The 144,179-nt window shown below is 38.5% G+C and overlaps 1 protein-coding gene across 4 annotated transcripts; it reads right to left on the minus strand.

The window, feature by feature from the left end:
- Nucleotides 1-33,668: 33,668 nt before the first annotated feature.
- LOC132108020 (protein MTSS 2-like) lies at nt 33,669-111,703 on the minus strand. 4 transcript variants are annotated; one of them, XM_059514464.1, is made up of 15 exons: nt 111,164-111,703; nt 86,704-86,765; nt 86,521-86,594; nt 52,841-52,925; nt 52,123-52,214; nt 51,759-51,833; nt 48,733-48,890; nt 45,407-45,514; nt 45,203-45,300; nt 43,260-43,479; nt 41,276-41,350; nt 40,823-40,972; nt 40,234-40,410; nt 37,168-37,333; nt 33,669-36,677 (listed from the first exon to the last, which is right to left on the minus strand). In XM_059514464.1, exons 1-15 carry the CDS (start codon nt 111,245-111,247, stop codon nt 35,929-35,931), a joined length of 2,373 nt encoding a protein of 790 aa, XP_059370447.1. In that variant the 5' UTR covers nt 111,248-111,703; the 3' UTR covers nt 33,669-35,928. The 4 variants fall into 4 exon arrangements, with proteins under 4 accessions (XP_059370447.1, XP_059370456.1, XP_059370465.1 ...); XM_059514473.1 differs by having other exon boundaries at nt 43,260-43,392; nt 111,164-111,699; XM_059514482.1 differs by lacking the exon at nt 40,823-40,972 and having other exon boundaries at nt 111,164-111,699.
- Nucleotides 111,704-144,179: the final 32,476 nt, after the last annotated feature.

Consider the following 144,179-nt stretch of genomic DNA (forward strand, 5'->3'; position numbering starts at 1 on the left):
TAAATATGAAGAACATCCATCACAAAGAGTAAAACCAAAGAACATAGTTCTGATGGTTGAGCTTCACAAATTAGAAAGTGACTGTGAGAAAAGAGCTAAGACATTGGAAATCCCCATTTCCACCATCAGGGCAAATATTAAGGGGTTCCAATCAACTAAAGATGTTACATATCTGTCTGGAATAGGACGTGTCTATATCAACCTAATGCATGGTCAGGTGGAGAGTTTGAGTGGCTAAAGACTTCCTAGGATCACAGCTGGAGAACTGCTGAGATTAGTTGAGACATGACTGTAACTTCAAATGACACTGACTTTTATGGTCAGACAAAATAAAAAAAAGAGCTTTTGAGCAGCAAACCCACCAGAAGTACCCCATGTCCAGGGTTAAATATACTGCTGGATCGTTAATGTTGTGGGCCTGTTTTACTGCAGGAGGTCCTGGATGTCATGTTAAAATACAGTACATGGCATAATGTATTCAATCAGATACCAAAGGATAAAAAAAAATCTAAACCTGACCGTCTCTGTTATGTCTTATAATGGGCACAAATATTAAAATCAGCAAAAAAATAGATCACTGAGCACAAAATGAAGCTTCTGTCATGGCTGTCCCAGTCCTCTTACCTGAACCCTATAGAAACTAGAATAAATAGAGTGGGGTGAACTGAAGAGAAGCAAGACCAGCATGGAGCTGTGAATCTGAAGGATATGGAGAGATTATGTATAAAGAAATGGTCTCTGATCTCTTATTAGGTGTTCTCCAAACTCTTCAAGCATTATAGGAAAAAAACTCAGAGCTGTTATCTTGGGAAAAGCATGTTGAAATAATTGGGTGCCAGTAATTGTGGCCAACCTGAACTTGAGAAAATATTTATTTCACAATTAGATTACCCCCACTTTCAATTGTTTTACCGCAATGAAAGATTAGAATTTTGTAAATTTTTTGAATGAATGATCAAAAGGATAAACAATGCAGATTTATTTTCACACCTGCATTTGCTCATATTTACCAAGTGGGCCAATAATAGTGGAGGGCACTGTAACTGTAAGCAAAATTAGCACATATTAGTGTGCCAAATGCTTAGTCATCTCCTTATGTAAAGCAACAAACACAGACATACAATTAAAATGTTTCTAAATCTCAACAAAATTTAACATTAAACACTATCAGGACAAGACTATCAGGAAAACACTTTTTTCAGCTGCTCAGAAACACAAAAACATAATACTTAATTTCAGCATTTTAACTCAATTTTTTCCACATTAAGTCCCATGCAAAGTATGCTGGACTACACTTTCAGTTATGTCCACATCAAAAATAATTTTTCGAACCGGAAAGACAATACAATTTTGGTTGGACCTTATTGATATGTTATCAGATCTATTGAAATCCTGAGATGTACTTGTTATCCTGCTAATACTGTCTTGTAACATTGTATTGTAACCCCCAGATTTTATAATTTATTTATTTAAAAAAAAAAATAATAAAAAAAAAATATATATATATAAGATAATATAATAATAAGATGAGAAAATAACAGCAAGAACACAAGAGCAGTGTGTAGAAAACAAAGAGGGAGGGGGAAGGGCGCACATAGGTTAAGACATATTAGAGAGGAAGCCCTTGGGGCGTGGCTGCCAGTCTGCAGTCATAGAATTTGTTGCTTTGACAACTTCCATCATCATCATCAACAACATCACCTGCAACTTTTGCTCTGAGATCAGTCTCATTCCTCTCATCCACTATACAGAACAGCTTGGGATCCCCACTCTAGGGATAAATGACACTGGATGAAGAAATCAGATTGCTAAATAGTTTTGTGAGTACTGTATTAAAGTTGAGCAGAATCACTGCTGGGGCTTGTTGAATTTCAGCAGCATACTCTACCATTCATACCATTTTTTTATTATTTAAAGGGGTCCTATTGTGCTCTTTTACAAAGTCTTGATTTTGTTTTGGGGGTATACTCAGGGGCGCTGGACTGGGGGTAAAACCAGTACTGATTACCAGGGCCCCAAAGGAAGAGAGGGCCCTTGAAAAGTCTGGAATATATATTTTCAAGGGGAGGGGGGCCCATTAGGACTGCTTATGCATAGGGCCCGGGATCTTGTGCAGCGCCCCTGGGTATACTAGAACATGCTCTCATGCTTGGTGGTTTGAAAAATGAATTATTTGTCACTTGATTTACATTATTACAATACCCTTTTCCCCAGCTTGGCACAAACAGCTCGATTAGTTCCGGGTTTGATGAAGGCCCACCTTCCACATCAAGCCTAGTGAGGGCTCCTTCTCCCATTTCCCAGAGAAGGCCTCAGATCCCAAGTTTATCCCAGAGAGGGCTTCAGTTCCCGAATAAAGCCTGGAGTGGACTTCTGAGCCCAGCCCAGAGCCAGAGAGTGTCACACCCCTGGACTTCTGTGATCCATCACCTAGAGTCTGTACCTGTCACTGCCTATCATGCTCCCTATATCCTTGCACTCTCCTCGTTGTCACATTGTCTGGTCTCACAGTTGGCTATGCTACCCTTACCTGCGATTTTCTATCTGCCAGTTTGCTCCAGCGTTCTGCTCCCTGTTTTCCTCAGCTTCAGAGCTCCATCATCTTCACGCTCTGTCGTTCTCCTACTACCCCCTGGACAGGAAATTGGACCTAGGTACTCAGATAAGCCTTGCTACTCCCCTGGAATCTTTGTCTTGTTTTCTCCTACCTGCCTGTGTTCAAATAAACCTGCTTTTGTTTGCACTTACCACTGTGTCCCCTTGTATATCTGCTGATATCTGTCAATTTTAATAATTATTTATGATTTACTCTTTGGCCATTGTAAGAGTCGTCAGGCCACCTCTTATTACAGCGAATTCTTTATTGAGGCCTCCATTCCCCAGAGCTCCACCAGGATATCATTGCGAGTTGTACGCTCTCTGTGAGCATCCTTGTATGGTATCCTAAGCATAGGGTGTCATTAAGTCTCCTCTCCATTTAGAGAGTTGTTATGCTGACGTTTTTGCTTCTAGAGCTGAGATGTTAGGCAATTTGTGAGCCTTCTTAATAATAATAATAATAATAATAATAATAATAAAATTGTCTTACATTTTTTTTGGTCATCCAACAGATAAACTGACAATAACTGTCTTTCCAAGTACATCAACTTATTCTACCATACTAGATTCTACCATTCTTGAGCATACTAATACTCTAATGGGAGTTAGTTGGCATGTAGTTGAAAAGTTTCTTACAGCCGATTGATTAAAAGGATCATCCTTCAAAATGAATTTTAACCATATAATACATTGCATTTTTTCCAGTTGGATTATTAAACTCACAACAATTAATTAACATTAGCTCCACAGAAAAGACTAAAATAACACTCGACATCTAACCACTCTCAAGCTGTAGTAAGACACTGTAGATCTTAAACAATGTCGAGATATGATACAGTCCATTATTGTCACGAGCATGGAGGAGGATGAACCCAAAAGCAGACAGTAGTCACGGCAACACAGTTTATTAAACAAAAAAACAGGAAAAACAAAACCCACGAGGGGGCAAAACAAGGGTTAGACAGATGAAAGATGACGAAACTAGACTAAGACTTTACAAACTAGACTATGACTGAAACAGGATCAAACAACTACTTTGACAAGACTCTCAACAGACTAACTTACGGACAGCTCTCACATTGATTAACATTGACATTGACATTGACATTGACATTGACATTGACATTGACATTGACAACATTTGACAATGAACCGACAAAGGACAGAGAAACACAAGGGGTTTATAAAGGGAGGCTAATAATGAACACAACAGGTGGAACAGGTAAATCAATGATGACAAAACTAGGGTAACAAGGGGGCGGGGCAAGGAAACGAGACAACACAAGCACATGGCCCAAAGACAAGGCCATGTGCTTGTACACAAAACACGGGCCTGTCATGATCCTGCCTCAAGACTAGAGAAAAATCAGGACATGAAGGCAGAATCATGACAATTATATAGTAAATGAAGTAGATTTAAGACTTTACCTTTTCACTTTAAACTTTAGTATACGTGACCTTTTAAGAATCAGATCTTTGCTGTTAAATTTATACATCTTTGTATAGTTGTGTTTTGCTTATTTTAACTCTTTCCCCACCAACATTTTTGAAAAAAGTTGCCAGGCATTGATTTTGATGATTTTCACTCAAATTTGATGGACTCCGGTATATTTTGCTGTATGAATATTTGAATATGCAATACACCAAAATAAAGATCAGTGCCAGGTGGTTGATTGTTTTTATTCTAGGCTTGATTGTGTTTATGGAGTGCAGTCTAACATGTTCATGCTTCATTTTTTTTTTTTTTACTTCTTTTTCCACATAATTTACCTATATTCCACACTGATCTGTCCCTTCTCTGACAAATGCCTTGATTTATTTCCTGTTATTATGAAGCCCCTTCCTCAGAAATACGTGATGGGCTGAGATTGGTCAACTGTTTCACTGTGTTGTGATTTGCTAAACCACCTCAAGTGCATCAGAACATCCCGCCCCTCTCGAGCTCAGAATGTTCTCGGGTTGTATTGTAAACAATGACGTCCTCTATATTGCTTATCAATTTGAGCCCGATTTGAGCCTGAGAATATTAATGGAGAAGATCGCGCAGAACCCATGCAAGCATGGCTCTTAATGGTTTGTTTGTTTGTTTGTTGTTGTCTCATACTTTTAGATGCCCTGTTGTTTGTAAATGCTACTGCTTCTGCTAGCTTTTAACATACGGTTTTATTCTGATTAAAGCATTAATATAGCACAGCAACCGTATGTGCGTCCATGTATAATGCTTCTCATTGCTTTGTGAAAAGTATATAAATGGAAGTTTCTTGGAGCTAATCTGATGGTCTGAATGACAGAGGGAGGGAGAGAGCGAGAGAGAGAGAGATGCACAACAGGTGGACACGAGGAACAGGATTGAGAACCACTGTTTTAGAACATTGGTTTTGAAACTTGTGAATCCATTAGATTTGTTAGAAGACATAATCACAATTAATGTGAACAGATATTTTCGTGCAACCCTCTTCCTCTTCTCTAAAGCAGCACAACATAGTCTTGCCCCCTCTGTGGCATGTTCCTCGGGGCAGGGTTTATTTGGGTTCATGATGCAACGGACCTGGGAAGAAGCTCGTTGTAGTTCCTTACCAGCAGTTTTTGTAGTCATTAAACTGCCAGAATTTTCAAAGAACTTTCAGCGCAGCAACTTTGCAGATATTGTTTATGCTAAAACAGCAACATTACAAACTAACGTTAAAAAAATGAAATCTCAATCTACCACCCCTTTAAACAAAAAAACAAACAAACAAACAAAAAATACAAAAAAAAAATATATATATATATATATATATATATATGTAGGTTTCATAAAAGTGCTTCATTTTGAGCAAAAAGCTGAGAAAATCTAGCCTGACTACGTCAGACTTCGTATTTCCGCTCAATTTCAGTTCGCTTCTGTACTCAGTCTGAGATAGCGACCTATCTCCCAGGTTTCCTCCGGCTCCAAAACAGCCGGCCAATCAACGAACAGAGGGCGAGCTGAGAGCCGTGAAGTAGACGCTAAGCACTGAATTTAAGATGGTAGTTTAGGTTAGGGAAACTGAAAATGACAGTGGACATGGAGTCACAGGATGCTATTCACTCTGTTGTGGAGAATATTCTGGGCATTTGCCAACTGAAGCACGAACAAGAAGAGTGTTTGTTTCACATTTTGAATGGAGGTGATGTTGTGGCCCTACTCCCGACAGGTTTTAGGAAAAGTTTAATATATCAGCTGTTACCTATCGTCAGCGAGAAACTGGGGAGGCCAAATCCTGGCAAGGCGATAATTGTGAATAGCCGCTTTTCCACTGTCAGGCCAGTGTGAGCCAGGGCTTAAAATGGGCCAGGCGGGGCTAATAGCCCCGTGCCAGTAGCACACAGGCCAGAATAGAACTAAAACTAAAACCCGCCCTTTACACACCTCTTAGGAACAACGTCATACAACCCCTTCATTTCATCATCAAAGAGAAGTTATCAGAAAACTAAGAAATAAGACACTGGAACTAGCGCGACCACAAAACGAATATGATAAAATCATCCATTTGTTTACATGCTTTGTTAAATATTAATGAATGATAATATCTCTATTTTTATAAAAGCTCCCAAACAAAAAAACATTATATTTTTATGACATTGGCTATGTGGAGCTAAACTCTTGAGATGAGACTTATGACAGATAATATAAGTTACTAAATAAATACACGATTGTGATAGAGAATAAGAAGCTATCGCCTGATTTCTTCAAGCGGTCACAGTTTACCATGTTTACTATAGTAATGTTAAGGCCTAGCGTGCACAGACTTTTGCATCACTTATAAATATTTCTGCCTTGTATCATGGTGATTATAATCCACATCTGATCAAATTATCTCAAACACTCGCTGCTGACTGAAAGTGAGTTTTGAACTCAACTTATTTTAAAAAGTTTTTAATGCTGGTGTTATAGCTGTTAGCTTTCTGAAATGATCCGCGGTGCTGCCGCTTTCCAGTCATGGAGAAACTCCGCCTTTGTTCATAACCACTCCTCTAGCCCCAGCTGGCCTGCTTTGGCCCAAGGTTTTCGTCGGGACAAAAAACCCGAGGAACCCCTGACGAGGTACTATCAAGCCCCGGAAGTGACACTGGAAATGCGACTGGCCCTGGCACGCACTAGCACGCCCGCTTTTGGCCTAACAGTGGAAACGCGGCTATTTTGTCCCCCTTGGTTGCTCTCATGCAGGATCAGGTTAAAGAGGCAGCGAAACTCGCTCTATGTTTTTTTTTTTTTTTGCTCGAAGCATACCTGTGATTACAGTGGAAGCTTGAGGCGGCTGAGCCGGAGCATAACACACATCATAACCAAATGTTATGTAGGGTGGCCAATCTTGCCGTTTTTGGAGGACACGTCCTGGCCAGGATTTCTATATTGCCTAAAATATCCAGGTTTTGGCTTTGGTTTCCTGTTTTCATACTTAATGACGGTAATGATATTTGACCAATAACATGCAGACATTGTACGTAATCGACCAATTGTGGTGCGTGAGAAAGTGGGATCTACAACGGTCAAAGCAATGCAAGTAAGTGTACATTTTATTGTTGGACTGGAAGCAGCACTGAGCAGACTGATCGGTGTATGACATTAAAGTAACGTGAAAGCTATTCAAAAGCACAAGAAGCCATCTGCTCTCTATAACTCTCATGGTACTTTATACAACAGTTGGTATGTGCAGTGCAAATAGAGCCAAAATGTGGATATTTTTGGCAATATAAAAATCCTGGCCAGGACGTGTCCTCGGAAAATGTCACGATTGGCCACCCTAACGTTATGTTATTGGCTTACGGGTAACCAATGATTTTACACTTCAGGCAAGCACCCCACCCCCACTCCCCCCCCACGATAAAAAGTAAACGCTTGTCAATTATGCCCTTCCAGACTCTGTCTACGAAGCAAAGTGAAGTAGCAGAGTTTGGTATAACCAGTCTACAGAAAATTGCACTTTTGTCAAAAACTACATCTGGCTAATATTCAGTACAATTTTCAAAGCATAAATCCAGTAAATCGATTCAATCTACTGTATACCTCCAAAGCTTGCACAGACATACAATACAGTTGCTTCTTAATAAATTAGAATGTCGTGGAAAAGTTCATTTATTTCAGTAATCCAACTCAAATTTTGAAACTTGTGTATTAAGTAAATTCAATGCACACAGACTGAAGTAGTTTAAAGGGTACATAACATACACACTTTCACCTAATCTCAAGTTAATCTTGAGTACCTATAGAGTAGTACTGCATCCTTCATATATCCAAAAAGTCTTTAGTTTTATCATATTTATAAAAGAAAATTATAGCTTTCAAATTCTTTCTGGTAAAAGCGAGCTCCTGGAGGCATGCCGTGAGCGGAGCTATAATACTGATGTTTTGTGTTGTTATGTGCTGATTTCCAACAAAATACAGAAATCTGATGCAATTGTACTTACATGAATGGGGTCTTTTATCACAGGGACGGCTCCATGTTTTTATAGCAAACGATGTGCAAATCCAGCGTCGACTTGGGCATTGTTTATAAAACATACGTCACTAAAATGATCAGAACACACAAACCAACTTGATACACTCCGTTGCTGCCCCGGAAAAACAAACTGCATCCACTGTTCAGGTAACGCTGGGTTCTTGGGGAAGCTGAACAAGGTAAACTTTCCCTCACATCTAAAAATGCACTTATTTGGAGGCATTCTCGAACAAATCCTATGCAGCGCTGCCGACGCTTCTCTGGTCAATGTGTGCACGGGCGCGCTTTTCCCGGGAGAAATGCTCATATAAGGACTTCCGTTCTCATCTACGTCATTAGATCCACGATTAAAAAAAAAAAAAACAGCCGAAACTTGTACCAACCCGGAAGTAAGATTTTCGGCACAGAAATTCTCAGTCATTCTTCTAAACTATTTTTTAAACTTTGGCCATGTTTAGCATGAGAATCGATCTCTTTAACACTGTGAACAACTCTGAATACACGAAACACCATCGTATCCCCCTTTAAGTCTTTGGTTCTTTTAATTGTGATGATTTTGGCTCACATTTAACAAAATGGCATGGTGACATGCCAATCAGCTAATCAACTCAACACACCTGCAAAGGTTAACTGAGCCTTAAAAATGGACTCTCAGTTTTGTTCACTAGGCTACACAACCATGGGGAAGACTGCTGATCTGACAGTTCTCAAGAAGACAATCATTGACACCCTTCACAAGGAGGGTAAGCCATAAACATTCATTGCCAAAGAAGTTGGCTGAGTGCTGTATCCAAGCATGTTAATAGAAGATTGAGTGGAAGGAAAAAGTGTGGAAGAAAAAGATGCAAAACCAACTCCTGAGGCGTCTCACCTGGGCTAAGGAGAAGAAGAAGTGGACTGTTGCCCAGTGGTCTTTTCAGATGAGAGCAAGTTCTGTTTATTTGGAAACCAAGGTCTGAAGGACCTGAAAGAGTCTGGAGGAAGGGAACCGAATCAGAATGCAGATTGTTGTGCCACTTAATGCTTGAGCGATCGATTTAAATATTTGTCCTGGTTCTCCAAAATGGCCGTTAGAAGCACGGGCGTCGCTAGGCCATTTTTAGCCAGGCTATAGTGATTAGCTCCATAAACTGAACACAAATTCATGATCGCCTCAGAGTCAGTGACCTGATTTCATAAGAAAATGGTGTCATACTTCAACTCCTCACCATCTTTCAGCGCACTCTCTTCAATCCACAGACCGTGTCCAAAGCATCCAAAGAGCATGTAAATGTTATGTTTATTTATTTTTAATATTTTTAATGTTCTTTAATGTTATCCAAGGTTTTTTTTTTTTAAGTATCGGTTCTTTCTTTCTTTTTTTTTTTATTTGATAGGGACAAAGCATGTTGATGAACATTTGTACAGAATACAAAATGTAAACAAGCCGGATTATAGCAGTAATGCTAATTTACGTCCGTAGTCCCTAGGCAGGTACACACAATAACAAATACTCACTATACACAAGACTCTGCTAAAAACACAATACATAAACCACATCACAAAAATTACTAAGAACAATGTTCACACACTTGATTTTTCATAAGCCACTTCTTAAGATGTTCTTTAAAAGTGTGATAATTAGAACACTGTCGTATTGACTGTGGCAAACTATTAAAATATTTGCTCCCTATCACTGATAAAACTTTCTGGCCAAAAGATGTTTGCCTATTTTGTATTTCCCAATCCCCTCTACTGACAGACCTGGTACCAATACCACAATCTGCCCTCTGTTTGATGAACTCCTTCAACGGGGGTGGAGCAAGCCCATGCCAGACCTTATAAACAAAGCATGCATAATTAAGATTTTTTAAATTTTCAAAACTCAATAGATTATGTTTTTTAATTATTTTACAGTGGTGAAATGAGAGGGGTTTTTTATCAAACACTTTTATCGCCTCCTTTACAGTGTTTCTATTGACTTAAGAATTGAGTTACTAGTGAATGACCAACTACTGAAACAATACTGCATATGTGAAAAAATCATTGAATATAAATACAGCCTTGCAGCACCAACTGTCAAGAAAGATCTAATATACCTAAAATTCCTTAAATTAAATTTCACAATATTAGACAACTATTTTACATGGCTTTTAAAAGTGAAAGTAGAATCCAGAGTAACTCCAAGATACGTAAACTCTTTCACAAGTTCTATTTTCTCTCCTCCTAGAAATACATTTGAATGCGTCATCTCTACTAACCGTTTTGAAAACATCATACACACAGATTTTTTTGTGTTTAATATTAAACCTGTCCTGATAAGCCAATCCTGTACATTAGTCATAGCAGAGGTCAAAGTAATCGAGGCTTTTTCAAAATTCTTTGCATGGGTATAAATAACTACATCATCTGCATATAACTGAATATTTACATCTTTACATACTTCAGTTAAGTCATTAATGTAAAGTGAAAATAACAATGGTCCTAAAATAGAACCTTGTGGAACCCCCTTGGGGCAGACAATATAAGAAGATTTCACGCCATCAATACATACACATTGTTTCCTATTAGAAAGATAAGATTTTACCCAAAGTATTGCTTCCTCTGAGAAATTAAAATTTGTTAGTTTAGATAAAAGCACTTGATGGTCAATAGTGTCGAATGCATTCTTTAAATCTAAAAAACAGCACCAACACACGCATTCTTATCTGATAAACATTTCACTCTCTCAACAAACAAACAGTTTGCTGAATCTGTTGAGTAATTTTTTCGGAAACCAAACTGCATTGGATGTAAAGAATTAAAACCCTTATTTAGATAATTAGTCAAAAGATTTGATACCCATTTTTCTGCTACCTTAGATATAATAGGAAGAATACTAATTGGCCTATAATTTTTCAAATTTAATTTATCTCCAGATTTGTAGATTGGAACAACTGTAGCCATCTTCAAAGCAGATGGAACAACTGCTTGTTTGAATGACAGGTTTACCATGTGTGTTATTGGGCATACTAAAGAATCTTTATTTGTTTTTAAAAATGTTGTGTCAAGCCCATACGCATCCTTTGCTTTGGAGCTTTTTAATGCATCAATGATATTTGCTACTTCTGACTCAGTTATTTCATCTTTTTGAAATAACGGTTTATCAATTTGTGTAGGTCTATATGTAATGTATTTTACAGTAAAATGCTGTGTTAATTCATCCACTGAATTTCTAAAATGTGAATTAAAATTAGTGGCTATAGATAAAGAATCTTTTACAGGCACCGTTTAGGCACTGGTACCATTTAAAAGTATCGATTTGGCACCGGTATCTTAAAAAACCCAATCGATACCCAACCCTACTCAAAGCAAATTGTAAAATGCTCATGAAGTGACTCTCAGAGCTGTTTTGGAGATGTTGTCCATGTGTTTCCGACCTCATTTAGTGAGACAGAAGACGGTGAAATCACCACAAGCGTCACCACGCACCTTTATCACATGATGAAAACGAGACAAGGAGGGCTGCATCCTAAAACTGAAAAATTCTGCCTTCAGTAGACACATTCCAAGGTAGGAAGGCATCAGGGCACGTCCGAATTCAATGTTAGCTTCAGTTCCTGTCTCCTGAGATGCCTTCATCTGGCTGATTTTTGAAGGCAGCATAGATGTATCCTTCACTCCTGTGATATCCCACAATCCTGTGCGTTCCATTCTGTGACAGTTAAACCAAAAAATAAAGATGGCGTCTGAAAGTTGCAGTCGGTGGTCAGTTTGGGTGTATATGTATGTTTTTGATCAACGTTTTCCACTTTCTATGTCATTTCTAGCGAGAAATTAATATTGCAGTAATGAAATATCCACTTAGTTATCACCAAAGCTCTCTATATTTTGCTATAGATCAGTAAACTAGAAGCCTGTCCAAAATCAGTTTCATGAGGTGTCTTTGTGCAAAAACGCTTCTTGCAAATCACTGCCTGATAGTGCAGCGAGGCAGCGCATCACCTGCCTAATTTTTCGGATGATGCCAAGACGCAACGTAAATGCTGGTCATGCGAGGATGACTATAATTAAATGTATAATGCAATATTGTTGGCAAATAAAAACGAGACTACTGTAAATGTGGTTTACAAAATAAAAACTATGCTAAAATGTCTCTTCATCTTCATTGACTAAAATGAGACATGACTAAATGTTATAACGTTATTTTGTCTAGTTTAGTCGCGTTATTATTATTTTGCAGTATTTCTGTTTCCTGTGTCTCATTCTTTGAAATGACAGGTGGGCGACGAGGAGTAATGGTCCTCTAAAACTGCCGGGAATCACCAATAAGAAGAAGTCATTTGCCAGTACAAGTCACGTGATGAATCTAAATGAATTCTTATTCTATTTTATACAATAAAAATAAAACGTACTTCAAATAATAAACCTTGGACAAATTATGCAAACAAGAAAAAAAAATGTATTCCATCAAAAAGCTCCTGATGGAGCTTGAACTTCACATTAAATTGCTTCTGTTTCACACAAACGCCGGGACAAACGTGCATGTTCGGCTAGAATTGCCCTAAACTTGTGCATGTTCGAACACGTAGCTATGCGGAAAGTTACGCCACGCAAAATGAGTTTGCGTAAACTCAAAGTGAACTTCCGGCAACACCGTCTTTGGGTGAAAAATTTGCAGATTATTTTTTTTTATTCATTTTATTTATTGTTTTTATTTAAATTTATGTGTGTGTACTTCTAACATGATTGGTTGGTTTAAATAAATGTTGCAAATTCAAATCCGAGAGTGTTATGGATGTATTCATGAGTCTATAAGTTAACAATAATATAATAAGATAACCTTGTTTGAAATGGGATTGGCTAAAATCTCATGCAGTTGTACCTGCACTCACTCACATCATTAACACATCCCTTCACACTAGTGTTTTTCCCTCGTCATTTAGACAGGCTCGTATAACTCCACTACTTAAGAAACCCACCCTCAACCCATCTCTTTTAGAGAACTACAGACCAGTTTCCCTTCTTCCTTTCATTGCAAAAACACTTGAACGAGCTGTGTTCAACCAAGTCTCTTCATTTCTCACAGAACAACCTCCTTGACAGCAACCAATCTGGCTTCAGAAGTAGGCATTCAACTGAGACTGCCTTGCTCCCAGTTGTTGAAGCCCTGACTGGCAAGAGCGGAATCAAAAATCTTCAATACTTATCCTGCTTGATCTGTCTGCTGCATTTGACATGGTTAACCACTAGATCCTCCTATCAACCCTACTGGCAAAAGGCATCTCAGGAACCGCACTCCAGTGGTTTGAGTCTTACCTATCAGATAGGTCCTTCAAAGCATCTTCAAGAGGTGAGGTGTCCAAGTCACAACATCTAACTACTGGGGTGCCTCAGGGCTCAGTTCTTGGACCACTTATCTTCTCTGTCTACATGGCATCATTATGTTCTGTCTTTCAGAAACATGGCTTTTCATACCACTGCTATGCTGATGACACTCAACTCTACCTCTAATTCCATCCTGATGATCCGACGGTAGCTACTCGCATCTCAGCTTGTCTAACAGACATTACTTGCTGGATGAAGGACCATCACCTTCAACTCAACCTTGCCGTGACATAACTGCTTCTGGTTCCAGCAAACCCATCATTTCATCACAATTTCACCATTCAGTTAGGCACCTCAACCATAACTCCTTCAAAAACAGCAAGAAACCTTGGAGTTAAGATTGATGATCAGCTGACCTTCTCAGACCACATTGCTAAAATGGTCCGGTCCTGCAGATTTGCTTTATTCAACATCAAGAAGATCAGGCCCTTTCTTTCGGAACATGCCGCACAACTCCTTGTTCAAGCTCTTGTTCTTTCCAGCCTGGACTATTGCAATGCTCTCTTGGCAGGTCTTCCAGCCACTTCTATCAAACCCTTATAATTAATCCAGAATGCGGCAGCAAGATTAATTTTTAATGAGCCGAAAAGAATACACGTCACACCTCTGTTTATTAATTTGCACTGGCTACCAATAGCCGCTCGCATAAAATTTAAGGCTTTGATATTTGCCTACAAAACCACCACTGGCTCTGCACCCATTACCTAAATTTATTACTTCAGACTTATGTCCCATCTAGAAGCTTGCATTCTGCAAGTGAACGTCGCTTGATTGTGCCATCCCAAAGAAGCACAAAGTCACTTTTCTGGACTTAAAAGCCCTTGCTACGTGCACTGCATTTAAGCTAAAAGAGACTTGTTATAGCACTTATATATCATTGCTCTTTTGTTTTTTTAATTGCTTCCATTGTCCTCATTTGTAAGTCGCTTTGGATAAAAGCATCTACTAAATGATTATATGTAATGTAAAATAAAATGTTGGTTTAGTTACTAGGTACTTGTATTATATTGACTGGGTTAAATAGAATGACATTACTAAAAAGAGACTCAAATATAATTTTCGTTGACTAAAACTAGACTGAAACTAGACTAAAATGTCATCAGTTGTCATCGACTAAAACTAGACTAGACAAAAAAAAAAAAAAAAAAAAAAAGAGTATGACCGTGACTGAAACTAATAAAAACAAAAATGACAGCTTCACAAAGACTAGACTAAAACTAAAATTAAAACAGGCCACCAAAAACAACAGTTATTAAAAGAGACACACACAACATGCAGGATTCATATTTAAATCGACTTTGGCAGCTTTATATTTAGAGATACATATCGTAATTTAAGTGTAATGACCTACATTTGATTAATTCAAAGTTTGAAAAATTCCGTGACATTTCCAGGTTAAACTTTGAATTCTGTTGTTATGACTGGATAAAGACTACACTGTAATTTTATCTTGCATACCACCACTGGTGAAAGGGCAAGTGTAATGCAAATATATTTGAAAGGTCTGGAGGATATCGTAATGTTCTCATGAGACCAGTCAGATCTCGCAAGACACATTGGATCTTGTAAAATCTCGTACCACAAGATCTCGTCTCACCCCTAATAGTTATTTTACATACTGAGTCTATATTACATATTGTCTGCTGTGCTACTGAGTGTTTTACAATTGTAGCTCTGTGTAGCTTTGTTTTTATGTTGGAATCTTTATCTTACTATCACGTTCTGTTGTTTAAACTGCTCAAATATAACATAATAATCAGCATACTTCATTATCAGACATTATCTAGCATACTGATTTGATTTTGTTACCTTTTAAATATAAACCACAAGTGCAGCACGTTAGCATTTCATTAACCTGATACCTTGTCATTCACACCTACTGTTCCTTTTACTCTCTCTCTCTGGCCCCATTGTTCAATAGGTCATCAAACAACTGTGGTAAGTCAGAATCATTTGACAATCACAGTGAGTAATGGCTTCTGTTATTGTCACTTGCACTGCTTGCCACAATAGTGTAGCTTTCTCTGTCAGTGGCAAAGGAATTCACATGTAATAAATGCAGGGAAATAGATAGGCTGACAGAGAAGATTTCCGAACTAGAGACATGCCTCCAAACTTCAAAGGGTTAGTTCACCCAATAATCAAAATTATGTAATTAATAACTCACCCTCATGTCGTTCCAAACCACTGAGACCTCCGTTTATCTTTGGAACACAGTTTAAGATATTTTAGATTTAGTCCGAGAGCTCTCAGTCCCTCCATTGAAATTGCGTGTACGGTCTACTGTCCATGTCCAGAAAGATAAGAAAAACATCATCAAAGTAGTCCATGTGACATCAAAGGGTCAGTTAGAATTTTTTGAAGCATCGAAAATACATTTTGGTCCAAAAATAGCAAAAACTACTACTTTATTCAGCATTGTCTTCTCTTCCATGTCTGTTGTGAGAGAGTTCAAAACAAAGCAGTTTGTGATATCCGGTTTGCGAATGAATCATTCGATGTAACCGGATCTTTTTGAACCAGTTCACCAAATCAAACTGAATCGTTTTAAACAGTTTGCATCTCCAATACGAATTAATCCACAAATGACTTAAGCTCATAAGGCTACTGACTTGTCGCGGGAATTCACCATGCAATTGCCAGTAGCCACTGAGTTTACCACTGATAGGTCTGAGGTGCATCAGTATATACACTCAACTCACGCAGCGAATTAACGACTCACTTTCCTCAGTGAACGAATCACTTTCCTCACGCAGCGAATGACTCACTTTCCTCACGCAGCGAACGACTCACTTTCTTGTTTCTTGTTGATACTGTGTGTGTGTGAGAAAGAGCGCTTTCTGCATTGAGGATATTCTGTAGTCTCAGCCCTTTGTTTGGGTAAATCTTTACTGGATTGTCTGTACTCAATCCTAAACCATCTTCAAGAATCAGCTGTAAACGCATCTCTTCCATCTTTATTTGACCCTCTAACTTTAACACTCACTATTCTAATTCTATTCTTTACAAAAAAACTAGCTTTCTTATCTTTTTGTATTCTATCAATTTACTTTTAATTTATTATACACTTAACAAAGGCAAAAAGACCTCTAACACTAGCTTGCTATATTCTTTTTCTGTTCAATGATTTTTTTCCTTTATTATATTATTATATATATAATATTATTATATATATAATAATATATATAAAAGCCTTTGTTATGTGTACTGCGTTTAAGCTAACTGAGACTTCTTATAGCACTTGTATATCATTGCTCTTTTGTTGTTTTTGATTGCTTCCATTGTCCCTCATACGCTGTTTGTGATGGATTGAGAGACGATAGAGCTGACATTTGGTGACTCCAAACTTTTCCGACTTTGAAAAAAAAAAACCCGTCCTGAGAATCCAAAAGCATTCACTGCGCAATGAAGTCTGTTAGAATTAATAAATAAAGTTAGAATGTCCTTATAATTTAAGAAATGAAAAGAAAAATGTTTTACGTTTTTATATTCATTGCACATTAAGCAATGCTTGAGTATCAGCAGATGTGCGCGAGCTCAAATGTTCTATTAATTTTATAGCTACAACAGTGCATAGTAAAACGGTGTTTCGTTCCTTGAATTCATCAGATTTTCAACGAATCAAGTGAGCTAGTGATTCAACAGTCCATTCAGATGGACTCACTTGTTTCCTTTCTAATGGAATCAGCCGTTTTGAACAAAAAGTTTGATTTGAACGATTCAATAAATACTTAAACCATGGATTAGCTGTCACCTACTGGCGGTTTTATTGTCATCATTATTTATCCATGAAAGGCCTAAACCAGACAAGGTGCCAGCAATAGCCTTCTATCAGCACAAAAACACATTAAGCAAAATATTTACCAAAATTAATCAGTTTCACTTAATAAGGCAAACATTTTTCAATAAAACATTTTTAAAAATTATGATTTTGTAATTTGTAATCATTATGTAAAATTAGCCCCCCCCCCCGAAAAAGACTCTATCCCCCCAAAAAAATATTTTAAAATTTCAAATAAATACATTTGAATATATAATATTAATATACATATAAATATAAATTAAATTTGAGTAAAGATTAAAAGCTTAATACCGTAATTCCTCAAATAAAAGCCTGGGCCTTTATTTACCTGAACTGCAGAAGGTAACAGGCTTTTATTTGAAGCAGGCTTTCATTAGAGGCAGGCCTTTATTTCTAATTCCATCTGTTTGATAAGTAATTGTTTTAAATAACCCGTTTTAAATTAAAAGCGATAGCGTTCCAGTGGACAGAGATCATAACATTAGCAGAGAATCAGTTCAGAATCAATCATCAAAAGAATCAGTTCGGTTCAGACACGCTCTGTGTCAGTCTGCTTCACGCTGAATCACGCATGCGCAGTATCATCAGCTCGGACGCGTCCGACAGAAACGGTTCTCGGTTCAGTGTACTGGTGGTCCGAAAAACGATGCAACCAGTTCTTGACTCGAGAACGAGAAATGCTCCGGCAGTGTGCGTGTAAGTTCGCTATCTGGCTCTGCTGCACAAATTTTCCCCCGGCCTTTATTTAAGACCGGCCTTTATTTGTCCGTGTTGACCACGCCCCCGGCCACTATAAGAGGCCCGGCGTTTATTTGAATACCGGTTTTTATTTCAGGAATTACGGTAATTTATTTTTAAGTACACTTCCTGTTTGTTGTTGGCGGCTGTACTGCGTTTGAGCTCCGCCACTATATTCTTTTCATTGACTATTTTTAACTCAAAAATCAATTTTATACATCATCGTTTCCGTTTATATAACGTGTGAATATATCCTCTATTGTATTCTACAACAAAAACAATCAGAACGCCTCGCTATCACTAGTTTTATTTTGATCTCCCGGGTCCGCTATTAGCTTTTAGCCCGTTAGCATCAGCGGCGTGGTTGCAGCTTACTGCGCTTACATTGCTAATACTCTATTCACACGCATTACCACTGCTGTACTCACTGTTATTTGCTTTAGTGGCGGATGAATGTCTCCACTCTGTGCAGCTTGAGCTCGAGGCCGTGGGAAAGCAGATTCGCGACCTGGAGGTGAGGCAGGCCCAGCTGAGAGAGCGGAGAGCCGCGCTGGAATCATCCCGGGCTGACGCTCACAAGTCCGGGGTAAGTATACAGCGATCTGCTAACAGTCCCACCACGTCTACTCCGTGTGTTTCTCTGCACAGGCCCGGTGCACCCAGGACGCGATCTTCCCAGATGTCCTTCGCTGCGACGCCGGGACACCACGGACCCTGGGTGCATCCACAGCGGAGGACGCGAGCCGGGTCCCGGGCAACGACTTCTCCCCCTCTTGCCTTTGACATCTCCACCCGGAACCGCTTCGCTCCCCTCGGCGAGACAGGACGCGATGCTGTGATCATCGGAGACTCCATCGTCCGACACGTAAGTGCTACGTTAGCCGAAGGTAAAGTGCACACTCATTTTTTTGCCTGGTGCTCGTGTTCTCGATGTTTCTGCGCAGATACCCGCGATCCTGAAGGTCGACGAGAGCCCCAGAGCGGTCGTGCTTCACGCCGGGGTTAACGACACCACGCTGCGGCAGACGGAAACGCTGAAGAGGGACTTCAGCAGCCTGATCGAGACTGTTCGCAGCACGACGCCCGCGGCGACGATCGTCGTGTCAGGACCACTGCCCACGTATCGACGAGGACACGAAAGGTTCAGTAGACTTTTTGCTTTAAATGAATGGTTGTTGTCATGGTGTAAAGAACAGAAACTGCTGTTTGTTAATAACTGGAATCTTTTCTGGGAGCGTCCTAGGCTGTTTCGCGCTGATGGATTACACCCCAGCAGAATCGGAGCGGAGCTGCTCTCTGACAACATCTCCAGGACACTTTGCTCCATGTGACTAGTAAGACAATTCTCTAATAACTATTATGATGAGTTTTGTTCCACCCGCTTAAATGATAAAAGTACTTGCGCTGTAAAAACTATTAAGACTGTGTCTGTTCCCCGAATAGTGAGGTCAAAATATAATGTAGGATCTAGAAAAAATCTTATCGTAATTAAACCAGAAAAATGTAAAGTAAATGAACAAAAACAATTTTTAAAGTTTGGGCTCATAAATATTAGATCACTCACACCCAAAGCAGTTATTGTAAATGAAATGATCACAGATAATAGTTTTGATGTACTCTGCTTGACTGAAACCTGGCTAAAACCAAATGATTATTTTGGTCTAAATGAGTCTACTCCACCAAACTACTGTTATAAGCATGAGCCCCGTCAGACTGGTCGTGGCGGAGGTGTTGTAACAATATATAGTGATATTCTCAATGTTACCCAGAAAACAGGATACAGGTTTAACTCTTTTGAAATACTTCTGCTAAATGTTACACTGTCAGACATGCAAAAGAAGTCTAATGTATCTCTTGCTCTGGCTACTGTGTATAGACCACCAGGGCCGTATACAGAATTCCTAAAAGAATTTGCAGATTTCCTCTCAGACCTTCTAGTTACAGTTGATAAGGCGCTAATCATGGGAGATTTTAATATTCACGTTGATAATGCAAATGATACATTAGGACTTGCGTTTACTGACCTAATAAACTCCTTTGGAGTCAAGCAAAATGTCACCGGGCCCACTCATCGTTTTAATCATACACTAGATCTAATTATATCGCATGGAATCGATCTTACTGCTATAGATGTTGTACCCCAAAGTGATGATATTACAGACCATTTCCTTGTATCGTGCATGCTGCGTATAACTGATATTAACTATATGTCTCAGCGTTACTGCCTGGGCAGAACTATTGTTCCAGCCACCAAAGACAGATTCACAAATAACCTGCCTGATCTATCTCAACTGCTATTTGTACCCAAAAATACACATGAATTAGACAAAATTACTGACAACATGGGCACTATTTTCTCTAATACATTAGAAGCTGTCGCCCCCATCAAATTGAAAAAGGTTAGAGAAAAACGTACTGTGCCATGGTATAACAGTAATACTCACTCTCTCAAGAAAGTAACTCGTAGTCTTGAACGCAAATGGAGAAAAACTAACTTGGAAGTTTTTAGAATTGCATGGAAAAACAGTATGTCCAGCTATAGACAGGCTCTAAAAACTGCTAGGGCAGAGCATATCCACAAACTCATTGAAAATAACCAAAACAATCCAAGGTTTTTATTTAGCACAGTGGCTAAATTAACAAATTACCAGACGCCACCTGATTCAAATATTCCACCAACGTTAAATAGTAATGACTTTATGAATTTCTTCACTGATAAAATAGATAACATTAGAAATACAATAGCGAATGTAGATTCTACAGCGTCTAACCCTTAAGTTTCATCCATCGCACCCAAAGATAAACTGCAGTGCTTTACAAATATAGGACAGGAAGAGCTAAATAAACGTATCACTGTATCTAAACCAACAACATGTTTATTAGATCCTGTACCCACTAAATTACCAAAAGAGCTGTTACCTGTAGCCGAAGAACCGCTTCTCAATATCATTAACTCGTCGTTATCTTTAGGTCACGTCCCAAAACCATTCAAGCTGGCGGTTATCAAGCCTCTTATTAAGAAACCAAAACTAGATCCTAGTGTACTGGCAAATGATAGGCCTATTTCAAATCTTCCATTTATGTCTAAAATTTTAGAAAAAGTTGTGTCTGCTCAATTGAGGACCTTCCTGCATAAAAATGATCTGTATGAAGAATTTCAGTCAGGTTTTAGGCCCCACCATAGCACAGAAACTGCACTTGTTAAAATTACAAATGACCTGCTTCTTGCGGCAGATCAAGGCTGCATCTCATTTCTAGTCTTACTTGATCTTAGTGCTGCGTTCGACACCATAGATCATGACATCCTCATAGATCGATTACAAAACTATACAGGTATTCAAGGGCAGGCTCTAAGATGGTTTAGATCCTACCTGTCCGATCGCTACCATTTTGTTTACTTAAATGGGGTGTCATCTCATTTATCATCAGTAAAATATGGAGTGCCACAAGGATCCGTCCTAGGTCCCCTTCTATTTTCAATATACATGTTGCCCCTTGGTAATATTATTAGAAAATACGGAATTAGCTTCCACTGTTATGCTGATGATACTCAGCTATATATCTCAACGAGACCAGATGAAACTTCAAAATTATCTAAGCTAACAGAGTGTGTTAAAAATGTAAAAGATTGGATGACAAATAATTTTCTCCAATTAAATTCGGATAAGACAGAGATATTAATTATTGGACCAAAAAACACCACACAGAATCTTGTAGATTACAATCTGCAACTAGACGGATGTACTGTTACTTCCTCTACAGTCAGAAATCTAGGTGTTATATTGGACAGCAATTTGTCTTTTAAAAATCATATTTCCAATGTTACAAAAACTGCATTCTTCCATCTTAGAAACACTGCCAAGCTACGAAACATGTTATCTGTTTCTGATGCAGAAAAGCTAGTTCATGCATTCATGACCTCTAGACTGGACTATTGTAATGCACTTCTAGGTGGTTGTCCTGCTTCGTCAATAAACAAGCTACAGGTAGTCCAAAATGCAGCAGCTAGTGTCCTTACCAGGTCAAGAAAATATGATCATATTACCCCAATTTTACAGTCTCTGCACTGGCTACCTATTAAGTTCCGTATCAGTTACAAATTATCATTACTTACCTATAAGGCCCTAAATGGTTTAGCTCCTGCGTACCTAACTAGCCTTCTACCACGCTACAACCCATCACGCACCCTAAGGTCACAAAACGCTGGACTTTTGGTAGTTCCTAGCAGAGGTGGAAAGTAACGAATTACATTTACTCGCGTTACTGTAATTGAGTAGCTTTTTTGTGTACTAATACTTTTTAAAGTAATTTTTTAAATCTGTAATTTTACTTTTACTTAAGTATATTTTGTTTGAAGTATTGTACTTCGCTACATTTTAAAACACATTAATTACTGAGTAAAAAAAAAAAAAAAAAAATCGCTCCCTGGAAACTACGGCAGTAAATAATGGGCAGGAGGGCAAACTGGCGCTAAAATCACAAGAAAGATGCAGACGGACAAAACAGGCGTTAGTGGTGCAGACACCGCTGAAAACGAAACCCCGTCATATTCTGAAGTTGAACTCGAAGGAAATGAAGTGAACCCCTGGCCATATGTATGCTCTATTATGCAGTGTAAGCTGTACTTGCTTAGGAAGACCAAACTAGCAGCTTATAAAATCTCGACAAGACATCAACCCTTCGCAAGAATGTAGAGGTAAGCTAAATAATTGCATCGTTGCATTGGTGGTTAAAATGAAGCTTTGACATTTTAGCAAGAGGTTTTGCACAAATTAGCCAAAAAGACAGTGGTGAGGAGTGTGCTATTTTTGTTTTAATGATGTGCGCGCGCATTTATAGTGCGTTCTTTCACTGTGTGATTCAGTCTCCTAAAATGCATTTAGAATGATCACAAAATTGAAGATATAGGGGCAGGAAATTCACATATTTATATAATTTCATATATTAAATCGAAATCACACAAAGAATGCCATCTTTTCCTCCAAAAATCATCATGAATATATACATGCATACATATATATAACAGTTCAGTAAACAAGTTAATTAAGAGACTTGCGTTTTAGACATTATATTGCCTTTTTTAGCTCTATTTCTACAACAGAAAATAATTCCAAACACAGCCACCAAAGCACAGTTTTGCGTCTCTGAGCAACGTGACAGTGTTTCGTTCCTGAATGAATCAACCGTTTAAATGATTCGGTTCAATCGCAATGACTCACTTATTAACAGTGACTTGCTGACACATACTGGCCATTTTAATTTCACATTTAAAGTATCTTTTGATTTTTTAAATAATTAATTTCTTATCATTTCAAATGAGTATTCAACATTTTATGTCTTGTATATCAAAACATTATTCATGCATTTGTAACTGCAGGTTAAATGCATTCTTGTCCTGTACTAAACAGTGTAATACATCTAAATGCCACTTCCAATGAATCTTCTGCATTTCGTCTGCATTAAAAGATGAGTTTGTTGATACTGATTTGCCTGGTAACAGCCCAAATGTTTTATTATTCTAAATAACTGATTCCTTTAATTAAAAACAACTAGTTTGAGATTAATAGACCTATCCCAGGGGTGTCAAACTCAGTTCCTGGAGGGCCATAGCCCTAACCCTGCTCCAGCACACATATCATGTAGTTTTCAAATAAACCTAAATGATTAGATTAGCTGGATCAGGTGTGTTTAATTAGGGTTATATCTAAACTGTGCAGGACTGTGGCCCTCCAGGAACTGAGTTTGACACCCTTGGCCTGTCCCATTTTGACTCCCTCCCACTGTTAAAATGTAACTAAGTAATTTTTACTCTGAGTAAATTTTAAATGAGCTACTTTTTACTTTTACTTGAGTAGATTTTTAGACTGGTACTTTTACTTGTACTTAAGTAAAATTTCATTAATGTAATGGTACTTTTACTTGAGTAGAATATTTTTGTACTCTTTCCACCTCTGGTTCCTAGGATAGCAAAGTCCACTAAAGGAGGTAGAGCTTTTTCACATTTGGCTCCCAAACTCTGGAATAGCCTTCCTGATAATGTTCGGGGTTCAGACACACTCTCTCTGTTTAAATCTAGATTAAAAACGCATCTCTTTCGCCAAGCATTCGAATAATGTATCTCTTAAATTGTGAGTGTAGTTGCATCTGCATTTTTATTCTTTAGCTTGGGTTAAACTAATTTTACTTTGTTGGATCAGCAGCTATGCTAATGATGTCTCTATTTTGTTTCTATGTTTTGCCACGGGATTTACATCCCGTGGTAACTAGGATTTACACAAGCTCCAGTCTGCATCCAGAACACCTGAGAAGAGATGATGCTGACCCTCAGAGGACCCCAGATGATCCTAACCTTGAATCAACAAACAGAACTAACAATTATTGCTACATGTGTGACTGCATCATATAATTACTATTAATTAATAATATTGATAGTTCATCATCTAGCTGACTACGTCTTGTATTATTATTATTATTTTTCTTTTTCTAAAATCCTGTCAAACGTTCACAAACTACTAGCTACTACTAAATATTGTAGAAACATAATTTTCTGTAAAGTTGCTTTGTAACGATTTGTATTGTAAAAAGCGCTATACAAATAAACTTGAATTGAATGAATTGAAAGTAAGGTGTCCTGCCGCCGATTAGGTACCCTGGGGTCCACAGTTTATAAAACGTAGTACTGGGGTTTTAGCTGCTGTACACCTCGACCTAACCTGTGCCTTTTTATTGTTTTATTGCTTAGCTTAGCTCTCACTATATATTAGAATAGTTTATATCATATTTTTTAAACATTATATATTAGCCTACTTATTTATAAAATTGCATGAAAATACAGTTATTTAGATTATAATTCATTTTTATTTTTATTATTTTTTAAGAAAATATAGATTTTAAAATGTCTCAATATAGCATAGTTACTGCAGAAAAAAAAGTTAACCATGCATTCATAAATTTGCAAAAGGCAATTATATCATTTTAATGAAATATACACATTTTTGAATATTTAAATATTATATCTAAATATTCTTTTGGATGTAATATAGAAGTCAGTTTAATTATTATATTCGGTCCCTACATGAAGAGAGAGTCAGTGGTCTGCTGCGTGAGGAAAGTGAGTCTCCGGCTGCGGAAAGTGAGTCGCCGGCTGCGCGAAGTGAGTCGCCGGCTGCGGAAAGTGAGTAGCCGGCTGCATGAGGAAAGTGAGTATTTCGCTGCGTGAGTCATTCGCTGAGGAAAGTGAGTCGTTAGCTGCGTGAGGAAAGTGAGTCGTCCGCTGCGTGAGTCATTCACTGAGGAAAGTGAGTTTGCTGAGGAAAGTGAGTCGTTTGCTGCGTGAGTCGTTCGCTGCGTGAGGAAAGTGAGTCGTTCGTTGAGGAAAGTGATTCGTTCGCTGAGGAAAATGATTCGTTCGCTGAGAGTCGTTGGCTGCGTGAGGAAAGTGAGTTGTTCGCTGAGGAAAGTGAGGCGTTCGCTGCGTGAGGAAAGTAATTTGTTTGCTGAGAGTCGTTCGCTGCGTGAGGAAAGTGAGTCGTTCGCTGAGGAAAGTGAGTCGTTCGCTGCGTGAGGTGAGTGTGTATACTGATGCACCGCAGGCCTATCAGTGGTAAACTCAGTGGCAACTGGCAATTGTACGGTGAATTCCCGCGACAAGTCGGTAGCCTTATTTTTGGACTGGGCCGCACGCCATAGCTGACACTGCTTCTGAGTTCAAACAAACCAATATCCCGGAGTAATTCATTTACTCAAAACAGTACACTGACTGAACTGCTGTGAAGAGAGAACTGAAGATGAACACCAAGCAGAGCCAGACAATGAACGAAAGATTGACTTTTTCACGAGTCAAGAACCTCCAAACAAAAGAACATCCAAAACAATGTAAGTGTAACAATCTAATTGATGTTCAAAAAAAAAAATATATATATATATATATATATATATATATATATATATAATACAGAAATAACCAAATGATAAAGCTTGGCTTAATGAATATTAGATCCCTTTCTACAAAAGCACTTTTTGTAAATGATATAATCACAGATCATAACTTAGATGTGTTATTTTTGACAGAAACCTGGCTAAAACCTGATGATTATTACATTATTTTAAATTAGTCTACCCCCCAAGATTACTGTTATAAACATGAGCCGCATCCAAAAGGTAAAAGGGGGAGGTGTTGCTACAATTTATAGTAATATTTTCAGTATTTCTCAGAGCTCTGGTTTCAATTATAATTCATTTGAAGTAATGGTGATTCAAATAACATTATCCAAAGAAACAAGTGTTAATAAATCCCTTGTGATAAATCCCATGTGACGTTTGTACTGGCTACTGTATATGGGACACCAGGGCACCATACAGAATTTATTAAATAATTTTCAGATTTTCTGTCTGAGTTAGTGCTGGCTACAGATAAAGTCTGTTAAAGTCTTAATTGTTGGTGATTTTAATATTCATGTTGAAAATGATGCATTGGGATCAGCATTTATCAACATTAGCCGCATTTCCACTGTTGGGCCAGTGCGAGCCAGTGCTTAAAGCGGGCCGGGCGGGGCTAATAGCCTCAGGCCAGTAGCACCGAGGCCAGAATAGCGCAGGGTTGCCACAGTCAAGCCTGAAGATCCGCAACCTCATCATTTCACCAACAAAGAGAAGTTATCAGAAAACTAATAAGAAATAAATCACTGGAACATGCGCGATCACACAGTAACATTATAAAAGCGGCCGTTTGTTTGCATGCTTTGTTAAATATTAAAATTCAAAAGGATCTATGTTTTAACTATAGAATAAGTTATACATTGATCATAATGATTTAATTTATCAGGACTCAAAATTAATCACACATAAATACACTTATTTCTATTTTATTTATTTATTTTTAACACTTATGAAAATAGCCTGCTTATTCAGTCGAGTCTTTAGGCGTTTCTCAATGTCAAGGATACTTCCTTGGCAGGACTGGTCCTTCCAAGTCACTTCCTTCAGAGGCTAGGCGAGACTCCTCTTAAGCATTCGGAGAACACGTAAATGGAACAGGCTAGCAAGTGCACGTAATTGCGTCATTATGTCAGTGAAAAGGTCCGTTTGAATAACGCTGTGAATGGTATCGTTAAATTACTTTGTACAACTTAACTAGTTTTTTATAAAAGAAATGCCGGTGACGCAACCAAGCTAACAACTATTAAATGACAGGTCCGGTTCAGTTAGCCATTTGTATTTGTATAATTTACAATATCAAGATGGTAGTAATTTGTACTGGCATTTAAACGTTAAACTTTACTTATATTAACTACAGTTATAACAAATGTTTGGTAACGTAAATAAAAACCATTAACACTCCGGCTCCGCTTACGTTCGACATTTTTTAATTTTTGAACAAGATAGCAAAGCTGCGCGCATAGGATCGTGGGTGATTTGAGAGCACGAAGGCTACACATATGCATCCTTTCCTGTGTATGGGATATTTTTCGAACGAAGGACTCGAGACTTGTGACATATAATATAAGTTACTAAATAAATACACGATTGTGATAGAGAATAAAAAGCTGACGTCTAATTTCTTCAAGCGGTCATATTTACCATGTTTACTATGGTAACATGTTTAGCGTGCATCGCTTAAAAATATTTCTGCCTTGAATGGTGATTATAATCCACATTGGATCGCGTTATTTCAAACACTCGCTGCTGACTGAAATTTTGAGCTCAACTTATTTTATAAAGAGTTTAATGCTGGTGTTATAGCCGTTATCTTTCTGAAATGATCCGCAGTGCAGACGCTCTCTATTTTTATAAAAAACTCCCGAACAAAAATCATTATTATATTTTGATGATATGCTACATTGAGCTAAACTCTCGAAACGAGACTTATGACCGATAAAATATGTTAAATAAATAAACAATTGTAATAGAGAATAAGAAGCTGACGTCTTCTCTGTCCTGGTTGCATTTACCATGTTTACTATGGTATCGTTAATGTTTAGCGTGCATAATCTTTTACATCGCTTATAAAGATTTCTGCCTTGTTTAGTGATTATAATCTACATCGGATCAAGTTATTTCAATCACTCACTGCTGACTAGGGATGGGACGATAACCGGTTTTATTGATAACCGTGATAAAATGTGCTGAAGGTTAGTAATATCGTTTAAAAATGAATTATCATTAAAACCGTGTTTGATTATCGCGGTTTTAATAACTCACTATTAAATCATGTCCAGCCAGCAACAGTCTGACGCAAGCGCAGCGCACAATGTTTTTTTTGTTTTTTTTCGAGAAGGAATGGCGAAAGTCAGTGACTTTTCTATGCTTTTCTATGCTTCTACACTTTTCATTGTAAGGAAGGAAATGCCACAGAATTTAATCTTTCTTTAAATTAAGTGCATAGAGTTGCTTGTTTTATTAGTTGTTTGTTGATTATTAAATATAAAACTTGCTGAAATGTTTTCAGTGTGAGCATCAACTATTTTTGAACACTTTCATCTCGTTTCAACAAAACCGTGATATTGATAATCGTGATAATTTTAGTCACTATAATCGTGATATTAAATTTTCATACCGTCCCATCCCTACTGCTGACTAAGAGTGAGTTTTGAGCTCAACTTATTTTAAAAAGTCTTTAATGCTGGAGTTATGGCTGTTTCTGAAATGATCCGCTGTGCTGACGCTCTCCAGACTCGGAGAAACTCCACCTTTGTTCATAACCCCTCCTCTAGCCCCAGCTGGCCTGCTTTGGCCCAAGGTTTTCATCGGGCCAAAAAACCCTGGCCATTGGCCCGAGGAAGCCCCGACGAGGCACGATCATTCCCCCGGAAGTGACAGTGGAAACGCGGCTATTTTGAACTCCATTGGGGTTAAACAACACATGTCAGGGCCTACTCATTGTTGGAATCACACTTTTGATTTATGTAGTTATCTACAATCAATCAATGGTCCATTTGAGAGGTAGGTGGTGGTTATGCACTTACAAGTATATGATCTGCCATGAAGCAAGAAGAAGAGGAATTTTACTTTATTAGTGTATGTTTTAGCCGTGATTCCTATCCACATACATTATTAGACTGATAAGATTGCAACGGTTTGAGCTAAAATTCTTGGTTTGTGTTCTACTGAAGAAACAAAGTCACATACATTTAGGATGCCCTGGGGGTAAACAGATAAACATACAATTTTTGGGTGAACTATCCCTTTAATACCTCACAAAAATCTATCCTAAATCATACATTGTTAATGGAAAGTTTGTCCTGAAATGAAGTTGGACGTTCACAACTACTTTTTTCATAATATTCTCTAATCATTTAAACGTAACATTCCTATAATGTTTGCAAAATGATGAATATTCCATAAAGTTTATATAGCCTACCCAAAGGAAAACATTTTTAAAACATTTAAAAAAATAAAAGGGATGTTTGTTCAGAGAACATTCAGAAATATTAAATTTTTTATAATTATATTGTGTAAGTTAAAATCCTACATAGGACAAGTGCGTTGGAGGATGGATGGATCGTAGTTGATACTTAAAATAATGATTTGCGTATTGCTACACATTAAAGTAGTTCCTCTAACACAGAGAACAGTTTACTCAAATGAGAACCCAAGATCATGTTCACTCACCTTCAGGGTTTCGACAGGCAACGTGGGTATGATTTCGTGAATATGCCGTTCGTGGGATGCATCCGAAAGATCACACATTAAACACTCTTTTCTCCTTTCACACTCTCTAATCCCTTCATTGTCCCCTTGAATATCATTGTTAAGGTTTCTTAAATTAATCGTGGCCTACTTTTTCTAATTAAAGTTGCATTCGTGTGGTTTAAGAACTCACCAGATAGATGACGAGCACATGAGACGTTTTAATTGTAGTTGCATAAGTGCTCTATATAGATGCACGACTCGACTATCACTGAAAATACACACCTGAGTTCTGAGCAGTCCAGTGTGCAGCTGGGACTGTCTTCTACACCTTCAGGGGCTTTCTCAGCAAATAACACAAAGCTGGAGGCTGAGTTGCTAATCTCTGTATGATTAGAGACTGACTTGTGATATTAATTACATAATTACAAAGTTACTTATTTTCACGGTGAAAGACGAGATTTATTTGTGCTTCACTTTTAGATTCTAAACAGTTTGAAGAAATAATCACTTTATCTGGATGTTGAATTGCAGTCACAAACACTTTGGCGCCCCCTAGCATCTAAGATAAAATGTGCCCACTCTAAATGGTATAGTTAAGATTTGATCTTTCCTTGCTGTGTACCTTCCGTCAAACCTCTTGCACTTTCAACTGAACGTCACCTTTTTCTGTTTTATATTTTTGTGTGCATGAAGTAGGCTATAAGGTTTAAACCTTGAAATGTATGCATAATAGCTCATGCTTGGTTTTTATGCCGTTCTGGACAACATGACTGCAGGTATAATATTCTAATACGTCTAATCAATACGTGGCACAGAATCGTTGTTATTAGTAGTTCATTTCCGCCACATAGGCCTATAAGAAAAAAAAAAAGTCAGGCTTCGATACATCTCTCTTTTTTTTCACATTTGTGATTTTTATGTCATTCCTTTAGATCTTATAATTTTCGCCTTTTTGCCACATTTTCAACTTTTTTATCTTTATGACTTCCCCTCACAAAACCTAGCATAATGAATAATAGGTTATAATGAATATTCTTCGCCTCACACACAGTTTAAGTACAACTTTTATTAATACTGGAATCATCACAGTGTGTTTTGTTACATTAGCTGTGACTAAACTTAACAAAAATTAGAAGGATAAATATTACCAAAAAGGAAATGATGTTGTCAGCAACAGCGGCAGATTAGCCTTAGGAAAACAGCACAATAAATGAAAGCAGAAGAGTAAAGAGAGAAAAGCAGAAAGAAGAGAGACACAATGCACCTGTAGCGTTATTCAACTTCAGTCAGAGGAGGAAAGAGGGGATGGGGTGAGACAAAAAATATATATTTTACATGTGAATGAACTTAAAGGGTTAGTTCACCCAAAAATGAAAATTATGTAATAAATGACTCACCCTCATGTCGTTCCAAACCAGTTAGACCTCCATTTATCTTCGGAACACAGTTTAAGATATTTGAGATTTAGTCCGAGAGCTCTCAGTCCCTCCATTGAAGCTGTGTGTACGGTATACTGTCCATGTCCAGAAAGGTAAGAAAAACATCATCAAAGTAGTCCATGTGACATCAGAGGGTCAGTTAGAATTTGTTGAAGCATCGGAAATACATTTTAGTCCAAAAATAAAAAAAAATTACAACTTTATTCAGCATTGTCTTCTCTTCCGGGTCTGTTGTGAGAGAGTTCACAACACTGCAGTGGCGCTGCTGACGTGTTATTTTTGTTATTGGGCGCACATGAAAACACGTCATACGTCAGCAGCGTCAATGCAGTGTTGTGTCTGATGTCACATGGACTACTTTGATGATGTTTTTCTTACCTTTCTGGACATGGACAGTAGACCGTACACACAGTTTCAATGGAGGGACAGAAAGCTCTCGTACTAAATCTCAAATATCTTAAACTGTGTTCCGAAGATGAATGGAGGTCTTACGGGTTTGGAACAACATGAGGGTGAGTTATTAATGACATAATTTTATTATTTGGGTGAACTAAGCCTTTAAGAAACATAATCAAGTTCACCAGTTAAGTTTTGAGCTGTGGAACCTGATGTTTTGGGGTGTGTTGTGAGGCATGTGCGTGATTCTCAAAGAAAGAAAAGAGAAGGCTCGCAACTACTAATGGCGTAAGACACATGGCCCAGTTTCCATGACACCCGGTTGCCAAGCCCTCCCTCCACGAGCACTCACTCGGTGGAGATGACAGTGAGGGAACATCGTGGTGTCGTGGCTGAACCGAGCGTGGGAGACGGGTGTCTTTCAGGGCATTCTCAGGAACAGCACGTGAGTAGATGAAGAAGAGGGAGGCTGCACGTGTTCCAAGCCAAATGAGCAGTTCATCTCTCTGTCACCCACAGCACATGATCAGTTATTGTCTGTAGCCATTGTAGAGATGTGAAACACGATGAAAAAGGAAATGGGATGAGACTAGCGTGCTGCTTTCGTGAGTGAATATCAAAAATGGCATAAAGTTGCGTTAAGGCTAACATTATACTCATTGATTGTGCACTAACTCTAAAGCATTTGGTCAATTATTACTTAATATAAATATAAAGTACAGCCAGTTCACTTCTTTTTTGGCATTCGTTTGGCTCACCAACAAAACATACAGTTTGTAGTCTAAAGGCGGAACTGAAGACAAATGTTTGTTTTGTTTTTTTGAGTCCAGTGTGCTACTAAGGCTACTACTAATGTTTTCCAGGCAAATCCCCTCAAATGACAGAGATGATCCATATGGAACACATACATTTTTTTATTATTTATTAATTTTTAGGGGAGAGTGGGAGATGGTCAAGATAATTTAATATAGAATATTAATAGAATCAAAATATTGCCCTCAAAAATCACATTTAAACATAATTAATGCACATATATTTCTAAACCTTCCCTGATAATTCTTAAAATAATAGGGGTTCGCCAGGGGTAAACCAACCCAATCTCACGAGAAGGCATTACTATTTTATTAGGTGGTGATTTTGTATGTGTACAGTGCAATTTTAAGAAAGAAAGAAAAAAAAACAACAACATGAGGTTCAACCCTTAACCTCAACCCTAAACCTGTGGTGCATGATCAGATAATAACCTACTAAACCATGCAAATGTAGAGTGTGCACTGTATGAATTCGCGGACACATAAAATAGTTACGAATTGGCATGAGAGTTTGCTGGACAAAAGTATAAGGGACAGGTCAATCATATTTTTACAGCTGAGTCGTGATGGCTGCCTTATAGTGAGCATATCATGACATTCAGCGGGAGACAAATAAGCATGACATGAGTAATTTTAAACACTGCAAAACAAAGAGAAAATGTGCGTATAATCACCTGAGAACCAAAAAAGAGCCTCTCTGCTGTGTGCGTGTATTGAGATGCTGAAGGCTGAGATCATAAGTGACTGGTAGTTTCCTTCCGAGGGGCTTTTAACTGTCTTTATCTTAATGCATGACCTCAGGAGCAGAAACCTGCAGATACTGACATTACAATAAAGAGACAACAGTAAGCCAACTACCTGCAATCAGGCTTTTGTGTCTTTTGTTCCCTCTCACTCCTTCTTCACTTCGCTTCCTATCGGTTTCATTCACCAATTATTCTCCACTGACCTTGACTTTCTCTCTCTTCCAGTCTCCTTTTTCTTTCACTTCTCATCAACTCTCCGTCTTCCTTATTGTCGTATCTTCCTGCATTTATGTGTCTGTGATGGAACTTCTGAGAACTTTATCTTTGTGATTTATCACATAAAGCAGATCATGAAGCTTCACATGAAACGTATGGATATGTAACAGTAATAGATATGTTTTTTTGTTTGTTTTTTCTTTCTCTCTTTGTCTAGCAAAGTGTACTATTTTTCTGTCAAACTTGATGCTCTTGTAAATAGTTTCCTCACTCACCCCTTGAATCCCATTGCAAGAGAACATTTGTGTGGGACGTTTATTTTTAGTGAAGCTACTTGCCACAGTTCACTTTCCTATGAAGTTTATGCATATGTTTGTTCTTTCTTTCTAGCCTGTTCTCACTATGGCCTTGGTGTTCCGGAATGGCACTGTTTTCAGTAAAAGATCAACACAGTCGTACATACTGTCACAAAGCAGACATACTTTTTCCTTTTGAACACGCTACAGGCATTCCTAAAACAGAGTGCTCTATGCAAAATAAAATTCAAACAAAAAACTAAACAAAAGGCAGAGTAAGGAGCAAGTGTCTGGCGCAACAGCACTATTTATGACCGCAGGGGTTATAGGGAGTCTTGGGAGAACAGAAAGTCACTCACAAACAGACACTACATGACTAAAACTATGTTTTGACCTCCTACATATCACTTCCACATCCAGTATCATCACAGAGCATTGTTTTTTCTTCAACCAGGGCAACCAGCGACCTTTTGTGTCATAGGAATTTACTCATGAATCATCTAAAACAGGCAGTGGAATGCTTTTATCATAAACAACTGGATGAGTTTTCTTCCCAGAGTTCATTCTCTCCACCTCCTTTATTCATCCCTTCTTCCCTCTGCAGATCCAAAGTTCATTCTTAAGTCCCCCAAAAAATGTCAGCCAGGTGTGTGCCTTCATCTTAGCTCATTGTCTCCACCCCTCCTAGAGATATATCACAGGACTGTGGTTTGAGGCTTGACAAGTAAAAGAACATTTCCTGAAAAATATTTTAGAAGCTCAGATTGGAAATTAAATATAATGCATCAACCAGTTCCCTTTCAAGATCATTGGTCACACTCTGCAATAAGATTCAACTGGTTAACAGTTAATGCAATAGGTGTTGTGAGGTGTCATGAACAATGATTTTTTTTTTTGTTAAAAATATTAATTTATCTAGTTAATGCTAATATATAAATATATGCCACTGTTCAAAAGTTTTTTTTTTTTTTTTTTTTGGGGGGGGGGGGGGTGTATATTATTATTCTATTTTAATATACTTTAAAATTGTATTTTATTATTGCCGTGGCAAGGCAGTTTATTTCGTATTTTTATATAATCAGGGCTGAAATGATTATTTGTTTTGCTGCTTTTGTGAAAAACCATAATCCATTTTTGCAGGATTATTTGACAAAGAGAAAGAAAACAATTATAAATGCCCTTACTGTTACTTTTCATCAATTTAATACATACTTGCTGAATAAATGTATTAATATTTTATTGACTCCAACTTTATAATACATTAGCTGATGCTAATTTATTCAACTCGAAATATAGAAAATGAACTAGAATAAATAGAAATGAACATAGATGAATAAATTCTGTTCGTTGTTGGTTCATGACACCTAATACATTCAATTAACTAATACTGTTAACAAATTGATCCTACTGTAAAATGTTGCCAAATAATTTTTCTTACCTCCATCTCTGCTTCACATCCTATCTCTCTCTTATATCATCACATTGCTACACACATTCGTCTCCCTGTGTACCAGGGCACGTGACCGCGCTGTCTCACAGCATTCACCACACACAGTGTGGCCACAGTGACAACTATCGGTCAAAACTACGCCTTAAAAGTGCTCTGCATCCTTTCTATTTCTCGTTTTCTTTTTAAATAAGCCATAACTAGCAACTGCTTTCCCAAAGACACCTGAACATCAAAAAGGAACAACTTTATTAAAAGCTGATCTTTGAATCCTTCCCCCATCAAAGGAAAAAAAAAATGTTATTGCTCCACATTATCATGGTGTTTTTTTTTCACCCTAATTCTATAAAATCCACATACCTGACATAAACCTTTCCTACTCTTGGGAGAAGTGTACGAACAAAAGATAAATCCTGTCTATCTATGAAACCACAAGCTGACCTGCAGCAGCGCCCTGCTCACCTCCAGACTGCAGACCAACACACAACAGCGATACCACATGATTTTCAAGATGATATGTCAATTTTACTGGAGGTGAGGGCTGGGTTGGAGAGAGAGTTGTGGAGGACAAGGAACTGCACGAGTCCCTGCATATCCCATGAGCTTCTCAAGCACTGATTCCTGGGGTCCATCATTTGGGGAGGGCTGTTATTCTACTGGGACCATGCGGAGAACTGGAGGAGACCACAAAAACCCCCAGACATCCCGGTCCCTTGTTCCGTCAGTAGTTAATTGTCTCACTACAGTTAGACTATCCCGCGGTGATGTGTCTGTTAATAAGACAAACATGTGTTCGAACACGCTAAGAGTTATAGTGGCCTGGGCCTGCTGTTACATAATATCATTTACTTTGTTCATTACTGTTTTACATTATTTTCTACAATGACTTTAAACATTTAATTTTGTAATCCTCTTTATCATAGCTCATTTTCTAAAGAGTCATTGTGATTTTATTTTCTGTGTTACTTCACATGTATTCTCCCATCTCCCCGGGAGGCATCACAAAATCCGGGGTGCAGAGCGATCATTGGAGGTGGTTTTGCGCAGTCGCACCCCTCGGCGAATAGCTCTCAGCATGTCCTCACCCTCCTGGGGCACTTCAGGATCAGGTTGGGACTCGGGGCCTGGTGGGGGCTGGTTTGGAAGTGAGGAGAAAGGATACTGGCCCTCACCTAAGGCATGAGCGCTGGCGACCAGCTCCCCGATCTGCTCCACCAGACTGTGGCGATTGGCAGCCAGCAGGTGATCTTCTTCACCTGGCTGGCCGTAGACGCTCATCTCTAAGCCGCCTACACCCCCTGAGCCCCAGGCTGTGTTAGGCAGGCTCAGCCGCTTTGGAGAGGCCTTCACATACTCCAGCGCTCCCGGAGAGGCATCATCCGGCACATAAAATACACATTCTTCACTGCCCACACGGGCGGGAGGGCCTGTGTACCCACTAGGTGAGTCAGGCACAGTGGGGGTCTTGACTGGCACGATGGGTGGGCGTATAGGAATAGGGCCAGCACTGGAGAGGGTGCGCCTCACCCCAGGCTTTGTAGACGGTGTTCGGCGAATGGTGGCTGTCCCGGACAGAGCGCCCACTCCACTGGGCAGGCCTGCCGTGCTGGCAGGACGCTTAGTCTGTATCATGCGCCGGTAGTTCTGGGCGATATTACTGTGACGGGGAATTGTGGAGGATTTATCGAAATCAGCCTGACCGTTAGCCTCAGTGTCTCCGTTCACGGAGTAACCATCGTAATCGGAGCCTAACAAAAAAAAAGAACGAAAAGAAGAAAAATCCCACTTATAACTCGTCAGTTCTTATAACTTGTTTTGAATTCAAATAATAATCAGCAATATCTGTTTAGGCCCAAGCATATCAAAGCTGATAACTATAATAATAATGACAACTATAACGTTTTAAAAATCATTCTAATTCTAAGAGAATAGAGACGCCACAGTTACTTGTATAGTGACACAGTGAAATGACGCAGTCGAACAATATTGATAAAATAATTTTCAGAATGATTTCATAGCTGATGAATGATAAGAACATTGATAGCCAATTAGAATCCACCTGATTTTAAAGCGCTTAAGCATTTAAAGGGGCAGACAACACAACTGTAGCATGTGTTTGTAATAAAGAAAGCATTATTGTGCATTGTTATGGACGCTTATATGGTTAGCCTTATAGTTATCACTTTTGGTGTGAACAGGCCTTTACTGAAAATGTGAGTATTTTTGACTGTGTATTACCCTGTGAGGGGATGGTATCTTCTGAGCAGGATGGGGTGGTTGTCTGAGTGCTGTATCCACTCGAGTACTGAAGGGAGTCTCGGCTGCTCTTCTGCTGCTCCATGCTGAGGCCTCGTGTCAGGACCATAGCTAGATCACTAGCGGCTGGGGAAACCTCCTCACCATGCTGCACCATTACACAATACATACAGAAAGTTACATCAAGCACACGGATGTTGCTCAATGTGTGTGCATACAGTGGGTACGGAAACTATTCAAACCCCCTTAAATTTTTCACTCTTTGTTATATTGCAGCCATATGCTAAAATCATTTAAGTATTTTTTTCCTCATTAATGTACACAAAGCACCCAATATTGACAGAAAAACGCAGATTCATTGACATTTTTTGCAGATTTATTAAAAGAGAAAAACTGAAATATCACATGGTCCTAAGTATTCAGACCCTTTGCTGTGACACTCATATATTTAACTCAGGTGCTGTCCGTTTCTTCTGATCATCCTTGAGATGGTTCTACACCTTCATTTGAGTCCAGCTGTGTTTGAGTAAACTGATTGGACTTGATTAGGAAAGTCACACACCTGTCTATATAAGACCTTACAGCTCACAGTGCATGGCAGAGCAAATGAGAACCATGAGGTCAAAGGAACTGCCTGAAGAGCTCAGAGACAGATTTGTGGCAAGACACAGATCTGGCCAAGGTTACAAAAAAAAATCTGCTGCACTTAAGGTTCCTAACAGCACAGTGGCCTCCATAATCCTTAAATGGAAGACGTTTGGGATGACCAGAACCCTTCCTAGAGCTGGCCGTCCGGCCAAACTGAGCTATCTGGGAAGAAGAGCCTTGGTGAGAGAGGTAAAGAAGAATCCAAAGATCACTGTGGCTGAGCTCCAGAGATGCAATCGGGAGATGGGAGAAAGTTGTAGAAAGTCAACCATCACTGCAGCCCTCCACCAGTCGGGGCTTTATGGCAGAGTGCCCCGATGGAAGCCTCTCCTCAGTGCAAGACACATGAAAGCCCCGATGGAGTTTATTAAAAAACACCTGAAGGATTCTCTGGTCTGATGGGACCAAGATAGAACTTTTTGGCCTTAATTCTAAGCGGTATGTGTGGAGAAAACCAGGCACTGCTCATCACCTGTCCAATACAGTCCCAAAAGTGAAGCATGGTGGTGGTAGCATCATGCTGCGGGGGTGTTTTTCAGCTGCAGGGACAGGACGACTGGTTGCAATTGAGAGAAAGATGAATGTGGCCAAGTACAGGGATATCCTGGACGAAAACCTTCTCCAGAGTGCTCAGGACCTCAGACTGGGCCGAAGGTTCACCTTCCAACAAGACAACGACCCTAAGCATACAGCTAAAATAACGAAGGAGTGGCTTCACAACAAATCCGTGACTGTTCTTGAATGACCCAGCCAGAGCCCTGATTTAAACCCAATTGCAACTCTGGAGAGACCTGAAAATGGCTGTCCACCAACGTTTACCATCCAACCTGACAGAACTGGAGAGAATCTGCAAGGAGGAATGGCAGAGGATCCCCAAATCCAGGTGTGAAAAACTTGTTGCATCTTTCCCAAAAAGACTCATAGCTGTATTCGATCAAAAGGGTACCTCTACTAAATACTGAGCTAAGGGTCTGAATACTTAGGACCATGTGATATTTCAGTTTTTCTTTTTTAATAATTGTGCAAACATGTCAACAATTCTGTGTTTTTCTGTCAATATTGGGTGCTGTGTGTACATTAATGAGGGAAAAAAATGAACTTAAATGAAAAGCAAATGGCTGCAATATAACAAAGAGTGAAAAATTTAAGGGGGTCTGAATACTTTCCGTACCCACTGTATGTAGACCTAGACTTTGAATCCTATGAAATTGAATAGGGATGTAACGATTAACTGCTACCTGGTTGAAAATTTATTCAAATATGTGAAGATTCAAATCGCTTGACATGCTAAACAAATTGTGATTCAATTAGGGGTAGGAGTTTATATGAATGTATGTCTGAGGGAAACTTACTGTCTGTAGAAAAGTTTAGGTGGGTTTTTTTTTTAATCTTGCCTCTGTAAAATGCTTATTAAAATTCATAAGTGCAGCGCTGTTTTGTTTACAGCGGAAACCAAGCAAATGTTTTAACCGCCACCTGCTGGCAGAGAGTTAATCCGTCTTATTCAGCTCATCTGTTTCTGTTTTTATGCAGATTTTTTTTTTATGTATAATTTCACATAACTGAATTTAAACCATTCTGTTTTTGCTTAAAATTTAATCTAAAAACATTAAAAGATAAAAAACTGCTCATGTTGCATGCACAAAGCATGTTTTGTTTGGATCATGATTAAAATGCAGTGGTTACCTCTCATTTTAGATGGAAAGAGCACAGACAAAGCCTTATTTTGTTTATATGAAGAGACTTCTTTTATTTGGGGCTTGTTTTAAAATTTCAATTTAGTTTTGTTTTTAGATTTACATTATAATTAAATTGTCATTTAGCAGACGCTTTTATCTAAAGCGACTTACAAATGAGGACAACAGAAGCAATCAAAACCAACTAAAGATCAATAATACGCAAGTGCTATTTTAGTATATTATTATAGTGTTATATTTCAATTTCACAAAGAAATGTGCAGCATTTTGCTCAAGTAATAAAAAAGAACACATTTAAAAAAAAATGTAAAAAAGAAATCATGAATTGAATCAAATCGTGAGTTGAGTGAATCGTTACATCCTTGAAACTGAATGAATGAAAAAATTAACTAAAAGAAAATTATAAACAAATACCATTGTAATCAATTCTGCAAAAATATTATTATGTTTTTATTTATGATACAAAATTGAAGTGCATTTTAAGAGACTTTAGCTTGCAGAGTTAGAAATAGAAAATATTAATTTCTACCTGATAACATATTTTAGAGCTCACCATAATTAACATTATAAAAAATATTATAAGAATTTATTCGTTTTCAAGGCTCATCCAAGTATAGAAATCACACTTTTAAAAAAAAGCAAACGGGTACATTTTGTCTTCGCCACACCAAATGATGAATGTTTAATATACAGTGAAAGTCACCTTGGCAGCGATAGTGGCCGGGGTCATCCTTGGCTTCTGGGGGTCTTCCGAATGCATCCCAGAATACGCCTGTGACTGAGGAGAGGTTTCTGCCTCCCTCAGCCTATCCAGTGGCTCCTTCCTCCTCTGAAGTGTGCTGGCCAGCGGCTGCTCACTGTAACCTATCTTGGACCAGTCCTGAGGAAGCAGATGCGGTTAATTCAGGTCAGTGTATAGCAACAGATGCAACGTCTCAGGGGCGAGAGAGAGAAGACTGGCCCACGATCCAGCAGTTTGAGTGTCCTTTCAATAGATACATTCTTATGTGTTTTAGAGAAAACCCAATCTCATTGTTTGAATAAACTGATAGGTACCTTCCGTGGTCTGCTCGGTTTAGCAAATCTCACAGCCAGAGATTTGAAACCAGCATCATGCACCCAACAGAAAAAGAATGTTAAAAAGCAAAATGAGGTAATGAATGAGGTTAAGCAGAATTAAATCAAATCAAAAACACTGTCAGTAAGCGTTATTCAGGAGACACATATTTAACACACAAAAAAAGATGAAGAAATAAACAAAACTGCAATGAGAATTGCCAATGGAGACAAACCTTCCAGCAAGGAACCTTGGATGTGGGAGAGGGTGTGTTGGATCCGGGGGAGCGGTTATAGGGTGGGGACTCAGGAAGTATGACAGAGAAAGGCCTGATGGAGCCAGTGTGAGAGAGAACAGGGCGGAAGGTAGCGAAGGACGGGCCAAACTGCGGAATGGAGAGATAATGGAGAGATCAAGACCGTCAGAGTAGCAAGGGACCCCTTCCCTTTACTCATGGGCATGGGAGCCTTTGTGTGTGTGGCTTTGCAGATACATGCTGAGAGTGGCAGGAAAGATCAGATCTGATGACAGCACAAAGACGAAACCCCAGAGAAGACCCCAACCTGCCAATCAGCAGCAGAACCCTTACGGGTCCCACATATAATACAAAACACCGACAAGCCAAAACAGTCCATCACTGACAGTTTCAGCACATGCATGTCTTATGGACAGAGTACTTGATACTTACTGTGGTTGGAGAGCTACACTCACTAACTGACTGGCAGGTCTCAGATGCCTCCGAGGACGCTGAACTAGATGACTTCTGTAAGAGAGACCGTAAAAGACGGGGTATCAGCAGGGAACATTTAGAGGGCCTTCATCAACGTTTCATTTTTGTGGAGATTTGTGGTACTGCTTGCAATAAATGGACACATCATAAATAGGGAAATCACATTTTAAATTAACAACAGTTTTAAACAAAGGACTTCAAGTCCTTCAGCTTGGAAAATGTAGTGTTGGCAAGTGAATGACCATTGGAGAGGAGAAGAGTTTGGAGTCAGTAAAATGTATTTATTTATTTGATTGTTTTGTTATAATAAGCAAATACTCAGCATGGATGTATTCAGCTGATTAAATTGTTAAAAAAAAGTTTCAAATAAATGCTGGTCTTTAAAAAAATGAAAAAGTGTCACATTTTAAAACAAATATTTAACACCAAATATGCATATTAGAATTATTTCTGAAGGATCATGTGACATTTATGACTAAAGTAGGCTAATGGCTGGAATAAATGAGTGTAAAATATATTCAAATAGAAAACTATTATTTTAAATTGTATAAACATTTTTTAATATCATACAAAACAATACAAAACTTCAAAAAAATAAAAAAAAATAAAAAAACTTAATTCAATTACTACATACACAAATAGATGTTTAATGTAAACAATGAAACACACGATCAAAAAACAAGTAAAGATTTTTAGTGTTCCTACAAGTTATGTGCCATTTTTTTCAGTATAGTTTAGCACTTTATTTCATAGTTTGTTTTTGTTTGTATTTTTGCCATTTACTGGTTTTCATATCTACTGTATTATTTTAAAGGTGTGTTTTTATGCTCTAAACATTCTGGAAAAAAATAATAAAAATAAACGAAATAATAATAAAAATAGAGAGAGAGAGAGAGAGAGAGAGAGAGAGAGAGAGAGAGAGAGAGAGAGAGAGTCTAGAAGCTGTATACTTAAGAAATGTAAGGCTAAAGGCGAGTTACAGCATTAAACTGACAGTGATGATGCCATGCCAACATTTCCAACACTTACAACTTAAAAGTAAAGCTAAAAAGACTCAATAGGTTGTTCTTTCCTGTGCTTAAGCTACCATCTAAAAAAAGATATGCATGAATCATGAACACTAGCTGGTGTGTTTCTGGATTTTCTATGGGTGACTCTCAATACGCTTATCTTTCAGTGTGTCACACCTCAGCCATGTGTTTGTCTTTTCTGTCCATGGTCAGAGAGAGTAGCATGTTAACTCCAAAAAAAAGTGCTTAAAAAAGCACATCCTCTGTGTATATATTGTAAAGCCTATGTTATAAAATGCTTTACAAGCAAATTTCAAGCGCGGCACCACTTCCTAGCACAATTTTTCCACTTAAGAATTGTTTGACATGAAGTGGTTTATATTTCTTGTCCACAAGAGGTCACTATAATCTTTCAGATGCAGACAGGGAATGTTGTTGCTTCATGTTTGAAGAAGGGACACAGATGTGTTTCCATCACAGGAATAAATTGCATTTGAAAATATATTAAAATAGAAAACAGCTATTCAAATTATTCACAATATTAGTTTTTACTGTATTTCTGATCAAATAAATGCAGCATTGCTGAGCATAAGAGACTTCTTTCAAAAACATTAACAGTGCTGTATATAAATATCATAAATAAATATTATATAAAATTAAATAATATTACACCACCCATTTAAAACAATGAAAAGACTCTGTGAGGGATAAACTTACAGTCTTTGCAATGCCACGCACTGTATAAATCTAGATCTATAAACTTTCAGATCTGTTTTATGGAGTTTTTGTCTAATGCACATTTTTTTTGTTTTTGTTTATTTTTTTCCATAAAGATCTTTTGTCATGTCAAAAAATAGGCTCTATACATTCGTGTTACCAAAATGTCAACAGTACCATGAAGGCAGCAGGAAGAAATAGCTTGAAATAAATACCTGGCTGGTTATATCGGAGGGCATGGGCGATGGGGGTTTGGAGTAGACGTTGGCGTCCTGGGAGATGAAGCCGGAGTCGTGTGAGGAGACGCTGCTGAGGCGGTGTGCAGCGGTTGTTAGCGGCTGAGCCACGCTGCGGTAGCGACAGGATGAACTGGGTGAGTGAGTCTGAGAGCCACCAGAGGATCGAGAGGCGCTACTATGTGCACTGTTTACACTGCTGCAGGGGCAAGGGAAAGTGCAACAGGACAGAGAAGCGGGGTGCGGGGGGGGGGGGGGGGGGGGGGGGGGGGGGGGGGGGGGGGGGGGAGGGGGGGGGTGGGGGGGGGGTCATATATGGACAGGTACAAGTGTGAAACACACCCATAAGATTAGAATGAGCAGGCAAGCGTTTACAGGATGTCAGGAACATGGTTGGCAGAAGAAAGCAAGAAAAAAAATCAAATGATAATGATTAACAAACATTTGAGGGTGAAAAAGCAATGCAATTGTCAGTGAAAAAGAGATGGTCAAAAAACCAAGGTCTCGAGCAGTGATGAGGTTGATGGGTAAGGATGGAGGTCAGGGTGGGGGGCAGAGGGAAAACATAAGACAAAGTTTGACAGGTGTGACACAGATTGAATGTTGTGTTCAGATGTGTCAGCCTTGCACAGCCAATGCACTAGAAGCAACCCCTGTGACTCCATGCGAGGCGGCACAAACAAACACAAACATGTACTAAATGACTATTAAAAAAGGAAGCTTTAATTGGCCCTGGAGCCAAAGCAAAACACTAATGGTCTAATCAAAAACTCCACAGGGACTGGCTATGTAAAAGTGATTTTAAAAGGCTTTCAATTTGTTTGAAAGCAATTATTTCATATTTCGGGTTACAAACAGCACAGGAATATTGGACAAATGTTTTTTTTTTGTTTTTAACCTAGGATATTAATTTAAGAGAGTAAAGCACTGAAGTTACATTAGTCAGACACAACTAATTGCTAGTGAATTATAAAAGCAATAACATATTAAACGGGCTACTTTAGTCTACTTGTGTTAATTATAATTGTAGGTAATTGCTATGTTTCATCAAAAGGAATAAATGGATGAATAACATGATTTAATAAGCATTAAAATGGGCCTGTTGAAAGCAAGGCTCTTACAGAATACAAAACAACATTTTCATGACCGCAGTGCTCTGTCTCTAATATGTTGTTGGGGGTCACATGTGACGTCAACATACAGTGAGATTGTGTAGCGCAGCAGTAGCATTAGCAGCCCCCTCTTTCTCGGTACACACACACGCACACACACTTGCATCAAAATATACACACACTCACAAAATATAACCTGGCTGGAAATACAACAGTTAGTAGCTAATTTCTAGGTAGTTACGCCCTTTAAGGCTTCGTTCACTCAAAAACTACAAATCGGTCATCATTTACTCACTCTCATGTCATTCCAAACCCATAAGATTCCTGTCTCTTTTGAAGTCCATTCCACCAAAACTTTAACACTTCAAAAAGGCTTGAATAAAGATGATTAAAAGAATAATAGGTTTAAAATGACTTGAGGCTGAGTAATGGAACAAACTATCCATTTAACATGGTATGATCAACTGGCTTGTTTTCTGATCTGAGATAGTCTACAAGCTCAGACCAGCTTAAACCAATAAAATACCAGCTACCATGTCCCAAGACACAGCATAAGCTTTATTTCCCAACAGGGCAGTTAGTTGCAAGTACAAGATGCCATATTTTATACTAAATTATATTGTAATTTTGCAACAAACAGCAATGTTCAAAGCAATTACAACGAAGAAAAGCCAAGCAACACAATACACAGGCCAAGCAACAAATCTGTTCAGCAGACAAAAGGCTTATAACCAGAAATAAAGATTGAATAAGTGTGCAAACATTACTTGCAGCATAATATCTCTATTTCTTTATCACTCTCGGTCTCACCTGCACATGCTGCTTTTCCTGGAGGCGGAGCTGCTGGGAGAAGAGGGGGGAGTCTGATAGGACCAAGAGTAATCTGAGCCCTTAAGGTCTTTTATTACCTGAATGAAAGAGACAGAGAGAGGCAGTCTTAGTGCTAATGGCCTTTTTTCTGTAAAGCACTGTACATGTTACACGGTGACTGGAGTACATAAGAAGCATGTGCACCTGCTCGCTGGCCGGGGGAAGTTTGTGGGGGTCTGAGGTTAACACGGTGAGGTCATCAATAATGGCCTGGAGATGAGTGATCTCTCCTAACATGGCAATCTCTCCATTCTAACAACACAAGGACAAAACCACAAGTTCATAGATCAGATTTTAACATCACATAATGCCATTTAAATGACAGACATTAACACAAAGAGCATCATTTTTGCTTTAACTCTAAAGACAGGTTCCTCATTAACACTACTATATACAGTAAGACGAACACAACTTTGATGAAACATTTTCTCTTCACTTAAAAAAAAAATAAAGTGAGAGTGAGTGAACTGCATATCCAGCATACCCTACCGTAAATACAAAATTTAACTTTCTATTAATCAGAGAATATATATATATATATATATATATATATATATATATATATATATATATATATATATATATATATATATATATATATATATTTATACACAGTGTTGGGGAGTAACTAGTTACATGTAACGCCGTTACGTAATTTAATTACAAAATTATTGTAACTGTAATTAGTTACAGTTACTAAGAAAAAATGAGTAATTAAATTACAGTTACTTATGAAATTTTTAACGATTACAAAGGGGATTACATTTGAATATTTACACACATATACATACAGATTTAACTGATTTATTTTCTGGCTATTCTGAGACATACCGCCCTAATAATTTCCGGGATGCGGAAACACAGTCTGGTTCGTAGAATCCAGTCATAAAAACGAAATGCCTAACGCGGACGGAATATGCCACATTTTGGATGACTAAATCAAAAGTAGGTCAGTACACTTGAATCAAAACATGACATCGACTAGTGTCTGTAAATATTAAGCCCCAAAGATGCAACATATAACTCCTGCACTTTCTGCGTGTCTGTGGAAATCAGGCGCGGACTGGACACCGGGAGAACCGGGACAATTCCCGGTGGCCTGACAGATGATTTGCCCCTCTATTTTAATATTGTTATTGTATAATTGCACGCCGAATGTACTAAAGCGATCATTTGCGAATCCGCCATTTGATAATTAAATCTCTAATAAATCATGAATTGTTAGTCATGACTCGCTCGCTCTCCGCGCCTCCGCCAAACGGTTTGGATCAGACTCCGAGTAATCAATGCGAGAGAGAGAGAGAGAGAGAGAGAGAGAGAGAGAGAGAGAGATAGAGAGAGAGAGAGAGAGAGAGAGAGAGAGAGATAGAGAGAAGAGAGAGAGAGAGAGAGAGAGATAGAGAGAGAGAGAGAGATAGAGAGAGAGAGAGAGAGAGAGAGAGAGATAGATAGAGAGAGAGAGAGATAGAGAGAGAGAGAGAGAGAGAGATAGAGAGAGAGAGAGAGATAGAGAGAGAGAGAGAGAGAGAGAGAGAGATAGAGAGAGAGAGAGAGAGATAGAGAGAGAGAGAGAGAGAGAGATAGAGAGAGAGAGAGAGAGAGAGATAGAGAGAGAGAGAGAGAGAGAGAGATAGAGAGAGAGAGAGAGAGAGAGAGAGAGAGAGAGAGAGTGTGGACTTTGGAAGCGTACAGCTGGAGCAGAGAAGCAGAACTATACTGTTCAGGGTTTCAGGTCAGTTTTATCTGTAAAGATGCTTTTTTGTCTTTGTTTTTTAAATTTATTTAATCAAGCAGCAGCACGTTGCTCATCAGTCATCACTCAAAATACTATATAAAGGACATCATTATTATCTGTTGTAATGTTACAGTAGGAATTTAGCTGAAAAAAAAATCAGATTTTTTTTTATAGGTTTAGGGGGAGCTACGACAGACAACAAAACAACCCTTACGAAAATTAACATTTTAATATTTAACTATAAATCCAGAGAAAATGGTTACTATTGTTTAACTGTGGTAACCAAAAATGTAAAATTATTTTACAAATGTATTTATTTAAAAATAAATACAAATCCATTTGCAAAAAAAAAAAAAACAAGGTTATTTTACTTTTATATAGGCTAATAAAAGCATGGTAATTTTTGTAAGGGAAAAACATGACTCGTGTACAGTATTAGGATTTTTCTATAAATATATTGTAGTATTGTAGAGTATTGTATTGTAAAGTATAGTTTTGTTCAATCTTGAGTATTAAAGTCATGAGAGAGATGGATAACAGGGCAAAATAAAGAGCCTGAAGAGAAAAATGGAAGTGAAGGTGCAGTTCAGGAGAGAACTTTTAATTATTTTGCATGTCCCCAAATTAAAGATTTAAACCTTTTTTATGTCAGGTCCATACAAAAAAATAGTTTTGTCCATGAATTTGTTTGTATGAGTTTGGATTTTCCAGTCTGATTTTTATTCCCAGTCCGCCCCTCCTGTAAATTAATGGCAAAGACATGGTTTCATTTACTACACACAGGCCTACTGAATCTCGCAGTGTTTTCAACCTCTGCTGTCTCAATATAGGAGTACACGAGCACATAAACATAATTTCTAGAACTGCTCTGTGTCACTTAATGTGCATTTTACTTATTTTGAGAAAACTATCATCATATACAAAGAGACAGCAGTTTTAAAAAAAAACACCAATGTTTCAGGAGTTTAGTACACAGAATACGTCACATGCTTATTAGATAACTGTATTTAAGTTGATGTATATGCTTTTATTTATTATTCTTTAATTTTCACAAATTTAGAAAAGTAATCAAAAAGTACTCAAAAGTAATTAGTTACATTACTTTAATAAAGTAATTGAAAAAGTTACACTACTATTACATTTTAAACAGGGTAACTTGTAATCTGTAACCTATTACATTTCCAAAGTAACCTTCCCAACACTGTTTATACAACAGTTCGTTCTGGTTCTGAAATCTGATTGGTTGAGACCCTTGATCTATTGCTATCATACTGGTATCGCTACATGAACACCCTTTCACTGTTTGTATCACTCTGCTTCGCGTATTTCTCACATCGCATGTCAGACATATAAATACAATATCACTCGAGTCCGAGAGCGATACCGGCTCTCAGCGGTTTTGTGATTGCCTCCGGCACGAGGCCGTCTAATCACAGCTATGCAGATATAGAGCCGGTATCACTCTCATACTCGAGTGATATTGCTCATATACATGATAATAAGAAATGTTTCTTGAGCGTCTATAAGGATTACATATAAGGATTATGATACTAGAGTAATTAAAATATATTAATAGAAATACAAAGTTATTTTAAATTTTAATAATATTTCATAATGTTGCTGTATTTTTGATCAAATAAATGCAGCCTTGCTAGGCATAAGAGACTTCATTTACACTTTAACTGGTGTCCTTGTTACAGAGTAATGTGTAAGGGCTGAATGAGGTGTGCTGTACCACTACAGGCTGCAGGAAGCTGATGAAGGTACAAAAGCGTCCTCTCTCCTCCACTAGAGCACGCCGCACCGCCTGCTTCTCTGTCTCCTCCATCAGCAGGTACATGTCATTCACGTCCTGCATTGCGCTGTCCAGCTGTGGTTGAAGGTCCCCTCGGCCTACAGGAGGCGACAGAGAGCATGACAGAAAAGAAGGAGAAAAAGGCAGAGGGATGAAATAAGATGAAGACAAAAATGGCCAAAGAATGAGATGAAACAGAAGATTCAATGGAACAATTGGATGAAAGGAGGCAGAACACAAGAGAAGATACAGCATTAGATAAGAATCATTCTCTCTTCCAGCCTCCAACAATACGGACGTAATGTGAACACAGAACAGAACGAACTAGTCTACTCCGGCTAGCAGATACACAACAGACATAGACAGACGACTCTGAACTCTACTGTCGAACATCTACACTTAATGAAACACATGGAACCTTCCAGAGGAAGTTAAAAGGTTAACTCATGCAGACTAGATTGTTAGAAATGGTCGTGACCTTTGCTGAGGAGGCAAAGTCAGCTATCCACAGTAGAACTGCTTCCAGGAATACAAGCAGCATACATGCTAAGACGGCATCGGCAAAATCATGCACAAAGCAAACCCTCAGGTGTTAAAGGTCCTGTTTTCCGTGCTTTTTTGAAGCTTTGATTGTGTTTACAGTGTGCAATATAACATGTTCATGTTTCGCGTGTAAAAAAACACAGTATTTTTCACACAGTTCACCTATCTGTATACCGCTGTTTTCACTGTCATAAAAACGGGCTGATGACTTCCTTGTTCTATAAAGCCCCTCCTTCAGAAACACATAAGGAGTTCTGATTGTGCCAGCGGTTCCTGTGTTGTGATTCGACAGCAGCTGAGCGCACGTTACCCTCCTGGAAACGCGATTGGGCTAGTTTTGAGAAGCAAGTGGGCAGGATTTGTTTTGAAAACCTGGCAATCCTGATCTGAACCATAGACAGTAAAAGAACGCACGTGCTGGAGACGTACTTCTAATCACAGGAGCGTTTTTACTGACGAGATGCACATGAAAATCGCATTTGATTTTTTTCCACAGCCCTAACATCTAGTTAACAAAGCTAAACAGTGTTGCCCTTTGTGTAATAATTTACAGAAACTGTTAAACGCACCAACTTAAATAATAAAATACACTTACCGGTTCTGGTCCATAAACAACGCCTTCTCCAGACAAAGAGGGAACTGCTCCATCTTTCAAGAATAATCTTTGTGCGAATCCGGCATTAAACTGATTGAGATTGAGGAAGCTGTCCTCAGCAAAATGTGCTGCACATAGTTTTACATGTGGATTATCATTTTTGGGAACGGAGATAAACATAAATTGTAACCATTAATCTCCAAGTACAGCGTCCCTGGGAAGCCCAAACAAAGATGAATGGACTCCAAGATGAAAATAACAGCGTTTCGACATGGCAACAAAAACAAACGCAGCTCTTCCTCTTCTCCGTCGTAGCGCAACAAGGCCACGCCCCCTTTTTTGTGTATTCCTGTGGGTGGAGGTTAGTCAAAAAACTATTTTAGTGATGTCATTACTGCAGGAAGTAGAGGGATGTAATCCAAACGGGTCGTTTTTTGTAGTCGAATTCTGTTAAATAAAATATCTCGCTTGGCATTGAACTTTGAGCTTTAGAATTTTACGGAGATTATCTATACTCTAACAACAACATTACACACTAACTAAAGTTTAAAACATGGGATCACGAAGAACGGGACCTTTAAATGGGAGAAAAGAAAAAGGCTGTGATCTTGAATCACTCGTTACAAGCTGTCAAGCCAAAATGTCATGTGGGGGTTAAATCTGATGACCAAAGAATTGTCTGCAGACATGTTTGGGACTTTTTCGAGTTGAGGCTGGGTTAAAGGGCCATGCAGAGTGTCGAGTGAGAAGAATCTAAGAGAGCCACAGATTGGAGTGAAAACAAAAAACATACTTACCCTGTAGCTCTATAGAGGGAGAGTAGATGAAAAAGAGAGAGAACACAATGTGGGGGGAATCCAAGAGAGAGTAAAGAACAGAGAGATGCAGAGAAAGAGAGGAGGGAGAGCACTGTGTTAGGATTAGTATTAGAAAGCAATTCAGCTCATTTCACGGCCAAATTGTTTCAGAAAAGCCAAACCACCACAGCAAATCTCAACAAAATAAAAAAAAATAGACGATTTAATGCACAATGGACCCAAAATAAAATCAAATAGGTAATCTCATCAAACCGAATGGTCTTAGAAGGAATGGAGATGCCTGACTTAACTAAATAAATAGGCAGTGTTTCCTTTAACAATGGAGTCTTCCTAGTAACACAAAGGATTGTCATCCTATCCTCAAAAGAAGAAATTATTGGCTGCTGGGATATGAACACGAACTGCTTAGCAAATGAGGTGAGAGTTGCACTTCTGCGCTTCAGCCAGCAGAGGGGGCTGCTTACATTGCAGAGCACTGTTTGCCTCAATCTCTAGTTATTTCAGTCTATGCAGCTTTAATGACACTTCCGAGATTCAACCATCATTGCCACTTTTAGAGCCACTAAAACACATTCAACACTCAGGGGCGCTGCACAAGATCCCGGGCCCTATGCATAGGCAGTCCTAATGGGCCCCCCAACCTTGAAAATATATATTCCAGACTTTTCAAGGGCCCTCTCTTCATTTGGGGCCCTGGTAATCAGTACTGGTTTTACCCCCAGTCCGACGCCCCTGTCAACACTGATGGCATACCATCAGCAGATTGTTCAAATAAAACGTCAAATAAAACAGCCATTTTTGACCTTGAGGAAATGTCCTTGACTTATTCCCAAAACATTTCTGCTTTGTAATAGACCAGTGTTATGTAATATTTCTCCATTACTTTCACTGACATTAAAACACTTGTATGCTAGTATATGTGTTGCTTGTGATCTTATTTCGCAGAATAAATAGCCCAAATTTGTTGTCATGCTTAGCATGTCTTAATAATATTGTGAAAAAGGTGTTACCTTTCCTGGCTTTCTTCTGTAATTTCATGGTGTCTGAAGATTTCTTCTTTATTTCATGACGAGACCGTTTGTACTCTGTAAAAAAAAAACGAAATGTGGTATCACTTTTTATATTTTACAGTCCTGTTTTCCTGCAATAGCTGGATAACAACTACCGGTACTGTAGGTACTAACACTGAACCTACCCCTAAACCTAACCATAACCACCCATGTAGCTACCGCATACTAACCAGTGCTTTCTTGGGTAAGTACACTTGAAGTACATGTACTATAAAAATAAAAAAAAGTAACAAAAAATTTGTATGCTGTCTACTTTGTAAAGGACTGACATAGTGTGTATATGGACTTAAAGGTGCTAAGTCACCTTTGGCATGGTCCTTGTCCAGCTGATTGGCAGTCTTCTTCCAGTCTTCTATACGGTCCTGTAGAGGAGTGATCAGGCTCTCCATCAAAGCACTGAGAGCAGCCAAAAGAGGATCATGAGGAGTCAGAGGTTCTCATCCAATCACAGACCAATATGAACATTCACAAGGAAATACAGTATCATCAACCCTGTGGGGGTTCAGAGCACAAGAAATGAAGGCTTTGGTTTACAGTGTGGCTTAGAGTCTGAGGCATCCTTTCATTAGACTGTTGAAGTGAGCTATCAGCAGATGTCCTTTAATGAAGTGTGAAAAGTGTGTGTATTGTTGTGTTCTCTTGTCTTGCCAGTGTCATCAGACTTTGAGAGTGAGTCTTTGATTATCGTGTGTTGTGATGTTCACATCTGAGCACATGCCAGAGCTGAGTATCAAACAAATAAGAAAAATAAAAAAGTGACCACAGAATGCCAAAATCAACCAATCAGAATCAAGCATTCCAGAGAGACATGTAACAATGTTGCCTAATAGGCACAACTCTATAATAGACACACCCCTGTAAGTTATGTATCAAATTCATAGCACTAATGCTTTGCTCTTGTTTGTGCTCTGTTATGTTCTTGTGTTGTGTATAATCATATGCATACATGTATTTGTGTTATATATATAGGCTTTTAAACTATGACACACAGGAAGCAGGTGACAGGAGAAGTATAGTCGTACTTTGTAAAATGGCGTAGTTTAGCCTCAATGCTGCGATGCCTCATACACATGCGGGTCAGAGCTGATCCGATGTCTCTGGTGGCACCTACAGGAGACACAAATGGCAAAAAAACTGTCAGAACATCATTGAAATTACACAAAGGAAACACTTACAGTTCAATTGCCAAAACCAGTATGGTGAAAACAACCACTGCACTCCAGAATGTTGTAAGCTGCATTTTAATCACTAGAGTTTTAAAGACCATCGAGTGTGCAACCTCAAGTCATTCAAATATTTATTATTAACATGGATCAGTAATTTGTACTTGCCGCAGTTCAAATAAAGTGGTTAAATTTGAAAGACTCCCTAAAGTGTGCGTGTAACCCACAGTGTAAATAAGACTATTTTTAGTAGCAGGTTGGAAAAAACGTTTGGAAAATCCTGACCCCAGTATTTATGAGAGGCAGTGTGCTTTCTTCCAAAGAAGGTGGCCTGGACAGCTATTATTTCACCGAAGTGTTTAAACATGTCAAACTGAACTGAACTGTTGAACTGAGAAGTCTGTAAGTGTAACCGCAGCAGTTCTTCAGATTTAACTGTACCAAGACCTTCAATATAAGAAACAAATTATTATTTACCATTTAAAATTACTGTGTATCTCATATGACTGTGAAAATTGGACTGGCAAACTAAAGCCTTACAGAGTTGGCCTAGGCCCATGTCAAAAGAAAAAAAAATTCAGCACTGACCCTCAAAAGGTAATGTGCCTTAAACATTGGGTTGAAGACCAAACAATTTTTACCATGTATGGAAAATGATATAGACATACCGTATATATTTACTGGTATTTATCCTGTATAATCCCTTCAGCCCGTATTTATGTTGCATATAACACCCAAAGGTAATTTTAAGTACTTTTATTACTTTCATTGCTCTTTCATATCTCAAGAGTCCAATTTACACAAGTGAGAGTAGAGGATTATACAAATCCATTCAATATTAATACCAAATGCAAAAGTGCCATCTGAAATTTGAGTTATTTCACTTTAATGGCATATAAAAGGAACTACACATTGCCATTAAAGTGAAATAACTGAACATAAATATAGGAGCCTGATCAAAAAAATGCTAATTTTAGAAGAACATTTCTGACGGCACCTAGAGGATTTTGCATCTGAACTCTTTATTTCTTCTCCATTTTATCTCATTGCTGTCTATGGGGAACAACTGAGATTTATGAGATTTGTGATTTTCTGATTCTTCTTTCCTATGCAGCTTTAGCTTTTGTCAGCTAGTTAGCACTGAATGATTTGCACACAATCACAATACATTGTATAAATATACAAATTATGTTAATGTGCATATAATTGTAACTGTTAAAACCAAAAGACATTAATCACAATTAATCAAATATATCGATGCATATAGTAGGCTACATATATAGAATAAACATATATCATTGACATGCTTTTGATGTGTCTATTATCCATTGCCATTTTGTGAAAACCGTAATGTGTTCACGAACACAGATTTTCTGCATGGCCGCTCTGAGCGCAATGAGTTAACCATGCATGCATGCCAACACACACACTCAGAAGCGCACACATGCATACAAACACAGTGTTTCCCCAATGAGATTCCAGTAAGCCACAAGAGAAGTTCCATTCATAATTAACACATTCCTGCCTCATGCCTCCTGTTCTGCCCAGCAACCATTCATTAATCCATCTATCCCACAAAGACACAGAGCAGAGTGAGATGATAGTGTCTAATGACAAAGTGCCACTGTACCATATAATAATGCAAGAAAATTACAAAAGACAAAAACTTGGAAAGAGAAAGTATGAGAACGGAAAAGGAGCATGTGAAGTCTTCTTCACATATTTTTAATTGCTTAAGAATTGAAACATCCTTTAGTGAGACATCAGACATGAGACTTTTTTTACTATAAATTATTCATCAAAATGTCCTAACTCAATCCTCAATGCCACACAGATGTTGAACTTCTCTATTCTCTATCGTCTGCAAACGTACATTGAGATCTGCCTACATCCAATCTAATTTATCTAATTTTCATCAAATTTACATTAGTCTATTTCATTTAAATGTACATCAAAACATGGAAGGTGTCACCGCCGTAATCTGTACAGAGTGGCAGTATTCAGAGTGCTGTCGCCTCCATCTGTTACAGCAGACTGTATTTACTGTTGGCCTCATCGCCAAGACCCGCACTGCCCCACTATAGCCCACACATACTGATTGTTTTTTTTTCATGCCATTTAGTCACCACAATGTCAAAAAGACTATTCTGAGAAAAGATGAGTGGAAAGAGCGCAAGTTGACAAGCACAAGAAATGATGAAAAGAGTGGATGAATTTACCATCTTCCACAATAATGTCTGTATTTGTCTAAACAATTTCTCAGTGCCCAAACAAAGTTTAGCAAAGACCATAAATACAATGAATATATCAAATTAATATAAATTTAAAATCTCATTACTAGGTATGCATAATATATCAAGACCACTAAGCTATGTCGATGTTACTTTACATTATTACTTTATTGTTGTTATTGTTGTTGTTTATTGGTATCTGTCCAAACTGTATATACTGTACACTACCATTCAAATGTTTGGGGTCTATACGATTTTTTTAGAAATTAGAAACTAATTTTCAGGAAGGATGCATTAAATTAATGAAAAGTGACCGAAAAAATAAAATAAAATAAAATAAAATATCATACATAAATTCATACAGATTTGCCAAAACTTAAATTTATTTTCTCAAGTCGAAATTAGTAGTATCAAATTAAATATAAAAATTCTGGCAAATATATATTAACTGATAATTGTTTTCATATTTTGGCCAGTATCTGATGATATTAAACTATTTATACTACTTTTGTTTCAAACAGGGCTTGAAAACGAAAAAAAAATTCAATCGGTTCACTCCGAGCAGAATCGATATTTTAACGTTTCTGTTCTGCGTTCCTCTGATATTATTACTGTTCCAAAACCAGTTCGGGTGGAAGAAATACCGGTTAATAACGTTATTTTTAAAAAAACAATATTATTTGCCTAATAATAATAATATAATAACAAAGTATAGCGTTATTTTATATTATACATATATATATATATATATATATATATATATATATATATGCGTAGTAATTTACTGAAAATAAATAAATGACTTTTTAAACCGTTTAACTGATTATTAATTGGTCAAGACATTTCACTCACTGGCTTCAGCGTCACATTTGCATATGCTGTACTGCTGGAATTCATGATTGGTTGACAGCAAATTTCAAATATTAAATGGCATGATAAAATAACGTTATTAACCGGTTATCGGCCATTTCAAATTTTCGATTCTGTTCGGAACTATTAAATTTGATTTTGTTTCTGTTTCTGGTTCTGTTCCTGTCAAATTTCGTTCGTTTCCGGTTTTTGTTTTCGTTCTTTGAACCGGTTCGGAGCCCTGGTTTCAAATAAATGAAAAATAAAAAATTACAAAGTATCCCTTTATTTTAAGGACCAATTTATCTCTATTGACTAGCATGCATATTACTAACATATTGGCTCTTTATTAGTACTTATAAAGCACATATTAATGCCTTGCTCTGCATGATCATATTTAGATCCCTTAATCCACCCCATAACTAAACTTAACAACTACATTACTAACTATTAATAACCAGCAAATTAGGAGTTTATTAAGACACAATATATAGTTAATAGTTAGTCAAAATGAAGTGTGACCAAAAACTAAGAATTAAAACAATTTGTTTTCAAATGTACTGGCATTAAATATTATGTAATGAAATACCAGCTGTACATTTTCCACCACAGAAAAAAAATTAAAATAAACATTAGATTATGCATTAAAAGTGATTTTATTATATTTTTTTTCCACCTGTATTGTTCTTTCCCTCCCCAGCCGTTTCTCTTCCTTTCAATGTCTTCACTACTCGCCGAACCCTTCACGATCCATTAGAAGTAATTCAGACATCCCTTTTGTTTCTCCGTCACGAGACCTGATGATGTGTGGCACATGCTGCCTCATGACTCCCCGTTGAGCTGCTGAACATGAAAGTCAGTCAGAAGCTTCAGCCTGCAAGGCCTCAAACCTCACACACACCAGCCTCCACCTCCACAACATTCCTGCCCTCATTTCACCAGACCTTACATCCTCTGATGCACACTTTTTCCTGCTAATAAATGACTACTGATATTGATACAGGTGCTTTATACGTGTATCCCAATCAAAACAACATACAGTAACATTGGGATTCTGACCGTAATGACAGAATTCTACTGTAAATCATGTTCACTTCATACTGACACTTTACTAGAATATCATTTGTGGTAATATGGTCTCCAATAGTACAGAAGTATAAATATAGATCATAATTCACCTCTCTGGCTGGAGCCACATCCGTACACTCATGTTTAAACAAAGAACAGAGCTGTCTGAACAGGTCAACAATCACTGAGCTGTCTTTCCCATATATGAATAGACCCACAAAAAAAAAAAAAACATTTCATTACATTTCCATACGCATGCAGCATCAAAAATAAATAACGAATAAATAAAATAAAGTTAAAAAATGTGAGGAAGAACAGAGTTGATTTACTTCCTTCACATTAAGTGAATTATTCATGAACTACCTCAGTAAGGTAATGGTGTTATCATCATTTCCACTCTCCCTGAATCATACACAAGTGTTTCCTCTGCTTTGCTCCTATGGCTTCATGCCCTTCTAGCTCATGCTTTGCCATAGCAACAGGAGACAAGAAATCCGCTGAAGGATCTGTGCCCGCCCCCTTTCTTCTCTCTGCACCATTCATATAATGCAAACTTGCCCTTACACAAACAAACATACTCACATATACAAAACAATTACTGAACAGGGCTTCTATTAATGCTGCACACTGAGCACAGAAGTGTCACAGTGATTGCATGTTTTAAATACAGGCAACAATTAAGAACTAGAGATTATGAAGAACTGGGTCCCAAGGGTCAAATGGGGTGTAGTGGGTTCTAGTTTGCTTGTTTGCACAGTATGAATATAAGTCCCAGTCGTGTAAACCACACAAGGTGGCCTAGTTCCCAGGATGGTCTGTGTCTCTTTGCAACAGGCATTTGTGGACATCTAGAGTGCCCTGATTACACAATTACTACCAGTGCTTTAAGTGGGCTGGTACGCACCGGTACTCAGTACCGCTACTTCCAAATATAGCTCTTGAGCGTAACGCCACCTCTCCGTGTGCCCAGAACGTGCTTTTAGCGTACCGGTACGCTCATTTGGACATCTGTTTTAATAGAGGTTTTAATCTTTTGCTTGTGCTGCCTCTTTTCAGAGTGCCCTTCACAATGCACGCTTCCTAATTCGTCCCACCGAGAGCAGAGACTACATTACCCATACACCCTTGAGTTTTACAAGTGAACAGCGCATGCGTCGCTTTTGCCGCTGTCAGTAACAACTCAATGTGGTCGGAGAGGATGTGTAAAGCGCGCACACTCGGCTCGTTAATAATTCAAATGCAGTGAACAACACTTAATATGCTCTCCTGGCTTCAGACTCTGAGTACTATTAGAACACGGTCAGAATCAGATGACTCGCTGGTTGACACCCCTCCAAGCCTGAATGATACCGCTGCAGGTCAAACGCAAGCTAATGACGTAATGCAGTAGCTCTTTCAGGAAGGATGACCAGAAGACAGTCCGGAAATCTAAACTGTTGTCCCGAATCCCGAATCTGGCCCTAATTGTCCCGAAAATTATACTAAAGCAAAATCTTGAGTAGTTATTGTCTGATAAACATTAAAAACTGTCTGCGGAGGTTGAGTCGTCCTGCAACCAGCCCTCGCCAGCTGCTCATTGGCTGCAGCATCTTTTTTCTAAGTTCTAAAAAAATACCGTAGGCAGCTAGGCACGAATTTAGATATTCATTTATCTAATTAATCTATAAGCACAAAGACAATATGACCTTTTTGTCCCCTTTTTGTTTTAAAGCTTGATGAAGAGAGCGCAAGTTGCTGCAGCTGCGAGGACGACAGTGATGCACGCATACAGGAGTGATTGACAGTTCGCGGCACTGTGTACAAAAAATACGTTTAAGCTCATTAGCGTTACAGAAAGGTCTGATATATGCACTGTTACAACAGTCATTTTTTTGAGTTCATGATTTTAATATTGTTGTTTCTTGTGGCAGACTAAAGAGTAATGAAAGACGGTTGATCTTTGAATAAAAATGTGTTTAGTTAAGGTTTGAAATTCATTATCTTTTATTATAGGCTACGAAGTCTAATATCATAAGCCCCCCAAGACCGCAGACACCCCCCTTACCCCCCTTTTTCAAAATCCTTTTGCACATTTTATTTATGTTCAGTAGCTCTTTCTAGCTCAAGCAAATCCACAAACTAATAAAAGGATTTATTATTTTTTATAAGGTCGTCTGTTGACTGCTGTATATAAAACCCCTTCAATATAGTTGTTGTTACCTATATATATAGGCTATAATAGAGTACCGGCACCTCTTTTGGGCCACTTAAAGCACTGATTAATACAAGAAAATCTAATACATAAAACACAAAAATATTCTAATTCTCAAAAATGTATAATATAATATAACATAACAGGCATGTAGAGATGTCATACGTTTGATGCCTCAGTGCAGTTCATCCCATTGATCATAAATTTGTTTTTAGCCCATAACCAAGGCAAATTCATTTCCTTGCCAAAACCAGTCGAAGGACAAAAGATTAATTTCAGGAGGCCCAGTGTGTCAAGGGATGACTGAAGACAGGATAAAGCCTTGAAACATGTTATAATCACTTCAAAACTCCATTTTCATCCTTTCCTTTAAAAAAGTATCTTGATATCCTCAAATCAAGAAATTACAATATGAGAAGCAGCATATCATAAATCTTTATTGAATTAAGTTTACTTTTTCTTACTAAATTACTTTAAAGTTGGCATGAAATGGAAATCCACCCTATTTATGTTCCACAGGCATGTTACTGATCTTATTGCCAACAATTCATCCATGTATATGTTCCGTTTTTTACCTCAGTTTTTAATTAAATACCACAATTGGTGGAACCAACTTCTCTTTGGTTACGCCAGACTTCATTTTTGGCTCGCTCCAATCATTTAGTCTGCTTAAACCCTGTACCTTTCTTACAGTCTACCTCAAGCTTGCAGTCAGATCTGCCTCCATCAGCAACCAACAGACAGAACCATGTCTCCTCTCATCAGTTTAACTCAGATACATGTCACAATACAGAATAAATGATCCGTCACTACTTCTGTTACATTGCAACTTAAAGCATAAATCTCCATTAATCGGGTTAGATTTATGCATTAAACAAGAACAGCTATAAAGGGACTAAATATTATTTCTATATCTCTGTATGGTCTTGGACAGATGTGTGGTTGTTGTAAAAGAAACATAAACACACTATATACAGTTAATGAACAGTACTGTGCTGTTTATGTGTGCAGGCTGCAGGCAAAGCAGAGCTAACAGGAAGAAAGAGAAAGACTGAGACAACAAACGCTGACTGCAGCAGTACATGAAATAGCATAATTCATGCAAGCCTCGATTCCCCTCTCAGCATGCATCTGTACCTCAGAGCTTCTGCCCCCCAAAAACTGCTTCTGATTAGACTTAGATGCTCAGAAAGTGCAGCATAGAGAATCACTGACAATTATTGACACCAAAATCTGCGTCAGACCTGGCACTGCATGGATTTCATCAAATAAATAAAAGGGAGATGCAATATCACATTCATTATCGAAGGTGATTCATATGCGATAATGAATGCGATATTGCGTAGTTTGTCAGTGATCTATGGCTCTGTCTATTAAATGCCGCTCCATTTGAAAGCAGGTGATGGCTATTTAGCGGTAATCACAGAACCAGATTTACTGACTAGATGCGCATGATCATATCATTAGATATATCACCCAGCCCTAGTTTGCGGTGCTCATGAAAGGAATATGTGTGGAAAATAGAAATAAATGAATTGAAGCAGAGAGGAGAACGAACTTTGAATTTTACTGCAGAGACAAGGTTTTTTTTTTTTTGTTGTTTTTTTTGTTGTTTTTTTTCACACCAAAATCACTGTGACTGGATTCTAGTGAACTGGCAGGAACTGAAAAAGAAGGACTGGCTCTTGAGAGGAGTGATTAAAAACACTTTCATCACGTCGATTTGCTATAATAAACATTTTACTCCTGACTATCAATGTTTTCTACAGGCTTTTAGTCAGTGAGTTTCTTGGCGGCACTCCAAGCCTTAGGCTTTGGGCATAATGAAACTATTTTCATAAATTAAATAACTGGTCAAATTTAGAAAAGTTATTTAATATTCAACAGTGTTGATTAAACTTTTAAAAAGCAACTTTATTTAACTGTATAAGCTGCTGACTCTTGATTTGTCATTCTTTTCTGCACTTTTTCTCACTCATGTACACATGTACTGTGCCAGTTGTTTGTACTGTTGCCTATAGATTTTGTCCTTGCTCATCAATAAATTAATAGATTTATTTAAATATGCAGTTTATAGTTGCTTAATTTTGTGGAAAAATGTTTATAGCATTTCAGTGGATTCGTATTGTTGTAAGTATACCTATTGTCTAAGAAACGTAAAGGTCTCCCTGCAGATATGGTTTTGTCACGCTGTCTGGTCTCTGTTTCCCTGAGTCTCCACTAGTGGTCTCACTTCCCCATAGGCACCTCACCATAGGCACTACAATTCCCACAAAGCCTTGTCCCTTCATCACAGTAATTGCACTCCGGTGTCTTCACTTGTTAGTCATTATCCTCCCTATATTAACCAGTCCTTTTCTGTTTGTCTGCAAGGAGTCCTTTCATTCCGTCACCCAGTTTCCTCGCTTTCCGAGTTCCTGTTCCCATCCCTGTTCCTTTCCTGTTTGTTTATTTGTTGGATGGATTTATGGTTTTGACCCCTGCTTGTTGATAACGATTTGGATTACCCATTAAAACCCATGCTGCAATTGGATCTCTTGTTTCCTGTGTTTCCCTGGGTCTCCAACCGTAACAGGTTTATCTACTGCAAGTAAAGAAATTAAGACTTAAATGTTATTTTACTACTGTCAAGTACAATATATTATTTTTATACATTGCAGTTATATTATAATTATATTTCTACCCCTAAGGATACAGACACCCTTATACTTATAATACTAATTAATGTGTAAGTCTGTGACATACTATATATTTTATTCTTGCACATAAAAAAACATGTATTCATATAATGCATGACAGCGCATTGGCCATTGTCTTCCTGGAGAGTGACTTGTAAGGTCAGATGAGCACAGAGTCAGTGAGTCAGTCTGTGTCTGTCTGTGTGTGTGTGTGTGTGTGTGTGTGTGTGTGTGTGTGTGTGTGTGTGTGTGTGTGTGTGTGTGTGTCACTTTGCATTACAGTAACGGGGCTGACTACAGTGGTGAACCATACCTGATGTCATGATCAACACCACTCTTTCACTTGTAATATTATTATTGGAAATATTAAATAGTTTGCATGTTCCTGTCCGCATACAATATTATTATATGCAGACAGTGGACTGACATGCAGGGACATGTAGATAGGCTGTCTCTCTGGATGACACTGCCCTGATCTTTTATTGGCTTGAGAACAACATCTGAAACATCTGGAAGAGCTCACAAACATCCTCAAAAAACACTGATACAGTGAGTGTAAGTCTGCAACAGCTATTTATAAGAGCTTGCTTAAAATGAGGAATTAAATTCACACTAGGGTCATACAAACTACTGTTTAATTTGAAATTATCTTTATTAGTGTTCAAAAGTTTGGGATACCTTACATTGATCAAAAGTTACAATAAATACATTTTTTATGTTTTAAAATAATTTTATTATGAATAAAATAAAATCTGTTCTTTTTAACTTGCTGTTCATCATAATCCTAATATAAATATGGATGACACTCTCTCGTGTATATGCCTACAACAGTTAGCAGAAGCTAGAGATTAAGGTTAATAAAGTTGTAAAATATGGATATTTATGGATATTGTCTTATGGTGCTACATACACAAGGTCTTTATTCACCCCCAGGAGCCGTGTGGACTTATTTTATAATGGATGGGTGCAATTATTTGGATTTCTAATTTTGGGCTAGCATCCAATCCCATTACAAAGCATGGATTAGCCTGGACATTATTTAAAGGTGACCTATTATGCCCCTTCCTACAATATGTAATACAAGTCTCAGGTGTCCCCAGAATGTATCTGTGAAGTTTCAGCTCAAAATACCCCACAGATCATTTATTATATTATTTTGAATATACCTATTTTAAAAATGAAGCAGAAACCTATGTTTTCGTGCATGTATATTTAAATGCCAATGAGCTGCTGCTCCCCACTCCCTTTTTCATAATAGTGCCTTTACAGCTAATAAGTAAGATATTCTGATAAAACAGCATCTGTTTGGTTTTGATTATCAAGTCTATAGTGCTCAATTCATGTGCCCCTTGCACAAATCTCCTTTTATTTGCATAACGTACAGTACAGACCAAAAGTTTGGAAACATTACTATTTTTAATGTTTTTGAAAGAAGTTTCTTCTGCTCATAAAGCCTGCATTTATTTGATCAAAAATACAGAAAAAAAATTTAATATTGTGATATATTATTACAATTTAAAATAATTGTTTTTAAATTTATTATACTTTAAATTATCATTTATTTCTGTGATGCAAAGCAGAATTTTTAGGATCATTATCACATGATCCTTTAGAAATCATTCTAATATGATGATTCATTATCAAAGTTGGAAATAGTTCTGCTACTTAATATTTTTTCAGAACATGTGATACTTTTTAGGATACTTTGCTGAATAAAAAGTAAAAAAATAAATAAATAAAATAAGCTATGTTTTTAAAATATAAATATTTTGTAATAACAATATACACTACTGGTCAGTAATTTGGGGTCAGTAATTTTTTCTTTCTTTCTTTTTTTTAAATAAAATCAATACTTTTATTCAGCAAGGATGTGTTAAATTGATAAAAAGTGATAGTAAAGAAAATATATTATTAGAATATATATTATTAGAATTTTTTTATTTTATTTTGAATAAATGCAGTTCTTTTTAACATTTTATTCATCAAATATATTAGACAGCAGAACTGTTTCCAACACTCATAATAAATCAGAATATTAGAATGATTTCTAAATGATCATGTGATAGACTAGATGTTACATGTGACACTGAAGGCTGGAGTAATGATACTGAAAATTCAGCTTTGCATCACAGGAATAAATTATTTTGTTAAAGTGTATTCAAATAGAAAACTATTATTTTAAGTTGTAATAATATTTCACAATATTACTGTTTTTTCTGTATTTTTGATCAAATAAATGCAGGCTTGATGAGCAGAAGAAACTTCTTTCAAAAACATTAAAAATAGTAATGTTTCCAAACTTTTGGTCTGTACTGTATGTGTATTTAACACACACAACCTAATCATCCTAATGCTGTTTGCACGAATATACTCAGTTGAAAATCCCAAATGTCAGTGTGATTCTAAAAATGTCAACAATCCATATTATTTCAGGCCCAGGAGGAAATCTATGTCTTAAGAGTGAGATCAGTTCAGAGAAGCCAAGTGGTTCCAATCTTCTATCAAGCCATATACTGTCCATTAACACATATTAGCAGTTAAAAAACGTCTAATTATGAGAAGAAGAAAGTAGGTCTGCAGGCCTCAATGTCCTTCTGATTGAGGCCAATAAACCCTCAGAGACACTAAAGCACCAATCATGTGCCATTCTTATCCAGACATGAAACTTTCCAACACCAAAGTTAGAAGCATAGATCCAGATCAGCCAGGCCCTCTGGTCATTCATTACCACACAACAGGCCAGTGTGCTCCTCTTGCAACCTTCTGATCTCCCTGACCAGGCCCGTTTTTAGACATGAAATAGCCTCATTCAGCAGAATCCCTTCATATCAAAGCACCTCAATGCAAACCACCACCATCATCCCAAGCCCCCAAAAATCCCTAAATGACCACTTTCAAAAGATCAACCTCGTTATTCAGTGACCTGAAAGATGAACAAAACCAAAGAAGACTTCTCAGGTGCACAGATGAGTGTGAGGGATTTAATCAGTAAGGTTGATGTGCACATTGTTCATTTTAACACTCCATGGAGAACTCACATTAACCTTCCACTCACGTCTTATCAATGTTCTAACTCTAAACCATCATAAGACTAAGTTTGATGCTTTCCAAATGGAAACTCAATGCAACGATCAATGCATCCATGAACTAAGTCAGTTTAAAGGCATTATTGGATTGGTTTTAAGGTGAGTGATGTTTGAACCTTTTCATTAGCATGACTAGCAGCATTATGAACGATGCTGTAATGAAGATAATCTGGAATGTTGGCTTAGTTTATGGTGAGCACTTCAAAGCCTGTGATCACCTGCTTTAACGTGAACCAAAACATGCGATTGGGGACCCTAGGTGCAAGACAAAAGCCAGTGGGACAATCAGAGCAGCTGTTAACTATGGCGGTGTAATGGAGGATGATTAGAATCAGCTGTGCTGTAGGACATGACAGGGACTGGGTTTGATTAGCAAGCACTTACCCAGCCCTCCTGCGGCTGAAGGGTGAAAGAAACAGACAGAGGGCAAGAAATGTTTACTTTAAAAGGAAGTTCTTGGCAAAGGAAAAGTACTGTGGCTAAAAATACTCCAATGCCGCAGCCGACACCAGATGTCTTTTTCATTAAATATAAAATGTGTGGAAGGAAATGTCCTAGAAGTTTAAGCCAAACAAGAATTAAAAAGCACAACCTCACCCCTGCCTATTTCTGTTTTTCTCTTACAATTTGGCATAGTTGTAACCCTTTCACAGTTGAACTTTTCTTCAATCTGCTCTTGGATCAATCCACCCAATCTTGCTCAGTCTTTCTTTTTTCTGTCCCGTCTCTTTCAGATAGTTGCCAAAGTATTTCAGGAAACATGATGACCTCATGTCTAATGGATCCATGTACAGTAGGTGGTAAAAACAGCACTCAGAGGACATGAGCTCACCAGCACTAAACAAAACAAACACTCACTCATTTGAGCTGTTGCCACAGAGCATAGTCCAAACTTTCTCTTTTCTTCACCCCTTCCTATACTGTTCGGCAATACGGGAGCATAATGTTTCATTAATGTGGAGAATTTGAAATTATTTAGTGGTAGATCAAAGTTTCCATATAGACATGAGCCCCAGTGAAACACTGGTGTGCCCCAGTATATTTATACGTCATCCACCACGGAACTGCTTCCATTTTACAACAGTAAGCGCAAGCTAGATTTAAGTGATTATTACATTTTGAATATGGATATTTTTCTAACAAAAACGCATCAATTTGTTACAGAAGGCCTTTGTTCACCCCCCGGAGCCGTGTGAGACCCTTTTTTTAATGGATGTGCTTTCTATTAAACTTCTCATGGACTGATGAAGTGCAACACCCGCTGAGTGGCATCAAACAGCTTGAAAGATCAAAGATTCGTCTGAAAGAAGAAAGTCACATACAACTAGGATGACTTCAAGGTGAGTAATTTACAGGCTAATTTTCATTTTTAGGTGAACTAACACTTTAATATCATGTAAATTGACTCCAGACTCTGCTATGAATATGGGCAACAGAATATGATGAGAGGCTTCTGATTTTAATAAATAAAAATAGAATTAGAAATATGTTCAATATACCATACAGTATACCTTACATAACAATGCAAACTATTAAAGTATTGTTTGTTTGTTCTGATCCAAAAAGTAACAATAAGATCCTATGTTGGTCAGACGTTGGTCAAAACACAATAGGAATTCACAGGTCACACACAGTTCACCAAATTTGAACTTTGGTTCTCAGTAAATCAAACTTCTTTGCATGTGCTTGAACCCACAGTTAAAGTTATCACCACATGAAACATCTACAGCCACAAATGGACTCTGGGTTATGATGTAGTTTCTATTTTTATTGTGTTGATAGCATTCTAGAAACTTCCCGATGCAATTGTTCATAATGTATGTAAAGCACTCTAGAGAAATCTCTCCCAATCTCTGGGGACAGAATATGACCAGTTAAAAGGATGTGTCCCATTGATGTTTCATGTTAAGCAGTTCACTTCCTGATGAACAGATAATTAGTGAGGAATGGCACTGAGATGAGATTGGGAGAGGGTGTGTAAGTTGTTGTATGCATGAGAACGAGAGAAAAGGAAGTGTCCTGTCCAGGCCAAGTCCTGACAGGATGGAAAGAGGACGGCCCACAGACACTCTTCAGAGCAAGAGAGGATGAACCAGGGGTCAAGGTCTGGATGGTCAACTCCAGCAAAAAACTGACATCTCAATTGTCATCCAATTTACAGAAGCAGTTTATTGCAAGGTATAATTACATAACATGAATTAGTTTTGGTGACAGAAGCTTGTGTACTGCTGTATTATGTACAAATGCAAGGAAATATAAAAGAGGTATGTGTGCTAAGTAAATAAATGTATAGATAGTGTTGTGTTTTACATGTTTATTGGCAAGTTAACTGAGATGGACTGCTTGAGGGAAGAAATTGTTAAGGAAGTACAGCCTCTGTTGGACCTTCTTGACATAGGAGTCTGTGTGGAACTCCCACTTCAGGTCCTGAGAGATGGTGGTGCGCAGGAACAAGATTGACTCTACTGCTGCCACAGTGCTGTTCATGATGGTGAGTGGGGGGAGTGCAGGGATGTTTTCCACTGTTTTGAGCGTGTTCAGCTCTAGATTGTTATAACTGCACCAGATAGCCAGCTTTTTAACCGCCTTTCTGTAAGCAGACTCGTCTCTGTCCTGGATGAGGCCTGTCCTGGATGAGGCCAATAAGAGTGGTGTCATCTGTGAACTTCAGGAGCTGGACAGAGGGGTCTTTAGAGGAGCGGTCTTTGGTGAACTAAGAGAAGAACAGTGGGGAGAGAACGCATCCCACATCCCTGCGCCAGTCCCAATTACACGGGTGCTTGATGAGAATTTCCCCAGTTTATAAAAAAATAAAATAATAATAACAATAGCAATAATAACACTTCTAAATATTTAAAAGGTTCAAAATGCATTATACCAGTGAAGTGAAACCTTTTATGGGGGTCTTTTTTCAGTATGAAATGGACTGTTTTTCAATGCCTATGATCATGTTGGACCATTACATTAGTTCCAGCATGATCAATCAATTGGCATTTACGGCTCAGCTGAAAGACTTAAAAAGCAGCAATCCAATTCGCATATTTCTGGGGTAGAAAACACCAGCCAAGCAACTGCCGTTAGGATGAATCGTATGCTAATGGAAAGCTTTCCCCAAAATATACTGGAACTCCCTGGGCAGAAGCTTCCAGACCGCACATATGGACAACAGCTATGAGAAGGAAGAAAAACAAGCCAAAAACAGTTTTACTCTTCCATTAACTAAAGACACATGATGAACAGACAAATAAAGGGCAGACAGGGGGAGGGTGACGGTGAAAGCAACCACCTTTGCATAAATCACACATGAAGTATTCAAACGGTTTCTGAAGATTATACTAATAAGTTTCAGTTCATATGGGTTATCATTCATTTTTCTCAAACATATTCTGTGTCCTAAATCATCATACATTTCATCATGGCTACTGAATCTCTTAGGTATAACAGAAATCTATTATGGATCATTCTGTCCATCATGAGCAATTCAGACAAATTTGAGATGATGTAGTTCACCTGTAGAACAATCAAACAACCTATGAAAGCACACAGAGGAGCTCCTAACATAATGCTACACAACACTGCAGCTGTCTACGGCTCTGTACATTCAGTGCAGAATTGTATAGAAGCATATGTAAATGCACATTGCTATGCATGCATGAATCTTTCATGTGCCATCTGCTTCTAAACCTGATGGCTGCAATGATTATGCACCATCTGCTGAGCTTTGCCCCAAACACAGACATATAAGCAGAGGCATGCCAGGTCTCATTAAAACTTGGTCTGTGTGTCACTTTGAAAAAGAGGATTACATACGCATCCACAGACATATCACATTCCCACACACACACACATTCAACAGTGCTGTAATGTCCACTAACTATTAGCCCTGCTACAATCCCACTGGAACGGACTCTGATGATATAACTACTAACCCTGTGGCATATTAAGCACATGCAAACAAACATACTGACGTATGTTGCACTAACCAGATTGTCAGTGTCTTCATGAAAAATTAATTTCCTTTAGAAAATTCCCACGACAGTGTAATTATAAATACATCAATCAGTACACGTCTCATATTCTCTCTCGCTCACTCACACACACACACACACACACACACACAACTGTATTTGTTGTATTTACGTTTAAGACAACTACTTAATACAATTCAACATACAGAAAAAAAGACTAAACATTTTTGACTAAAATCAAAACATTTTTGACTAAAATCAGATTTGACTAAAACTAAGAACTTTTTTTAAAATCACAAAGTCCTTTAAACTTTTTTCTGATAAACAAAGTGAAAACAGAATAAATGGGACTATCTGACCTCATGATCTCAAATCTCTTGTCCTCAGGTCCACAAAAATAAATAAACAATAAAATAAAAAATCCATGAATGACCTTTTGTTGTTTTATACAGGCAGATTCTTGGAATCTGTTTGATTATTCAAAAGGATGGAATCAAATTCTGTTAGTGCAATTACGTTACGTAACACGTCCACTGAACTACTATAGTAAACAAAAAGTTGCTGTCATTGAGTTCATTACAGGCAGCAGAACAAAATTCTGAGTATTTCAGACATTCCAAACATTCCACAGTGTTAATAGGATTCTTTAAAACTTTAGGGAAATCCTTGAAGTTTGCAAAGCAAGTATTGTAGGAACCTTTGCAACAGTGTTACAAGGGCAACAGGGTTGAGGATCTAGGAACAAGGTGTAAATGTAGAATACTGGCAAAAGAAAAAATGGTCTGTGACAATGAATGCAATTAGAAATGGAAGAATATGCATTAGATATTATATGTAAAATAAGAGGAAGCAGTTGATAAATAAGCGAAGTTAGACGCCAACTTGATTTGATAATAAGATAAGATAAAATGAAATGAAAGATGACATTTAGCATCACTGCAGAATAACATGAGCTTTTAAACACTTCCCCCTCTGTCTTGGGTCCAGGTTTATGCACTGGGTGGAGGGGCTCCCTGAGAATGGCCTTGCTAACAGCAATCCCATCTGGCTGAGCTCCAGCCCTCCTTATTCTACAGGCTGTGGGAAAAAGCATCCGGCACTGCAGAGCTCTGTAATCATTTCACCAGGACAGAAAACCCTGAGCCCTTGCTGACCTTTTATGTGTCCAGAGTTTCAACCATGACAAGACAATAGTAACAAACCAGACAGACACACCAATGGCCAAAAAGGCCATTCACAGGAAACTTTAATAGGGACAAAATCTGCACCCTAGCATGGTACCTAGATTCGCCACAAACCCTGTAGAGTAAAAAGAGTTGCCAAGCTTCAACATCTACCACTCTCTCTGGGCCTAATCAATATGTTTTTAATATATTTTCATTAAATCCTCTACCTACATACAATGTGGTCCAAAAGACCACATTAAAAATCAGGAATTTAAATCTGTAAATACACTGTAAGGCAGTGGTCTCCAACCCTGCTCCTGAACAGCGATCGTCCTACAGACAGATGTGTTGGAGAAGGGTTGAACCGAAGTCTGCAGGACGGTAGCACTCCAGGAGCAGAGCTGGAGATCCTTGCTGTAAGATAAGGACTTAAAAATATATATAAAACAAAGAAAATTTATAAGTTACAAAGAATAATAAGTATTTCTGATTCTGATGTGTAGGGGTGCTCCGATCACGATCGGCCGATCGTTAATGCGCATCTCGTCAGTAAAGCCGGTTCTCTAATCAGCGGTAAATTCCCTCAGGTGTGTGATTTCACATAGAGCAGCTGTTACTACACAGAGCCGTTGTTAACTGAGAAGATGCGCAAATAAACACTGAAAATGAACGTGGATTTGCGCGGCTTCACATAAATACATTATACTTGAAGCTTCAAGAAACCCCAGCAGTGTCTGTGCATTAGAGATCTCTGTTTATGGACATAATAATATAAAACAATATCTTTGAGCACACACACAAGGGCATGTAAAACAACAAAGCAAAACAAGATTGCAGAGGCGACTGACTGCCATGCCATGGAACAAAAAGGACCAACAGAAAGAGAAGTTAAATACAACAAGAGACAGAGAGATAAAGGTAAAACTGGAGAGAAACAACAGGAAAATGTAAAAATAACAGCAGGTGTATTAAAAAGATAGAGGCACTATAAATGTGCTTCTTCCACTGGAACCAAGAGAAAGAGGGCAGGAAAGAGTCTATAATGGTAAAAGATGATATATATATATATATATATATATATATATATATATATATATTCATTCTCTCTGTCCATCTGACCCTGTCATCTCTCAATCTCACAGTGCAACACTGCTAATGTAATGTGTGGACTCTGGATTTCATGATTTCAACAGTTAACAGCTTTTCAAGTCATCTGTGGGCCATGTTAGAAAAGCACACATCCCTTCAAGACAGCCTAGGGTGCAGAGGTGGAGCGTGGATGTATATGACACACTTATTGTGCAGGATTGACATGCACATGTACGTGAGGGGAACACAAAGGGTGCAGTGTAAACAAAGCACAGCAGAGAAGAAACCACAAAGACAAGACAAAGAGAAAGAATGCCAGTGTAGTGTTAATAAAATGTGTGATGATAGCACCAGCAGTAGATCACGCCTGATTCTTAATAGTGGGGATTATGATCAGCCCATCCAGGACTCATTCACCAATCACCCTCCAACACTCATACTCCACGTACACAGAGTTCAAAACCTGTTCGGATTGTTCGGCTGATTATCCCATTCATTAGTGCAATTATGGCCATTTATAATGTTCACAACATTCACAAATGGGCCTGAATGGATCAAGCTGGTAGATATGAATGGAAATGTTGAAAAATTGAAAATTCACTTGCTGCCAGATCTGCAAATACAAAGTCATTTAAAACAAACATCTGACTGAATATTACAGGTGCAAATGGCCTTTCCTACATAACTTGGTAACATTCAATTTGGACAAGTCATTGCCAAAAGAGAAACAAGGACCTGAGAGACAACAACAAGGCCAAGTTCATACAGGCTTCCTGACAGAAAATGCATATCCAAACAAAATTTAGACCTGGGTGTGACTATCTCTATGGTCTTCTCTCTACTGATGTGGAAATGTATGCGGTATGTGTCAATATATTCATCTATCTTGACCATGTGAGTGATTTGCAGGAGTACTGTGCTTTTACAGTTTCGTTTCATATAAATGCTGTTTTTAGGTTGCAGAGCAGGACGTTTTGAGTTCTGAAAGTTACAGTATATTTTACAGTTCAATGAAAGCTCTTATCTCAAAAGATCAAAGAGAACTCCTTATGATATGACCCATTTTAATTCTTTCAAATGTAAATGAAGTCTGATACAATGATTTCATACATCTGCACTGACTTCTCAAACTTGCTTAATGGGATAGTTCACCTAAAATGGAAATTCTGTCATCATTCTTCTCACCTTCATGTTGTTCTATGGAACACAAAAAAAAGACACCTAAGTGTTTATGTCCATATAAAAAAAAATAAAAAAAGGCAATGGTCGCCATATACATATCTTGTTTTGTGTTCCACAGCAAAAATAATGTCTTGCAACTATATAAGTGTGAGTTAATGATGACAGAACTTATGGTCAGGTCATTGGAGGCCCATCACAAGGTGGTCAGTTGTCCAATAATTATTTGTTGGAGAGGTCATGGTTCACCAAATCAAGCATAGGAACCTATATAAAATATACTGTATATAAACACATATGCAAACAAACTCTTACACCTAAAAAGTGCTTTACATATAAAGCTAATCTCATCTAAATGCTCTTAAAAACTGAGTTCCTCTCAAGTGGGAAACTAGAACATCTCCACCTCTGAGTCAGCCATTTGTTTAGTTTTTTTGAGAATGTGCTACAAAAACAACGTTACTGTCTTTAATTAAGAGGCACTCACAATGCTCATCTATGTGCTTCTCTTCCTCCCTCTGCATCCCTCTCTCTCTCTCTTCAGCCGCTCTGTGAGGACACTTCCTTGTGTCACAGGCTCTCTTTGTGCCTGCAGCCAGCAGCATGTACGTGGGAAGCAGCAGAAACTAGACTCCGCTGCCAAGGCAAGTCTCCCATCTTCTTAATGAGAGCGGCGGGTGTGTGAGATTGCGTGCATGGGAGTATCTATGTGTGAGACAGAGATTCTGTTACTCATGACAAGAGACACTTCCTCTTCTCTCTTCACCCACACTTCAGATTCGGTTCAGATTCGTCTCCAGTTTTCACATACACCCTCAAAGTTTGAGATTGTATCCTCCGTTGAACCCTTTCATTCATACATTACTGTAAAAACACTGGTGACAACAAGCAGCTCTGCTTGTAGCCTACCATGTTACTCTTTGTCACTCTGCAAAAACCGTAAATGACTGCAACATTTTTTCCCAGTTTCTTAGCAACACTACAAGCAACAGGGGCACTCCTGTCTCTGTTGCTAGGCAACACTGCAGTGATCACCCTCCCCTTGTGATGAGCGGGGTGGCAGTGGGGTACAGAGTCTACCTGTGTGTCATGTGCCACTGCGCCGCATCCAGCGTTTCAGATTAGCTTGATGAAAAACAGTCAACATCTTGTAGTAAATGCCAATCCTTAAGAAACACACTCACACATGCACTCACCGAATGGAATAGTCTATTATTACGAGGGTATGCCCATATTGAGCTGTCAGAGCCAATCAGAAGACAGAAATTAAGGAGAAGCAGAAAAAGATGTTATGGTTTGAGGAGAGAGAGGATATAATATCTCTCTAGAAGCTGTAATACACACTAGACTTTCTAATTTAGTTCTGTGGTGTTATTTTTTTTCTATGACCACTCACACTGCAATATATAATTTTTTGTGTGTTTAGGGGACAAAAAAAAGATTTCATCAGGACCACATTATCCATAATCCATACACACCAGAAAGCCAGAAAGCAAAAAATGAGGGTCTTTCGAATAGTTTTTGACATCTCTTTCAGCTTCTGAACAGCTTTGTGAAGCATCTCAGGGGGACTGAGCTGGATGGTCTACACAGAATATTTTTATATTTTTAATATTTAAAATAATTAATACTTTTAATATTTAATTGCCGTTAAGGCAATATCGAGCCTTACAATTTCCATTTTGTACATGCTGTTCCAGAGCATGTTCATATACTGATGTAATTGTACCGTCACACTCTGAACTCAAAAACACAGGAGAGCTGGATCTTTGACACTCATCAACACCCTAGAGCAGGATTGCCAGGTTTCCACAAGAAAACCTGCCCAATTGCTACTCAAAACTAGCCCAAAACTAGCCTAAACATTGTTAAATGTCTTTTTTTCCCCTGAACTAATCAGCATTATGGTTCAATGAGCAAATTATTCAATGTAAAGACAGACACTTGTAGCCACCTAACTTGCATAAAGTGTAACCTGGAGAAATACAATATTTACACAAAAAAATGAAATTCAAATTCTTGGTCCGGAAACCAGGCCAGGCTCCATAATCAAATCACTGAGGGTGCTTCTTAAATTAGTGAGGGTGCTCGCTCGCTCTCTCTCTCTCTCGCTCTCTCGCTCTCTCTCACTATATATACATATATATAAATATATACTGTAATTACTCAAATAAAAGCCGGGGCCTTTATTTACCTGAACTGCAGAAGGTAACAGGCTTTTATTTGAAGCAGGCTTTTATTAGAGGCAGGCCTTTATTTCTAATTCCATCTGTTTGATAAGTAATTGTTTTAAATAACCCATTTTAAATGAAAAGTGATAGCGTTCCAGTGGACAGAGATCATAACATTAGCAGAGAATCAGTTCAGAATCAATCATCAAAAGAATCAGTTCGGTTCAGACACGCTCTGTGTCAGTCTGCTTCACGCTGAATCACGCATGCGCAGTATCATCAGCTCCTCAGATCTCGAATCAGACGCATGCGACAGAAACGGTTCTCGGTTCAGTGTACTGGTGGTCCGAAAAACGATACAACCGGTTCTTGACTCGAGAATGAGAACCGCTCCGGCAGTGGGCATGTACGTTCGTTATCTGGCTCTGCTGCACAAATTTTCCCCTGGCGTTTATTTAAGACCGGCCTTTATTTGTCCGTGTTGACCACACCCCGGCCACTATAAGAGGCCCGGCGTTTATTTGACTACCGGATTTTATTTGAGGAATTACGGTATATATATAAACCGTACTGTCGCGCTGTTTGTGGTTATTTTGGTCATTAAAAGCTTGAATTGATTGTCCGCCTGTTCCCGCCTCCTTCTTCCCGATGATTGTGAAGTTTGTATATTATTACAATATATAAATCATATATTTGTGCCATCCATTGCTATGCCCCCCGCAGAACACCAGGCACCAGAACCAGGCCTGCCCAGAACTAATTGTTGTACTGTCTAGACAGCTACTGAGGTAGGATGGAGAGAGAAATGAAGGCTCTTGCAGTAGCTCAAAATAAAATCCACAAAAGAATATCTGCTGCTGAAGTTTACAATTCATACATATAGTGCTTTGAAATTAGCTACAATGGAAAGAAAGAAAGAAAAAAAGTACAGACAAGGAAAATGTTGGTCCTTCTATCTTAGTGTTCTTTGTTACAGTATGAACAAATGTGTTTCTCTTCAAATAAGGAGTTAATTTCAAGCATCTGGTCTTTTGTTAATAGTGTTTCTTGATTGTAAGGTCTTAATGATAATAGTTTGGGAGGGTGTAGTGCTGAGCTGTACAAGTCTCTCAGTGAGAACAGGTGTTCCCTAGAGGAGGTCAGGAGTGTGTGTGTGTGTGTGTGTGTGTGTGTGTGTGTGTGTGTGTGTGTGTGTGTTTGAGGAGGTATACAGGGAAAGCTGAGTCAGGCTCACCATGTTAGTGGGAGGTCCTGTATCATCAAACCACCATGTATAATTAAAGAGCAGCAGAAATTTTGTGTTGATGGGGAGCACAAATCCAGTGACACTTGTAAGAAGAGATTCTTTCTTCTTGTCTATTTTAATACTTGTTTGGCAGCCATTGCTATCAAACAAATATCACAAGACTGTGTTGTGCTTTGTCTTTTCACTTTTCTTCCTGATCAAACAATCCCTCTTACAGTGTTTGTCCTTAAGTTGCCATTATATTAATAAACAGAGCTTTCATTTTCAATATATTTAAAACACTCTGTCTCTTTGTTAATGCATTTTAAAAGAAAAGAATAGCAGCTCTAAAAGTAGAAGACAGGATAGTGTCTAACTGTACTGTACAGAAACAGGATCATTCACGGTCATTGGCTGTCAAATACTTGGCTATGGAGAGACAGACTGGCAGACACAGATGGATTTCACTTGACCCTCTGTCATTTAAATGCAGTGTCAGACTATTCTTCCTCATGACAAAGCACTTACAGTTACTATAATTCTAATGGTAGCTACTTATATTTACAAACAGGACAGTAATGAATTGTAGTTAATTAAAAACTTTTAGCATTCACAGCTGCACCTGCTCCCTTTTTATTTGGTTGGCATTCACACATGTTTGACGTTCATGAAGCAGAACAGTTGAGAGAAATTAAGAATGATAATTAAATTTAGAAATGGTGAAAGAGAGTGCATGTTTATAGAAAGAGTGGACACAGAGACATATTTACATTGAGAATATAAAGATTATATAAAAAATAAAGCCTATTTCAAAAAAAGTTAAAGAATATTTATCATTAAATTTTACATGATTTATTGGATGCTTTTTATATAAACCTTTCAACTGCTAAATTTACACTACCATTCAAAGGATTGGTGCCAGTAAGATTTTTTTTTTATTTGAATAATTTGAAATATTATTTCAATTTAAAATAACTGTGTGTGTATGTGTGTGTTAAAATTTATATTTTTATTTAATGCATCCTTGCTGCACAAAAGTATTAATTTCTAAACCCCCAAAAATGTTTAAGCTACAGTCTATGTTTTCCAAATGTTTTATTTAGTTAATATACTAAATAAGCACATTGTGAATTTATCACCAAATGGACAAATTTTCCATCCTTCAATTTTTCATCTGGTGAAGACTGAAAATTCTAAAAAAAGAAATGCAAAAGCAATGTAATGTGTTCAAGACGGTTGCAGATCTTAAGTAATGGGCTCATTATAAAGCAACTTTAAGTTTAACTAAATATTCCTTTTAAAGGGGTCATGCGATGTTGCTAAAAAAGAACATTATGTTGTGTATTTGGTGCAATTCAATATGTTTAGGCAGTTTAAGGTTCAAACACATTATTTTCCACATACTGTATTGTTTCTCTTTTATGCCCCACCTTTCTGAAATGCGTAGATTTTTACAAAGCTCATTGTTCTGAAAAGCGAGGTGTACGCTGATTGGCCAGCTATCCAGTGCATTATGATTGGCCGAATTCCTCAAGCATGTGATGGAAATTGTATGCCCCTTACATACTGTGATGCTGTGAAAAATGAGGCATTTGTGGCATCCAGTGGGGACATAATTACTGATTATAATGACTTAAACTGTCTTTTTACGTGTTGCGTTGTGTATTGCACCGGGTAAACATAAGACCCATGACTGCATTTGCGATTGGAGAAACGACAAACAACAAGCACTACTCTACACTGCTCCAAACTCACGTTTGAATCGTTGGTTGCAAATTCTTTAAATTTGCAAATGTACTTACAGATTGTGAGTCAGTCTGTCCTTGCAAAGTTGGAATTGCCCTACTTTATAGAAACAGACACCGGCATTGTAGGCGTCTCTTCCAGGAAACAGTCCTCATCCTCTGTAAAACGCACTGCACACATCTGAATATTTGGGTTGAAATGTTCTGGAACAGAGTTGTAAATGCAACTTAAACACTGATTTCTAGTTGTGTCCTCTTTTGGAAGACTAAACAAAGTAGTTTCGCTTTCACAACGAAAGACACTGTGTCTCCACAACATGGCAGCGGTGGCAACAGCAAGAATAAACGTTACACCAATTTTCTTTGCATGAACATTTGGCCGGCATTATGCAAATCTTCACACACAGTGACGTAGACATGTGGGGGCATGTTAGAACGAGCCATTTTAGGTAGGTGTGGTTGACTCTTAACTTTTATAAAGAATATCTCTTTGGATTTGAGACTTTAGTCTTTGCAACTTTACAGATCTTCTTTATGCACTAAGAGCTTGTAACACTCCAAAGAGAAAGGAAAGAAAATTAAATCACATCATATGACCCCTTTAATTATTTTTTCAATAATTTTTCAATGTGTACAGAACAACTTCATACTTTGATTTTTTTAAACCACTTAAATAACGGCTGTGGTGTTCCTATAATGAAAATCCCATTAAGTAATTTGTACTACATACACTGCAAACAGAATTTACTATCTCTTGTGGATATTATAGAGTGTGCAGTGTAAATATACATTAGGCCCTATCAGAAATAGACATGTTAAGGCGAATGAGAATGTTCCACTCTGGCTGTTTGACTGGTGTTTGCTTACACGGCTGTGTGAATGGTAACACCCTGCCGACTACACCAGTCTACTTCAAACATCTGGGGAAATTCTAACCCCCATCACACACACAGACACTTAAGCTGATCCTGCAAATAGCTTGCTGGTTGCTGAGCTGGCAGACATTTTTTTCATGTTCTCTTTGACTATGAGGGGCAGCCATTTTGCCCCCTGGTGTAAGAATCAGATTTATGATGTTCATTATGGTTGCTACTATTCCGCTCATGCAGGCAAAGCAGTAAAACAACCCAATGAAGCGCTGGACGAGTCTTCCGCGCTGCACACACATCTGCAGATCGTCTTTTTTATGAGCCCCCGTGCCAAGTTTCCAGGACAGACTGTGATCTATCAACATTCATTCCCACCAAAGCCAAGAACAGAGTGGGAAAGAGACTCTCTGTGTGAGAGACTCAGCGCGAGGAGAAAGAAAGTGAGAGGCCGAGAGGAAGATCGAGAGGACAAGCCAAAGCACTTTTTGTTTTGATTCTGGCTCATGAATTAGAGTTTTCACACACACAGCCAGACTCCCTCCACTGAATCCGTCCATACAGAAAGAGATTATTATCTAGGCCTCCCGACGCTGTGTTCTTTCCCCCTGCCACTTATTATACACATGTGAAAAAGCCAAAAACTTGGCTAAAAGCCCCAATTTTCCTTAAAGCAGACAGTAGGAGACCATAACTTTAAAGAGATAATTCAACCAAGAATTAAATATCATTTAATCATCCAAACCATATAAAAAAAAATTACATTGGGAATGTAAATATTAAATAAAAATATGACTATTTTCATTTATTATTCAATTTTTTTATAAGATTACTTGTTTTTGAACCTAGTGGAATATTTTCTAGGTAAAGCACCACATCCAACAATTTTAGCATACATCCCAGTATTATTTATCCAATTGTAACAAAAGGAAAAATATTAAAACATTAGGACATGAAACATTGTTTTACGGAGCCTTAACCTGACTGTATATAAATATATACAGATCCATTGAGAATTATTAAACAGAGCAAAACACAAATTTAAAAAGTAAATAAAAACATTATGAATTTGTTGAATGTGGTGATCTGTAGCCAGCACAACATGACCAGTAAACAGTTCCTCTGTCAGAGTGAGTGTTCGAATGTGTTTGAATGTCTACATAAACACCACTGATCACTGCAAACTTATATAAGAAATACACTTCTTCAGTGAGTGTCCATTATAAAAAAACCTGCCAGACATGTGACCATACTGAAATACGTTTGTGTGAAAACCTATCAGAGAGCACACACACACGGTTTGTTTATTTGCACACTAATAACAACGAAACTTGCGTGTGTCTAATAATGCACGACTCCTGTATGTCACTGTAATCGAGTTTACCTCCATTACAATCGTCATCCATCAAAACTTTACTGGTAAGATACTGGTTAGTAGATACAGACAGTCATGACTTCAGCTTAAAGTTAATTAAAAGAGGGATGTTTGTTCCAACCAGTCACTGCACAAGTTAGGTTTATGTATGATGACGAAAGAAAGTTAGTGCTAACCCTTGTCCTCCCTGCTATGGGGGCCCTAAAGGGACATGGTGGTGGTAAAAATATTAAAGGGAGGAAAAATACTTTTAAAATCATTTGCATTCTCTCGCAAAATGTTTGTGTTCCCCCGAAAAATTTTGCATTCACTTGCAAAACTTTTGCACTCTCGCGCAAAGATATTTGCGTTCCCTTGCAACCATTTGCATTCTCTATCAAGGATAACTGTATGACCTTTTGAGAATTCACTCTACATTGTGAAACATTCGCTGTGAGGAACTCCTCCCCTTCTCAGAAAATCCTGAAACCGTATTGGATACTGCCAGTACTATAAACTATCCTATTGTTGCTTATTATGCAAATCGCATACAAATACTGACAAGCCTGCAGGTAGTATATAATGCGGTGAGAGCGACAATTTCCTCAGAAGCTTCATGCTGCCATCGTCAAAGACACACCAGAAGATACGACAGCTTCTGACACACATTTTGAGGATTCGGAGCAGCATCGAGGCCCACAGGAACGAGGCCCACTGCCGACAGCAAACCGCTGGTGGGCCCTCCCGGCAAAGGGCGAGTCATCAACGACATCCTCTGCCGTTGCCCCTTTTGCCATTCCTTTTTTTACTGACGAGAGCCTTTTCAAGCTCCTGCAGTCCCTGTACAGCAGCAACATGGACGCAGACACCACAAATGCACTATGCTCAAGCATTGGCCTAACCCATTGGTAGATCCACGGAGTTCATGGTAGTCCTTCACAGGTACCTATGTCTGACCCTTGCTGATCTGAAGGATTCTGACTGTTTGGTGCTCCTCAATGCTCCAGCCTCTTTGGTGACGCCGTGGAGTCAGCTATAGTGCGCTTCTCTGAGGTGCAAAAGCATGCAAAGCAGCCCGCCATTTCCTTGATATGAGCTGGATGTTTGCCCCAAGCAGTGGATGGGACCCGGAAAGAGATTTCACAGACAGAGGTGTCTTGCCACGAGCCATTTCCCCATCAGGGACGGGGCAGGGCGCCAGTCTATGAACATCGCTGCCAGCAATGGAAGAGATTTGGACGCTGTGTCAGTCCCTAGACACATGGAGAGCTATTCCAGGCATTCCACACTGGGTGCTGAGCAAAACAGAACACAGGTATTCCCTCCACTTCAGACGTAAACCACCCTATTTCAACGGCATGGTTCTGTCACAGATATTACTTCAAAATGCCCCAGTCTTGAGACACAAAAGGAGCGATAGAGCTAGTCCCTCCGAGCAAACTGGAATGCGAGTTTTACAGGCGATATATTTGCCCAAGAGAGATGAGGGACTCTGTCCTATCCTGGAACTGGAACACATCATCAGAGCACTTCACAAGTGCACATTCAGGATGACAACAGTAAAGCAAATCCTGGCACAAATCTGTCCCAGGGACTGGTTTGCATCCATAGAGCTGAAAGATGCATACTTCTATATTCAGGTAGCACCATGCCACAAACACTTTCTGAGGTTCGATTTCGAGGCCACAGCATACCAGTAGTCAGTCCTCCAATTCAGGCTGGCTTTAGCTCTGTGCACATTCTCGAAGTGCATAGTTGTGGCGCTTTCCCCTCTCAGAGTGAACCGTATGTGTATTCTAAACTATCTGGACAATTGGTTGATTTTAGCCCATTAACAAGATGTGCTTTCAGACACACTGCTTCGCCATCCAAGTTCAAAATAAAAATCTATGAACCATGCATGGTAAACGTATGGAGCTGTATGAACCACTAAAAGTTGTAATGTAAACAGGAAGTGTTTGTCTGAACTCAGCTGGTTTTTCAGAGAGAGTGCAAATATTCTTGCGAGGGTACGCACATTTTTGTAAGCGAATGCAATTATATTTGCATATATTATATTAAGAGAATGCAAAAGTTTCGCGAAGGAATGCAAATATCTATGTGAGAGTATGTAAAAGTTTTGCAAGCGAACGCAAAGTTTCTTGGGGAAATGCAAAGTTTTCTGAGAGAAAGCAAAAGATTGTGACTCCAATATTTAAGCTACAGACTTTGATTCCATTCAGTTGGAAGATATCTAACATGTTTGATATTTTCACGTCTACTAGCAACGAGGCACACATTTCTTTCAGTTTGTTGTGATTGGAACAACTTTAAAGTCTAGTAGTGTAGGACACTCAGTAATTTAGTATATGATGGCCAGTTTTTCCTCTGTGACTTACAAAGTCGGTAAGTGTATGATGCCCAGTATTTTAAAATCTGTTCAGATTTTATAAGTTGTGTAGTGTACTCCAGCCTTAAATGATGACAGAATTTTCATTTCTGGGTGAACTGTCTCTTTAAGTAAATCTTCTGCCACTGTAAGAAAACAAGAAATAATGCTTGTGATGAAAAAAGCTAGCTAGACCCAATCATGGCAGGAAAGGAGGAAGTGCATGAACTTAAGGATGAAGAGCAGTAAAGAGCAGTAAATGAGAAGCAGATTATGGGCAGTTACTAGCAGGAAGCATCAGTTTCCTCCCTCACTATAGTGGTGGACTCCCATGGAGAGGATAAAGGTCTGGAGTGTGTTTGTGTGTGGTTGTGTGATTGCTTCCGTTTCACTGCGGTTCAGTGCTGTCCCCCTCCTCTTTGCTTCGTGGCAGTCTGTGCGCTGTGATGGTGAGGGGGTTAAACTTGTCTCCCAAACATAAATCTTACCAGCTACACATAAATATGCAACCCATGCTCATTGGAGAAATGTGCCTGTGGTGACATTTCTAAAAAGTATTACATCGCTTCTTGCTTGTTTTTCAACACTTTCAAAGTGAAATATCCAGTGAGTGGCGGCAAAAGCACGTTATGTTTAGTCCAACACTGATGAAGGTGAATCTGGCAATGTTTTGTATTATTGGTAGTTGTACGTATCACAGCAGTTTGCAAATTAAATGTCCAGTGAGTTGCACTAAAAAGTTAATACTCCTAGCTCCTTCATGTTTTGAAAATGACATACCACCTGCAGTAAACCTGACCCTAACCAACAGTCTTAATAAATTCACACAAGATAAAATATGAACAATGCCATTTTAGCTATTTTAAGTCTTTGAGTTCTTTTATCATGACATCTGTTTCAGAGTACTCCACATTACAAAACCTTGTACAAAACTTTTCTCAGGTGAGCTATTGACCTTGACAGCCGCCCTCCCTTTGGCATTCAGCAAAATCACATCAATCAGGTCACATGATCACTGAGGAGTATGCGATCCCTCCTTCCCCAGGAAAGACCTGTGCTTAAGAGCCCTGACCTGCCAGGAGCTCAAACCCCAGGTTATCTACACCACATTTATCTACTGTACTCCACATCGTGCTAATCCCCTTCTATGATGAAATATTAAATGATGTTGTTTATATCATTCTGAAATGGAAACCTGTGAAAGCTGTTGTCATCGTTTCAACTAGAGTCAGTCTCAGTCTGTCCCGAGCCAAAGGCTGGATGTGGACTATGCCTGATGCATGTTTATACCACAACAGAGAAAAGGAAATTTGACTGAACAGCTTGAATATCAATTCACTAAAACAATGTTAAAATCAGCGTTGAATGAGTGTGATGCAGCATCTGACCTACATCCAAGACACCAGCTCTACATAACTTTACAGTCATCCATAATTTATACAAACTGCAAATAACTGGTCAGGAAAATGAGACAACCAGATATGTAAGTATATAAGAGAATGAGAATTATGCTTAAAATTTGCTGAAAATGTGTAATTTGAATAACAACAAATTACATTTATATTCAAGATGAATTTTTTTATAATGTCTTATCATTGGAGAATAATAGACTGACTGAGAATAGATCAAAAAGAGAACACTGCAAAAGAAATTGAGAACAATAAACAATTTTGAACAATGCATGAGACAAAAAGACATGTATCTGTCTAAAGCAACTACAGTCTACGTTCTGTTCTTTAAGGACACAACCTCAAGTTGAATAATTGTCATTAATACCAATAATAATTAAAAATAAATAAATAAAATGAAAAATAATTGTAACATACATAATTGTATTGATTTGTATTGAGAAACTTGTATGAGATGTATAATGAATAACAGATTCCAAAGCAGTATCAAAAATAAATGTTAAAATAAATTAAAATTAAACATAAAATGAAATAAAATAAAATAAATGTATAAAATGTATGTCACAGTCTACAGCTACAAGGTGGAGTGAATAATAATTGTTGTTATAAAATATGCTGTCTCACTTTCATATAGTCTTGTGACTTCTTAACGTTCCTTTCGTTAATTGTTCTTATGCTTTATGTGCCATCAAACCAGCATCTGAAACAGCCACCCATGAGTCACAACTGGGGTTGGATGAGATCCTCACTGTTTTTACAAGGCACAGAGGAAGGCTCCCAGTTCCGTCAGCTCATTAAAAGCACAACATGCCCACATGAACCCAGAATAATGCAGATCATCACACTCATTCAAACACACTCTTTACCTCAGGCATGCAAGCCACAAAATGAGATTTAAAAAAAATAACATTCCCCAGATGAAGAGAAAAAAGTCCAATCCAGTAATACAATCATAATGAGGCTGGTGGTTTATTTCCTAACAACATTATTTTCATCAGTCGATTCTCCCTGAAGAACTTGACTCTGTCAAATCATTACTAAAGCGCCATGCCATAAATAGCCAAAAACACCCAGCAAGCCTCTCTACAGCTATGAGGCATGTCTTTGTTCCCTCTCATTTATCCATTATTGTCAAGGATTTATAACATCCGCTTGTGAACATACTGTTCAAAACTCACCAGAGATGAATAATGTAGTTATGTTTAATTATTTCCTAATAACATCTAACCAATTCAAAAAGGCTTTTGTCTTATATGCACACGCATATGAACATTGACACAAAGGCATTCTTACAATCATTGTTTGCAGGATGAGAGCATTAAATCTAGAGGGTCTGGCTCTGTACCTTCTATAATCCTTGGTTAGATGTGTATCATTATAATGGATGCCCCGTCTCTTAAAGTGACCACGCCTAATTTACTAGCTCTGCTGTCAGTGTCTTTAATGTATGAAAATGAAAGTAAATCACTCACTGCTCTTGATTGAATTACTTTGTAGTTTTAACAAGAATTTATCCACAGTCAAACCAAAAGTCAGATATAATTGATTATATAGTTTTACTGGTGGGTGCAGGACACTAGTTCATTTATGTAAGTGAGTATAGCAAAATACAGAGATCTGTGAAATATTTTACCCAAAAATTCTTCATACTGTAGACAACCAGTGAAATTGATAAATATATATATATATATATTAAATTAGGAACCTGACCATGCTTTGCTTAATTGTTTATTTCATTAATTGCTGATGCAAACTTGTCACACCACAGACTGAACAAAATTAAGCATTGCTTGGTAACTGTTCAACAAAGTATGGATAGTTGTGTAAATATTGTCATACTGACAGTTGTCTGAAGTTTTGGTTGATTCCATTACATATCTTTCTATCAAAGTTATCTAACATTATCAAGAGGAATTTGTTCTGACACAGTTTAACTCTGAGTTCTTGTCATATTTTATTACCAATTTCTAAACTATAACAAATAAACTGTGATAATGTGAGAAATGTTGAGGGTGTCTGAACACATTTTGGTTTGACTGTGTATTTTATTTTACAGTGCCATTTTACATTATTTTATGGACACCTACAAACTAAAAAAAAAAACGTAACCATTGTGTGTGACAAATAAATAAATAGTACGAACATACAGTAAATATTAAACCATTTCAGACAGGGCCCACTGTACAACCTGCACCAGGGCCCCTCTAACCCCAGCTACGGCCCTGGGTTAAGGTACCAAGACGGAGCAATGCACTGTGTGTACTGTAAGAAATAAAACAAGAAGGCATGTGGTTTAAAAGATGGCAAGTAAAATAAAAAGCACATCTGTATGCAATACAGTTTCATTATTATCCAGAGCGGCTTACTATAAAAAATTTGTGCGACCAAATTTTGTTTTGCGCCAGTAACTGAAAAACTTAGTCGCGCAAGTGCCACCAGTGGAAAAGATTAGTGTAGTTCCCTGTTGACTGCTCTTCACTCACTTAGCACACACATCATTTGGATTCAAATTAAATCCTGAATACAAAACAAACAAAATTATAATGGCATTCACTATAAACAACAGATTTATTTAAAGTGAAAGTGAAACTAGTATCTTGTGTGAAATGTGCTTTACATGTGCTAGGTTTCTGTACCAAATATATATAAAAATAATAATAATTACAAATGTTTTGAAAATACAGGTATCGGTATTAGTATCGGCAAGTGCCAAATAAAAAGTATTGTATCTGACACGTTCTGGAAAAAGTGGTATCGGTACATACTTACAGTTATCTTTCTCTCTCCCATAGTTTTTTATCCTATGCATTACCCTCATAATGGGATATACATATTCCTGCACCCTCAATCATACACACACACAAACACGCTCTCACACATCCCTGATCATGCCTACCTCTTGTGTTGGTTGCCATATCCGCCACCTTCTGAAAGGCATCCAGAAATGCCACTGCTGATAAAACTGTGGTTCTGAAACACAAAACCAATGGAATAAATTGATGACAATTGTCTTTTCTCAGCATTCAATAAAACCTTCCTCACTTGACAGGTGCGGATGTGAGCTGGAGACTGAGCTTACCGGAGTTGAGAGTGCAGCTTGGTGGCCTTGGCACTGAAGTCTTCCCAGACAGGATAAGAACACTGCAGAAGAACAAAGACACAAGGTGAGCTGTGAATGTGCACTTTGTGTGTTCAATGAACAAAGCAGTAAATTTGCCATTTTTAGGTTCAGTGCATTGCTTATACACAATCGTTAGAAATTTAGAAGCGGTAAGATTGTTTAAATGTTTTTGTCTCTTATGCTCACCAAGGCTGAATTTAAATGATCAAAAATGCAGTAAAATAGTGATATTATAAAATAATATTGTTTTTACAGTTTTCAAAAAAAAAAATTCTTCAGTGTCACATGAAGATCTGTGATACATTTGAATGACTCTTTGGCAAACAGAAAGAGCAGCATTAACTTGAAATAGAGACGTTTTGTAACATTATAAATGTCTTTAATGTCACTTTTCATCAATTGAATGTCCCTTTGCTGTGCTATCATTAAGAATAAAAATAGAGGTCAATGTGAATATATTTAATGAAGTATGTGTAGTAGTTGCAGCAGGACTTTAACAATAGTTAAAAAAAATGTAGTCATGCACGCAGTCCTTGTACGCAAACATTGTGTGTGTGTGTGTGTGTGTGTGTGTGTGTGTGTGTGTGTGTGTGTGTGTGTGTGTGTGTGTGGATATGATAATTTGAGGGGATGTGGTTTGTCCCGGGGCAGAAATAGTTGTGTCGTTCAGCGATAAGGGGACAAGCCATGTACATTTCTGCCCAGTTACCACGGAAACGCAGCAGAGAAGTATTCTGTGTGAAGTCTGCTTTACAAAAGGCCACGGGCTAAATGCCATATCACAGTAGCCAAGCAGAAACTAACAAGCATGACGTCTAGTACACACGATCCTGTGACTGTCATCCAAAGCCGTAACAGTGTTTTTCTCTCTCAGAATCACTTCAATAAGGTTCTTGCTTCTAAAACGTTCAAAATATTTTTTTTTTTATTCACATTTTTCTGATTCTACATGTAATCCTTGCATTTTTTCAGTTTGGGACTGAGATTTAGCACTTTAATTTAGTAAGACATTCTTCTAAATTTTGCAAAACATCATCATAATAACAAATATATGGTTTTTGGACGTGATTTTAAGGTGTGTTTTTTTGCCATGACAAAATGTTCACTTATAAATTAGTTTCATGCTGCAACAACTACATTAATTTTATTCAAATTACTGAATCAACCCAAATATATTAGTTAAGTTATAAGTTAAGTTTAGTTATAAGTTTTATGGTATGATCAGGTAGAAACAGTTCTTTCTAGTAACAATTGCACATTGCCACCTTTTACAGTGTGGTATAAGGTACTGTAATCTTCATCCAAAATATTAGCAATCATGAAATATTACCTTGTTAGGTCAATGTTACGTATGTTTTTGAGACATTTAACCCAATAATCTCCTACTATTATCAATCATCACTGAACACCAAGGTTTTTTTTGTAAACAAAAACTGAAACTAAGACTAAAACTATCAGTTAAAAAACATTTTTGTTAACTGAAATAAAATGTAAAATTCATAATAATGAAAAACTAAAACTAAATGAAACTAGCAACAGTTATTGAAAAACGAACTGAAACAAAATAACAATTATCAAAAATAAGTATTTGTTTTCGTAATTAATAAGCTCTCATCCCGTGGTGGAAAATCTGACGTGGTTTAGTTTAAAACCAAACAGGCTGTATAATACATTTACCTGTAGATGGTGCTTTATGCATGTAATGTTAGTGAGGCTGACAGCAACATCACTTAACCCTTAACTGTCACTCACATTTTTGAACATAGACTTTATAGTGCACGATTCAAACTTAAATTTTAATAATTCATGAATGAAAACATTTTGTAATATGATCTTGATGTTACATTTACATGGTAATGAAATGTCTGATTTTAAAATGGGTTTTAAAGGATAAATTTTGAGATTTTAAGTTTTCAGTTGATATATAATTTCTGATGATTTCTAAAATGTGATAGAGAAAAAGGCAACAAAGAAGTCTTTTTTTTAAACAAAGGTCAGAACTCCTGTTATAATGTAGATTTTTGAGGGTGCACTCTTGTCATAAATTAATCTATTACTTTTCCTACATAATTTTTAACATATATATATTTGGGAGTCTTAGCCCTTTCCAATGATATATAGTTTGTCAAGATTAGATTAGATTTAACTGTAATATAGTGAAGTAAATCTGGGCTTCCCGTATACGGGACAGGGTGACAGTTAAAGTGTTAACTGATAAATATGACAGACATGAATGATGGCAGGGGTAGGTAACGACAGAGCCCTGTTTGGGACTATTTCGAATTTTATTCCGAAACAGGAAAAAGCAAATGCATTGTCACGCTGAATAATAAATTAAATTAAATTAAATTTATGCATTTAGCAGACGATTTTATCCAGAGCAACTTACAGTGCATTCAGGCTGTCAATTTTTACCTATCATGTGTTCCCGGGGAATCGAACCCCCAACCTTGCAATGCTCTACCACTTGAGCTACAGGAACACATAGTAATAATAATACATTCAACACATATACACACAAACTCAAAAAGATTTAATCTTTAATATGTTTGTTCATATGCATGTTCATTATGCATTATGTAAATTTAAGGGGCATTTGTTTGGTTCTTTTTTGCATCTCAAATTATTATCAAGAGTTAACTGTAAACTGAGCAAACATTACATTTTGCTGAAAATAAATGTCTTGCTTTGCTTTCTTTTGTCTACACTGGAAGTGTTCTGTTAGCTGCTAAACTATAATTACTAAAACTATAACTGAAACTAAATCAAATAAAAAATAATAGAAATGTGTTTGCAAAATAAAAACTTAACTAAAACGAACAAAACCATTCATGAAACTAACTAGAACTAAACTTAAATTTAAAGCAAAATTGAAAATGATATTAAAATAAAAAGTAATTTAAAAAAGCAAAACTATAATAACCTTGCTGAACACACTTAACATTATTTTGTGATCTCACTATCACCGTTGCATCTCCAATTCCAGCTCTTCTTAGAGTATCCCATGTACCTGCGGCACTGTTGGTGAAGCACCTTTTGGCCACAGCCATCTTTGTTAGCTTCTTAAGACCGCTAAGCTCACCTGAGCTTTGAGCAGGGCAGATTCAGACTGTTGTGTGTCAAGGGGTGAAATTAGCCGCACTTCAGAGCATAGCTGGAGGTCAAGATTGTACTCAGCAACTGGAAAAAGACCCCTCCCTTTCCTCATACACCAAAACACTGCCCAAAATACCCCCCTGTGCCTGCTCTCAACTTGCCCCAGAGTCAAAAGAAGCAAGAACGATTTTGAAATAGAGAGAAAAGGAATGGACACATGGAGGCCAGCAAAATGCATAGCCTAACACGCTTTTGGATGGGATTTGCTTCATATATGATGTCAGAGTTACTATTTTTATGCAGAATGTCTGTCATTTCATTTACTGAATCAAACAGAATGGGGATGTCTAAATTTTACTGAGACGGGAGAGTCTGGTGTCTGGATGAAGAATAAGGAATAGTGAGGTTAGATGCCCTTGAAACACTAGTGAAATAAATAGTTAAATAAATAAGTAGCCTTTTTTAATATTTTTTTTTTTATTATTATAACATGGGATGGCAGCAGAACAGCTATTTTACCCCAAAATCTGGCAAAAAAAAAAATAAGCCTTGACATAATTCAGCCTTTTTTATGTTATGTAGTTAAGGTCAAAATAAATGAACACTGTAAAACATTATCATAATTTCTTATGCTAAAAAAGAAAATGCTTCAGTAAACATCTGACAATAGTTGACAATAAATTCCCTTAATACAGTGGTAAATAAAATCTATAACACATCTCATGTCATTTTACAGTAATTTTCTGTTACATTTAGAGTTTTTGAAAGTGGAAAAGAAGTAATCAAATGTACATTTTTTATTGGGGTTTGATGTTATTTATACATCATTTTAGTGTCATGTATGTTGACATAATGGCATTTTGCATTTTTTTCTGCATGACACTGTTCACGCTCGTAACCGCGACAACAGCTGGCAGTTTTTTACCATAAATTTCCTGGAATTTTTAAAGTTTGGAGTATGGTGTATTAAAAATAAATAAAAAAATGTTAATGTAATAATTCTATTCTAATTTAATTCTATTCAGACAAGATTTCTCTGAGGTCCCCTGAATTAGCTGACAAACAGTAATGTAGGTTAAATTTTCTCCATATATATATATATTATTATTATTATTATTTTTTGTGGTAAAAAAAAAAAAAAAAAAAAAAACCTTTTTCTTTCAGATGAGATTAAAATAAAAAACTATGTCTGTCAAACAGAGAAATAAAAGAAAGAAAGAAAGAAAGAAAGAAAGAAAGAAAGAAAGATCTCCTTCAATCCAGCATCTCAACCTTCTTGTTTGATGTCTGCTAATTTTGCCTGAATCTAAACACGTTACTCCTGGGAGACCCATGAATTGTTTGAAGTGCCCTAGTCTGCTGCTCAGGACCGAGGTTTATCATCTTCTGAGGGCTTGTAGGAGAGAGATAAGTCACAAGACCCGCCCCCATCATCTATCTCCTGATATTAGCATATTCACTAGGCTAATCCAATAGCAGGGCAGCAACAACTCCAATTATGCTAATATTGTTAGCTGGCTCATTTTCACTAAAGTTATTTCCCATATTTCTATCCCTTTCTTTATTCAATCTCGTACTTGACTTGATCCACAAACAACTGGATAAGTACCTCTCCCCACCATTTGAGGAGCAAACATGATCAGATGGGCCTTGTAAAAGAAGCAGGCTATTTTCATTTTTTTGCCAAACCATGTGGAATTTTAATAAGGCCAAAAAAAACACACACACAAAAAAAACAACTAGAATTCTGGTGGATGATAAAAGCTAAAATTTCATGCATTCTATAGCAGTAGCGCAGTATAGTGATACTACAAAATCTGCGAGCATTTCCATAGTCTCAGCCTCAGATTTCACGCCCATGAACTGTCAGCTAAACGTCTGATGCATATGGAACACAAAAGTGGAAACACTTCAGGAGTGCCGAAGTCATCATCAGATTGGTTGTATTCTACAGGATTTCCGCGAGATGTTTCGCATTCTTTAATGTTCCGCCTTGAAACAAAGATACCGTGGCGCCAAACCCCCTCACGAAAGAAGAAAGCGGTCGTGTTTACAACTGTGATGAGGAGCGCTTATCAGGATGAACTAAACAAACACTGGATTTTCAAAAGTATGTGAAATATTTAAAGTTTGCGGCATGGAATCTTTAAAATATTTTGCACACCAGTCTGTTATTGGGGCAACATTTCCACGCCCCAAAACGTGATGATGAACAAAACGAACTGTGATTTTTTTTTTGTAATCTTCAAATTTTTTTGATTTTTTGATTTTTCTCGCGTAGCTGTGGTAATGCTACGCGAGACTAGCATTACCACAGCTGGCAGCTGCTGGAGGATTTAGCATTTGGGTCAATGACAGTGTCCGAGATTAAATTTTAAATCTATTAAAAATGTATTGCATGTACCAACTACCTAATGGTTGTATTCATGCTGGATACATACAGTATAGTTTTTAAAAACTCTTATACCATTATTAATTTCAAAAGAAATGTAAACAAGAAATGTAAAAAAGTAGCAATATTTTTTTTGTCATGATCTCTTCCTGCTAATTATTTTCTATGTATTTAAAATATGTATTTAAGTTCAGCATGCAGATTTATCATTATTTATTCATTCATAAATTTCATTACATTTTGGACAACAGGGGTTGGATGAGGCATTTTCTCCTGATATTCTCCTGAAATTACACTTTAAGTTTGGATTGTACAGATAAGAGCAATACATCAATCGAATCTGTAAAGGGTCTACTTTTTTGTATACAGATATAACAACAACAAAACTTGTGCATTTATAAAATAAAGATAACAAAAAAGGTGTCCTGTCTGCAGCCTTTGTCTGCGCTGATCTTCATTTACAAACGCGTCATTAAAATGAACAGTAACTCAGTGAATACTCAATGAAGAGACAAGAGAGATATAGCTATAGAATATGGAAGCATATGGGTAGCAATATTCAATTTCAAAGCTGAAACGCTTCTTTCATCTGATTGGTTGAAGTTACATATGCTTCCATAATAGAAAGCCTGACATGTCTACTTTTAAACTAAACAAGTGCTACCGAAAACAAATATTCGGTGATAAAGTAATCCATATGAAAACAATGCGATGTCCATTTTTCACGTCTCCCTTTATTAGGCCATCCTTAAAAAATATTTTGGTTTGCAGTAACAGTAATTTAAAAAAAAAAAGGGTCGGTAGGTCGGTCTATATTTTTCACGTTTCAATGTAAAAAATAAAGGAAAATTTTGGTGATAAGGATAACATAGGTATGAATTTAAACAAATTAGCATATCGTGATGTCTCTGACTGGGTCTGATGCAGGCTATAGACCACAAACAAATTAAAATCTTTGTCAAAAACAATTTTTTGCATGAATTTCAGGTGAGAAGAAAAAAAATTAGGTACTGTTTTGGCGGATCCCCCTCCTCCAGGGGCGGCGTTTCAGTATGGCAGACAGAATAGCCAGATATGTGCCGTGAAAAACGATCCAAAATTCATATCTCTATTATAATTCGTTATTATTATTTTAAATCACATGGTTTTAGAAATATTTAACCAATGATAAGTATTTAAAGTTGTAAAACTTCATTACTCAACAATAATCCAGTTGAAGCCACTAAAAAAAAAGAAAAAAAAAAGAAAAAAGGAGAACATCAATGTGGAGAAGATCTTGTTTACATCAAAACTGAAACCAAGCCGTTCACACAGAACGCATATTTCGCGCATTTCTAGAGGGACACTGCTGGACTCCCGTCTTGCGCAAGAAAGCCGCATGTTTAGAAAGACATGTAAAATTAATGTATTTAATTAAATTTTCTACAAATATCTCGAGACTTTATGTTTGGTTTTTGTTCCCCATCCCACTGTATCTCATGTTTTTAAATGAAAAAAGAAAATTCTGTGCGACTGGTTCTCCGCCCTTTTTTATTTATTTAACAATGCATGCATACATGACGCTGTTTTGTTTATAGTTCTTTAAGCAACTTAATTAATAATAATTGGTTCATAAAAATTATTTTAAATTTGTTGTTTTTTCACAGTCGTGTATTCTAATGCTTTGAATAAACGTGCAGTAATATTTTGCCCGATGCGCTATCTTGAAGCTTTTCTTCACCCTAACTGAAATTATGCATTTTAAATTCGAATACAAATGCGAATTTAGTTTTTCTTTTTTTTTCAGCTATTTTGACAGCCCTAGGTGATTCTAGCCCGAATCTGTATCTGTATGCATGAGACTGTCTGAATACCGGCAGAAATCACATTTCTGTTGTAAAAAGACAAACAGTGTGCAGAAGTATTATTTGCTGTTATGCGGGTGTCCGAAGATGCAGTTGCTGTGTGACGCGTGTTCAAAAAAAAAAAAAGAAAAGTGGACGCGCTCCAAAAACAAAAAAAAAAAAAACCTGGACGCGCTTCGAGAGAAGGTCGTTAAAATCAATTTCCTATTTTCGTTTTCGAAACTTGTGTTGGTTGGTCCAATCGATCCGTGAAATAGATTTTCGAACATAAAGTGACAGTCGACACGGTCACAGTTTTAGACTAGACGGGAGAAGGGATGGGAAAAGATCTGGGCACAGTTTTTCCAGAACTTCGTGCCAAGTTAAAGCGGTGTCGAGCTGTTTTAATGCATTTCTTAGATGTTTTATGGTGCCCGAACCCGTATGACTTTGAACAGTGACCGCAAACATTTAGTTTACTGCAGCCGCAGCCATCATTACCAAGCATGAACCATTGACTCTGACAGTGAATGAGCATATGAGACGAAGGGAACGCACAGGCCACAGTGTGACATCCGTGTAAACATAGATGACGTCACAGGGTTTTTTTGATTAAGGAAGATAGCCCTCGTTTTTATGTATGCCTAAGAAATTTATATATTTACAATACTTACTTAAATATAATTAATATTATTTTATTGATTTTGTATTAGTTGTTTGAAGAGTAAAAAAAAATTGGTCAGTCTTAACGCAAATTTACAATCGGCAAGTCAGTCGGACTAAAAGCAAAAAAAATAAATAAAATTGAGTCGGTCCTAAATTGACAGGGTTGGTGGGTTACGGCAAACAAGAATATTTTTAAGGATGGCCTTATCTTCTAATGTGACCACGCCCCCGCACTGAACGCTCTATTCAGATTATAATGTTTCGCTGAAGCGGGCGGCTTGAATACGCCCATACAACAGAAGACAATGCAGCGAGACTGTTCAAGTTTTTTATTTTACTGTTTGCTTTGCGATGAGAGGAATAAGACATAATCCACCCCCAAAAGATGTGATGTGGATTACCTCAGGATTTGAGATTTGGATTTCCTCAGAAAAAAAGAATGAAGCGCTTTATTCAGCAGAGATCATAAACATGAGTAAGTCTCTTTTTATTTATTTATATATTTGTACTAGTTTTCACATAACGTGTAAAAATTTTACTAGTTAGACTTTTTCCAAACTATAATTCCTGACTAAATGTATATTCAAGAGAAACATTATGAAGTTTCTATAACAATATACACTACTATACCCAGGGGTGCACATAATTTTTTCAGCCTGGTTCTCATAAGAGAACCTGGAGATTTGGTTTGGTCCTCACATTGCATATAGCGTGACCCATTAAATATAACTAAAAAAAAAAATCTTAATAATAGTTATAATTTTATTGCACTTTATTTATTTATTTTTGTTTTTTTAAAATAAAATAATAGTAAATAAACTAAATAATAGTGTGTGATAATATTATTCGTCGTGGCCTAATGGTTAGAGAGTCGGACTCCCAATCGAAAGGTTGTGAGTTCGAGTCCCGGGCCGGCAGGAATTGTGGGTGGGGGGAGTGCATGTACAGTTCTCTCTCCACCTTCAATACCACGACTTAGGTGCCCTTGAGCAAGGCATCGAACCCCCAACTGCTCCCCGGGCGCCGCAGCATAAATGGCTGTGCTCACAGTGTGTGTGTGTGTGTGTGTTCACTGCTCTGTGTGTGTGCACTTCGGATGGGTTAAATGCAGAGCACAAATTCTGAGTATGGGTCACCATACTTGGCTGAATGTCACGTCACTTTCACTTTTTTTTTTTTTAAATAAAAGGCAGTCCTAGTATTAAATACAAATACATATATTTTATAGTAAACTTAAAAATAAAATGTTTGCCTCTTTAAGAAGAATCGCTTTATGTATTCCCCAATTTTAAGTCGCTCTGGATAAAAGCGTCTAAAAATAAATAATTAAAAGCATTTTCATATTCAAACGTAAAATTAGCAGGCTTTTATTTTGGCTGGTTGCCGGCAAGTAAGTATACGCGCTTCCGGATTTAGCGCTGCTTATTAAAGAGCGTCAGTGGATAAATGTCACAGTTTTGCATTGTGCTTTGAAAACAGCATGGCATAGCCTAGATTTATGCTTTCAGGTTGAAAATTAAACTTATACAGTACAGTTTGTGATCTAAAATGGTAATTGTGTTTTAACAGCTGTCAACCATGTCGGTATGCAAATGCGCTGTCAGAACATATTTATATAATGCGTTTTTTTATTTTGGTCCCTCATGCGGACCACTTATGTGCACCCCTGACTATACCATTCAAAAGCTTGATGTAAATAATATAAATGTAACAAATAAATGTAAATTTAACAAACAATGATGTTTTCAATTCATCCCCAAAAAACCTGAAAAAATATTCTCAGCTCTTTTCAATAATGATAATAATAATACTAACAATAAATGTTTTTTTTTTTTTTTTTTTTTTTTTTTTAGACAATCAGATTGTTAAAAGGATTTCTGAAGGATTGTGTGACTTGGAGTAATGATGCAAAAAATTCAGTTTGAAAGTCAGCTTTGATTGTTCCTAATAAACTGTTTAACTACACTTGCAAGTGAATATTAAATTATGTTGTGGGATAATTAAATATATTTTAAATAAACTACAAACATAAAAATATATACATTTATTTTGTCCTTACATTCTTTCTTTTTACTCTTCCCTCTCAGTCACACACCGGACTGAAAGGCTCATTATGCAGCTCATTATGCGGGCCTTTGTCTTCTCAGGTGTAAATCACAATGATATTCATGATAGTTGACACCTACTCTAGGGTGACCATATGCGGCGTTCATATGGGACACGTCCCAGCCAGGATTTTAATATTGCCTAAAATATCCAGGTTTTGGCTATTTGCACTGTGCAGGTTGATCATTATGTAACATTCATGAGAACTGTAAAGAGCAGAGCAGATGGCTCCTTATGCTTTCGAATCGTGTTTGTTCGTTTGACTTGAAGCATTTTATTTTTGGATTTGTGCGCAGCGATGCTTCAAGTCAATCAAACGAACAAACACGTGCGTATATTTGCGTCGCTTTGATCATTCCCTCTAGATCTCACCTTCTCACACGAAGCCCCATCGATTGGTCGATTATGTACAATACCTGCATGCTATAGGTCAAACTGCTCTGGATGTTTTAGGCATTATTAAAATCCTGGCTGGGACGTGTCCCGTATGAACGGCACAAATGGTCACGCTAGCCTAGTTGCATATGACTTTTACCAACAAAAAGTGTCTTAGAAAATTTAAATAAATATACTGTTTTCTCTGAGTGAGTAAACAAGATGATTTTCACATAATTTAGAAAGAAAAATTCTAGGCTACAAGCTCCAGTTCTCAAAAGTCCCGGGAACCAATGTTCTGTATGTGTTTCTTATTCAAGTGATTTAACATTTTTAGTTTTTGGCACTTGCAAAGGTCAGCTCAACATGTTCAGAGAAATACTCCTTGCTCAATTTGAGCTCCATCATTATCAGTGATCCTTAAGCAAATCAACTAACTTCTAAACTTCAAAATTACAGTATGTCTACTATGCAATTCCTCTAAACCAGACTATAAAAGTGACACGTGCAACTAAAATAGGCTAGGTCCAGAGACCCATAGATATCTATGAAATCACCAAAGAAGACTGATTTTACTGGAATTGATCTGGCTTAACAAAGGAAGCCCTCTCTGGCATCATTCTTGCTAATGGTATCCCAAGAAGGAGCCACTGCCTCAGAGCTTATAAACACATTCTGTCAAAGTTCAACTGACTCCTTTTCATTTCTGCTCTGAAAATGAATAGCTCACTGCTTGTTTAATTTCTCTTTTCTTCCCCATTGCTTTCACTGGAGATTTTGAAATACAAAATCAGAGCTGCTCCATTTCTACAGCTGAATCAGTTTAAATGCTGAACAATGGCACCAGCCATTAAACAATAAAGGATATTATATTCTTATTCATATACTTCTCTAGAGTATCACGTTTGTAACTGAAGTCTTTTTATACTCTACTATGTCCAAGCTCAAGTGTGTTCTTTATGGTCTTATTGCTAGAGCTGTGTTTTAACAAAAACATGGCTCTATAGCTGTAGTTAGCTTCTTTGCAAAAATGACATCTTACAGCAATGAGAAACTAAAGACTTGTTGAGTGCTACACAGTCTGAATGTTAACAGTCGTATAATTTTTTATTAAAACTGAGATTCATACTGATCAGTAGCTCATTAAGAAGTTTTTAAGAGGGCCTCCTTGTTAATATTTTCATCAGTACTTGTGAGTTGGGAAGGTTTAATAAGGGTGAATATGTAATTGTTCTATATTTTAATATTTAGCTGGGTATCCATTATACCAGGGGTTAATGTCTACATTCAAGTCTACATTCAAAGGTTCAAATCTGAATTTTCATCAATGACAAAGGTCCAGAACTATTGGTAATTACAAAACTTGCTTTTAATAAACGTATAACAAATCAACATTCATTTTAGGAAAAAATAAGGTGCCTTTTTTCTGGGCTTGGTCTGTGCTATCTGTTGACTCATCCACCGCAAGTGAAAGGCAGGGTACATCTTTGATATCATCAGTTAACTGCTTTACTAAGTCATGGGCAAGTACCTCTGTCCTCCTGGTTGAAGTGTCATTGGACAGTGGAATTCTCTTTAATTTCTCTGAGATCTCCTAACTCTCCTTTCCCTCAAACAAAGCATCTGCTATCTCCACTCAACACTCCTTAACTATCTCTGCATCAGTGAATGGCTTCTTGTATTTGCCTAGTACCCAGGCCACACTGAAAGATGCTTCTGTAGCTCTCTCTTGCTGTGTCACAGCTCCCATAAGCAACTTATTTGTTGATTCATATGAAGACTTCGTAGTTTTGCTGTCCGTACCTCTGTATTTCATGGATATTACCATTCAAAATGACCGAGTTTTGTTTCATAATGCCGTTTGAAATTTCCACTCTTCACAACTCCAACTGTCTCGTTACAAATCAAACAGAATGGCTTCTTGCTCTGTCCAATCATCTTTGAAAACTCAATTTTCTTTGACAACTTTTCTTTTCCTGGACAATGACATCCTCCACACCCATTCAAGCGCATACTGCGGTGAAGTGTCGCGTTGCGCGACTCGCACCCAATTACGTCAAAACTATACACTCACTGGATGTCATGGCAACTGAATCACAGAGAAAACTTTAAATATCTCGCCTTCACTTTAATTTCAAACCATCTCCAGAAAAAACATAAAACACTAAACAAATTATTTTTAAATGCGTTTATCAAAGTAGGAAATCCAGACTTTTAATCCCTTACACACAATTACTGCTGTTGAAATATGAAATGGAGGCGGGTCCGGATTGAATTCCCTCTGGGTCCGGTTCCTTGCTTCGTTATGCTGTTCCCCACTATCAATCTGGATGTTCTTTTAGTAACACTGCATGTAACACCGCAAAGTTTATATTAACAAATATATCTATCTATCTCTACCTTCAATACCACAACTTAGGTGCCCTTGAGCAAGGCACTTAACCCCCAACTGCTCCCCGGGCGCCGCAGCATAAATGGCTGCCCACTGCTCCGGGAGTGTGTTCACAGTGTGTGTGTGTTCACTGCTCTGTGTGTGTGCACTTCGGATGGGTTAAATGCAGAGCACAAATTCTGAGTATGGGTCACCATCCTTGGCTGAATGTCACGTCACTTTCACTTTCAAAGTTGTTAGGGGGTCAAAGAGTTGCACAAAATGAAATGATATCACTAACAGAATGTCTGTTGCGCATCACGTCTCTGACTCTTTGGCAAATCACCAAGCTTGAATTACACTGGCAGACAGGCAGTCAGTTGTTGTCAGATTGAACAGTGAGATTGTATGCTTCATAATTTATGAGCAAACTCAAAGCAGCTTACTTATGCTAACATACTAATACAAACAAATTATAACACTTTGATGCTTTTTCAGCTGAATGGGATATGTTCCATTTAATTTTTTCCCCTCAGCAATGATTAATGAAGCCTCTGTGACAGACTATGAGATATGCTCTTGTCTTGATAAAATAATCTCTGCTCTGCTGTCACCTCCTCCAAATCTACAACCAGCAGATAAATGGGATGAATGGGGGAATGGAGGAATGCACACATTCAGAGAATGGACATCAAGGGGCTAGTGGAAGCCGTGAAACATGATTGGCTGCTCCGTTTCCGCTGGTCTCCTTTGAAGCGGCACTGATTGGCTTTGTGCCTTTGTGGGCAGAGGACATAAACCGCAAGTGTGTTCAAAGCTGCCAGGCCCACAATACAGTACACAGAAGTCTTTGGTGCAAACGAACCAATGAATGAATGAAAGATTGAGGCAAATCCTCTCTATTTCTGACATTTACCACAGCAGCGTGAAGCCATGCCCTAATGAATAATGAAAATCACTTGACATGAGAGCTATGCAAGCTCTTCTTTTCTCTCTTTATCTCATCCATTCACTAATATAAATGCGTCTTTCCTTGAACTGCTGATTTTCATTTCCCATTCCTTCCATTTGGTTCCACGAATCCTCTTCTAATATGCAACCATCAGTAATTTTCATTTTTTTTGGTTCCTGATAATAACAGAACATAACAACATAAGGTTGAGAGCTTATGGCACAGACAGAAAATGATTTGAGTGTATACAGACATGCATCTTACTCTTTCTAACACACCCAACAAACCCGACTCAAATCTGTTTGTTGTTTTCCTTCCTCACATTCAATAAGGGCACTTAGTCTGATTGAAAGCAATTTGACAGAAACCACTCAGAGATACTACATGTTGTATGCTATATGTAATTTAAAAGGAAGGGAGGTTACTTGTGATTGACTACCACTCCGAGAAGTGGTGCAACTTTAATGGCAGGGTTCATCAAGCTGAAAGGAACAGGTACATTTGTGTGCAACAATATCTGTCTAGCTCTGGTGAGAGTTCTCTAGAGCTAGTGAGATACACATTGAAGTATGTCTAGACTCTTTCACACAAATTCACTAACTTTCTTTTAAAACAGGGTTTTTCAAACTTTTTAACACCAAGGACCAAGGAATCCTCTCACTTTGGAATGTAAAATAACTACCTTCTGTTTTCATATAGTTTAAATGTAATTTATTTCAGTGTTTCCTCTATGTTGATTAGTTAATGGCGGCCCGCCACGGCAAAATGTTTGCCGCCACGGTAACGTTAGGGCTCTACAGTGCGACCATTTCACTCGCATTTGCGAGTATGTCTGTGTGCGACCATGAAAAGATATTTAGGCGCACTTGTGCGACTGACCCGATCGAAGATTTTTTTTGGCGGCCGCCAAAGCGAATTTTTGTCCCGCCAAAGTCTTATTTGACCGGTGTGTAATGTAGATAAACTGCTGCGGCTTGTGACAGCTGGGCGCATGTTTAAAAGAACAAGAGAGAGCGAGCAAGAGCACGCGCCCTCTGGTCGCGTGCGCGTGAGCACTCTCTTTGCGAAGCAAGGTTCCACTCGACGGGAGAGAAAGAGAGAAAAAAAGAGACTGCAGCGTTCTGGAGAATAAATAACTTGAGATCGGTGTACACGTCCTTGAGAACGGTAAGTCGTATAACTTATGTTGTTCATTTAAGCCTGTTATTGTATTAGTCATAGTTCTTGCTAATTTGAATTAAGTCAGGGCTGCCAACTTACACAATTGACACTTTTCACATGCTATCATGCCACACATCCATTTTCTCATGCACAGAAAAATCGCGAAGCAAAGTGAAGACCGACAGACAATACAGAGCAGGTTACTTATGATATATAAACAAAGTCTCAACTCTCAGAATCAGTCAATTCTATTACAAAATTCAAACAATAAATACAGTTTTGGTGTAAATGAGACGTGTCACGTGACAGATCCCTAGCCTCAGTGAACCGATCATCTCGCTAGTAAATAAACACGAATGAACAATTTTGAAAGATAACGTTACAGTACAACTTACCGAAACGTATATTCCTTATACATAATATCGATTAATCAGTGTTTTTCAACCGCGGAAAGAAGTCAATAAAACAGATGGAGAACAATTATGTCACATAGGCCTAACATTTACCTCAGGAAAGCCATTTAAGGCATACCCCTCCCTCGGTAAGCTGGCAGCCATTGCCCTCACAGTGCCAATCTCGAGTGTTAACTGTGAGAGAGATTTCTCCACTATGAATAGGGCAAGACATTTCAGTGTTATGTGAAATGAAAGGTTGTTTGGCTATCAATATACCTCACATCACTTATTTTTTTTTAATTCTTTTATAGGTGAAAACAGACTTGATGAACAGGCTACAGGGGGACCATTTAGCAGCATGTATGCTACTCAGCATCAATGGGCCATGGGCCAATGGAATTCCCCTATAACCGAGCCTTGGAGTTATTTTTCCAAAAACCACGAAAAATTAAATGCAAGCTGCCAACTTGCACTTAAGGTTTTGGTTGTTTTGGTTGTTTAAGGTTACAGTTCAATCGCAACTGAAAATCTGCCTCATTATGTGTGAATAAATATACTTGTTTGTGTTGCAGCGAGGGGGGGGGGGGTGTTGGGGGTTGGACAGACCTGCCCCCACTGCTAAAAAAAATCCTAAAGGAAACGCAAGGCTGAATCTTCAGCAGCCATTACTCCAGTCTTCAGTGTCACATGATCCTTCAGAAATCATTCTAATATCCTGACTTGGTACTTCGAAATAAAAATATTAAGTAACATTATAAATGTATTAAGACAACAGAGGCTGAAAACACAGCGAGCGTCGTCCGTGCTTGTGTAAACAAAACAGTGCTTTGCACCATCCGCCATTCATTCATTTATTACGGAAATTATGGCGTCTTTACATGTGATGTCAAATGCTTCCACAGATTTTTAGTATTACTATAGAATTGTACCTCAGCATTGCCAATCGCACATATTGTTTTGGTCTTGGTTCTTGTCAACAGAATCTCCGCCATGATAAGCATTCTGTTGTTACAATGCACAAGGTAAATAAGAGAGCGACATTTGGTGGAGAAGACTAATGAAAAGATTCACATTGATCAGATCTTCTTTTAAATGTTTGCTGCAAATAAATACCAGAAAATATCGATTCACGGCTTTTAAGAATCAATATCAAATCGATGGCATTTAAAAAAAACTTCATCAAAAAATCTATTTTCTTGCCCAGCCCTAAACCTTGCTGAAAAAAAAAGACTTACAGAGCACCATGGAGATCCCTTGTTTAAAGGGCCACTTTCTGTTCAGGGCAATTTAAAATAATTTCTTATGTCAATGGTGGGAAGTCATGGCCTTCCACAACTCCTTAGAGAGTCAGATTTATAACTTGAAGGTCACAGGTTCAAGTCTCAGGTATGGCAGGGATTGTAGGTGGGGGAGTGAATATCCAGCACTCTCTCCACCTTCAATACCATGACTGAGGTGAGACCCTTGACCAAGGCACTGAACCGCCAACTGCTCCGCAGCATTGGCTGCCTACTTCTCTGTGTTCGCAGTGTATGTGTGTGTGTGTGTGTGTGTGTGTGTGTGTGTGTGCACTTGGATGGGTTAAATGCTGAGCACAAATCCCGAATATGGGTCACCATACTTAGCCACACATCACTTAACTTTAAGAACAGGTCTCTTGTGCCTCTCCAGTCCCTTAATTGACACTTAATTTAAACCTTTCTATTAACACCTCTGATTCTTAGCCATTAGACTGCAGCATGTGTGAAAGAAGGGGCTTTAAAAATGAAATGCAGTTAAGATTGATGCATATTCAGCTGCAGGATCAGCTGAGTTTATAAGACAACCCAGATGGGGCTCAAATCCACAATCCTCAGCCCCAAATCTGATGTCCTACCAAGAGGCCACTGGGCTCATAAGACAATATTCCCAACAGCAAAGCTCCCCGCTTTGAACCTGAGTGTTAATATGTTCATTTGACACATATTTCAGTGCTAACCCATAGTCATATCACTTTAGAAGATTTTCTTAATGTCAGCAGACATAGAGATGAGATGAGTTTGACAGGCCAAACAAAGACGCACTGCGTATTCCTGGAATATTGCCAAGACAATTCCTCCATCCAAAGCAACTTGATTCATTGTTAACAAGCCTGTCAAGAGGCTGGTGAAAACACATGCCGCAAGCCTGTTATCTCAGGGCTTTCCCAAATTAGGAAAAAAGAGACATATAATGTGGACATGAGTTGAGTGGTCACGAGAATTCTCAGCCTCATTAAAGCAGTAAAGACTCATTCAAACTAAGAATAATCAATGTAACGATAACTAAATTAGCATCCACACCAATGCACAATAACATTCTGTTTATTATAAGAATACAGAAATTATGTCATTTAATTATGTCAAATACATCAACCTTGCACTGTGGATCGGCTTTCAACAAGGACAAAGCGAAATTCAGCCTGGGGTCGTCACATGTGGTTGCCTGCAAGCTGCTGGTTGCACCGTTCTCAAGTCCGCCGGCCGTTCATCACTCAAGCACGCAGTGTGTGACGCTTTGTGACGCATTTTATGGATGACTATTTTCTGAACCTGCAGAGTAACCTACAATGGGTCTGTGTTCAAAGGCTGTTTCTATAAAGTCGGGCAGTTACAACTTTGCAAGGACAGTCTGATGCTTCTGACTCACAGCCTGTAAGTATGTTTTTATATTTAAAGAATTTGCTACTGATGATTCAAACACGAGTTTTAAGCAGTTTAGAGTAGCGCTTGTTGTTTGTCGTTTCTCTGATCACAAATGCAGACATGGTTTTGTTTACATGGCACGATAAGCAACACGTAAAAACACAGTATAAGTCATTATAATCAGTAATTATGTCCCCACTGGACCTAATGGGTTTTATTGGTTTTGTCTCGTCGTGCCAGGAGACGCCATCACAGTATGGTAAGGGTCGTAACATTTCTGTCACACACTTGAGGTATTCAGCCAATCACAATGCACTGGATAGCTGGCCAATCAGAGCACACCTCGCTTTTCAGAACGATGAGCTTTGTAAAAATTTATGCGTTTCAGAAAGGCGGGGCATAGAGGAGAATCAATAATGTACAGTATGTGGAAAATAGTGTGTTTTTTTTTACTTTAAACTGCATAAACATATTGAATTACACCAAAACACAACATAATGTTCTTTATAGCAATGTAATATGACCCCTTGCATATGATCGTTACAGTTAGTGTTTTGGTGTGAATAAGACATAACAAGAAAATGATTTTCATTTACCTAAATTGATAACCAGTAACAAGGTAGTACAACAGTGTACAAAAGGTTGTACAACAGTGGACATACATGCATCCCAGGGGCTCTGTTTCTTTTATTTCTGAAAGTAAATGATTAAAATTCATACTGCACTGCCATTTCTGCCACATCTCAAATGATATTGTGTTTTCGGTGGTAGAAACGACAGTGGTGGAAATCACATTTTAAACATTAACATTAAAATATCAGCTAATTTCCTAGCAAACATTTTATGCATCTTAAATACACAAAATGATTTATAATTGTATTAAATTATATATTACACATTACATATTAATTTATATTTGCATTAAATTACATATTAGGGCTGCACGATGTGTCGTTTAAGCATCGATATCGCGATGTACGAATCCGAATGTCGTAGTTGATCCGTTATTCATTAACCGTACGGGCCAGCTGCTCCCCGGCCCTTGACGAATGTGATTTGCGGATTAATTGCACAGATTAACCATCATAGGGTGAAAGTTTATCATTTGCATGTGTTTTTAAGTCCTGTCAGTTTAACAGGGCGCATATAAGAACAAGCAGAGAGAGAGAGAGGGAGAGAAATCTCCCTCGCACATATTAATCAAAATCAATTGACACGATGGTGTCGAACAAAAAAATAAAAAATAAACTATCCAGTGATGAAATGTTTTCTGTGTTGTCAAATCTTGTGCGATATCCTAAACTGCCGAAATAATTACACAGCGCGTGCCATACACGTCTGATTCGCGAACTAATGATTCCTTTGAACCGATTCAATTTAATGAATGATTTAAACAACTGACCTGTCCCACACTGAACTCACGAGATGTCTGAATTGGTGTATAAAAAAAATCTGTAACACTTTACAATAATGTTCTATTTATTAAACTATTGAACTACATTATTTAACATTTACTATTACTAAACTGCACTTCTACAACATTGTTAATTTCAACATTTAGGCTATAGCCTTCGTTGTTGAAATCAAAAGTTGTACAGTATTTGTTAACATAGTTAATGCACTGTGAAGTAACATTACCAAACAATGAACAGCTGTTTTTTTATAAATTAAAATAAACAAAGATGGATAAATATAGTAACAAAAGTATTGCTTGTGGTAAGTTCATGTTAGTTAATATGTTAACAATTCAAACCATATCCTAAAGTTACAAACAAATAATTTACTCTAATTTAAATAATACGCTGATGATGTTTAAATCATTTAAAATGAGAATGTAAGTGTGCTCACCCCATTTTTGTTTGTAAGAAAAAATTAGATTAGATTTCATATCGCAATATATATCGCAGAATAATAAAATATCGCAATGTAATTTTTCTCCCAATATCGTGCATCCCTATTACATATACAGAAATTCTCACACTTTGCCTACTGACAGAATAATAGCTTGATTGGAAATAAGGCCAGGGAACTACACTGCGACCAAAAAAGTTGCATATGCGACCTTTTGAAATGCCATTGCGACCATAATTTTTAAGGGGTCGCAAATGTATCACTGATTATTTTTGTACCTACCTTATGTTTTAGGCAATATGCTATGATTAACTATGAGCATTTATTAAAACAGAAATGTGTATTTTAAGAAATATTACGTTTATAACGTGCTCTGAGCATTCAACACATCAAGTTGGCTTCAGCCCCGCAACCCCCCCAACTGCACTGTGTGTACTGTAAATTCTGTGGGCTTACTATAAATAATTTGTGCGACCAAATCATGTTTTGCGCCAGTAACTGAAAAAGTTAGTAGCGCAAGTGCCACCAGTGGAAAAGTTTAGTGTAGTTCCCTGAAGGCCCAACGTATGATCTGTATAACATTTACCTTTATATTTAGAACTTACATACCCATACTTACAAGCACATACCATATGTCATAATTGATGTCTTTCCCTTGCTGACAATTTATACAAAATGATGATTTATATTTTTTATGAAGGATATTTATATTAAGATCAGTCAAGCCAAAGCCAAGATTTTTTTAATGTGATATTAATATAACTAAAAGAAAAGGTTGAAATCATATCTTTTTGTATTTACTTACTTACATTTAAATGTAATTTTAATAAAATCAACCCTTGGAACACAAAAGCACCCAAAGCCAAAGAAACACCTTTATATACCATGATCCCAGTTCTATCTCCAGACAAACATTCAAAGGATTACTAAAGGCATAGCTGAGATTCAGTAGCCAGGCAGAATGAGATCTAGACCGAGTGAGTCTATATGAGCGTCTCTGTTCTACAGGCTGGTATGGACAACTCAGTGTGAGGCATGCAAATGTAAACAGCAGTGATATACAACAGGTCCAGCTGGCAAACAGACAACTGTGTGCTTGTGTCATCATGTCTAATGCTGGTGTCCCATTCTCGGTTGCTTGGGGCCCTTTCACCTAAAGAACAAAGGTAAGAATAGCCGCGTTTCCACTGTCGAGCTTAAAGAGGGCATGCTAGTGTGTGCCAGGGCCAGTCGCGTTTCTACTGTCACTTCCGGGGCTTGATCGTGCCTGGGCCAAAGCGGGCCAGCTGGGGCTAGAGGAGTGATTATTAACAAAGGCGGAGTTACTCCGCATCTGGAGAGCGTCAGCGCTGATCATTTCAGAAAGATAACAGCTTTAACACCAGTATTAAAGACTTTTTAAAATAAGTTGAGCTCAGAACTCACTTTCAGTCATCAGCGAATGTTTGAAATAACTTGATCTGATGTGGATTATAATCACAAAACAAGGCAGAAATATTTGTAAGCAATGCAAAAGACTGTGCACGCTAAACATTAATGTTACCAAAGTAAAAATGATAAACGCAACCACTTGGAGAAATCAGACGTCAGCTTCTTATTCTCTATCACAATCGTGAATTTATTTAGTAACTTATATTATCTGTCATAAGTCTTGTCTCGAGAGTTTAGCTCCACGTAGCCTGTCATAAAAATATAATAATGTTTTTTGTTTGGGAGCTTTTATAAAAACAGAGATATTATCATTAATTCTAAATGTGACTTATAGGCTAGGCTACAAATAAAGAGAAACAGACTAGACTGAATAAGCAGGCTATTTTCATAATGCTTAAGCGTTAAAAATAAATAAATAAAATAGAAATAAATTTATTTCTGTGTGACTAATTTTGAGTCCTGATAAATTAATTCATTATGATCAATGTATCACTAGTAAAACATCGATGCTTTTGAATTTAAATATTTAACAAAGCATGCAAACAAACGGCCACTTTTATCGTGTAAATTTTGTGATCGCGTTAGTTCCAGTGACTTATTTCTTCGTTTTCTGATAACTTCTCTTTGTTGGTGAAATGATGGGGTTGCGTGACGTTGTTCCTGAGAGGTGTGTAAAGGGCGTGTTTTAGTGACGCGCAGCGGAGCTTCAGGCTTGAATGTGGAAACGCTGCACTATTCTGGCCTCGGTGCTACTGGCCCGAGGCTATTAGCCCCGCCCAGCCCGTTTTAAGCCCTGGCTCGCACTGGCCCGACAGTGGAAACATGACGAATGTGGGCTTAAATATGACAGCCCACCCCATGCCTCAGCCCTTTCCATCTCATTTCTCTTTCCCCCTCTCTTCAAATCCGATCATCCTCCCCCCTCCATGATCAGGAGCCATACTCATAACAACCCTTTGACAGCGATGCCCCCCTAAGACCCAGACACAAAAACACAAGCACAGTTCATTCCCCTGTGGAGCTAAACAGAGTCATATATGGCATATGTGACCCTGGACCACAAAACCAGTCTTAAGTCACTGGGGTATAATTATAGCAATAGCAAAAATACATTGTATGGGTCAAAATGATAGATTTTTCTTTCCATGAATACATTTTGTAAATTTCCTACTGTAGATATATCAAAACTTTTTTTGATTTTTGATTAGTAATATTCATTGCTAAGAACTTCATTTGGACCACTTTAAATGTGACTTTTTCGATATTTAGATTTTTTTGCACCCTCAGATTCCAGATTGTTGGGATATTGACAAATATTGTCATATCATAACAAACCATACATCAATAGAAAGCTTATTTGGCTAATATCAGCTTTCAGATGATGTATATATCTCAATCCTGAAAATTGTACCTTTATGACTGGTTTTGTGGTCCTAGGTCACATATTATTCCTTCCTGTTCCTATTTGGCAAGAAACAATTAATCATTTACATACAGTTCAAATTTTTTTTCCAACAGGCTGGTTTCCAAACAGCATTCTTCAGATCTGCTGGGTGATGAAGGGTGCTAGAAAAACAGTAAGCTGAATCTATACTTTATTTATTCCGTTGGGGAATTTGGGCTCCTTTTTTCCAGTACTGATGGGATCTCAGAGAAGGAACAAAAAAGACCCAACTGACATTCTGGTGATGAGACATATATGACATGTGAGCTGGCAATACCCACAGGCTACCCACATCCCACAAACAAAGACATACAAAGGCAGAAGCAGAGAGAAGGCAATAGTACATTTTCAAATCTTGGCTCTTTACTCATTTTTAGATTCATTACCGAATTAATTGCCTGCCCTTTTTTTGATTAATCATTATAAAATTGTTGAACTGAACTCTCTTTACGGTCCTCAGCAGCATTCCCGCTTTTCCCACCTAAGTATGGCAACATCAGAGGATGGCGAGGGCAAATGGCATGTCTGCACGGAGTGAGCTTGAGCGAGACCAAGAACAGAACAGAACCTGAATCAACCTACATCTTAAAGTTGAAGCCTGGATCTAGATCTCTCAGACAGTGCTCATTCATGACTAAACTGTGCCAGACACACAAATGATGAGCTCTGGGGCAAACATCATCGACTCCATGTGCCAATGCCACTGTCTGCTCATTATCCTTCAACAGACATGAATGCAGGCATGATAGATGACCCATATTTCGCAATTCCCATTTACAGTAACAGCGTGGAAGCAAATGGGACCATGAGCGTGCTGGAGAAGCAAGAGTTAAATTATGAATGAGAAGAGAATATCTGTGTAAAGCAGAGCAGAGAGAACAGATGCAGATGCTGCTCAGAGCTGTTAGTCCTGAAGAAAATCACCTATTTTTGTCAATACAGTAAAAAGACTGTGATAGTAACAAACAGCTTAAGGGCTTCTCAAAAGAGAAGACGTGGTCGCTATTGGGTTTCACTAACCAGAGGATCAGAACCTACAGAAACGGGTCCGAAAACTGGACAACAGACATTCAGAACGACTGCGCGTCCTTTCACGATGTGGTTAAAATATTAAACCCGACAGAAGATCAATACGGTGATTTCATGAGAGCGCGGCCGCTCTTTCACGCTCATAGACCCTTATGACGGAACGCTGCAATCCGTCAGACAGACGTAACAAATCTCACGGTGTGTGTGACAAGGACTGGCGCGCGACCGCATCTGCTTAATCAGCAGCAGTTCAGTCTGTTTCCCATTGTGTGTGTGAAACCCCCTCAATTTCCTCTCTACATGCATTCTCTTGTGGATACAGTGTATTCAGCCGCACCGACATTAGGACGAACCGTGTCGAGTTTGCTTTCATGCCTTAATCCATAAACATGTAGCCTATTACATAGGCCTATATCTATGTATGTAGGTGTGTAGGTATGCATGCACGCATCTATCTATCATATTCAGGGAGGATGCCATACAACGCTCAACCCCCTGTCATTTAGGTCTAGCATGAATAAGCAATTAATGCTTTTGCATTATGGTTAATTTCCTCAAAGCCGCTTTAGTGGTAACGGGATTGAGAGCTTCACTATCTGCATGCTGGTCACGCTCGTGAAGAATATATGGTTACATGTGTAGCGATCGTGTCAAACCTCTCACCTTCATATCATTGACAATAGCCTGGAATAATCCACCAAGCGCCCCGCACTCCTTCTCCACCGACTCCACGTTTATATTATCCATCTTCAGTGAATACAGTTTAAAGAAAAATTACTTCCACAATAGCCAGATGAGACGCGTCTTGAGAGCTAAAAGCAGGAGTGTGTTTGAGAGCTAGATTTCAGCAGAAATCGCTGCGTCTTGAGCTGTCGGTTTGCCCAGATGATTGAAGCAGATGATGGGGAGAGACGAGAGAGAGGTGGGTTACTCTCTCTATCTCTCCTCGGCTCCGGTTCTACTCTCCGCGGTTGGTGGAGGTTAGGCTCGTGGATGGCCCCGCAATAGTCACGGTCATCTTCAGACAACGATGCGTAATCGAGCTGAATGATGTGAGAAGTGGTGGGTAGGTGCGCCACCCGCCCGGGAGAGACTGCTGAGTGAGTGAACCGAGCAGAAGCGGAGCAGCGCGAGAGAGAGAGCCAGTAACTCGAGCCATGCGATTCGGATTGGGCAGAAGCGCTTCTCTTGTCACATGGAGGACAGAGGGAGGAGAGAGGGGATACAAACACACATGCGAGCTATTCACTCTGTACAGTTATTCTGTCCGAATCTTTTTAAATCGAAGTCTGAAACTAATTTATTGAGCATTCTTTTTCTAATATATAAAACAATAGTAGTATAAAACAATATAAAACAACTTGTCGTATTGCATATTGTTTTGTGCATCCAGTTTGATCAGTGCCTGAAGCTATTTTACCCTATAACCAAACAGTTTTGTTCACTATTGACTTCCATTGTATGGACAAAAAGACAAAAGAAAAATATTCATGTTATGTTCCACAGAAGACAACATTTCATAATGGTTTGGATTGGAACTACATTAGGGTGGGTAAATGATAACAGAATTTTCATTATTGAGTGAGTTGTCCCTATAATGGAAACCTATCAGTTTGGAAATAAAGGGTGGGATTCAATCTGCATATATGCAGGGACTTCATTAATGCCAAAGTTGTTCTGTGATAAATGATAATGAAGCTGAAATGAGATTTCATGATTATGTCTACTGCTGACCCAATCATCTTGCTCTCTTGTCACAGTGGAAAGGGGGAGAATGACGCCCTCTCACAAAGATTCAGAACCAAGGTCACAAAGCCTGAGTTGCCTTTGTCTCCGAAACCGGGTGTTATAGTTACAGCAATAGCTTTAGGGTCTCTTCCTACATTGCTGCCAGTGGATACTGGAAACAGACAGAGAGGTATAAACATTTCTTTATGTACTGCCTGATTACTATGACCATGCATTATTGTAAATCACTTTGGTGATAAAAGATCTACCTGGATATTATTTTTATTTTTTTGTGATCTTCACTGTCTGTGCCTAATAAGGTTCCCCTCTATTTCATACATTACTCAGAAAGACAGCCAGACTGCCTGCATCAGAAACAAATTGTCCTGCCAACCACCATGAGCTGAGACACCTGCTTCACCCTTCATCCTTTATCTCTACTGTTATTAAAAATACATAGCATCTATCTTGCACATATTCTTTCTTATTTTTCAGAAATATGTGAAGTGTATATATCTGACAGTGATGTCAATGTCAATGTCCAGTGAATGTCCATAAAAACTTAAATATACTTGGCACCAAATGAGCTCAGATTCTGAGGTTCAGGACTGGAACTTGTTACAAGTGAGTTAGTGATGATGCAAATCTCCAGAGATCTGCGGAGTGTGAATTACAGTTTTACCTAAGAGAGGGAAAGTAAGAATTAGGTACAGAAATGTAATCAAAAGTAAATTACAGTTGGTGAAAATGACTTTTTTCCCCCTCTAGAGGAGATTCTTCTCAAATTTTGTTAAGTAATTATGTTATATAGTTATGCATATGTTTTGGATATATCTATCAATGTGTATTAGCAAGCAAAGCCTTCATTCCTAATTCATTAAAAAAAAAATCTTATTTTGTGATACCTAGAAAGAAAGTCATACTGATTTGGAACAACTGTAATGGTTACATAATTTTCATTTCACTTCATTGTCTACTGAAATCTCGAAACTTTTTTATTAGATTATTACGGTTTCTTATTTGTGTATTCTTTTATATGGTTTGCGGTGTTCAGAAAAAAGAAAAAAAAACTTAACCTCATTTTCCTCTCATGTAAAATATCGATTTTTGTCCAGAGCACTACTGTGATGAATACTGTTTAACCTTCTGCTGAATGTAACACATATGCATTCCAATTCCAACTGTTCTTTTTCTTTCACACAGTAACACAAAGCTTTAATATAGCCAAATTCCAAGTACATTACATCAGATTCATTTCAATTGGATCATAAACCATCTCCCAAACCTCCTTTCTTTGGGTCTTTATACTATTAATACTTAAAATGGAGAGAGAGAGAGAATAAGAAGAAAAAAATTCAATTCGTCAAACTATTTCTGGGAAAACTTTCAAAGTTTCAAAGCCAAAGAAAACCACTGTCTCATTTAAGGGTTCTTTTATAAAGACTAGTCCTCCAAATACAGGTCAATCACTTCTTCAGAGCTGAATACAATAATATGTATGCAATATACCATATTCGGTGATATGTCAACCTCACGGCACCATTGTTATTTTACAATGTCAGGCATTACCACAAACAACTTGGGCACGATCACAGGGCATCGTGACAAATCATTTTTTGCTCTGTTTTCCACTCACAATGAGCTGCGTTTACATTTGGAATATTGCTTTATGACACAAAGGCTCTCTTAAAGTTATCAAGTCAAGGACAAAATGGAAATTTACCAGAGATACTAACAGTATGTGGAGATACTAGAGTCACATATAAAGAAAGCATGACAGACTGTGGGTGTGACATGGCTGAAAGTGTGCAAAGCCATTCCTAACACTACACGCTAACTTGAAAAAAAGGTAACTGAATGTTTGTAGAATACTCTTGTTCATTAAGCAGTTTCAACCAGTAAGATTGTGATTGTGATCACTTTGTACCTATTCAGACAGTATGCAACTTGCTAGATACTAGTAGTATTGATCCTGTTTTAATCAGTATTTTGAATTAAACAATTGACGGTAACATTTAAGGATTCACTCATGAAGACAAGTAACAAACACACTCCAGTAGAGTAATAAAAGCTCCAGCGCTGTTGACTATATTAGCGAATTAAATTCAAGGAATTAGCATCATATTTCAAAAGTTCTTTGACTGAATACCTGAACATCAGCATGTAAACCAATTCACCTTCAAAATGAATAGGTTTTAAGGTTCTGTTGAGAATACATTTTGATTTAAATGTTGGAGACCAAATATATATATTATCATGTTATTATCCCTACTTAGCCATCTTGCCCATAAACTAGGTCAGAATGAATCACTCAACCCACTCTCACTCTGCATACCCCCTTTCTCTCAACTCCATCCTCTCTTTAGCTCTTGCTAGACAGTACAGAACAGCCCACAGCTCTCTCTCATGTTTGAAGTCTATCACACTCCTTTGACTAAATGGATGATTTTGAAATTTGACCAACAGCCAAAAGTAAACCAGCATTGCCCCTCTGGGCAGTTTGACGTCAGTCTTCTAATTCTTCAGCATCTTTAATGGCAAACTGTTACCTCCATGTGAATAATCATATGGATGCATCAAACTATGAGGCATCTTCATGGACTTAGAAATAAGGACTTCTTTCATTTCACTGTGCAGACCACTAAACGCAGCATAATTGTTTTCCATCCAGTCCCTCTCGATACATTTAATCTATTTTGGTTTATATGATCTTTCCAAAGGCCACATCTCAGTGCAGCAGTAGATGGAGATTTCCATAAAGTGTGGTATTGTGGGTAACTGAGAGATCTATTGAATAAGGATCATTAGACCCATGGATTTCTGTTAACAAATCTAGCATGTCACTTTTCAAGAACATAGCATAGAAGTCAGAGACTTGGGGGTTTGCATGTGTTTTTCACCCTCTGAATGCACTGCAAACTTCATAAGGTCAAAATAAAGATACTCTGGCAACAGTTTTTCTGTAAACATACCTTTTATAGTGCCTTCATACTTGCCTAATTTATTTAAGAAATCACATTTTTAAATGAGTAAGCACATCTTCCCTAATGAGAACACAAAACCCTTATTATACATTTCTGTGGCATAAATGAAAAGAAGAATGTCGAAGCAGTGCCATAGTAGTGCTGACAGGAATTACATTTTGGCCATGGTTACATGTGTTGTTGATTTTATATATATATATATATATATATATATATATATATATATATATATATATATATATAAATGAGCTGAACTCAAAGATCTAAGACTTTTTCTATGTACACAAAAGGCCTATTTCTCTCAAATATTGTTCACAAATCTGTCTAAATCTGTGTTAGTGAGCACTTCTCCTTTGCCTAGATAATCTATCCACCTCACAGGTGTGGCATATCAAGATGCTGATTTTGATGCTGAACAGCATGATTATTGCACAGGTGTGCCTTAGGTTGGCCACATTAAAAGGCCACTTTAAAATGTCCACTTTTACTGTATTGGGGGGTCCGAAAACCAGCCAGTATCTTGTGTGACCAGCATTTGCCTCACGCAGTGCAACCCATCACCTTTGCATAGAGTTGATCAGGTTGTTGATTGTGGCCTGTGGAATGTTGGTCAACTCCTCTTCAATGGCTGTGCGAATTTGCTGGATATTGCAGCACATGAGGTGATTGTCATGGATGAGTGGCACAACAATGGGCCCCAGGATCTCATCACGGTATCTTTGTGCATTCAAAATGCCATCAATGAAATGCACCTGTGTTCGTTGTCCATAACATACATCTGCCCATAACATAACCCCTCCACAACCGTGGGTCAGTCAATCCAAAACGTTGACATCAGCAAACTGCTCACCCACATGACGCCATACACGCTGTCTGCCATCTGCTCTGTGCAATGAAAACCAGGATTAATCCGTGAAGAGAACACCTCTCCAAAGTGCCAGATGCCATCAAATGTGAGGATTTGCCCACTAAAGTCATTTACGACGATGAACTGCAGTCAGGTCGAGACCCTGATGAGGATGACAAGCATGCAGATGAGCTTCCCTGAGACGGTTTTTTGACAGTTTGTACAGAAAGTCTTTGGTTATGCAAACGGATTGTTGCAGCAGCTGTCTGGGTGGCTGGTCTCAGACAATTTTGGAGGTGAAGATGCTGGATTTGGAGGTCCTGGGCTAGTGTAGTTACACGTGGTCTGAGGTTGTGAGTTGTTTGGATGTACTGCCAAATTCTCTGAAACGCCTTTGGAGACGGCTTATGGTAGAGAAATTAAAATTCAATTCACTGACAACAGCTCTGATGGACATTCCTGCAGTCAGCAGGCCTTTTATTGTGGCCAGCCTAAGGCACACCTGTGCAATAATCATGCTGTTTAATCAGCATCTTGATATGCCACACCTGTGAGGTGGATGGATTATCTCGGCAAAGGAGAAGTGCTCACTAACACAGATTTAGGCCGTTCTGTGAACAACATTTGAAAGAAACAGGCCTTTTGTGTACACAGAAAAAGTCTTAGATCTTTTTTAGTTCAGCTAATGAAAAAATGTTTTGATTTTTTTTCTTCCAGTCTTTTCTTTTGACTGGTTTGAACACAAACACAACCTGCTGTGAAAACAGAAATGAGTCAGAATGAGGGGCTCAACTGATTGACAGCTGGTCCACCCAATCAAAACTATTGGAATGTACTAAAATACAAAAATACTGACAATAACAAACACTGCATTTTTGTCAAATCTCACATATTCACATTATCAACAATCCTTTACATTGCGAGTAAATAACTTGCATATGCGACTAAATCTTCACTCTGGGCAACTAAATGATGTCTAATATTAGCCAATGGCTAATAAATTCAGAGATTTTACTCACCAGTATGTTAGTTGGAGACTAAGTATAAGTTTAGCTCAGATACATGTTCACTCGCCGAACACTCCCTGATCGTTTTTCTCTCCCTGAAGCGTACATGTGTTTGACGTACTGTAAACTCTACTGTAAAGGCGCACAACTCACCATCATTTTGGTTACAGCAGAGAGAGCGAGAGAGTCTTACATACATGCATAATTGACGTGCTACATGTAAACGATATACTTTGTTGTATTTTTCTATCAAAATAAAGGACTTTTAAGAACTGTCGGGTTTTCCAGTAGTGGGCGGAGCTAATGCACTAAAAACAATCTCATTGGCTGGTGCTCACCTATTATCGTCCCTGTTTTGATTTAAGCAAATCAGTTCGTGCGAAGGCACACAACCTGATTAATATTCATGAATCCAGTAGCTCGCTAATTCTCAGTGCATTTTATAATGTGCAATGCACGCAAAGCTCCAGGTCCTGACAACATCCCTGGGCGTGTACTGAGAGACTGTGCAGCAGAACTCACTGATGTCTTCACAGACATTTTCAACATCTCACTGAGTCAGGCTGTTGTTCCCACATGTTTCAAAACTACCACCATCATTCCAGTTCCGAAGAAGCCATCTCCATCCTGCTTCAATGACTACCGTCCTGTTGCACTTACCCCCATCCTCATGAAGTACTTTGAACGGCTAGTCATGCACCACATCAAGTCTGCCCTCCCCCCCTCCCTGGACCCCTTCCAGTTTGCATATCGGTCCAATCAGTCGACCGATGATGCCATCTCCACTACCCTCCACTCAGCACTCACACATCTGGACAAAAAGGACTCATATGTCAGAATGCTGTTCATAGACTTCAGTTCAGCATTCAACACAATCATCCCTCAACAGCTCATTTACAAACTGATCCAGCTGGGGCTCAACACTTTGCTGTGCAACTGGCTGTTGGACTTTCTGACTGGAAGACCACAGGCAGTACGGGTCGGGAGCAACACATCCAGCATTATCACACTGAACACTGGGGCCCCCCAAGGATGTGTGCTGAGCCCCCTCCTCTTCACTCTGCTGAAGACCGTACAGCGTCACACAACTCCAACCTCTTTATTAAGTTTGCAGATGACACGACTGTGGTGGGTCTCATTAGCAACAAAGATGAGACAAACTACAGGAGTGAGGTGAGCCGCCTGGCCAAGTGGTGCAGTGACAACAATCTCTCTCTGAACGTGGAGAAGACGAAGGAGATTGTTGTAGTTCCTCTGACCATCAACGGTGCGACTGTGGAGAGAGTGAGCAGCACCAAGTTCCTGGGTGAGCACATCACAGAGGACCTATCCTGGACTGAAAACACCGCAGCACTGGCCAAGAAATCACAACAGCGTCTCTACTTCCTCCGCAAACTGAGGAGAGCCAGAGCCCCACCCCCCATCATGTACACCTTCTACAGAGGCACCATCGAGAGCATCCTGTCGAGCTGCATCACTGTGTGGAATGGAGCCTGCAACGCGTCCTGCTGAAAGACTCTGCAACGCATAGTGAGAGCAGCTGAGAAGATCATTGGTCTCTCTCTCCCCTCCCTTCAGGACATTTACGGAACCCGTCTCACCTGCAAAGCCCTCTGGACCACAGGTGATCCCACTCACCCGTCACACAGCTTCTTCAGTCTGCTACCATCAGGGAGGAGAATGCGGAGTCTCCAGGCCAGGACCAGCAGACTGAAGGACAGCTTCATCCACCAGGCTGTCAGGAAGCTGAACTCCCTCCCGAACTTGCCCCCCCTCCCCTCTTCTGCCCCAGGCACCACTGAACTATGAAACACCCCCCCCCATGGCATGCACCAGTCACTTTGTGCAGTATTGGTCTGCTCACTACCTCATTCAGCATGGAACTGACGTCATTCCTCTACCTCATCAGTCAGTAAAAATAAAATAACTGCTCTTGAGCCCTTTGTCACTTTAATCAGACTTAATAAGCTTTTTTGCACTAAAAATCTTTTATCTGCACTGTTGTTCATTTCATTGATTTGCACTCTATCTGCCATTTGCCTTGCAATGCTTTATTTAACTTTTACTTTTTAATTTTATTATGTCTTTTTTTACATTCCCTTATTGTATAGTTGTATCTACATTTTATATTTGATCTAAATTTTGAGGCTTTAATGTTAAGGTTATCTGTATGCACCAGGGTCTGAGAGTAACTCAATTTGGATTCTCTGTAATTATGTACTGTACATGTGGAAATTGACAATAAAGCAGACTTGAACTTGAACTTGAACTTGAACTATGGTTGTGGTCCATAATAAAAAACGCCTTCTCCAGACAAAGAGGGAACTGCTACATCTTTCAAGAATAATCTTTGTGCGAATCCGGCATTAAACTGATTGAGATTGAGGAAGCTGTCCTCAGCAAAATGTGTTGCACATAGTTTTACATGTGGATTATAATTTTCGGGAATCGAGTTAAACATAAATTGTAACCATTAATCTCCAAGTACAGCGTCCCTGGGAAGGCCAAACAAAGATGATGGGACTCCGAGATGAAAATAACAGCGTTTCGATGACATGGCGACAAACACGAACGCAGCTCTTCCTCTTCTCCATCGGAGTGCAACAAGGCCACGCCCCCTTTTTTGTGTATTCATGTGGGCGGAGGTTAGTCTGTTAAGTTAGTAAACTGTTTTAGTGACGTCATTACTGCAGTAACTAGAGGGATGTAGTCCAAATGAGTCATTTTTTGTATGCGAATTCTGTTAAATAAAATATCTCACTTGGCATTGAACTTTGAGCTTTAGAATTTTACAGATATTATTTATACTCTAACAAAAACATTACACACTAACTAAAGTTTAAAACATGGGATCACGAAGGACGGGACCTTTAAGGTTTACATTTACATTTAATCATTTAGCAGACGCTTTTATCCAAAGCGACTTACAAATGAGAACAACAGAAGCAATCAGATCAACAAGAGAACAACAACAGTATACAAGTGCCATGAGTCTCAGTTAGTCTAGTACAGAACACGTAGCCAGGTTTTTTTTATTTTATTTTATTTTTTTTTATGAATATGATAGACAAGAAAAGAAAAGGTAAGTACTAGTATTAGTTGGTTAAGTGCTGGCGAAAAAGATGAGTCTTTAGATGTTTTTTGAAAATGAGTAAAGACTCAGCTGTTCGAATTGAGATTGAGAGGTCATTCCACCAGCTGGGCACAGTCCAGGAAAAGGTCTGTGAGAGTGATTTTGAACCTCTTTGGGATGGCACCACAAGGTGTTGTTCACTTTCAGAGTGCAAACTTCTGGAGGGCACATAAGATTGAACTAGTAAGCATAGGTATGCTACTGGTAGCCAATGTAACCTGATGAGGAGAGGAGTAACGTGTAACGACTGGAAGCAAGTGCGAGATTAATGAGATTTAATGAAGAGAATGAAACAATAGAATACTGAGACACAAATAACGCTGGGAGGAATGCACAGTCCAAGATGGTGGTGATGAATGATAAATCCGGGAGGCGGAGGTGAGTTGGCAGCAAGAGAGGGTGACACAGGAACTGTGGGGAAGCGAGCCGAAGGTAAGTGGTGTTGCTTGGTGGTGTGTTACGTAGAGTGGATGGGGTTCCGGGGAGACACGGACATCCACCGCAGAAACACACAAGAAAGCAAAGCATAGGTCACAAACATGAAACAATGCTCTCACAAACACAAGAAGCTAGACAAGCCAATATATAGGGATGAGTAATGAGTGACAGCTGTTGCTGATGACAATTAACGGAGACGCCCACAAACTAATCAGTGCTGACGCGTAACACACAGACTTCACCCACAAATTGCAAAACCCAGAGATCACGGTTTACCAACCGTGACATAACGTGTCGTGAGCTGTTTTTGGCTCATTGAAGACAACCCTCGCTGCTGCATTCTGGATCAATTGCAGAGGCTTGATAGTACATGCAGGAAGGCCCGCCAGGAGAGCATTACAAAAGTCCAGTCTGGAGAGAACTAGAGCTTGGACAAGAAGTTGGGTGGTTTGCTCTGACAGGAAGGGTCTAATCTTCCTAATGTTGTAAATGTTTAAAGTGAAGTCTTGTTTAACATTATATAGGCCTATTCTTGGAAACAAACCAGCAGCAGAAATAACACAACAAAATGAAATGTTATAATTTTATATCAAGTAAAAAAAAAGATGAGAAGATAATATTATAAAAGTTAACACAAACACATTTTATCAATTTAAATCAATCAAAAAGATTTATATTATTTATTGAATTTCCTATTCATTAAAAAACCTTTAAAGGAAAACTTTATCATGGTTTCCAATAAAAATATGAAGCACCACACTGGTTTTCAATACAGATAAAAGTAAGAAATATTTCTTGAGCACCAAATCAGTGACACTGAAGATGAGTGATTTTTTATATTACATAATATGTTTTATAATATATTAAAATACAAAACAGTTATTGTAAATTGTAATAATATTTCACAATAGTACTGTTTTAGTGCAGTTTCAATAATAAATAAATGCAGCCTTGTTGAGCATAAAAAAAAATTTTCAATAGAAAAATAGAAAAACTTGTATTGCCAAGTATGCTTGCGCATACAAGGAATTTGTTTTAGTGACATAAGCTTCCAGTACAAAGAGACAACAACACAAAGACAAAAAAAAAATAAAAAAATAAAACATTTGCAAATAAATAAGTGTATAAACAATTACTATAAATGATAATGGAATAGGATTGAGTAAGATGCAGGGATGTACTAGGATGGAGAGGTAACAAATAAATATAAGGATATTGCATATTTTTATTGTATAAGTGGGTAACATTTAACTTTTCATGAGGTAGATTGCCTGGGGGAAGAAACTGTTCTTCTGCCTGACTGTTCTGGTATTTATGGCTCTGAAGTGCCGGCCAGATGGCAAAAGTTCAAAGATGGGGTAACTTGTACCTCGTTTCCACCAAAATTACCCGGAACATTTGTACCAGGAACTTTTTTTCCCAGGAACTTTTTTCCCCCCAGACCTGTTGCTTTCTGCGTTTCCACCGCGGTGTAAAGTACCTGGGAAGATTAGGCAAATAGACTGGTGACGTAGGTCTGCGCGTGTTTCTCAATACAAAGTACGCTGATTTTGGACGTGCATCCTCGGTAGTGCGGACTTTGTGCATTCGACTCAGGAGTGTGATGTCCGCGACGACGCAAATCCGGTAATTCTGCAAACAGCAGCGTACTTGATAACTTCAGTCAGCTGACCATGGCTACTAATATTTTCCTCTCTGTATATTTACAATAAAACAAAATGGGATATCAAATACCACTGCATCCTTTCGTTTTCATTTAAACATAATAACAGCTGAAGACATGTACTTAGTGCAGGGAAATGTGTATATATACAGCAATTACAATGAAACAAAATATTATATCAATTTGCCTTTTTTTATTTTCATTTAAACATAGATAAAATGAATACAGACCAAAGATAACCTGTTAGATTTACCCAAAACGAATTATATATTATGTTTAACCACTAAAGAGACATCAGAGCCAGCGGCACACATCAGAAAGTCTAGCCGAGGTGAGGCTGCTCTCGGCAGATACATGAGGACTGAGCTCCCGCTGATCGCGTGGAGCTCACGTCTCCGAGATCAGCAAAACACATTTTTAAATAGGCGCTGTCTTTATAAATAAACCACAGATTTGAGTTTTAAACAACTACATTCTCGCCTGAAATACTTTTAAAATTACATTTCATGACACAATAACAGTAGTATTTTGAAAATGTTGATCCGAATAAATGGTGGTTGAACTCAACCAATGCTGCGTGAACTCAACCAATCAGGATGTTTAGCGACCAAGTCCCGCCCCCAAAAGTTCCGGAACTTTGAAAAAGTACTACCTCGCCAGCAGGGACTTTCTGAGGGGCATTTTTTTACCCGGAACTTTAGTTCCTGGTTCCTGCGGTGGAAACACACAGAGTACCAGGCCAAAGTCCCTAGTTCCTGGGTAAAGTTCCTGCAGTGGAAATGCGGCATTGGATGTGAGGGATCCAGAGTGATTTTCTGAGCCCTTTTCCTCACTCTGGATGTATACAGTTCTTGAAGGGTGGGCAGGGTGTACAAATATTCCTTTCAGCTGTCCGAACTGGTCTCTGTAGTCTTCTGATGTCTGATTTTGTAGCTGAACCAAACCAGACAGTTATTGAAGTACACAGTACAGACTCAATGACGGCTGAGTAGAACTGTTTCAGCAGCTCCTGTGGCAGGTTAATCTTCCTCAGATGGCGAAGGAAGTACAACCTTTGTTGGGCGTTTTTCACAATGGAGTCAATGTGATTGTCCCACTTCAGGTCCTGAGAGATGGTGGTTCCCAGGAATCTGAATGACTCCACTGCAGCCACAGTGCTGTTCATGATGGTGAGTGGTGGGAGTGCAGGGGGGTTTCTTCTGAAGTCCATGATCATCTCCATTGTTTTGAGCGTGTTCAGCTCCAGGTTGTTAAGACTGCACCAGACAGCCAGCTGCTCATCCTCTTGTCTGAAAGCAGACTTGTCACTGTCCTAGATGAGGCCGATGACTATGGTGTCATCTGCAAACTTCAGGAGCTTGACAGAAGGGTCTTTAGAGGTGCAGTCATTGGTGTACAGGGTGAAGAGCAGTGGGGAGAGAACACATCCCTGAGGGGCACCAGTGTTGGTGGAGCAGCTATCTGACATGAATTTCCCCAGTATTATTAACTGTTGCCTATTTGTCAGAAAGCTGGTGATCCACTGACAGATAGAGCTAGAAACAGGGAGCTGGGTCAGTTTGGTCTGGAGGTCTGTTGGGATGATGGTGTTGAAAGCCTGACTACAGTCCACAAACAGGATCCTCACATAAGTCCCTATTTTGTCCAGATGTTGCAGGATGAAGTGCAATCCCATGTTGATTGCATCATCCATGGACCTGCTTGCTCAGTAAGCAAACTGAGGGGGGTCCAGTAAGGGTCCAGTGATGTCCTTCAGATAAGCCAGAACCAGTTTTTCAAACTCCTTCATGACGACAGACGTTAGAGCCACAGTTCTCTAGTCCTTAATTCCTGTTATCTTGGGTTTCTTTGGAACGTGATGATGGTGGAGCGTTTGAAGCAGGAAGGCACTTCACACGACTCCAGAGATCTGTTGAAGATCTGTGAAAAGATGGGTGCCAGCTGGTCAGCACAGGTTTTCAGACAGGCTGGTATAACGCCATCTGGGCCTGGTGCTTTTCTTCTTTTTTTCTTCCTGAAGACCGGGCGCACATCATCTTCAGAAATTTGAAGAGCAGGAGGGGTGGAGAAGGGGATTGCAGGAGGTGTTAACGGTTTTGTAGGGAGATGGTCAGAATGGGTGTTGGGGGTTTCAAATCTACAATAAAACTCACTCAGGTCATTAGTAAGTCGTTGATTAGCCTAAGTGCAGGGGGATGGTGTCTTGTAGTTAGTGATGGCTCTCAGTCCTCTCCATACTGAAGTTGAGTCGTTGGAAGTAAACTGGTCTTCCAACTTTTTAGCGTAGGTCTTTTTAGCCGCTCTAATCTCTTTGTTCATTGTGTTCCTGGCCTGACTGTACAAAACTCTGTCCCCATTTCTGTAGGTATCCTCTTTGGCCTGACGAAGATGTCTGAGTTTTGCTGTAAACCATGGCTTTTCATTGTTGAATGTTAAATAAGTCCTGGTAGGAATGCATATATCTCACAAAAACAAATATAGGATGTCACTGTCTCTGTGAGTTCGTCCAGATCGGTGGTAGCAGCTTTAAAAACTCTCCAGTCATTGAGGTCAAAACAAGCTTGTAAATCCTGCTCTGTTTCGCTGGTCCATCTCTTCACAGTCTTTATTACAGGTTTAGCATATTTAAGTTTCTGCTTGTATGTCGGTATAAGATGAACCAGACAGTGATCAGACAGTCCCAAAGCTGCTCGTGGAACAGAGTGATCCAATATGTTACTCTCTCTGGTGGGGCATGTAACATGCTGTCTGTATTGTTGCAGTTCACGGGAGAGATTGGCTTTATTAAAGTCCCCAAGAATGATTAAAACAGAGTCCGGTTTTTGTTGTTCTGTCTCTGTGATCTGATCAGCGAGTTTCTGTAAAGCCAGACTTATGTCCGCTTGCGGAGGAATGTAAACACTCACCAGAATGAACGAGTGAATCTACCGCGGCGAATAGAACAGCTTGTGTTACACCCCTGAAAAAGGGGAGAAATAATCACAAGAGTGATATAGGTGTTTCCTCACTGAAAACTTTAGTGTTATATTTGCAACAATGATACATTTTACAAATCAACAGATCCACATCTTTTACAATAATACATTTGACAGATCAACAGGTCTACAGCAAATAGTAGTTTTGTATGGTATATAGCTTATTTAAGTCACAACAGCATATTCTATAATGCACTGGAAAATATACTCATTTTGTCAATATAACTTCAGCTGTCAATCAAGCACAAAGTAGCTTTAGCTCAATAAACAATAACTACATTTACCAAACATCTCAATAAAGTGCTTGAAAGACATTATACAATTAACACAGCAAAATAGATTATATACTGCGTCTCTGTTTATTCACAATTGACATACAATGGCGGCTGCTCTCGTTATGAAGCTATTTTTCTCTGTAACCGAGCGGGGGCTCCGCTCACTCATGCACAATTTAAACTCTGCAAACTTAACTCTCACATACTCAAAATGCTACTAAAACACACCTTCAACATGTGAACTCATTATTACCTTTACTCAACTCAGTTTTATGTATACAACGTACCTGAAAAAGGGGAGAAATAATCACAAGAGTGATATAGGTGTTTCCTCACTGAAAACTTTAGTGTTATGAGGAAAAGACCGCGATTTCCCCGGAGAAAAGGGTTGGAAGACAAAAGCAATCAATCACGGGTGCATAGATTAAGATCACTTTGGCGATCACAGATCAACACTTTTCACCTGTAAATTAGGCACTACAAAATGAAGTAATCAATATAACGTTTACATATTGCTCTTATAATTGTTACCCTTTGTAAACATGTCAGATTTTAACTTTTTAACACAATTATATGAATTGTATAAATCCTTATTACTAGTACTGAACGCATGAGCTTTTTAACCTTAAATATTTTAAGATACTCACATCCTATTAATTTACTAAAACCTTTTAACCCATAACAGTACAGTAAGTATTTCCTTTAACCTGTCACATTCTCCCCGACAAAATAAATGTCGTCCCGACATTACCAACATTCATCTTAAACAGTCTCTTAGGCTCTGGACCTAGAAAATCATCTTCTGTGAGCCAGTACTTGAGCAGAGGTCAAAGGTCACAGCTCAAATAGAGTCAACGCATTATCCACAGTCCATATCTGTTGACCAGCTGTATAAACAGTCCATAAGCAGTCCTTTCTCATTGAGGACTCATTTCTCTATTAATCAACAGTCCATCAGACTCAATGATCTGTAGGCATAGTCTACAAATTGTCTCTTGCATTAATCAACAGTCCATAAAAGCAGTCAAACATGTCATCTCTATAGCGTTATGCTTGCTGAAGTCCATACATGCAGGGTGGCTGAAGGTAAAATTGGTGTGATGATGGCAACCACGGAACCAGTCCTGGTGCCGGGACCGGGTAGACAGAGAACAACTGCGGTTGTGGCTGGATACTGTACAAGGAAGGGCTACCAAGCTGATCATAGGTGATACGTCTTGGAGGGTGTCTTTCTCTTTGTGGCCGCTGGTAGGCTGGGTCCTCAGGTTCAGCAACAGGAGTTAATAAAGGAAAGGTCCTTGATGGATGATCATCAGGCGGATTTTCATCAGGCAAGTTCATTTCCTCAGCAGGCAAGTTAATCTCTTCAGCAAGTAAGTCTTTAACGGTTGTTGGCCTCTCCAACTGCTTCTCAACAAGGAGCTGTGCTGGTAGCATATCAGGAACTGGCACTACAACAGTCTCTTTTAGTGGTGGAGGTCTGTGTTCCGACTCTCTCGCTGATTCAATGTATGTGGGGACTTGTAGTGGCTCATGATGAAGGTCATATTCATCCCCGCTGTCTTCATCAGAGTCAAAAGACTGTGATGCAGGCTGATGTCTCCTTTTTTTCTTACTTTTGTCCTCGTTAGTCATGTCTGGTTGTGTCTCAAATGGTAAGTGGTCACAGGACATGAGTAGATTTCTGTGCAGGACTCTGGAGCGTCCCCTACCCTTTTCTGGTCTCAATTCATAAATCGGCAGGTCTGAACCCATTTGTCTCACTACTGTGTGAATTGTATCTTCCCAATAGTTACGGAGTTTACCGGGTCCTCCTCTTGGTGTAAGGTTTTTAATCAGAACTCGCTCGCCAGGCTGTAGCACTGCACTCCTTACTTTGGTGTCATAGTACTTCTTACTTCTTTCAGCATTTTTCTGAGCATTTTCATTTGCAATGGCGTATGCTTCCTCCATCCCTTGTTTCCATTTCTCCACATAGTCTCGCTGGTTACTGGGACCTGTCTCTGTGCACAATCCAAAGAGCATATCGACTGGAAGCCTGGGTGATCTCCCAAACAGAAGATAAAAGGGTGAATAGCCAGTCACTTCGCAACGGGTGCAGTTATATGCATAAACTAGTTTGTGCAGGGACTCTTTCCAATTTGACTTTTGTGTCTCAGTTAGTGTCTTTAACATTTGCAACAAGGTTCTGTTCATACGTTCCACTTGACCGTTACCCATCGGGTGATAGGGTGTTGTTCTGGACCCCGCCATGCCACTGAGTTTCTTTAACTGATGGAACAACTGATTTTCGAATTCTCCCCCTTGGTCATGGTGGATGCGGACGGGGAACCCAAACTTCAGGGCAAAGTCATTGAAGATGAGATTCGCAGCAGTTTTTCCTGACTTGGACGTGGTGGCATAGGCTTGCGTGAAGCGTGTAAAATGATCAACAATAACGAGGATGTACTCGTATCCGCCTTTGCATCTGTCAAGATGGAGGAAGTCTATGCATACCAGTTCAAATGGCTGTGTAGTCACAATGTTTGTCAGAGGAGCTCTTATTTCATGGCTTGGCTTTTTCTGTTTGACACAGCTACAAGTTTTAGTCACATAGTGCTCAATATCAGATTGCATATATGGCCAGAAGAAGCGGTCACGGACTAGTGATACAGTGCGGTCAGTACCTTGGTGTCCCATGTTATTGTGTAACTCTTGCATCACTTTACCTTTGTACTGCTCTGGTAGAACTAACTGCTTGCGGGCTGTAGTGATTCTGTACAGAATGCCATCACTGTCTATTGTCAATTTGTCCCATTCTCGCAATAGGCATTTTATCTTTGGACTGGATTCTTTTTGCTCCTTAACTGGTGGTTTGGAACCAGATAGTTTGAAATCGAGCACAGGACGGATGACCGGGTCAGATTTTTGTGCTTCTCTTATTTCACCTTTTGGAATCGAGCTGATGGATGCAGCGGTTGTCTCACCTTCAACTGATACTGACATAGATGCAGCTGAGAGTGACCAAGTTGCAACATACTCTTTCTGTACCTCAACTGCTTGTATCGTGGCAGTAATAGTGTCTGGTGGAAGCTCTTCAGAACATTCTCTCATCAGTGACTCTACATCCAGTGGCATCCTTGACAAAGCATCTGCATCACTGTTCTCTCTGCCCGGCCTGTACTTGATCGTAAAGTGGAAATCAGCTAATTCTGCAACCCACCTGGAAGTGGTTGCGTTCAGTTTTGCAGTAGACAGTATGTAGCTGAGCGGATTGTTATCGCTGTACACAGTAAATGTCGGAGCATAGTATAAATAATCACGGAACTTATCAGTGATTGCCCATTTTAGAGCTAGAAATTCTAGCTTGCCAGAGTGATAGTGATAGTTCTTCTCAGCTGCTGTTAATGTTCGAGAACCATAAGCAATGACCCTAAGCTTCCCATCTTGCTTTTGGTAGAGAACTGCTCCCAAGCCTTGGTGTGACGCATCAGTGTGTACAACAAATGGCTGAGTGAAATTAGGGAAACCTAAGACTGGTGGGTGAAGCAAACATTCAATCAACTGTTCAAGTGACTGTTGGTGCTGGTCACTCCACATGATTGGCTTGTTTGAGGGCACAACGTGACTTATTTTCTTTGTTTTAGTTTTCCGTGGGTGGTCAGGTACTTTCTCTGCTTTCAGGAGGTCATAAAGACAACTGGCCTTCCTAGAAAAGTCTTTGATGTACTGTCTGTAGTAAGTGAGTAAACCAAGCATTTTTCTGAGCTGGCCCACCGTCTCTGGTCTGATATCTTTCAATGCTCTTACTGCTTCAAAATCGGCTGGGTCAACTTTGCTGCCCTCTGCAGACACTATTCTTCCCAAATAACGGACCTGGGGTTTACAGAGGTCACACTTACTTGGCTTGAGTTTGATGCCATACTCTCTGAGGCGCTGCAAAACTTTACGCACATCATTCACATGGCTGTCGAAAGTTTTACTGAAAACTAGTGTGTCGTCAAGATAAGGAATGCAGATGTTATCCCGGAGCCCTTCCAGACATTCCTCCATACAACGCTGAAAAGCTGCAGGAGCATTCATGAGACCAAATGGCATACGTATCCACTCATAGAGTCCCCACGGGGTCACAAATGCTGTCAGTGGTCTGCTTTCTTCAGAGATAAACCCCTGGTGATATGCTTTTCCCTGATCTAAGAGGGAGAACCAGGAATTACCACCTAAACTGTCCAGGATGTCTTGGACCCGAGGGATTGGCTGGCGGTCGGGATGGGTCTTTCGGTTCAGCTCTCTGTAATCTATACACAACCGGAGGGTCCCGTCCTTTTTCCGAACACACACAACAGGTGAAGAGTATGAAGAGTTTGATTTTCTCACCCAGCCCTGAGCTATGAGGTCATGAAGGTAACCTTTCATCTCCTGATACAGTGGCCTGGGCACTGACATGTATGTGCGATTGACCGGCTCTGAGTCCTTTAGAGAAATAGTCATTTTCAACCGTTCAATGCAGCCAATGTCATTGTCTGATCTGGAGAAGGAGTGACACTCTTCTCTAAGCATTTGCCTAACTACCTCTCTCTGCCCTTCGGTTAGGTGACTTAACTCTACTGGTGGATCCCACTGTTCACTAGAATTACATTGGGTTCGAACGCTGGTATGATTCACTGTGGCTGAGGTGACAGCTTTTTCAACGACTTGGGCAGGTAGCACAGTCATAATGGTTTGTACTGTACCGATTATTGTGCGTCCTAACAGGGCAATGTCATGGTCAGTGGGGTTAGAGACATCAAGCATAATGACTGGACAAACACCTTTCCTGACTCTGACTAAAGTATCAAAGAACTCAAGTCCATCTGGCCACTGAGGGTTCAGGTCTGGCTGAAAGAGCATTGTCGTGTCCTCTTTGAAAGGCTGGGAAGCTAGACGGCACTCAATCTGAATACTACTGTGTTTTGGTACAGCAGCCTTCTTTTCCTTTATTTTCACCCCATATTCATCTGTCTGTTCTGCGCTAACAGCCTGTATAAAAGCGCTCACCTTGTTTCTTTTGAGGCTTGGAAAAGCTTTTCTCACTGTACTGTACCGCTTAGTCTGTTCAGTCATTGCCAGGATGTGCTCAATAACATTGAAACCTATGATTGGATGAGATAGGTGACAGCCTTTCATTACCAGCACTGGGATGATCAGTTCTTTTGTTTGGTCAGTTTCAGAGGCTAGGCGAAAAGTTGTCTCAATCCATCCCAGGTACGGCATTTCAGTCCCATTTGCTGCAGTCAATCTTAGATCGTCAGGTGAGTCCAGGATTTCTGAAACATCTCTCAGCCTTGCGTTTGGGAGGTATTCCTCTTTCCATCGTTCATCAATGACTGAGACCTGAGAGCCTGTGTCCCATAGAGCTTGGAGGTGTTGGTGATTCAGGTGACACTCAACAAGACACTGTCTGCCGACTAACGAGGTGACCTTATGGGGGTGGCAAACCTGTGCTAGAGATGGCAAAGAGAGGCCGTTTTCCTCTGTGCAGAAAAGCTTTTTACTGGTAGAGTCAATTTTCAGGTGAGTGCATTTTTCAGAATGTTTGGTCCAATGCTGGTTTTGACATGTTTTGGAACAATACAGTGTCTCTTTACATAATGAACATTGTTTCAGGTTCTCAATTAAATCTTCTCTGGCACAATTTGCACATTTCTGGGACTTTTCGATAGCTATGGTTAACACTCGTCCCTCAGCGGTAACCCTTTCCCATTTAAAGGGGCCTCTCGTGATGGTCTGACGCCACGGATTTTACATCCAGCTTGAAAATGTTCTCCACTCCCACATCGGAAGCAGTGTGTGCAGCGTTCATCAGTTCTGGCCTGCTGGCAGATAAAACACCTCCTTGTAGCTTGAGCAGAGCGGTTTGTATACCAGTTAGGTGCATATTGATGCTGTACAGAGTCGGGTGGTGTTTGGGGCTGTCTGTAGTTGCTGTAATACTGCTGCTGGGGAAGAGGTGGCTGGAATTCCCTATCTGGCCTCCTAACTGGAGGTGGGGCATAAGCATAAGGCTGTGACTGAAACATAGGCTGCTGTAATGTCTCCTTAATCTGAGCTATCTCTGCACTGAGACCTTTTAGAGAATCTACCCCCGTCTTAAGTTCAGCTAGCTCTGTTAATAGTTCTGCGGGTATCTTCGCTTTGACGTCCTTCGCAGAACACTTTGCAGATGGCGTATCATCTGACTGGACTACACTGACATTTGTAGCAGGCTGTGTGGCATTAAACCGCTTTTTATTTCGTCTTTCTATTTCATTAGCACAAGCAACGTTAAGCTTCTCTAGCAAAACCTCATCTGATGTTTCACTATCTAGCAGGAGAGGCTGCATGTCTATCCTGATACTGTCACTCTGGAGACCCGTAAGGACTGTGTGTAAACACATACGCTGGACCAGCGCCGGGTCATACTTAAGTCCTGATTCTGACTCCTGGGATGCAAACAGTACTTTCTGCCTCAAATCGAAGACGCGCATCAGGAAGCTTTGAGGGGTCTCCTTGCAGTGCTGTGATTCTGAAGTTAGCTGTTTGTAAAGCTCTGTCGCACTCTTCTCTTGAAAGTGGGAACGCAGGATGCATCTAAGCGTGGGAAGAGTTAGCTGGGGTTTACCTTCCAAGTAGCTGCGGAGCTGTGAGCCCGGAGAAATAGCCCTGATTACTGCATCTACAATTTCTACCTCAGGATAACCTCTGTTAAGTCCATTCTCAATCTGATGGGCAAGGCTGGAAAAAATCAGTTTCTCTTTCTGGCCCGGTTCACCTATCTGCCCAGAAATTTTAAACTCTTTGCGCCAGTATTGACTGGGCTGTGGCTGAGCGCTAGGTGAGGGCTGAATGCTCACCTGAGGATGGACAGGGATTTGGGGCTGGCGCAGAGAATCACTGATCATGGCATTGACTGCAGTAACCTGCTCAGTTTTCACTCCTTGTTGTGGGGTTACAGCTCTCGGTTCCTCTATTCTGCGATCTGTTTCTGTTGGTTCCATATCCTGTTCAGTTTGCTCTGTTTTGTTGTCCATGCCACTGATTATCTCCGCCATTTTGTCTTGAAGTAGTAACAATTCCGTCATGCCGCCATCTTCTAACTCTGCCAATTCCTCTCTTTCAATGAACATCATGATACGAGTCATCAATGATATGCGGGATTTGTCTTGGACATTTCTTCTCTGTTCACCTGATATGCCAAGAAAATCACATATCTCTAGTAACTCGTCTTTAGTCAGGGTGTGCAATTTCCCTACTAACTCTCCCTGTAGCTCTTCCAACGTGGTTGTCATGTTGACAGGACAGGAGAAACTTTTACTGTGCAGGACTTGAACCAGATGGTCTTTACTGTCTCTGATGATCTCTTAATGGCCTCAGTTGACACGTACTTAGCCACCAGGATCCAGGTCCCTTCGAACAGCAACACTTTCCTCCCTGCCCGGGTTGTTATGGGGGGATTTAGCTGGCTCGGAATTTAACGACCAGTATGTGGCCACTGGACATCTGAACAGCAATCCCAGCGGTGCCTCCAAAATGTTACACCCCTGAAAAAGGGGAGAAATAATCACAAGAGTGATATAGGTGTTTCCTCACTGAAAACTTTAGTGTTATATTTGCAACAATGATACATTTTACAAATCAACAGATCCACATCTTTTACAATAATACATTTGACAGATCAACAGGTCTACAGCAAATAGTAGTTTTGTATGGTATATAGCTTATTTAAGTCACAACAGCATATTCTATAATGCACTGGAAAATATACTCATTTTGTCAATATAACTTCAGCTGTCAATCAAGCACAAAGTAGCTTTAGCTCAATAAACAATAACTACATTTACCAAACATCTCAATAAAGTGCTTGAAAGACATTATACAATTAACACAGCAAAATAGATTATATACTGCGTCTCTGTTTATTCACAATTGACATACAATGGCGGCTGCTCTCGTTATGAAGCTATTTTTCTCTGTAACCGAGCGGGGGCTCCGCTCACTCATGCACAATTTAAACTCTGCAAACTTAACTCTCACATACTCAAAATGCTACTAAAACACACCTTCAACATGTGAACTCATTATTACCTTTACTCAACTCAGTTTTATGTATACAACGTACCTGAAAAAGGGGAGAAATAATCACAAGAGTGATATAGGTGTTTCCTCACTGAAAACTTTAGTGTTATGAGGAAAAGACCGCGATTTCCCCGGAGAAAAGGGTTGGAAGACAAAAGCAATCAATCACGGGTGCATAGATTAAGATCACTTTGGCGATCACAGATCAACACTTTTCACCTGTAAATTAGGCACTACAAAATGAAGTAATCAATATAACGTTTACATATTGCTCTTATAATTGTTACCCTTTGTAAACATGTCAGATTTTAACTTTTTAACACAATTATATGAATTGTATAAATCCTTATTACTAGTACTGAACGCATGAGCTTTTTAACCTTAAATATTTTAAGATACTCACATCCTATTAATTTACTAAAACCTTTTAACCCATAACAGTACAGTAAGTATTTCCTTTAACCTGTCACACTTGCAGTTGGCAAACAGCACTTCTAGATTTGAACAGCACATATTCTTTTACACAGTTACATCTGTACACCACCGTTCATTGATGTAAAAGCATGTCCCACCGCCGATTGATTTCCCTGTTGATTCTGGGTCGCAATCCGCTCCAAACAGCTGAACGTTCGGCATATGGAGCGCGCTATCCGGTATGCCGTCATTCAGCCAGGTTTCCGTGAAACACAGAGCAGCAGAGTGTGAGAAATCCTTTTTTGTCCGAGAGAGCAGAAGGAGTTTGTCCGTTTTGTTGGGTAGAGAGCGGAGATTTGCTAGATGGATGCTAGGCAATGGCGTTCGAAATCCGCGCTTCCTGAGTCTGACGAGCACTCCCGCTCGCTTTCCCCGTCGGCGCATCCTGTAGCGTTTGATCAGCGCCGCTGCTCCTCCGATAACAACATTCAGTAAAACGTCTGAATAATTTAAATCTGGTAAAAGATCCTGTGGTTTGTTCTGTGGATTGTTCAGCAGTTCGTCCTTGGTGAAACTGATCGTGTTTGTTAAACAAAAAACAGGAAAAACAAACAAAAACAGTACAAACACTGGAGAGCCAAGCACTGAAGCAGCCATGTGCGGCACCATCGAGAGCTATATATGTTTGTTATGGGATCTCAAACATTTGAACAGTAGCGTCTTACATATATAGGATGTATTATAAACTGAACATAGTTTTATTGTCATCATTTTTTGTTAGTTTTACTGGTTATCTTAATTTCCTTCTAAAACAGCTTTATGTCATAGATGATGTCAGTTCATGCATTCTGATTCTTTGAAGGAAGAACAGATTTCCTCCACACAGGGGTTGTCTATCATCCACTCACACAAATGTGAAAGGACACAAGGAAACAGGAAGAAAAGTCACCTTCACCTTCCTTACTTCTTTTCAATGTTTCTCACTTCTTACAAACATCTCTCCAATGCACCCACCCTCCTTTCACTTCTTTTAACCCCCATAACACATTCCTCTTTTCATCTTCTCACATCCTTACATCTTTGAGACGGCATGAATGCGTCATGAAGCATGTTTGGGGGTGAGCATGGAGATGCAGTGCCAATCTGCATGCATAATTCCCTGTTATATCAGTTGAGCAGATGGGCCAGATCCTGTCCCTGGTGAATGACCTAAGCATTGTTGTTGTTGTTTTTTAATCATTCCTTCTCTTTTATCTGTTTCATATGTTTTTTATTTATTTATTCAAATTTACTTATTTATTTAATTTATAAATTGTATTATTATTGAACTGTTTGGTGGACATCTAGTGGAGAAAAATTAAACCTAGACAGTAGACACTTGGTCTCAAACATTCCCTCCTTCTTCCTGCGTCTGTGTGCTGAATGTAGGTCTCTATGCGCCTATAGCCATCAGCAGCAATCAGTTCTGCCCCAGTTACTGAGGCGTCACATAAGCACACATTCACAACATATATGCAGAACATAGATTCATGCACACTCATAAATACACACACACACACACACACACACACGTACGCATGTACCTTCCAACCAAAACATCTCGTAACGAAGTTTATTTATTTCGCTTACTTAAGTTGCATAAAACAAATTAAATTAGTTTTTCTAGTTAAAATGCATTAATATATATTTTAAGATGTTTATCCTTATAAATTTGCAAACCTCTTACAGAATCTGATTTTTTTTTTTTTTATAAAATGTATGGAGCATTTATTTATCTTTTGAAGATTCATGGCAAATATTGAAGAATATTACTCAAGACCAAATAGTAACTTAAATGATTCTGTATGTAGCCTTGGATCTTAATGTGTTTTTTTTCTCCTTGAACATCAAGGCTTTTGGGATGTGTATGAGTCCCTCAAGTGTCCAAGTGACATAACTGTGTATAGTTATGTGGGAAAAACCTAAATGTGCATAGCATGCTGGGAAACCAATGAACTTACATGACCTAGGGGCTTTTTGTCAAAAAACTAAAAAATAAAATGAAAACACCTTATGCACAACAAACTGTTAAGAGCCAGAAGTACATCACCTTTTGAATACGATAATTTGTATCTTGGCTACATATCAATGCCAAATAGCTAAGGGGTAGCCTTACTCTCTTTTTGTGGCCTTTGTTTGCAGTCCAAAAACTTTCCACCTTTTGATGACATGACTTTATCTTTACCCCCTCTGAGGGGTGTCAGAGACGTAGAAAGTGAACCCCAGAGGTGAGGGATGGAAACAGGGTGCCTCAGCAGTTTGCCCACTTGCTCAGCCTGGTTCTTAACCATATCCCATGGGAGAAATTAAAGGCGACCTAACACACATAGTTTCACCCAATCTCATGTTAATCTTGAGTATCTATAAAGTAGTATTGCATCCTTCATATCTCCAAAAAGACTTTAGTTTTATAATATTTATAAAAGAAAGATACAACTTTCCGATTATCTGAAAACAGCCAAGATCCTGGAGGCGCGCAGTGGGCGGCGCTAAAGAGTGATGAGCACGAGCACTGATTGTCAACAAAAAAGAGACACATGATGCAGTTTCACTTACTGTCTGCGGTTCCGAATCATGACCCGGATCTTTTATAGCAGGGACCGCTCCGTCTTTCAGTATCTTATGAGGTGAAAACCAAGGGTCAAACTGGGCCTTGTTTACAAAACGTTCAGCAACAAGCACTTGCTAAACTCCACTGCTAGCCCGAAACTGTAAACTGCATCCACTGTTTACGTAACGCTGGGTCCTTCGAGAAACTGAACAAGGTTATCTTACCCTTACAAATAAAAACATCTTATTGCAGAGCATGTCCCGTGCAGCGCTGCTTTATGAAGCCCGTTAATGGGCGCACACTTGCTCTCGCTCTGGTCGAAGAGTGTGCGCAGTGGACACGCTCTTCCGGGAAAAATGGCCATATAAGGAGTTCCACCATTCATTACGTAATGAAGAGCCACGATCGAAAAAAAAAAACGTTCAGAAACTTGTAAGAAACCAGAAGTGTGTATTTCGCTCAAAAATACTCTGTTATATTTCCAAATCGTTTTTTGAAACTTTGGCCATGCTTAGCATAAGAATCCAACTCTGCAACAGTGTAAATAATTAGACCTCCATTTTAAAGGAGATGGCAGGGTCTCCCTCTTTCTCTCTCTTACACACACACTCATTGCACAGGAATCATGTGAAGGACACATCTATCATATGTGTATGCATCTATGACCATCATCCTCCTCTGTTAGGCTAAATAATTCATGGACACATGTCTTATTTGCATTACATTCAAATGTGCTTTTAATGAGGAAATAATGAAATCCTTATTCTCACAGTTCTTTCCATTAGAATAAAATTACAGATGTTTTACCACATGCTGGTAAAAATGGCCTGAATGCACTGTAAGTCACTTTGGGTAAAAGCAGCTGCTAATTGCATAAATGTAAATGTAAGCATTTTGATATTTGAGTGACTATTTAATTGCTAGACATATTTAGTGGATGTTGAATGTACATTTTTTTAATTTCAGATTCACAGTCTCCTGTCTTCCTGACACCATATGTTTCCGATGTGACTCAGATACTCAGTTGTATTGTGAATTTGGATATCAGCATGAAATTTATCTGTTTGCTTATTTGTTTGTTTGTGTAATGATTCAGGTGGTCTTTATGTTTAATTAGATCTGAAAATGTGTGATGTTGGTATGGTATCTACGGCAGGATTAGTGTGTCTCAAAACTGACTCACTGAAGGGATATGTAGATATATGATATGGAATATTATTGTTAAATTTGTGTGGAACTGAGTCAAGTTTAGAGGATTGAAGGTGATTATCAGTGAAAATCTGTATAATTCTGTCACACAAGCTTTGAAAATGGTTTATCCTGGTGTCATGCTTAATTATTGGTACCCTCTGCAGAATGTGGAGTGTGGGGATTATAGAGTGTTATGCTACTTAGAAGAGCTAGGAAACTGAATGTTTACATTATGTAATGTTTCCTTAATCATATTCAGACCTTTTTTTATGCATGCATGCATGTATTGCCAAATTGACACATTTGTAGTAATGACCTCATGTGCTGGAAGATGATGTAATGAATTTATATTTGTCTTTCAGAAAAAAGACTGTAATATTTGTAGCCGAAATGGCCAACAGGCCAGTTTAAATATCCAGGACACCATAAAATCAGGCTTTTTAGTCTCTAGCTAGCTAGGCTTTTAGTCTGTAGCTATGCTTCTGCTATTAGTCATGTCTGCTTTTAGCTTTTAGCTTGGCTTCTTAGCTTTAGCTTTTAGCCATGCTGTTTGTCATCACTGTTCTTTGAGCGCGGTTCCAGCGTGCTTCAGCCTGCACGCTGGTTGCTACTTAGCCACGATGAGAAGGAACACCACCTATAGTCTCGCCAAACTTTACTTCTTTTCTTTTCCGTTTGAGGGTTTCGTGTTCTGAGTTAAGTTTTGTAACGTCGAGTCTCCGACGCCTGACCTCGGGTGCCCGTTCAACTTAAACCAGCCACACAACTCCATCTTCAGCCAACGCCCAACCAGGGTTTCCCAAGACGTCACTTCAACGACTACTGAACTTCCAGCCAATCAGCGACATCGGGAAAATCCTCTTTCAACGACAACAGAGGGGACTCCCTTTTTCACAGGAGACCTCCAGACTGTGACCTTTACTGGTGTATCTAATATAATTTTAACCTAATTGAGGAACTCAATGCGAGGGCTAATTAAGTGATTGATGGTTGTTCATGTCTATGCAATTTAACATATTGCTGTAAACTTGGGATTCCACATCTTTCCCTAACTTTCGATCTTCCTGCAACTTGTGTGAATGTGTGCGTGCGTGCGTTTATGTGTTAGATTAGTTTATATGTCTTAGATGTATATAATAAAGCCTTATTCATATTGAAAAGAGAAGTATCTTGTGTTTTGTGCTTACAAGTTAGTCTTAAACTGCCGATCTTGTTACTGTGCTAATTGATAGTGTTTTTACTATACTTTGGATATTAATATCCAGCACAGATTTGATGTTAAACGGCTCGTTCAGTGATTCACAGGGCGTCTCAGTGATCAGCCGTGAAACAGTGATTCTGTTCAAATTCCCTTTAAAATCTTAAATGATTCCCTTTGAGCTAAATTTACCTGTTTCCTTTACATATTCTCTGTGAGGTCTATTGGAGGGAATGGGTTCAGGCACTAGTTTGGCAGGAGGTCCAACATTTTAATATTTTCAGGTAGATTAAGTTACATATTTATATTTCACATCGGTCAACATTCTGTATCTCATAATGACAAAGCAAAATACAGACATGTGATTACTTTCAAGTTTACTTGAAAAACAAAACAAAACAAAAATGAATCGCATATTGCATAAGTATTCAGAGCCTTAACTACCTTTGGCAGTGTTTACAGTCTTTTTTATGTTATTATGGACAAGCTTTGCTCTCCTGGATTTTGGAGATTTTCTGCCCCTCTTCTCTGCAGATCCTCCAAGCTCTGTCAAGTTGGATGGACAGCTATTTTTCAGGTCTCTGCAGAGATGTTTGATTGGGTTTAAGTGTGGATTCTAGTGGTCTTCTCACAGAGGCATCCCTAAGACACTCGTGCAGTGTCTTGGGTGTGTGCTTAGGAGGATTGTCCTTTTAACATGTGCATTACAGAAATCGCTCCACTTACTGTATACAGTCGTACTTGCTCAGTAATTCACCTGATTGCTGATGCCCTGGTGGATTTTCATAAACACTACACAATTTTAATTAAAAATAAAAATTATTTCATACGTGCAAGTTGCACACAATTATTTCATCATTTACCATGCACTACTCCGCTGCTGAATATATTTCACACAAATCCTACTGACAAGTAAACAGAAAGAACCGACCTCACAAAATTGGGACCCATAAGTGAAACCATATTTTACCCCAGCTGTGTTCACATTATTTGTAGTGATTTTACTCACATTGTTTTTGGATTGAACAAAGCTGTTTCCTCAGCAGAGAGCTTGAAGTTCTGTAGACGGCATGACCTAGATAGAGAAGTGTGCCATCATATGAAGTCAGAGAGCCTCTGATCAACAACAGCAAAAAAAGTAAGAAGAAAGAAAGAAAGAAAGAAAGAAAGAAAGAGGAAGAAAGAAAAAGAGTGTGGAACAAGACAGAGTTTGTGGAGAATTTGGAGAGCAGACAAGATGAGCACCAGACCAAAAAAAGCGAAAAACAAGGGAGGCACTACTTCTTACCCTGTCCCATCCACTCCATCTCTGTCTCTTTCACTTGTCCTCTTTCTCACTTTCCTCTGTCTTACAGTCTTTGAATGCATCTCCTCCTCCTAATGAGTAACGGCTGAGGGCCAATAGCCCTCTCCATTTTCAATGAACTGTAAAATAAGTTGCATTTCAATACGATCTCTCTTCAGTCTCTCTCTCTCTCTCTCTCATGCTCTTTCTCTCTTTTTCTCTCTCCCTCATCCCTTTTTTGAACTCTTTCCCCATCAGCCACCATCAGTGATTTTGATGTTTTTCACAAAAATTTGATGGCCTCCAGTTTATTTTGCTGTATTAATATTTGATTATACAATACACCAAAATAAAGATCCTCTACTTTTAAACAAACAAACAAACAAACAAACAAACAAAAACCTGAAAAAAAGATCAACACTTGAAAATAGGTAGGTTTTATAAAAACTGCATAATGTTGAGCAAAAAGGTGAGAAAACTACATCTGGATAATATTCAGTATGATTATCAAAGCATAAATCCAGTAAATCGCTTCCACCAACACCTCTGAAGCATGTACAGACATACCACTCAAAATATTACTCTGTAACATTATGCAGTTTTCATTTAGCCTATATGCTGTCTATTGCTGATGATGTGCGTTTTTGTTCAGGAGGTTTTGTACTAGTTCAGAAGATGTGTAATAGCGCCCCCCGAATGTATAACAGTGAAAACATGTAAAGCCGTAAAAACTCGTCAATGGCGGGAAAGCATTTTCTTTTAAAAGACGAGATAACTTGTCAATTGGCCGGGAAAGAGTTAATAAAGAGAGAAGCACATCTTCTACATTTTTCATACTTTAAATTATGAAGTACTTTAAAGTATTTGAAGAAAACAGACAAAATTCAATTTAATTATGGCCTATACCACAGGCTAATGAAAAATGCCACCCCACAATAGTTAGTGTGACAGACCATTTTCATTTTACTTTTAAAATTTCATTTTTATATTATATATTTTATCTTGCCTTTTGTAAACTTCTCATAAAGTCATTCAAGTTTGGTCAGCCTTATGTAAATGAAAACAACTTCTGGTGCTTCCCTGCTGTGAGGAAAGTGATTATGAGAAGAGTTAAAACAATAACTTTGAATGGTCATATAGTAAGTCACCTTATATAGTCAGCTTTTGATATTAAAGAATTTACTGTTCTATGAACTCATACTGTAACTCAAATAAATAAATGCTGTTTAATAAACCGAAGCAGCGCATCTCATTTCAAAATCAGTAACATGACCACTAACAGATACTATAATTGCTAAATTCCAAGGGAATTCATGCAAGTGAAATGTGGTAAAGTTGGTCATGCCAGTGCTGGCTGTGTGTAGCACCTTCTGCTCTATATATCCTTCTGAAGCATCTGAAGCAACACAGGTCTTTAAAAGAAAAAGAGAAGCAAGAGAAGATTTTTTATTATTTATATTGTTGCGTCACTCATAAACATGTTTTTTTTTCTCCTGTTTTTACCTCAATCAATCAAAATATTGATAGGAGATTAATGCTCTTAAATGGTCATTCAGGCAATGGGAATCCACATCACTTATAAGAGGAAATTAGTTGTGTTTTCCAAACAGTGACCCTACATGACCTAGTCTGGTTTCAAGATGTCCTGTGTGTACAAGGAAATAATGAATGGATATCAAAGCACTCTTACTAACCAATCCATCGATCTTCTTCTCACCATATGTCACCACGACGGTGTCGCTGTTGGACAGTGTTTTCTCTACTTCCTGTTGGCCTTCTGTAGCAAATTGTAGTTTTTCACAAGTTCATCAAACAACCGCAGCAAGAATATTTCATCAAGCACGGTGAGTAATGGCTTCTCCTATCATTGTTACTTGCACCTCTTGCCACATGTACAGTTTATCTATCTCTGTCGCTGATGAGGGATTCACATGTGATAAATGCAGGGAAATAGTTAGGCTGACAGAGAAGATTTCAGAATTAGAGACACGCATCCAAACTTTAATTGAGGACAGTAAGAATGTTAGGGCTCTAGATACGGCTTTGGATGCGTCTAGCTCAGGGATTCCTGTACATTGTTCGGTTCCGGAAACAGAGCCCCAGCAGCAGGGCAACTGGGTGACGGTGAGGCAGCGTAGTCGTGGGTCAAAACACCGCTCTTCTGTTCCGATCAAAACATTAAACAGGTTCTCCCCACTCAGTGATGCACCCACTGAGAAACCTGATGAAAGTGCTCTAGTTATTGGTGATTCTATACGGAACGTGAATATAGAGACACCAGCCACAATAGTCAAATGTTTACCGGGAGCCAGAGCGCCTGACATCTTGGCAAATTTAAAAGTGCTGGCTAATGCTAAACGTAAATACAGTAAGATTGTTATTCATGCCGGCGCTAATGATGTTCGACTTCGCCAGTCGGAGATCACTAAAAATAACATTAAAGAGGTGTGTGAACTTGCAAGCACGATGTCAGACACTGTAATATGCTCTGGTCCCCTCCCTGCTTACCGTGGTGATGAGATGCATAGCAGATTGTCATCACTCAATGGCTGGATGTCTAAGTGGTGCCCACAGAATAACATAGGTTTCATAGACAATTGGACAAGCTTTTGGGGCAGACCTGACCTGTTTAAAAGAGATGGTCTTCATCCCTCCTGGGATGGCGCAACTCTTCTCTCTAGAAATATGGCAAATAGTCTTAGTGTTTATACTTGACTAACTGGGGCCCAGGTCAGGAAGCAGACAGACTGGCTAAACCGACCGTCTGCTTGCTGCCTCCCGTCACAGAGGTCAGTTAATTCTCAGCACATAGCGACTTTTTCACCTAGATATCACACTATAGAGACTGTGTCTGTTCCCCGAACTAGAAAAAACAAAAAACGTCCAAACCAAGTTAAGATTAACAATTTAATTGAGGTTCAACAAATAAAAAACAGAAGCAATATGGATAAACAAATGATAAAGCTTGGCTTATTGAATATCAGATCCCTTTCTACGAAAACACTTTTTGTAAATAATATGATCACTGATCATAATATAGATGTACTCTGTTTGACAGAAACCTGGCTAAAACCTGATGATTACATTATTTTAAATGAGTCCACCCCCCAGGATTACTGTTATAAACATGAGCCACGTCTAAAAGGCAAAGGTGGAGGTGTTGCTTCAATTTATAACAACGTTTTCAGGATTTCTCAGAGGGCAGGCTACAAGTATAACTCGTTTGAAGTAATGGTGCTGCATATAACATTATCCAGAGAAGCAAATGTTAATGATAAATCCCCTGTTATGTTTGTACTGGCTACTGTATACAGGCCACCAGGGCACCATACAGACTTTATTAAAGAGTTTGGTGATTTTACATCCGAGTTAGTTCTGGCTGCAGATAAAGTTTTAATAGTTGGTGATTTTAATATCCATGTTGATAATGAAAACGATGCATTGGGATCAGCATTTATAGACATTCTGAACTCTATTGGTGTTAGACAACATGTTTCAGGACCTACTCATTGTCGAAATCATACTCTAGATTTCATACTGTCACATGGAATTGATGTTGATGGTGTTGAAATTATTCAGCCAAGTGATGATATCTCAGATCATTATTTAGTTCTTTGCAAAATTCATATAGCCAAAATTGTAAATTCTACTTCTTGTTACAAGTATGGAAGAACCATCACTTCTAACACAAAAGACTGCTTTTTAAGTTATCTTCCTGATGTATCCAAATTCCTTAGCATATCCAAAACCTCAGAACAACTTGATGATGTAACAGAAACTATGGACTCTCTCTTTTCTAGCACTTTAAATAAAGTTGCTCCTTTACGCTTAAGGAAGGTTAAGGAAAACAGTTTGACACCATGGTATAATGAGCATAC

The sequence above is a fragment of the Carassius carassius genome, chromosome 2 (assembly GCF_963082965.1).
Source record: "Carassius carassius chromosome 2, fCarCar2.1, whole genome shotgun sequence".
Classification (NCBI taxonomy): domain Eukaryota; kingdom Metazoa; phylum Chordata; class Actinopteri; order Cypriniformes; family Cyprinidae; genus Carassius; species Carassius carassius.

Bases quoted from the DNA above. Each gene is read 5' to 3' on its own strand.
- LOC132108020 (XM_059514464.1), bottom strand. From the start codon at position 111,247: ATGGATAATATAAACGTGGAGTCGGTGGAGAAGGAGTGCGGGGCGCTT. The intron at 45,515-48,732 runs GTACAGCACACC...TTGTGTTGTTAG, and splicing joins GCTTCCTGCAGCCTGTAGTG to AATGGAGAGATTGCCATGTT. The intron at 37,334-40,233 runs GTGACTTTCACT...GTAATGGTGCAG, and splicing joins CGGCCACTATCGCTGCCAAG to CATGGTGAGGAGGTTTCCCC.